Source organism: Thunnus maccoyii, chromosome 6, assembly GCF_910596095.1.
Source record: "Thunnus maccoyii chromosome 6, fThuMac1.1, whole genome shotgun sequence".
NCBI lineage: Eukaryota > Metazoa > Chordata > Actinopteri > Scombriformes > Scombridae > Thunnus > Thunnus maccoyii.
In genome coordinates, this window is record NC_056538.1 from 16,830,570 (window position 1) to 16,949,627 (window position 119,058).

At 39.0% G+C, this 119,058-nt stretch overlaps 3 protein-coding genes and 1 pseudogene across 5 annotated transcripts; 3 read left to right on the plus strand and 1 right to left on the minus strand.

Moving 5' to 3' along the window:
• The first annotated feature begins 22,475 nt into the window (after positions 1–22,475).
• vps53 (VPS53 subunit of GARP complex) lies at positions 22,476–54,444 on the plus strand. 2 transcript variants are annotated; one of them, XM_042414269.1, is made up of 22 exons: positions 22,476–22,710; positions 23,741–23,821; positions 25,210–25,259; positions 25,348–25,414; positions 30,492–30,578; positions 31,104–31,219; positions 36,821–36,940; positions 40,097–40,175; positions 40,316–40,459; positions 40,554–40,696; positions 40,937–41,078; positions 41,925–42,023; positions 42,599–42,693; positions 43,810–44,052; positions 45,951–46,098; positions 46,624–46,706; positions 46,819–46,897; positions 47,101–47,249; positions 47,352–47,421; positions 47,614–47,751; positions 52,158–52,262; positions 52,983–54,444. In XM_042414269.1, the coding sequence occupies exons 1-22, from the start codon at positions 22,624–22,626 to the stop codon at positions 53,151–53,153; spliced, it is 2,496 nt and encodes an 831-aa protein (XP_042270203.1). In that variant the 5' UTR covers positions 22,476–22,623; the 3' UTR covers positions 53,154–54,444. The 2 variants fall into 2 exon arrangements, with proteins under 2 accessions (XP_042270203.1, XP_042270202.1); XM_042414268.1 differs by having other exon boundaries at positions 22,545–22,710; positions 41,928–42,023.
• Positions 54,445–54,639: 195 nt separating this feature from the next.
• rflnb (refilin B) lies at positions 54,640–57,495 on the plus strand. Its single transcript, XM_042414277.1, has 3 exons — positions 54,640–55,257; positions 55,759–55,853; positions 56,108–57,495. The coding sequence occupies exons 1-3, from the start codon at positions 55,060–55,062 to the stop codon at positions 56,424–56,426; spliced, it is 612 nt and encodes a 203-aa protein (XP_042270211.1). The 5' UTR covers positions 54,640–55,059; the 3' UTR covers positions 56,427–57,495.
• A 2,672-nt stretch (positions 57,496–60,167) lies between these two features.
• Positions 60,168–68,800, plus strand: LOC121898587 (annotated as a pseudogene).
• A 60-nt stretch (positions 68,801–68,860) lies between these two features.
• Positions 68,861–110,489, minus strand: LOC121898586 (solute carrier organic anion transporter family member 1C1-like). 2 transcript variants are annotated; one of them, XM_042413796.1, is made up of 15 exons: positions 110,015–110,489; positions 103,432–103,604; positions 90,278–90,419; positions 86,380–86,512; positions 85,739–85,833; positions 85,493–85,639; positions 84,533–84,631; positions 82,153–82,395; positions 81,082–81,246; positions 80,151–80,346; positions 78,784–78,949; positions 75,355–75,527; positions 72,295–72,359; positions 71,940–72,057; positions 68,861–71,087 (listed from the first exon to the last, which is right to left on the minus strand). In XM_042413796.1, exons 2-15 carry the CDS (start codon positions 103,525–103,527, stop codon positions 70,850–70,852), a joined length of 2,076 nt encoding a protein of 691 aa, XP_042269730.1. In that variant the 5' UTR covers positions 103,528–103,604; positions 110,015–110,489; the 3' UTR covers positions 68,861–70,849. The 2 variants fall into 2 exon arrangements, with proteins under 2 accessions (XP_042269730.1, XP_042269729.1); XM_042413795.1 differs by having other exon boundaries at positions 85,712–85,833.
• Positions 110,490–119,058: the final 8,569 nt, after the last annotated feature.

Below are 119,058 nucleotides of genomic sequence, written 5' to 3' on the forward strand. Positions count from 1 at the left end.
CTACTACAATGTATTGCACATTGTTTATGCACTCATTTGTTGGACACAAGTGTCATATTGGGCTACAACTAATAATGATAATAATATGTGAATGATACATGAAGGTGTAGGAATGCTATTACACAAATAATTGGCAAATGCAGGATTAGCGGATTCCTGCTGTCAGTCAATGTGCTAAATAGCATCCAAGACTAGCATGCTAACCTTCAGCAAGGCAGATGGCTGCGTTTATTATTTACTGCTTTTTCCTTTCCTATTCCTTTCCACACTGTTGTTAGCTTGGTGCTAGGAGGCTAAGCCTCCTGCAGAAATTATGAAAAAGTTTTGCAGTAAAAGTTAATAAAAAAAAATCATGCTTACTTTATCTGTAACTGTGAGCTAATATACTGACACCAAATGTTCCTGTTAAACCCACAATTTACAAGAGTAATTGAATAATTCATATCATACAGGGAGTCATCCTCCTGCATCCTGTATCTGCAAATAAATAAATGCAATCATTTTGAATTTACCTGCCTCTGTGACAATTAGAGCACTGAAATCCCTGTGGTAGAATTCATTTTAGAGTTAAAATTAACCACCATTCTGATTCCCTCTTCCATTTTTTTCCAGCTTCAAGACAAATAAGGCTCTAAATCCACCATGACACATAATCTTGGCAAAATAAAATGATTGCAGTGCTCTTTAAATCTTCATATTAAATTTAACCTTGACATTTAAATCTGCATGTTAATTTTAACTGATAAAGGGGGGGTTAAACCCTATGCTCCTATTATACTTAGTGTCACCCAGACCTTGTAGGTACTGTACCACAAAGAAGTAATGGTTGGATGTTCTATTTCAAGATGACATTTAGCTTAGGTTAATCGTGCTTAAGCAGAATGCATACTAGGGCTGTCCTGATATCACATTTTCACAATTTTCATGACAAACATAATACACAAGTACAAACTGTATTTTTAATTTTCTTTTACATCATCTGTGCCACATCACCACATAAATAAACATGTATTTTGTACACGTTTCCTAATACAGTGAATACCTTTACATGCACAAAATATTCTGGTTTTTGCCCTATTCCAAAAAAGACAATATTCCTACTAAGCTGTTTACATGGCTAATGAAAATGAATATTCCACTAATACTCCCATTTACATGCAGAGGGTTTTCAGGGTTTCCCTCCAGTTCCAGTGGGACTCACAAGATCTCCTCAGGCAGAGAAGTAAACCAGCAAGGTGAAAAACATAAGTGAGCTGCTGCCTTATATTTATAAGTGATATTGATATGACTGATATTATAAATTTATAGTTACAGACACATCCAGTACCTACGTTGTCCCATGATGTTTACTACACTGCTGAGTGGTTGTGGTGCATCACACCGGGTCGTCACCGTCAGTCAGGATAATAACCAAACCCCTCCATCCCCGTCGTGAAGAAGGCGAGCTCTGTTTTTCCAGCCCATGCTGAACAGCTCTGCAATCTCCTCTCATTCCTCTCCTCTGTCTGCCTTCCTGCTCCAGCATATGTCATTTTGCCTGTGCAGGGGTGCGTTACACAACCAGCCCGTCATGCATCTCTATCCCAGCCTTGCAAACTGTTGGGTAGTTGGTTTGTTTACAACACACAGAGCTGACCGTAAACAGGCAAGAGGCCGTGTGTTGTAAACTGTGGTAAAAATCCCAAATGAGACGCATATGCCGAATGAGCTATACATTCCAAAGAACGCTCCTAAAACCTGAAAAATATCAGCATATGTCTTAATCGGAAAAAGCTATATTCAGAATAAGGCCTAACTTGGAATATCAAAATGGAATATGTGTACATGACCATATTCAGAATAATAGTGAAATATTAGTGTGCAATAATAGTCAATATTTATTTTGCCCTAAACTTCTCAGTTCAAGTCTTCTTCTACTAAATGACATTCTTTAATGTTAGCATGGAACATACCACATTTTATCTACTATTTCCAGAAATATATGTTATTTAGAATAACACATATCTAAATGAGTGGTGGACAGCGAAAGAGGAAAGAGAGAGCTCATACATGGCACAGTCTGCATACTCAGTTTATCAGTTTGCAAGCTTGATCAGAAAGCTGTCTGGATGCTGCTTGAAGACTGGCTGGAGTGCAGAGCATCTTGTTCTGCCAGCCTTGGATCTGTGCCTTGTGAGTTGTTTTTTTTCCCCTCTGCAGGAGCTCTTCACCTGCAGTGATATTGGAAGTGGATTGCTGTTTGTTTCGTGCTGTTTGCCACTTCTACATGCATTGTGATCAACTAGAAGAGGCCAGACAAGCTGTTTGGATCCAGAGAGCTGGGAGCATCTCATCTGACTTTCAACAAGAGCATCTCATGGGGCCTGGTCCAAAAAGTCCATTCTGAGGAAGACTTTGTGCTCGCCTGAGATGATAACTTGAAATGAGTGTCACTTGCGTTAACCATTTTTACGAGTCTGTGCAGATGGCATGTTTCATCAGGTTGCTCCTAGAGGCAAATGACTGTGCAGAACATGAGAAATACACCAAACTTTGGCATTTGCTGGGCATCTGATCAGACAGCTCTGTAGAGTGGATGCCACGTTCCGGAGTGAGACCACGTGATCTGCACTTTCTCTGATAACATGTTCCTTGCACATTTTGGCGAGGATCAGCAAAGGACAGGGAGCTCGTGGGATTTTAACATATAAACATATTTTAGAGGTCTGACAAGGTTTGGAATGATCACAAAAAATGAAAAGTTCACTTAAATGTTGATAGGGCTAGCATGACTGTAATTAATCTACAAACTTTTGTTCTTGCTTATATAACTTAATCTTAAAAACAGTTTTCAGTCCTCTTTAGATAGGATGAACTAAGTAAGATGCTGAGGCACTTGCCTAAGGGCACAAATTGTGAAACCGGTCTGAGTAACCAAAGAATAAAGGAAAGCTTTGTGTGACTTGAGCACATTACATGAGTCCTCAAGGGTTGAGATGTGTTATCCTCTTTACCCGCCTGATAGTGGAACCTTTATATTTCTGTCAAATAACACAAGGTAAAGTAGTCAATGCATTTTTTTTCTCACATTAATTGCACATATAGTCAGCATACTTTTACTATATTTTTTGAAGTACCAACAAAACATTCGATACACAAGACACTGATGTACTTCAGATGCAACCAACCTTGAAATCTCGTCATGCAGAACATTTTGGATTGGATGTTGAGGGAAATTTGGTTCAGCTTACATTTTTGACAGTTCTCTTCTTCTCTTCCAACAGTAGTTAAACCCCTGGACCACACTGCTGCTGCATCTACTTTGTAAATCTTCAGTTTCCAATTGCAAAATTATGCCAGAAGCAGCTGATTTTGGGAGCGAGTTATTCAACACAGCCTTCATGTTTGGAGGCGATGGTGAGTGGTGATACATGCAACTGCTCTGAGGTCAGATTCTCATATGACTGCTTGACATTTTTACCACACACCCACTATAGTTACATGCATGCAGCTTCCCATGTAGTTGTGTTGAAATTATCTTTTGTGGTCATGTGTGAATGTCCAGTGACACTTGTATTTAAAACAGCTTCATGTTCAGTTTTCAGCCTCAGAAAATAACCTTGACATAGAGGTACATACGGATACTCTCCTGTTCAGAACTTTGAAACAGCTGCTCTCATAAGTGCTCTAAATCTTGACCTCTTCACGACCCTGAAAGACATCATGTCTATTGCCACAAATAAGTCCAAGACCTTGTGATGACTTTATCCTGACATGCACTAATTTCATTTGCCTTTCCTTTCCTCTCCAGAGACTAAAGTATGCTTTGCTTTGCTGAACTGCTTTTGCTTGATCTGAAGTCTCTTGTTTCTTGAGTGCCGCTCAGCCACCAGGAAAGAAAAAAAGCTGTTAGTGACAACAGTTCGGCATAGTCAACTCAGGCATTAGGAGTAAATGGCTTTCCACAGGCTATCAAAAACCGTCTGGCTAATTAAGTAGCATCATGACTGTGGTTATCTACCCATTCTGTCTACACAGCTTTTTCCAATCTCACTCTAAATGTGTTTGCACCAGTACTCAAGTACAGTACTTCACTCATTTTACTTTACTTGAGTGTTTCAATTTTTTACAACTTAATATCTATACATTTCAGAGAGAAATGTTGTGCTTCACTCCACTGCATTTATCTGACTGCTAGTTACTCTGCAGATTAAGATTTTACATAAAAACATATACATTACAACATATTGTTAATTGTTAAACCAATGGTTTCCAACCCTCTTAGCTTGTAACCCCTTGCGAAAAAATATCTTGCAGGTCCATAGAGTTTTCACCTCTAAATGACTCAGATGGTTTCATTTAAATAACTGTTCAAGGCCCAATGGGGTGAAGCAAAAAAGAGAGAGACAGAGAAAAGTTACAAAAAAAAGCACATGCGTGACAGAACGTTGTTTCTTTTTCGTCCATCCCATAAATCATCTCACGCTCAGATTTATTTTGTGACCTTTTCAAGGGGGCCAGATCCCTCGGTTGAGAACATTCTACTCAATAGTGTGTAAGGAAGTTAAAAATAACTCCACCTTGACCAGGCACAACAGTAAAATGCATTAGTGCATCAGTATTAACAATAACTAGAATGTGCATTTCCTGAAGAAAACGCATATGATTGCTGCTAGCTGATTAGACTTCCAGCTGCAGCTAGTGTTGCGTCGTTTGTGAACAATTCATTCAAAAGAACAAATCTTTTGGGTGAGCAAACTGAACTGAATCACTTCCTGAAATGATCCGTTCATTTCTCAGTTCAGTTGAGCTCTCAGTCAATGCAAGCAAACATGCAGGGAAACACTCACTCTTTCACACATAGTTCCCAGTAAATTACTGGGATAACCTTTCAAGCACTGCTTGTGATTTTCACTGTTCATATATGCAGCTACATTCAGGAACATTTCCGTCTTGCACCTTTTCACACATGCCATGGCCATGCCAGAATAGATGGGGCAAGGGACAGTCCAGCAGATGGCAGTCATGCAACACTCATGGATGCAAACAGAAAAAGAAGATAGAGTAAGGCTGGATGTTCGTGTACATGGCAGAAAGTGTCTCTTATTATTTTCAGGAATATGGTGGGCAAGGAGCTGTTTTTGTCCAGTGCCACTGTTCTTGTAATGTATTTAATATTCAACAATTTGCAAGACAAATCACCTGCGAATGCATTGGCAAGGCAACTGTAAAAAAGTTCCAGATTCAAATACGTCATGTGAAGTCTTGTGATTGGTTTGCTCACTCAACATAAAAGCATCTTTCATCAGATGGACGTAACGCTTTACGTGCCCTTCCCTCCAATGTTACTGCTTTTATTCACAACACAGACGTACCAGCATTTTCCCTGAAATGTTACTAGGTCTTGAGGTGGGAAATTGGCAGTACAGATTTCTGAATTTCTGAATATTGCTCCCTGCTCCCATTCACACATGACCCCATGAGTTAAATGTTCCTGAACATTTCAGGGATGGACTGCATATGTGAAAGGGTCCTGATTGAGAGATGGAAGTCATTTGTTCGCGGGAGGAAGTCAGCTAAATAGTTTGGTTTTGGATATATATAGCTTGACTGAACCAGTAAATATTGAGCTGTGTTACTATTGTATGGTAAGTGCTTCACATATTTTAATTGAACTTATATCTGTTGTCATTCATCTTTCCTCTGCAGCTCAACTGGAATGAGCCTAACTGAGGTTCCCTGAGCTTCAAAGAAATATTGGCATGATGTATGCTGAAATAGTGTTGGTGCTTGAATGTTTAATTTTATTAGCCATGTACCTAAGGGTTCACCCAGCAGTACAACTCCAGTAATTGGTTACCTCATCTGAAGTGGCTACTGGCATTTAACTTGAAACTTTTTCATAGGGATTTCAGTTGTTGCAGGCAAACATTTTCAGAGAGCGCAGCAGTGGTCGAGTGAGCTAGAGATAGAATGAGAAAGAGAGCGAGCAGTGGGAGTGAGAAAGCCAGTGAATGAGAGAAATAAAACGTTACTTTCTGATTGTTTCATGGCAGTTACAAATAAACACGCACACATCAACACCCTGCACCTCGGCACCGCATTGCCTGATTTGGTTTAAATACAGCCTTAGTCTTGTGTTGATAAGCAGAGAGCTGTGCTAAAGTAATCATTTAGTGCTTCTCCTCAATTTTAGAATGTATGTTTTACACTGAACAAAGACTGTGAATTGTGTCCTTCAATCCAGGGAGACCCCACACATAAAGATAGCAAAGCAGGCATACTTGATGGAGACAAACACACCAGCTAGTATGGCAGCGGATCACCTCCGGCAGCCGCAACGTAGCTAAAACGCAACACCGGATGCTGTGGATATGGACAGAAGAATGATTACAGCCACCAGTAACTCTCAACATACATATTAGCATGCAATTATCAAGACAGACAGGAAAAAATACAAGCCTATCCTTTAAGTGTGTGGGGAGCACAGATAAGTGTATGACTTGCAACCTTGCTTCTGGAACTATCCTTATAATTGTATTGTTTGTATTTTGTAGCGGGAAGGCAAGCCAGATATGGCTGACAATCCTGTTGCTCTACTCACTGTGCCCACTAAGCAATTTGACGTTGAAAAGACGTTTAATAGATGTCTATTCTACGTCTATTTATCTGTAGATGTTTAGTTTAGATTAAGGTTATTCAAGGCTGAAAATCGAAAGTTTAGTAGACATCTAGTCTTAGCCTAAATGTTGTTTCAACATCTTTTCAATGACTACATAATGATGTTTATCAGATGACTAACAAATGTCTATTTAATGAATTTAAACATTTACTAAACTTTTTTCAACTTATTTTCACCAGGGTTTAGCATAGCTGTTTAATCTACATCTTTTAGACATTGACTATATAACCATAAATGTAAAGCTTATAGTTAAGGCCGGCCAGGCTTGCCTGCAGGCCTACATGACTGGCCACAGCTGACCACAGCCGTCTGTATGAAATTTCTGCAATATATTGCAAGATTATGAGTGACGACACTGAGAGAGGAGTTACAGGAAATGCTCCACAATAGGAGGAGTTGAATGGAGGGTATAAGTAAGTGTTCATGAGTTCATCACTTAGTGTCTGTGTCCATGGATTCAGCCTCGGTTTGCTGTATTCTGCTGAATAAATCTATGAAGTAAATCTGTTTTCACTTTGAACTCTGCTAGATTCAGTGTGTTTTTTTGCACTGTCGATTTTACTCTTCAGTTCTAATAATGTAACGCTGTGAAGACCTGAAGACTTTATTGGCCCAGCTGCAGGATTTTCCACCACACTGTGTGGAAATCTGTCATCTGTCAAAGAAAATGGTGCATTTACTCTTCAACATTCTCATTCAAGTGAATCAGGAAGTTTGACAGTGAGTTGGCAATTACACCAAGAATTTACTACCACCCACAATACATTTATTTTTTTAATTTTATGCAAGGCAACAAAAAGTATTAGTGCTTTTTCACTCACTTTTGTCTATGACTATTTAAAAACCACAATAACACAAACCAATATAAACTACACATAATGACTCCTCAGATCAAAATGAATATTGATCCAAAAGTCCATTACAGTGGAACACACTAGAAGATTTTGACCAAGGCTTAGTTACAACATTTCAAACAAAAGAACTAGCATGCTGAACTCAAATGTCTTCAGGGTATAATAGGTGCCGACCCAAAAATCACAAAAATAGCAAATGAAGTCGTCAGCACTCACAAATGAGTATGTACCACTTTTAATAACGCACAGCAGCAGAAGGAAACGGATGTGTTTCAGCCCTAGGCTTTCCTCAGCATTTCTGAGGCATTTGTGGGTGTGACCCCTATTAAACAACAGCTAGGGACCTACCGATGATTAACAAGCTGATACAAATCATCGGAAAAAAAAATCAAAAACCAAATACTAGTAAGAAAAATAGTGGAAGAAAAGTTATGTCATAAGAAGAAATATCACATTCTGTTATTGCAACAACCAGATACCAATTACTTTAAACACTAACAATAAATAAATTCATGTATGTAGATACTGTATGTAAACTCATCATGTGCAGAACCTCCATAGAAAATACAAATACATATACATCAATAATACCCATCTGTATTCATAAAAAACAAGATAACAACAATTAATCATTTAAGCCCCCAGGATACTCAGTCTGTAAGTAGTGTAACCAATCCCTTCTCTTTGGAAGAATCACATGTAGGACCATATATGTAGTCTACCTAATGAAATGTCCTTGTGGGTTTTGCTATGTGGGCAAGACGAAAAGGGAATTGAGAATGAGGATTTGGGAGCATAGTAGAAGTATCAGAAATATGGATGAGAGGTCTCCTGAAGCCAGACACTTTAATTCTGCTGGCCATGGAGTTTGTAGGCTATGGTTCATGAGTACTGAGGCTGTTGAGGGGAGGAGATAGGGAGAGGAAACTTCTCCAAAGAGAGGCCTATTGGATACACTACTTACAGACTGAGTATCCTGGATGCTTAAATAATTAATTGTTGTGTTGTTTTTTAATTAATAGAGATGGATATTTTTGATGTATATGTATTTTCTATGGAGATTATGCACATGATGAGTTTACATCAGTTGTAAATCAGTTGGTCACTCATCTGGTTGTTGCAGTAACAGAATGTGATGTATTTCTTCTTATGACATTATTTTTCATACTACTGTTTTTCTTACTAGTATTTGGTTTTGGATGATTTGTATCAGCTGGTTGTTAACCACTGGCAGGTCCCTGGCTGCTGTTTAATAGGGTTCACACCCACAAATGTCTCACGCTGAGGAAAGCCTAGGGCTGAAACACATTTGCTTCCTGCTGCTGCTGTGTTTTATCAAAAGTGTTACATACCTATTTCCGAGTGCTGACGACTTCATTTGCTATTTCATTTAGAACATTTCCCATGCAATGCATTCACCTTGAAAATTTGTTTTGAATGCCAACTTTCGTGCTTCAACAAATGTAGTAATAACTGGTTGTAGACTGTCTATTTCTCTAAGTGAAGGGGAATAACATACCGTTTTGCAATAAGGTAATCTATCTGTCAGCAATAAGCCATATGCTTGCCTTGAATGAAAATGTTTTGAGCTGATGATGTACGGCCAAATATCTATATTTTTTAAATACAATTTACAGTTTTCCTCATTGGGTGTTATGTAATAACATGTTGAACATCACAATAACATTCTTGGACATTTCTTGAGTCTTAGAGGATGTTCACTGCCATAAAGCTTATGTGCCACCTGCTTGTTATTGCAAACTGCAGCTAGTGTAACTGGTGGGATGACCAAATTACAAATAAATGGACAGACAATTGTAAATTGTTCTTTCAGGTTTTGTGTAGGCTAATGTTATTTTCTCTATAGGTGGTTTGAAAAATCACTTAGGCAACCCACCTGCGACATTCAATGCAGAAAAAACCCAGTGTACCCCAATTAACTTTCCCATGATGAACAACTGCGGTTGTCATTAGCTAACTTAGCTAGCTAGCCAGGCGACATGAGTAAGCATTCCAAACACCAAAAGAGCACATCGAAAATGCAACTTCATAATTGTCCAATAAAATGTATGGACTTACCAATTAAAATAAATTGCTCCTAGCCAAATTGTCACCGTCGGTACACTGCGATGTGTGGCGTGGCAGAGGCAGACAGAAAAAGGAAAATGGTGTGTCTCCACCAGCTCTAATACTCAATATTTCACACATGCACAATAACTTCCTTTGAGGAATTGATGTCAGCACAAATTCTCAATTCATTTGAATATATTTTCCAATTGTTACATACATCTTTCCAAACTATCCCAAAATTTTAAGTGTAAAACATTTTGTTTAAGATAAAATTTGTGTAAACACCTAATCCTATTAGAGATACAGTATATTAAACATGCATTCAACACAACATTGCATTGTGGGATATGAGTAAACAGAATCTGTGTATATGACAGTGCTTATGTTAAACATCTACATGTTTTAATGCATTTTTAAAATATGTAATGATGTTTTTAAATTTTGGTCTAAAATCAGGCTATATGAAGCCAAAAAATTCTGCTCTATATCAAAGCTAAAGCATAGAGGCAATGTTGAAATGATGACTATTGCTCAGTGGCTGGTAACTGACAACACTACTGGTGCAGTCAACTTCAGCCCTGAGAGCATCTGTTGTAGTCAAAGATGAAATTGTTGTGAGTGGTCTCCCTAGGCTGGTTGATGCATTTGTACTGTTGTTTGGCTTAATGTATGCATTGCATTTAGAATATCCTAAGAAACTCATTCACATGTTCACCTTTATCCAGAAAATACTAATGTGTCTTGATTATAGTAAACCACTGGAACAGTTCCTACTGAAAATTACTTGTTGAAAGAGTGAACCAAGCGACAAGTTTAAATACACATGTACTAAAACGGTAGATGTATGGATCTGCTTCTATGAGTCTGTTATAATTTAGTTGGCAAAGAGACATTACAACAATTTAAATGAATACTCTGGTGAAAACCTATGTTTTGGTATCCAAGACCTTGTAAGCTTGAAAGGTAATGGAAATGTTTGTAATTTGTTCCTATATAATGGATTTTTCTGTTACAGTGGATGTCAGTGGTTATCCAATTTCCATAGAAACTTTGAAAAGCATGATCCACCTCTGAATTGTCCATCATATGCTCAGTAGGTTTCCCACAAGTTTACACGGGTATTCAAAACATGGGATTTTGCTGAGTATCCCTTTTTATATTGTTTCATTGCCTCATTGACCTCACCTAACAATCGGCACAGTTTGTGGCTGTTTATTTCAACAATCAAATTATGCTTGGGAATTTTTATGTACTTTCAATTCCTTAAACTTTTCTTTTATTTCTTTATTTTTTCTTTATTGATTTTTTTCTCTTGTATTTGTTGCTTTTAAGGCACTTCGAGACTCTGAAAGTAATTGTGCTGCTAATGGAAATTCATGATTACTTTTTCCATAAAGATACAGTGGTGGTAGTAAGGGCAAATAAGGGCGAGTAGTAAGTGTTGTCGTTCAGTTTTACAGGCGTTGCTGTTAACTAGAAGTTTAAGAAGTGTTTGGGGTTCTTTAATAATTGTTGCCTATGAAATAAATCAGGCCATTTCATTTTAGTTTTAATTTCTCATTTTAATGGCACTGCTCATGTGAGATTAGGGCTGCAACCAACAATTGTTTTGCGGTATTGATTAATCTGCAGGTGTAGCAATCACACAATAATAATCTAAAATATGCAGAACGAGTACTTTTTACCTTACTTTTATTCTTACATGGTTTTATTAGTAGTTTTACTTTAATAAATTATCTTACTTCTTCTGCCACTAGTTTAAACAGTTGGATATGCTGGCCGAACAGGGTGTTTGCATCAGAAACGTTTAAGTTATGCTTTTCAGTCATCTGTTTGTCAAACAGATATGCTTCCATTTTACATAACCATTGCAGCTGCCTACACAGCTGGCTTGTGCAGCCATTTTTTGTTGTAGCAAGGCCTATCAAATGCACTACCATCTTGACTTGATTTTACATCCCACTGTAATATCACAATGTGTTGTAACATTCCTACCGTGCACACACACACTGCTTGTCTGCGGTATAAGTTGTGACCCCAGAAGTGTCATGCAACATGATGTGTTTCCTCTGTGGGAGTGATTTATATCTGCCGCCTGACTGCTGCTCTGTCCTGCACTATAACACAATACGCTACAGCCACTCTTCAGTCTTCCTGCGCTCTTTCTCTCATAGCATTTTTCTCACCCCTTCTGTTTTCCACTCTCATCTTCCTTTACTCCTCCTTTACATTGCTGCACATTTCTACATCTATTAACGCAAGCAATTTCATCAAAAGCTTTTGAAACTTTGTCCTATGAGTCATGAATTCAATCATTTTCTTGCTTTCTCAATTATTATTCTTTGCTTTCACTTAAAAATAAACCATTACAAAGACTCTTTAAGCCCAGAGGTACAATTAGGACTTCTTACACCTGATCACCTCATGTCTTGTTTTCCTTTTTCTTCTTCTGTTGATTTTCATCCCGAAAATAATATCCAGTCCTTTCTTTTCTCTCCTTATTTCTCCACTCCTAAACCCCCTCCTCGTTCGTTGATACTGTTATCATCTGTCATCTTCCCTCATTTTTCTCTTATGTCGCCATCCTTCATCTGTTCTTCTATGTAGTTCTTTCAACACTGTACTTCAAGCTATCTTATGAGTCCATTTCTCATTGGAAAAAAATCATAGCATTGTAATGCTTTAAAAACTAGGGATTATTGGAGCATGTGTGTGTGTTTCTCCTTATTCTTACAGTAGGGGGCACTGCTGCTCCTTAAATGGCAATGGGTGCTATAGCTCACTCAACCATGTTACTGTAATAGGAGGCCAGTTTATTGATAAAGTAGATGTGTTAAGATATAAAACTGTCACTGCTGGAAGGAGCAGGCATATTGTCAGTGGAAGCATGTTAAATGTCAGGACCAGACCCGGCCCGTGGCATAGGTGGTACAGGCGAATGCTAGGGGTGCCGTTCATTCATGGGGTGCCCCAAATGATGGAAGAAACTTTAAACTTTTACTACTTTTATTAATACTATTTTAATGCTATTTTTTCTAAATATTACAAAAAAGCCCACATAACTACATAGCATAGAGGTGAGACAGGTAATGTGTGATGAATGAATGGTCAATCTATTGCATAGTAGTTAGAGACCTTTGGCAGGCAGAGAGGGATCGTCACAGACCATGTGCATAGTGAGTTTCATCTTCTGTCTCATTTCTGATTGGTGCAATTTGAGATGTTACAGTTGGCCCTGGTCTACTCTTGCTGTTTGTGTTTAGAATGTTGTAGGCTATAATGGGGCTAATGTACTATTATAGGCTGGGTTTCACCATCAACAGCTTTTTTATTATATAATTTTATTTATATAACGTAACGCCCAGTGGTCACATATACTCCTCTCTTCAGATTCACTTTTGAAATATTTTAATCCCAACGCTGCAAATCCTGGGCCACCTTTTTCACCTTAGTACCTTCCAGAAATTCAGCATCAAGCGATCCTGTTCCCTCCACCTCAGACAAGCCCAGCAATGCAACATCAGGTTCTTTAATACTGTTTTTATTTTGTGAAGTTTTTTTGTTTCTAACTAAAGACATACAGCTATGCAGTTTCTTTGTGGGTTTATGAACATTGGTGGTGGAATTGGCTGCGATGCAAGGGGCACCAGCTAAAATCATGCCTTGGGCACCAAATTGGTCAGGGCCAGCTCTGGTCAGGACAGACGGTGAAGTATTAAGATGAGGATTGGCTAAGGGCCAAACAGAGCTATGCAGAGATTTAAAGACTTGTGGAAGGCATACAATGTGGGAAGAAGTTTTAAGACTGTGTAATTCTGAGAGGGGATTTTCATCACCTCATCTCATGCAGGTCTTCAGGGGTTAGAGGTGGAATGAAAAGTTAAAAGCGCATGTTTTGTAAGTGCACTTTAACTATCTATCTATCTATTATCTATCTATCTATCTATCGACCCATATTTGATAGAATTTTCCTGAGTAATGCATGTATTTGTGTTTATGATTGTTTTTTAATAAAACACATAGACCTACTATCTACCTACAATCCAAAATAAGAATAAGGCCAATCTAACATATTAGTTCTGTTCTGTTCTAATAATAGGGAGAAAGAATCTGACTCAGAGATTAAATTTGCATACACAGCGAAGGGGAAAAGACAGGATGAGTGTGATTTAAACAATTAGTTAAATGCAGTTATGATTTTTGTTGTTTTTTTTTAAACCACTTTATTGAAACAAGTAGCCCATACAAGTGTACAGCACCTTGTATATACAATTTGAGTCTACAATCACAAACATGCCAGGGGGCCTAAATGTTGTAAAAATAATTTTAAAAAAAGTTAAATAAATATCTTGTAACGCTTACAGTGGTTATACATTTTAACAGCTTTTTTTTGTTTGTACATTCAGATATTGAAGAAATGTATTGTTTGATATGGACAGTCAGCTCTGAAAAGTTTGGCTTTTTGCTTAAGAATATGGATTTGTTAATATAAAATTTGGTCAAAATAGTAAAAGCAAATTAAATTGAACTTTCCTGTTATATTCAGTGAATCCAAACAACGCATTTTTCCAAAATAATGTAAATTGAGGGTAGATATGATCAGCAATAACTTGTGACAATTTACTCCACAGTTGTTTTGTATGTGGGAAAGACCAAACTAAATGTACCAGCATTTCTCTGAGCTCCTCACGAAAACTAAAACTTACCCTTGAGTTTCTGCAAAAAATGATTAGTTGGATAAAACCTGTGAAGCATTTTAAAAGATATCTCTTTGACTTTGTTAGTAAAAAGAAAAAAAAAAAAGCCAAACCCAACAAATGTGGACCAGTATGATAAGGCAGAGGGTGTACTTATGATCTGTCTTCTGTCTTGTTGAAAATGTTGACGGGTTGCCTTATTTTTATTCTTAGTTTGCCATGAAAAACTTCTTCCCAACAGTTGTTTCAGTTGCATCTAACAGTATAGGGTGATTGCCATTTCCCTTAAAACCTTTAAAAAGCAAAATTCCAGTTATGATGTCCATCAGGCAGTCGGGTAGGAGACGGAGGAAGTGGTGTTGATCAAGCAGGATTTTTGGTGTTTTTGGCATAATCTGGATTGTGACTGGATCAGAATGGCAAGTAGTAGTTTTGGATTTTCTGAGGATGAAGATATGGATCTTGAAAGGACAAGAACTGTGAGTAATAGGCAAGGAGGAGGAAGGAAGGAAAAGAACAGTAGTGACGCTGTCAGGCAAACAGGCACTCAAAGATGTTGAGGAAAGATGTGACGTTTGTAAGAAACTAATGATGGAAGAGTTTAAGATCATTCTTAAATTTAAAGCAGGACATGAAATTTTGTCTGTAAACCGGATTGCCTTAACAAATGGACTGAGGAAAGCACCATATTGAAATGCCTGAGGTGTTAAGAGATGGCAGTTTGTTGGTGAAGTGCAAAAATGCTGTACAGAGAAATAAACTGCAAACAGTATGTAAGAAAGAAATAGCAGAAAGAAGAACAATTGGTGAGAGAAGCGGAGTAAAGGGAGTGATATCAGAAAGTCCCTGAGGAGAAAACTTGGAAGAACTGAAAAAAATGTTAAAAGGAGGAACGATAACAGGAATTAAATGGCTGCAGGCGTTTAGGAACAGAGAAAAAGTTCATTAGTATTGCTGGAATTCAAAGATGAAGAGTTCTTCCTGGAAAGATGATGGTTGGATATATGAGCTTTAATGTAAGAGTATATGTTCCTCCTCCCCTCAGATGCTATAAATGTCAATGGAAAGCAGAGATGTGGAAGATGTGGAGGAAAACATGCTCATGAAGAATGTGGGAGTAATAGTACAGTAAAATGTTGCAGCTGCGGAGGAAATCACACAGCAGCCTATGGAGGATGCATGATGAGAAAACAGGCGGTTGAAATTCAACAAGAACAGAGCAGAGAGAAGCGTATGCAGAGGCAGTGAAGATCGCGGATAATGGAATAAGAAATGAAAGTACTTCCAAAGTAAGGAAGAAAGCACAGTGCTACAATTGTTACATAACTACCAAACAGGACTCAAAATAGACAGATTAGTCCGGTTTCTAGCTTGTTATCAATTGCTCAGAGCAAGCAAAGACTAAAATAGAATAAATCAAAATTATAGTGAAAGCAGCAACAAAGTTCTTGAACATAAAAGACTTATGGTGGGAAAAAATACATGCAGATCTTAATCAAAGAGAAGGGACCTCGGAGGGAAGACCTCAAATTATAACATATTGTTTATACTTCATTGAATTACTAGAAGTCTGATTGCAAATGGGCACAGGTTTAAAGGATATATCAATACATTAAAAACAAAACCAGATGTTATATGCATGCAGGAAACATGGCTAAATCCAGCTCTAGATTTTATTATTGAAGGTATTCTCACATATGGAAAGATAGAACCAGTGGAAATGGCAGAGGGTGTGCAATATTTATCAGAGAAGGAGTAAAATATAGACAACCATGACAGTGTAAGAGTTAGATTTAATAGTTATTGAAGTATGGACCAAAGAACGAAGTATGAAAATAATACATTTCTATAACCCATGCAAACAATTAGAGACAGAAAAATTTGAATCAATTTTGCAGCATTGGAGAGGGAAAGTAATCTGGTGTGGAGACTTCAATGCACACATTACAGTATGGGGGAACCAAGAAGATTCAAACTGAGATTATAGAAGACATAAAAGATGAAAAAGAGTTGGTGTGTTTAAATGATGGTTCAGGCACAAGGGAGAATTTGGTGAGGGGTACATAATCAGCACTTGATCTCATACTGGTATCACAATCTTTGGCTGGCATAAGTAGTTGGAAGGTACTGAGAGGAAGCACTGTAAGTAGTGATCACTATCCAATATCTGTTAATATAGGAATAGAAAGTGATATAGAACAGGATGGAGGAGAAGGGAGATGGAAACTTGAGGAAGCAGATGAAGCAAGTTTGAAATATTAAATGGGGGGAAACTAAAAGTTGTCAATATAAAGCAGTCAGTTAATGACTTGAATTCTGAAATCAGTAGAATTATATTAGGTGTGATGACCCCTGTCTTGTGGTTGCTGTGTGAGTCACCTGTCTATCTGCTCTCTGCAGGTGCTCAATAGCTTACCTGAAACACCTGAGGGCCCTGGTGTGTTCTTGGGTTATTCAAGTCCTCACTGCAAGAACAGCTCACTCTCTCTGGCTGACTCTCCGCTGCTCCTGCTCCTCTCTGCTCCTCTCTGCTCCGGTTTGCTTAGTTATGCTGTTTTAGTTTATTCTAATGCTTTGCCTTGCACCTTACAACACACACACACACACATACACACACACACACACACACACACACATACATCTTCCAATCATGCACTTCACACTACTGACTTTGCTGGCATCCACACACTCCATACTTTAATTACTTAAGTTACTTTTAATTTGGCTTTCATTTGGTTAATTGGTTTAATAAACTTCTCTTTTGTTAAAGTTCAGCATGGTGTGTCTCCCTTTTGTTGTGGCCACTTGAGCCAGATCATGACATAGTAGCAGCAATAAAGTCTATCCCAAAAAGAACACTGTGTTTTCAAAATGTGATTAATTATAAGAGAAAGCAGGCAGCAGTGAGGATCATAATAAAGAGGACTAAAAGAGTATTGGAGGAAATATTGTGTTTCATTAGGTAGAAATACACCATTAGAGAGAGTATGGGGTATGATTAAAAGAATGTCTGGTAATAGGAAAGAATATCTATCCGATAATGAAAGATGATGGAAATGTGATAATAGATAATAAGAATAAAGCAGAATTATTGGCACGGACCTTTGTTAAAGTATGTAGTATATAAAATTCGAGTAATAAAGAAAAAAGAAGGAAAGAAGGAACAATAGCAAGAATCACAGAAGCACTGCATGATGACAAGGAGTATGGAAATACAATTCATATGATGTTTTCACTGACAGAATTGAATAATGTGTTAAAGAAATCTGGAACGACAACTCCAGGGAAAGATCAAATAAGCTATTGTATGTTAAATAATGATATGAGTATGAGTGATATGAGTAAAGAGGGGAGGTGGGATCCTCTCCTACTCAGTGGAAAGAATCCATAATTGTTCCTCTCTGTAAACCAGGTAAAGAACCAAGCTTGGCAGAGAGTTATAGACAGATAGCTCTCACATCTCATGTAGGCAAAATTATGGAAAAAATGTTTAATGAAAGGTTAGTTTATTATTTAGAAATCAGGAGAATTAAAATGTTATCAAAGTTGAGTTAGGATAGGATCCTGCGATGTTGAAAAAGCATATGACATGATGTGGAAAGAGAGATTAATAGTCAAGTGGCATCAAATGGGAATAAGAGAAAAAATAGTACAAGTATAGATGAATTAAGAAATCAAAAAAATTTTGTAGAAATTATTCAAAAGAAAATGAAAGCCCTCAGGGTAGTATAGTAAGTCCAATATTGTTTTCAGTTATGATTAATGAAATATTTAGCAATGTAGATAGGTCTATTGGGGTCTCATTATTTGCAGATGATTGGGTTATGTGGAAAAGTAGGCTAAATATAGTGTTCATAGTTAAAGAGTTACAACAAGCAATAGATAAAGTAGAGGCATGGGCACAAGAATAGGGTTTTAGATTTTCAGTTGTAAAGACAAGGAAGCTTTTCATGAAAAATAAAATAGATAATCAAATCAGTCTTAAACTATGGAGAAAACTTAGAAAGAGTAGATTGTTTCAAGTATTTGGGGATTTGGTTTGACAAGAAGCTCACTTGGAAAACGTTTGAGGGGCAGAGAGTGGGGAGAAAATAGGTCTGCTTTGAAAACTACATATTGGTCTAATCAGGTCAGTTCTTGATTATGGATGTATAATCTATGAATCAGCATCAAAGACATTATTAAAAAAAGTTGGACAATCCAGTATCAAGTTGAGACTGTGCTGTGGGGCCATAAAGACTAGTCCAGAGTTTTGGTTGGACAATAGAGAATGAGGTCAATGAGACAGGAATAGTTGATATAATGTTCAGCCCCACTGTGCCATTCTCTGTTGTCCCACATGGTATTCTAGAAGAAGAGTCGATTTAAACCTGTTAAAGAAGGAAATTACTCCAAATATGTTAAAGTAGATGCATGTAAAACATTGGACCAATAGAGTAGTGACAGCGTTTATCATTCCAGAATTAAGAGGAAGTCAAACAAATCAAAGTACAATCAAATCAGAGATGAAAAAGAAATGGCAAGAAGAGTGGGATAGAGGAAATAAGGGCTAAATAAGGATACTACTACAGCATTCAAAGAAAAGTAGGAGAAATGAGAGGAAGCAATAGAAATAGAGAGGAGGAGGACATTATATCAAGGATGAGGTTTGGTCAGACTGGTCTGAAAAGTACATTAAACATAATACATAAGCATGCTACAGGTAGATGTGAACATTACAGACCGCAGGAAATGGTGGAGCATGTATTGTTTTTGTTGTTTTATACTATCCTAGATATCAACAAGAGAGACAGACACTTAAAATTACACTCCAAAGGAAACACATGACACTAAGTATTAGAGAATTAGAGAGTTCATGTGATGTAGGGTACAACAACTGTAACTGTTCTGATCCACACTCCACTTCAGAAGGTGGCGATAATAAAAGCTGTTTGCCAACTGCCATTAATCAACAAAAGAAGAAGTACGAAGAAGAATATGTTCAAGTTGAGCCAGGCCTGCGCAGAATTGATCACCAGCAATCACTGCACAATGCATGCCGGTTAGATTTGTGTCCAACTTCATCCCAACCATTGACTGTATATAAAGATGGACATCATGACAGCTCCCCAAAAGTGAAGCCAAAATATCTCGATCGCCTTCTGGTGGCTGACTGCAGTATAGGTTATAAGTCCTGCCCCTACTATGTTAGCAGATGGGACAAGAGCCAAACTAAAAAATCAAAGTACATGTCAAATAATTTTTTCCCACAGATGCTTTCTGTCGTTTTAGGTAATTCTTATCACACTGATGCTTGTTCAGGTTCTCATTTTTCTGATACGTGTCCCACAGGCTGTCATCTGCGCAGATGCTCCAGTAGGTCTGTCTGCGGACTCGCAGTATCTGCATGAGGTGAGTGTAGTAAAGTGGGTGTCATGTAGGTCTACAAGACTGCAGGTAGCCCCTCCAGATGCTGGCTCCAAATGACGTCACACAAGCAAGATGGCAGCTCCCGGAAAGGAGATATTTTGGCTTCACTTTCGCATAGTGGTAAGAAGTCGAGACGCATCATTCGTAATTATATACAATCAATGATCCCGACTTGCGAATCTGACGTCATGCACGCGCAGGCAACGATAAGTTCACAAGACCAAGGCGGCTGCAGTTTTTAGAGCCAGGCGCCGCAGCTGCTCTCCATCAACTGCAAGACCCAGGGTGTGATGGGAAACGTCTGGCTGTTGCCTGATCAAAGAGCTGATTGGCTCAGGTGTTGGATCAACAGCATGATGTGTTATAGAAACTCTTCATTTTTATTTCGATTGCAAAGATTTTGATTTTATTAGTCTGGTAGTGTAATAAGAATTCAGATGTGTTGATGACAACTTTCATCAGCCAAAGAGACAGAAAACATTCAGTATCCAAATATTACAGATAGCAACAATATAAACATTAGGTAATCATGTAATTCTTGTCAACACTCTGAACTGAAATAACATAAAACTTTTGGTAACAGATGTGAAGCCCTGACAGTCTAAATATTTGATCAATAAATTATGTAATGTCTATTTCTGTCCCCTTGCATTTTGAGCATTGATTGGTGTTTTACTTTATTCCTTTATTTGTTTGCACATTATCAAGCACATTTTATTAAAATATTTAAAGATTTGGTAAGTACACAGTAACAGTATGTTACAAAAACACACCTGCACCTGCATATACTCAGCTATACACTAATTTAAAGTAAATGAACATCTAAAAACTGTACCAAGACCTCTCCCAAATACTCAAGACAAGATAAAGAGAACTACATTGAATAAAAAGAATTTAATTTCATTTGAATTTCTTTATCTCTGGAATGAGATGTGAATGAGTTTGACAAGTCAGCTGATTTATGGTCAGCATGTTGCCCACCAGGTAGTGGTCCACCTGGTTGGTTGAATTTCTATGTAAGAAAATTTAATAATATTGTGTAGTGATTTCTTTATCTTTCCCTATAGGTATCGCCCTGTGTTCATAAACTTAATTCCCTAGTTTGATTTAGTTAACCCCTTATTCCTGTTTTTAGACTGTATTTTAATATTAATAACTAATAACTATTTCCTCCCTTATTTGTGTGGCTTCCCTGTGGTAACATTTATACCTAACAGAAATCACAGAACAACTATGTCCCCACAAATTAACTTAAAAATTATTAACTTAAAAATTATTAACTAAAGAGGAAAATAGTAATATCTTGAAAAAAAATAAAAGGTTCGCACTAAATAGAAATAACAGTAGACCAAGAAAAGAGCAGTCTACTGACCTTTCACGAAAACCAATTTGCACTCACCAAATTAATCACATCTGCGTCCCTTTAACCTTCTTGTGTTACAATATTTTATCTTTTAATGTACTTTTTGGTTATCCTTAAATACCATGAAGCAATGATAAAAAATGAATTCTTATGGTACACTTTAACTGACACTTAATAACCTGGTGGGCCCGCACACACACACACACACACACACGCGCACTCACAGAAGCCCACAACCTGAAAAAAAAGGAAATTAAATAAAACAACCCCCCATTGCAGGCCCGGTCGTTGCTGGAGAATGTGGTGGCTGAAGAAAGTTGAAGCCTTTTCACTCTAACTGAGCAGAAAATAAAATTTGAGTACTCACAATAGCAGTCTTTGAGTCACAGAGTCCTGATGTTACACAGCCAAGTGTGGTGGTGGAATAAACTGGTGGGCTAATGGTTAATTGTGGTGGACTGACAGAAGAAATCTTCTTTCTCTCTTGTCACCAGAGAAGTCACCAGGCTTTATCTTGGTTACCTGGAGCGCTATCCAGGCAGCTCAAAGAGCAAGCTGGGCAGTTCAGAAGGTTCCTCGTTAGCAGCTAGCTAGGCTAACAAGCTAGGAAGGCTAACCACACAATATCGGCTACTGTGTCGACACGTTACTTCACTACTCACAGCACACACATTTGGTGTTCACTGGTTTGCTGTCTAATGCTCTAATTTCTACAGAGCTATAACTTGCAAACACACTTTGCACCATAAATCTTATTACATATCTCCCAGTCTTTTTCTTTCCTTCGCTTTCCCTCCAAGTTCCCTCGCCACTGCCACTCACTCACTCTGTTTTCTTTTTCCAAACCCTGCTCCTTGCTAGCTCCTGCCTCACAGCCAATCACAATACACGAAACAATATATATATATATATAAAAAAAACTAAATTGTAGGTTGTACTCTATTTATGCCACAGGCTCACCCAGTATGCTGCAGACAATCTACCCAAAGTGGCAAAATATATTGTTTATATTGAAATTAACATGTAACTACTAATCAAAACAAATTTTCCCTAAATAGAACATATAGGAAACTAGTGGAGAAAATCAGTGATAATGATATTTAAGGGCAGATTAAATTGCCCTCGAATACAATTGGAGATTACAGAATAAATGCTTGTTTTGATGTTTTGATTATCACAAAGTTCCAGGTCATTTTAATTGGTTATAGGCCTACCCTATCATAGAGAACATCGTTAAAACTGTTAAAAAAAAGCTTGAGTAGATTGATCTGATAATATTTTATTAAATCAGGATCAGATCTTACAGGATGTAACTATTTCTGTGACTTCCTGTATTCTTTGAAGGCTACTGGAAACTGTCCGACTTGACTGCAGCTTTTTGTAACCGCCTTCTGCTGCTGCTGCCACCCATGGATCCCGTCCACTTTCCAGGCGAGTCGCAGCTCATCTCGAGTGAGAACGCTGATTTCCGACAGCCTTGAAAGCACCGTTTGTCACGTCACCGGCTATCCCAGAAGCCTTCTCATCAGGAAGTGGTATGCTCGACAGCTCCTAGGGTTTGTTTTGACAATGATGGAGGAAGAAGAATTTGAATTTGCGGAGGATTTGGAGGCTATTTTGCATCTCACCCCAGAGGTGCAACTAGCCATTGAACAGGTAGCTGATTGAGCTCGTTACTATTGTAGTTTTAGGAATATTGCTGCTGGTCTCGCTAACGTACACAGCCAGCTGTTAGCATTGAATGTGACGCTGCCCTGTTAGTTATCATTAACGCGAGCTCTACGCTTTTTTTAATCGAATTTCTCACGATATTATCAAGGCTGAACTAACAGAAAAGCTTGTCGTTGAATTTAAAGTTGAGTCAACATGTTTAACGTTAGTTACAAAGCTTTTGTCTTGTTAGCTGTGACACACGACTCGTTTAACATGTATGTGTGCAGGTTGTCAGTAATGGTTAGCGACTTTAAAGGACGGGTTCACAATTTTTAAGTCTGTCTTAAAACAACAGTCAGGTGCCCAAATTAACACTGCAACAGGTTTTTCTTGCTATAATCATTCCTCCTGTTTATACTGGCCATTAGAAGATCCCTTCATAATGCACTAACAATGTAAGTCATGGGGGCCAAAATCCACAAGCCTCCTTCTGTGTAAAAATGTGTGTAAAAGTCTATCTGAAGCATATATGAAGTTTCAAGTTAGTCAAATCAAGTAGATATCTTTCAATGTCACAGTCCTTTTAGAGCCAAAGTCCCTCTTTTTGTTACTACAGTTTCACCGCAGCTCAACAGGGAAACACTGTCCGAGGAAACACAAAGAGGGAATTTTATGCTAAAAAGACTGTAAATGTGGCAGATATCAACTTGATATGACTGACAGACTGTGCTGAAGCCTCATCAGTTATCTCTTAAATGCATTTTTTAAAAACAAAATGACTGCGTGGACACACTGTGGATTTTGGCCCCCATCACTTACATTGAAAGCACTTTGAAGAGGATCTTTTAATAGCTAGTATGAACAGGGGGTATGATTACAGCGAGGAAAACATCTTTCAGTGTCCAAGTGGACACCTCACTGTTGTTACAAGAAAGACTTGAAAAATTGTGAGCCTGTCCTGTAAGCTTTATTTTAGTGAAATGCTGACAGCCATGACTTTCTCACTAAACATCATTTGTCTGTTGTATTCAAGGTTTTCCCCAGCCAAGACCCACTGGACAGAGCAGACTTCAATGCAGTGGAATACATCAACACACTGTTCCCCACTGAGCAGGTACAGTGGAGTGTGAAACAGAAGCATCTAGATGTATACCTCTGACATGCATACTAAATATCTATTAAAGTGTAATTGTAGGAAAAGCACAGGTGTCACTAATAACATTAACGATGGCTATGTTCTATTAAAGTGTCACCGTGAGCCAGTATGCACAATACCAGGACACTAAAACCAAAACAGTTTAATGGCATTCAGCCACCATTAATTTTATTATTTACACCTGTGCTTTTCCCTCTGTGACATGTTGAAGTGTCTTCTGTGAAAAGGCAGATTGATCTTTAGTTCATGAAATACTTACTCTGGGTTTCCACTGGTCCTCGAAATTCTTGAAAGTTTGTGAATTTGAGAGAAAAAAATCAAGGTTTTGAAAGTTTTTGAAAGAATATTGTTTTGGCTGTGCTGTATCAATTAACCTTGATCCGTGTCTCAAACTATGCTGTGTTGGATCCTTGAATTTTAAGGAATTGGGCCTGTAAAGTCCTTGAAAAGTCCTTGAATTTAATGCTTAAGAAGGTGTGGGAACCCTCCTTACTGTACTTTGTAAACCAAAGAGGTCACATAAATTAGGCATTAATATCTGTGTGTGGGTTAACCGTTTTAGGTTACAATACAGGTAAACATTGCCACACAGGTAAAAGAAATGCAATAGATGTACTGTGTATATAGGATGTCATGCTGGAGTTAATTTATAAATCCTGACCCTGGATACATTTTTAAATTCAGGGTAAAACCACCCTGAAACACTATGGAACAGAAAAACAGACAGGCATGTGTATGCATTTGCCTTTTTATGCTCTATGTAAAGCACTTTGAATTGCCTTGTTGTTGCTATACAAATAAACTTGCCTTCCCTTGCCTTTGTGTGTATGTACATGTACACTTACATGTGTATAGCCATGTGTGTGTGTGTGTGTTGTAAATGTGACTGTGTTGCACTTTATCTTAAAATATTAAGTACACTCCAATCATACATTGTACATCTGCATGTATACTCCATCTCCATGAGGGGTCACTGTAACCCAATAGTTATTGCTTATATATTGGAGAATGGCTTTTAATAGTGTGCATGCACTTTCACCCAATTGGGTTTTGTGTGTAATAATTTAATAGGTGAGGTTTTACACATGTCCTGCACATGAAGTGTAAATGCAATGTAACTGATTTTCTATAATTTGAACTGCTTGTTTAAGCACAAATCCATTAAACGCTGCATCATATGTATTGCTGTTCAGAGACTTTTTGTTTTGAGCAAAAAATGGGGTTAACAGTACAATCATGAAAATGCAGCATAATAAAGTACCGAAATTATGTACTGAAGGGTAGTACTACATCATAAAAGATTGCTTCATGTTTTCCTGATTTTCCTTTTTGTTGTTTCCCCTCAGTCTTTGGCTAATATTGATGATGTGGTAAACAAGATTCGTCTGAAGATTCGGTGAGTATATCAATGATGTAATTATATATATTTATTTGTTATTTCACATGCAATGTGACCAAGTGCCGTTTTGTCTGTCATTTGACAGGCGTCTGGATGACAATATCAGGACTGTGGTGAGAGGCCAGACCAATGTGGGCCAGGATGGCAGACAAGTGAGTATTTACACTGAACTGTGGAATTGCCCTCAAAGGTTCATTGATATGATTGCTGGTGTAAGAAAGAAAAACAAGTGTTTACAATTGTATTATTTCTCACACATCATTGTAGAAACACAGCGTGTACTGCATGCACTAATGAACTGAGATAAACAGTCCCATTTGCATGTTGTACCTATTCAGCTGTTGTAGTGTTCACAACAGCATCCTTCTCCTATAGTTACAATGAAGCCAGCAATTGCTCCCGACCCAGAAAAACACGTTCCTTCCCCTCGCCTGCTCTTTCCTCTCTCCACACTGCTTCCATGGAAAAGGACAGGATGACTCAGATCCATCCCTGCTGCTCAAACTGCCCCTCTTTACGGAAAACATGTCTGGGAAATAGATTCCCGTATGTAAATACTTTCTTTTAAACCGGTGCTTTTGCGTTTTTGCCGTTTTTCTTGTAGGAACACAACGGAAAAGAACAGCCCCTGCTGATTTAATCCAGGTCCTTGCTCTGTCAAGGAGTTGTGGTTTAAAGGGAACATGACACCTGATGGGTGAGCCGCGTATGTTCTGACCAGTTGACATGATTAGGTGTGCGTTGTCGTCAGGGTGTCTGGCCTGGTGGCCCCAGTCTTTCCTAGTTAGCTACCGTTTGGTAGCGGAAACCCTCTAAATCCCCTCCAGACCTATAACATTATACAGTCACACACAATAATTTTAGTTTGTTTTTCCAGCCCCACAGAGCCATTCCAACATTTCCAGAGGGAAAATCCTTTCTACAGACGGAAAGATGGAGAGGTGTTCATTTCAAGATGGCGAATGAGACATAAAGAAAGCAATAGAATAAAACAAGATCAGCAGCTTAGTCATTTCTGCTGTTGACTGAACTCATTCACTGAGCTAAATGCAACCTGCAGGTTGAAACTGAGGATGGTAACACTTGTGTAGAAGGATGGAGAGAGGAAGATAGGAGGAGAGAGAAAGTGGAGGAGTTCTGGGGATTGATTTCGCTTCTGCAATGACTGTAGGGAATCAGGAGTACACCAGTAATATGCTGCAGGAGTCAAACCCCAGTGGCTAGTGGAAGTGATACTTGGCGTATTGATGGCTGTCCTATAGTTGACATTCTATTGTTTTTCTCTCCCATGTTGTATTGAATTGATCCCATACACAGCACCAGTTTCAGTACCTGTTGTTAAAAATGGAAACATCAAATCTTTATATTTGTTTCGTTTGTAAACAAGAAGGCAAGGTAGCACATTTTCATAATGAATACGTAATGTCAGTATTTGGCCAATTCAAATAACTAAGGCTGATTAATTATCGATTGATTATCGATTAATCTGTCTATCATTGTTTATTATCATAGAAGACTAAAGAAACCAGTAAATATTCATATTTAAGAAGCCACAATCAGAGCATTGTGGCATTTCTGTCTTAAAGAATGACCCAAAACTATTAATCGATTATTGATTAATCATCTAATCATTGCAGCTCTACAAATAACCTGAAGCTGCCATGAGTCTGTATAGCTTTTGAATGGGTGGTTCCTGTTAATGAATACCTACAAACACTGAATGGTTATTTCAACACATTAGGACATATGCATACACACGCACTCATATCCCCACAAGCCAAATGGCTGACAGAATGACTGTATTATATGTTGTCCAGTGGCACAGAGAGACGGACTCGATTATAATGATATGAACTCTGTCATTTACTCCTGGCCAATAAAGGTTATTATTATCTGGTTGTGTTGGCAAACACACACACACACACACAGTTACTTTATCTGGTTGTGGTCTGCCAGCCGAAAGTTTCCTACCACACACAGCTGCCATTGCACAATGATCTCGTCTGCCCACTGTCATAGCGATGTGAATACTGCATGCACACCTGCTCGGCAGTCAGCTGAGCTCGATATCATACTGCTAATGAAGAGGTTATTTTGCATTTATTTGGGTTTTTTTTTTTTTGTAATCAAAAATTAAGGCCATAAAAACATTTTGTTTGGAATCCATTCAGGGAAGTCTTAAGTTGGAAAAGCTCATTAATGAGACCAAACATTTGTTATCAATTACTGCCTGCCATAAACATTCCTGTTATTTGATTGCTGTTCAGCTTTTTGCTATAGGGAGCTGCTGTGCGCAGGGGTACACACACACACACACACACACACACACACACACACACACACACTACCTCTCGCAGGCTGTGCTTGCTCCTTGCATGGTTGGCAACCTGGCATTTGCATCTTTTTTTCTATCTTTTTGTACTTGTGTACACACTTTATATGTCCACTGTGGTATCAAAAGGACTCCATTAGAAAATACAATGTGGGGTGGTCTTCCTATAGAATCGTCTTAATGTAAATATTTTAGGTTAACTCAGAAAAGGCAGTTCAAAGCTTACTTTAGTTTCCATGCTTTCATCTTCTCAGCACTCTATCTTTGTCTGATCTGTTTCTTTTGTCTCTTCTGTTGTCTGATGTGCTTTTTGTAGTGTTTATAACATTCTGCTTCCTGCATTTGTATTTCTTTTTAAAAATCTGGGTCACACTCTGCATATACAATTATACACTTATGTGTAGCGACCTTTTCTGTACAGCCTATTAAATTTAAAAATTCCATCACCTGCAAACACCATTTGTGCTAAACACTGTATTGTTTTTTAGGAGTGAATATGAAGGGGAAATTAAGCAATCAAGGGAAAGCGTAGCAGTGGCATAGTAGCATATATCTATTTTTAACAGAATGCATTAGAAAGCAGGGCTTTGAATTGCATTTGAACTTGAAGAGTGATTCTATACAAAGCATTTCTGCAGCTATTCTTCTTTCTGTTGAGTGAAACACTCTACATTGTCTCCCTGAAAAAAAGTTGTTTAGATGAAGCGTAGTGCTGGGGCAATGTTCCAACTTTTAAAATAACGCCGCTGATTTATCTGATTTATTGTGTTTGGCTCTAGGCTCAGAAGTACCATTTTATATACCCTCCACTTTAGAAATCCAAATTGATGTCTGTGAGAAGGGGAGTGATATGCATCCCCCAGGCCTGTTCAAGCAAAGAAGCTCCCCACTCCTTTTTTAAACTCCTCGATACAGAATATGAGTGCCATGGAACATGTGCTGCTTATTGCATGTTATAGGAGTACACTGGTGTGCGTGTGTACATGTGCGTGTTTGTGTGAGAGCAGATAACATCTCGGGCGTGGAGGCGCCTGCTGGGCAGTGGTCTCTCTCTACTTTTCTCAAGGCTAAATACAGGAAATGAGCACTAGGAAGCAAGCCAGATTGACTCAGCTGAGTCTGCATGAGCGACAATTGCAGCCTTGGAGGTTCTGGCCTCCTCTGGATGCACTTGGTTTGCTCAAGAAGATTCAGTGGCGCTCCCTTCCCCCTAACTCTCAGATAAAAGAGTAGCCACATATCCTGCCTTAATTTTTCCAAATCATTTATCCAATCACCTGACAACCAAAGGGTTGTGTAAAGCATAAAAGGAAAGAAGGATACATGCAAGTTAGAGACAGCTTGATTGAAGACTAGTCAGAACTTTACTCAAGAAGTTCCTCTGTGTTGCACATCCAGTACAGACAGCACCGATACTTTTAGCTTAAAATATGGAAGTTAAAGCTCCATTTGGTTTTGCTATGATTTTATGACTTGGTCATATAGTGCCTTCTTAACTTTGAGTGTAGCCAGGACACTGTCAATATGCATTGCTTTTTGACACTACCCACGCAGGAAAAATTAATCCTTTGCTGTCAGTGCAAGCTTTATTTATGTTTGTGTGTGTGCGCGTGCACAGTTATTTTGTGTGTGTGTGTGTGTTTGCTCACTCGCTGTCCACTTGTTTCTTAGAGGTGCCTGTAAAAGTGGTAAATTCCTTGCACAGCTGGTGCCGGCTGTTAGCATTCCGTGTGTGTGTGTGTGTGTGTGTGTGTGGGTGTGTGTATGTGTGTATGAGAGAGAGAGTCTGAGGAGAGTCAGAGTTGTGTCTGCAGTGCCGCCACAGCATCAGGCCAAGTGAAGCCAATTACCTTGGCATCAGATGTCAGAGCGAAATCTCTGCTTAGGACCATCAAAGAACAGCTGCCATGTTAGATGATGTGGAAATATTAGAATAGCACTTCAGCTATCTTACAATTGTAACTGTCTGTTATCTAATCTGGTCTGTCTTTATAGGCTGTTAAAACTGCTAATGATCTCTTTAGCCTTTATAGTGACAGTCTTTATGCGGAACTTAGCCTTGTGGCCCTTGTGTCAACGTAAGACCTATCAATGTCAGATATCTAGATAGCTTGTCAATTAGATGGCCAATTAGTCTGAGTCTGACATTGCTCCCATTCTAGAGCTGGGAACAGGCATTAGCAGGATAATTTTTCACACGGACCTAAAGCCAGTTGTGAGACTGAATACAAAATATCCCTGGAAATTTGACCCAGACTTGCACACCACAACTCACAAAGATAGTCTACCCACTGCCCCGCTTCTAACAACAAAGTATTATTAGAAGTGAAGCCTTTTTTTTTTTTTTTTTTTTGGAAATCTTAAATGAAGTTGAAATTTTATATGTGGGATGATATAGTTTCATTCAAAGCACAATAAGAAATAAATCAATTTTACCACCAGCTGCTGACAGGGTTTCAAAATTCTCTTTTTTTGTGGATAAAAGAAAATCCAGACTTATCCCCTATTTTCCCCTGTCCCTCTCTTTTTTGTTTTTGATATTTTCAACAGACACCAAAAGACAGTTGTAATGTGTATTTTTTTAGGTTGACATGTTTCTAATTTTTGCACAACAAAATCTCGCAGAGTATGAAGGTAGAATGTAAGCAAAGTAAACATACGTAAGTTTGGCACATCAAGGGCTGCTGTCTGCATTTCAGGTGTTACTTTTACATGATTTGGGCTGGCCTGTGCTAGGCTTTGGCCTTTTTTGACCTGTTTTGTTTGTACCCAAATTTTCAGTCTGGCTCATTCCCCTGAATGGTAATTTTTCTCACTCCAAACAGACAGACAAATGCACACACTCACATTCTAAGTGGATTGAAAATGTGTTTTCTCTGTATATTTGATTTGTGCAGGCATTGGAAGAGGCCCAGATAGCAATCCAGCAGCTTTTTGGCAAAATCAAAGACATCAAGGACAAGGCAGAGAAGTCTGAACAAATGGTATGTACACACATGCACGCACACAAACGTGGCTTGAGGCTTATCAGGGATATGACCCTAGCACAGGGGAGATACAGTCTATATCATCCTCCTGTTACAATAGAAGGCAGTGGAGAGAGTTATTTAAAGTCGAGGTAATGCACCTTCCATGTGTCTATCTGTTCTGAGCAGCAGTGTGTGTGTGTGTGTGAGTGAGTGAGAGTGTGTGAGTAAGAGTCAAAGGAAGGCCAGTAGGTTGAGTGAGTAAAGAAAGGATGAAGGGGGGAGATTGGCAAGCAGACCCTCCCTCAAGAGGCATGTCAGAGCAATTAGTTCTCAAGCCAGTGGGTGTGTCGCTCATCTTGCTCTATTTCTCTTTTTCCCATTGCTCCATCAAGTGAACCACTTTTCTTACTCTATTACATTTGTTTACCTTTTCTCGCTTCTTCCTCTCCCAGCTCAGTATGTTTACCTGCTCCTTTCTTCCATGCTTTCTCCTCCTTTGTCTTTTCTTCCATTGTCTGACTTATTCCTCTTCCTGCTCAGGTCAAGGAGATTACAAGGGACATAAAGCAGCTGGACCATGCCAAGCGCCACCTCACTACATCCATCACCACCCTAAATCACCTGCATATGTTGGCGGGAGGCGTGGACTCTTTAGAGTGGGTACAGTTACATACTGTATAACACATTATGACTATCCCATTTGACCCTAAAGCTTATTTGTTCAAAATAAAATGTTGGCAGTTGTGTGTAGACAAGGGCTGGACAATATGGTTGAAATCAGTATCATGGTATTAATTAGGAAATTTCCAATATTGATATACATAATAGATATATACAGCACTGTGCAAACATTTTAGACGCTTTAGAGGCATCAGGGAGGACTCTGATCAGTCCCAATTCATGCTGCAGCATGACGGTGATCCCAAACATACAGCCAGAGTCATGACGAACTATCTCCATCGACAAAAAGAACAAGGAGCCCTGCAACAGATTGTATGGCCCCCACACAGAGCCCTGATCTTTACGTCATGGAGTCAGTCTGAGATTAAATGAAGAGACAGAAGCAACTGAGACAGCCTAAATCCACAGAAGAACCATGGGAAGCTCTGCATCATGCTGGGAGCAGCCTACCTGCCAAGTACCTTAAAAAAAACTGTGTACAGGTATACCAAGGAGAACTGGTGCTGTTTAAAAGGCAAAGCATGGTCACACCACATACTGATTTCATTTAGGTTTCTTCTGTTTACTGCACTTTGTCTAAAGTTAATGACACATAGTTTTTATTTATCAATTATTTTCAAAAGCATCCTCACTTTACCTTTAGTGCCAAAAACTTTTGCACAGTACTGTATATCGCGATATGGTAAAGGTATGTTAAGTCCCACGTAAAATAAATCAATATTTTCAAACATGAAAATATATAAACATTCTTTAGTTCTTTTGATTTACTTTTCGTTTTTATATACTCACCAAGCACTTTAGTAGGAACACCTGTGCAATTCAATGTAACAGCTTTGCCATAAATTCTACTTTTAGCTTATACATTGTCTTTTTTTTTTTTTTTTTTTTTTTTTTTTTGACAATGTCAAAATGGTGATGATTCTAATGTTTTGTCAGGGGGACAAAATATTAGGAACACTTTTCAATATAATGCACTCCATTACAGCACCACCCACTACGACCTCAATAATAAACATAAGTAGAATCATCACCATTCTGAAAATGTCAACAAAAACTGAAAATGAATAAGCTGTAAAAGTAGAATTTATGGCAGTTTAGCTCATAGGACTTGATTTTGCAATCTGCTATTGTAATTGACAATCATTCCTTGAGTGGGGGTAGGGGATAAACACTCCATTGGGGTCTTCAGGTGGGCACCCTCTTTCCTTGGTGGTAAGTTGATAGGCCCACACAGCAACAGAGCTTCAAGAGGATCAGTCGAGTCCATGTTTCTTCTGTCAATCATTCAGTCCTGTTTATGGGGACTGTAAATCATAACTAGCCATAACTTCAATGGGGTCATCAGGTGGGCACCCTCCTTCCTTGGTGTTTCATTGATTGGGCCACAACATCTCCAGAGAGCTCAATGGTGACACCTGGCATCCCATGTGCATCCCCATCTGCTTCTATCCCTCCGGCTGGCTGATGGTCATTTTGCCGGCCAGTACTTGTCGTTTCTTTTCAGTCAGAGCCAGTTGCTGCTTTGCTCGGCAGCCTCTGCCAATGACTTGATATCCTGTTGGAGGGCCTGTCCACAGATTCCCATCTCTTTCAGCAGCCTGGTGGTTGACATAGCCACAAAACCCCTGCAGCCGAACTCCCCAGGGAGCACCTGTGTTTTCCAGCCCTTTTGTTCCGCTTCAGTTGCTAAATCAGAGTACTTCAGCTTTTTGCGTTCATACACTTCGCCAACTGCATCCACCTCTTCCATGTTGCACTTGGCCCACAGTATCTTCATGCCTGATTGCAGAGTTTGCCTGCTGCACCTCGGATGGGTTCCATTTCCCGCCTGCTGTCACTCCGGGCACTGCCGGCTGTTATTGTTGCATCCAGAGTTTCTGTCAGGGTCATGTCCAGCCTTACCTTGGAGCATTTGTATTCTTTAGTAAGGTTAGTGATAGGCAGTTCCAGAGCCCCATCCCATTTTTTCAGATGCTTACTCTGGTCTGAGTCCTTAAGGCTTGCATTGTACTACTGCCCTAAGTTCCTTACTGGCATCTCTGATACTGTTGGTATGGGTGTTCCGTCAGTGTGGAATCTCTGGTCTTTGTGCTTTCCTTAGATAGTGGAGATGACCCTGGACTTGCTGGGCTTAAACTTCATCCGTGCCCATGTTATGTTTGAATGGAAGTTTTTCCAGTTGCTTTGTACATGCGTAAACAGACTGGGCTAGATGTGGAGAGTTGAAATAGTGAATTGAGTTAATTTAAATTAATGCAGACCTGCCAGCCTTGGAAAAAAATTTAACTTTAATAACATTAGCTTAATGTTACGTAATATGCAAGCTAGCTTGCTTGTTCACCATGCACTTAAGTTGATAAAGTAACGTTAAGTTATATTGTCTGTGTGTCACAGGTTGTTTAACGTGGCTGTTGATAGTACTGTATTCATAATTATTATTGCAGCCAAACCCTTAACTGTAATGAGAAGAGCAGATCATGGCTTGATGAAAAAAGCGAGTGCACATGCTGCAGAAATAACGTTACTTAGAGAGTTACCGGGTGTGTGTGTTGGCACCGAAGTCCATAACTTTGCCTACTCTAGGAACATTTCAAGGAAAGGAAACACCCCTTATTGCAAAATAAGTACTATGTACTTACATGTATGTAATATGTAAGGAGGGATATGAATGCTTCTGCAGTTTCAACAGCCATGTTCATATTCAGCCTGTATTGTTATTAGGTCATCATACCATTAAGTAATAGCCTACCTATAATGGGAACAGTTGCATTAACCAGTTCTAAAATATTTATTTCACCATAGCCACAAACTATTATGTTTATCTTTTCAAATTAGCTGAAAATCATATTTTCAAAAATAGGTGTAAACAATAGAAACTATATAAATGAAGCAGTAGTAGTAGGTTAGTGTGTAGCCTAAGTGAAATTGTGTTCCTTGGTAAGACAAGGCAAGTTTATTTGTATAGCACATTTCAACAACAAGGCAATTCAAAGTGCTTTACATAGAGCATAAAATGCATCAAGACAGAATATAAAAGCAACACAAGGCAATGTAAAAAGACATTTAAAAACAATTTAAAAGTGTTAGATAGGAAATTAAAAGAAGCTAAAATAGAATAAGACAGATAAAACAGGAGAATAAAAGTTGAGTAAGATACTGTTATAAAAGGCAGTGGCAAACAGAAAAGTTTTCAGCTGTGAACTGAGAGTTGCAGCAGGCCTGCAGTTTCCTGGGAGTTTGTTCCAGATATGTGGCGCATAAAAGCTGAACGCTGCTTCTCTATGTTTAGTTTTTACTCTGGGGACAGAAAGCAGACCTGTCCTAGACGACATGAGAGGTCTGGATGGTTCATCACGTAGCAGCAGATCAGAAACGTATTTTGGCCCTAAACCATTCAATACTTTATAAACCAACAGCAATATTTTAAAATCAATTCTTTGACAGACAGGAAGCCAGTGTGAAGATCTGAGAACTGGAGTGATGTGATCCACTCTCCTGGTCTTAGTGAGAACTCCAGCAGCGGCGTTCTGAAATCAGCTGCAGCTGTCTGATTGATTTTTTTTATTTTTTTTATTGAGACCTGTGAAGAGAGTGTTACAGCCAAGCCTACTGAAGATAAATGCATGGACAAGTTTTTCCAAATCCTGCTGAGACATAAATCCTTTAATACTTGATATATTATTTAGGGGATAGTAGGCTGACTTTGTAATTGCTTAATGTGGAAAATGCAAGCAGAGGCAAGAGCAAGCAGCAAAGCCTTTGCACTGTAAGAAAGCAGCAGGTTAGCTATGTTTAGGCAGGTGAAAGACAAATGGAAAAACATAGGCATAAATTGCCAACTAACAGTATTGGCATATGCAGATAGTTTTGTAAACAATCTATTAATGGTATCAAGACTTTTCATATCAGTGCATCCCTGACTTTTTTGTCTATTTGACTGCTGCATGTATGCAAATGATGTACAATAATTCATCGTGTAAACAGCAGTGATTTTCATCTGACACATCTAGGTCACCGAAGTAGTATTCAGAAAATTCGTCCAGGGTTGGCAGGTTGTCACCCATATAGGCGCAAATGGGAGGTAGTCGTTGTCTGGACTGCAGGCCGGACAACCCATTTGGATCCTCTGATGATCAGTTCCATGGCCATGGTAAAAGATAGTGGGGAGACAGTGCATCCTGCCATTATTCCTATTTCCAGGGATTGCCAAGATGTGGTGTACTCTGATACTGTGAGGCAAAACTACAGATTTCGAAATAGTTTCTGACCAGTCACAGTGAAGATGAGGGCACAGCAGTTTGTCATTTCTCTCCGGGAGGTCAGAAGCAGTCTTGGGTAGTCTAGTTTATTGTCGATGGAGCGGACATTGGTGAGGAAGATTGACGGGAGAACCGGTCGACTGGGCTTAGCCTTTAGCCTAGTTTGGATGCCGGGTCACTTGCTGTGTTTCTGCTTCCTTGCACACTGCTCTCAGTGCCTCCCTGGGCGGTCGTTCTTATGGTGCAATGCCGAGGTCTTGCGGCCTGAGGCTAGAAGTAAACCAAGGCAACGCAGATTCTCCAACATGTCACGTAGCCTCCTACAGCATATGTGCAAGCACATTAGACTACCGTATATGACAGTTGTGGTTGATTTTTTTTTTTTTTAATGTGGTGATGACGGTAATGAGCTCAACCCTATGGTAGGCATCACATGATCGTGGTAATGTGGTTATCATCACAGCCCAATGGTTTAATGTTCAAAGAATCCTGAGAAACCTGCTATGCCGGCTTTCTGTTCCCGAGGTGTCAATCAAGTTGTTGTATTTCAGGTAGGTTGCCAGCCTTTGTGCAAAAATGCTGAAGGAAATTTTCCCTTCATCAGAATTTTCCATTCAGAAGGTTTATTTGCCGAAATCGATTGATTTTTGAGGCATTCTTCTCTTTGGGAACTAATACTCCCCCTGCTCTTCACCATGCTTTTGGGATGTTTTTCCTCTTGCACACCACCTTCATTAGTCTCCACAGAAACCTCAGGACATCTGGGGCTTTCTTATACAGCCACTAGGGAACTCCACTTGGTCCTCGAGCTGACGCTGTCCTTACCTTCCTCAGTTTTCTCAACTTCGCTCCATTTAGGAGGGCTGTTGTCACACTGTTGTTCTGGTTGAGTAATGAGTGGCATGTAAAAGCTGATCTATTGGGTTGCATTAGATTGCACAGATGTTCCTATTAAAGTGCTTGTTGAGTGTATATGATTGTAAACTGAATATCTATGGATCTTGGACTGTTGAAGACATCACCTTGTGCTCTAGGAAATTGCAACTTGCAATTTGTTTTTCTATTTTGTGACATTGCATAGACTAAACAATTCATTAATTGAAAAAATATCTTCAGATTAATCGAAATTCCTGTAGAATTATCCTACTTTTTTAAGTGGGGGGTTAACTCACCTGCAGTGTGTTTGGATTTTATTTACATTTGTGAGGGAGGTACGGCCAGATTGATGCTAGTCCAATGTGGGTGTCTTAACTACTTGACTCTTACAGTGATAGAAAATATGAAAATCAATAATTCATGTGTGTGTTTGTTTCCCAGGGCCATGACCAGAAAGAGGCAGTATGGTGAGGTAGCCAACCTACTGCAGGGAGTGGTCAACGTGCTTGAACATTTCCACAAATACATGGGCATACCCCAGATCAGACAGCTTTCAGAGAGGTAACTAATATGCACATAGTTACACACACATACTCACTCACCAATAATTGATGTTTATATAAGGTCATTTCTTTACATAGTTCCTTCAAGTACACTATCTTTGAGTATATCTGCTATAGTGCAGCAACCATTGAATGCTTAAGGGACTTGCTCTAGCTCACTTGGGCTATTTTTTGAGCAACAGATTTATAAGAACAACTCATTTCCAGTAGCCAGTTCAAAGCTGGATCTCTCCCTACAGCTGAAATATTCCACAGCTCATCAGCTGAAATGCTGAAAAGTGGTAACAGTATTTGGCTGGAGGTATTTTGCGTATTACATCCTGTTTATGCACATATTTGCACACATACACGCACAATCCCACACATACAGGAACACACAGGAAGGAAACACAATGAATAGGGTCCTATTATGCCTGCATTTCTTCCATTGTGAGAGCTTCAGGGCATACTTTTCTAAGGGTGTGTTTGTATCTCCATGTATATGCTTTTACTCTTGTGTTTCATAGATGCATTTATTACAGTATGCACTTGAAATTCTTGTTCTTGCTTGCAACATGTCCATCAGTTTACCACAAGTATTGATCACAAATGAAATTTGATATGAGAGCTAAGAATGTTTTGTTTTCTCCAGTGAGTCTCAAATATATTTAAATGTAATCTTTTCTTAGACACACTCACAAAGAACAAAGTGAATTGTTATGCTTGTTTCCCACAGTTCTGACTGATTATATTTCCATTTTTACAAATATTTTCCAAGAACACCAGACTCAACTTTAGGACCCACTGGCCAACTTGATGTTCAGGTTCGAAGTGGTGGTAATCCCCCAAAACAAGAAAGAATGACCTTCTATTCTGTTTTGATTGAGGTGCGGCAGACGTTGTTCATACCAAATAACAGCTGCATGGAAGAAGTGACTCTGCTGGAGAAACAGATGATAGGAGAGAGAGAGAGAGAGAGAGAGAGGGAGGATGGGAAGGGAAGGGAAAGATAAAGACAGGGTAGACAGCTGGACACAAACAGTTATAGAAATTGAATCAAGACTACATATAGCAGAAACAGACAAGAGACAGATCCATCAGCAAAATATAGGTGACAATGGACATACAGACAGGATAAAAGAAAGTAGCCAATGGATGTTTGTAGTGGCCAGGCAGAATGTTCACTTGCCATTAATACCTATTCAATTAAACTGTTGTTTCTGAAGAATAGTAATACAGTTAAAACCAAGAATACACATTTTTATTGGGTTTGGATGAATTCAGACTACTTTAACAGTAAGCTATAAACAAACTCATTTAAAATAAAAACAGAAGAAGGGAGAAGGGTTTAGGTAAAATTATCTTAGTCAATTTGAGAGTAAGAATAAGAATTAAATCTAGATTTTTGGTGGCATTTTATGTTAGCGTGACCATTAAAACATCAAATTAATCTGAATGCGGAGCCTATATCTTAAAAAAAAAAAAAAAAAGGTAAACTTGAGGTAGTGCAATATATAACAGTATCATTTGGTAGGCTAACACAAAAGTGTTAACCTCTGTTTTCCCATTGTTTCCCCATAAAGTTGTTACAAAATGTCCTGTCACAGTGAGACAATATCATATATATCCTTTATCAGCTTGTTCCAGCTCTTCATTGAAGCTATATGACACTGAGTGAAATATTCAAACCCATGTTTTAACGGCTGCACCATCCATCAAATGGAAATAATGCATCATTTTAGACACATGTTCCCATATTCACCTGACATATTCAATATCTTTGGAAAGTGTGTGATCTTGAAATAATATTCTTAGGGTTTGAGTAATGTTTCACTGCGCAGCATGAATTCAGGATGACTGACCCAACGTTGGGCTACTGTTTGATAAGGGTTTTAAAGCAAACCATTTCTCATTCTGAAATATAAAAGCTAAGTGCATGTTTTAGTCCTGTATTGACAATAATAAAGCACAGTGTGGTTAAAACTAATCTGAAAATTCGACAGGGTCACGGGCTAAATACATATTGCAGTTTTATCACAATCCCGCCTCGACATTTCTCTATTCCTGCCTTTAATTCTCCAGTTCAGTGAGAGAAATTAACCTTTTTTGAACCGTGGCTGAATGGGGTCAGTGCAGCTGTCACATTTGAACAGGATCAGCTTTGATTATTTTTTAATAAGCCTTTTCCTCTTCATCACTTAATGCATTTCCCGCTGTCTCATCTATGCCGCGACTGTCACAACTCAACAAGATACAATGACTGGTTTTGTTGAGCTACGCCATGTACAGTATAAACAAAACACAACTGGACTAGATGTAGCAAAAGACTGACTTCAGTAGCTTGCTGCTGACAGCTTGGTCTCTGTCAGATAAAACATCTGTAGATTGTGTTTCAGAATCTGAAATTTTAATAAAACATTCTGGCATCAGCTTATTAGTGTGAGAAACAGAGCTGAAACAGGAGCTGCAAGAGTCTAAGTGTTAAGATTTGAGTCCACAGTCAGTCTCATGTTCATCAGCTTACCAGACCTAGGTGGATAGCTTAGTGTTAAGCTGGCAGCGGGTGCTTGAAATGAAGGCTGCAAGTTCAATTGGCATCCATCTATGATACTGTCTCTCCACCCTCTCCTGTTTATTCTAGACGATTGTCATAGCTTTGGGTGCTGTCCTTGGTCAATCCAGCATGGATGCCATCGGGGTGAACACAGGCTCTTCAAGGACATGTCGGCCTCAGATAGTCTTAAGCAGGCCTCATTATATAAATGCTTCTCTGTCACGTCTTTGTGGTTGCTTCACTGACCAGGAGCCAGTTCATTCACATTCATGGAGACACATTTGTGCGCATAAAGAAACAAACTTGTGTATTGTCATGAACTGGATTTGAAAAGCACCAAATTTGGGAAATAATTGACTGTGACAGGATAGAAAATTCCAAAAACTTGATAGAAAAAAAATTGCTTTTTGCAAAAAGAAAACAATCAAAAATATGGTGCACAAGTGCTACAGGAATTTGAACAGTGTGTTTAATAGTGAGCCAAAACATTCAAGCATTGGAGGATGCTGAAGACTTGTGTGTATTGGAGGCTTCCAGAAGAAAATGCCATTATTCCAGTATAATTCTTGACTGAGAAAACAATGAAGCATTCACTGTGTCATTGGTCTTTTTCTTATCCAGAGTAAAAGCAGCACAGAGTGAGTTGGGGACTCAGATTCTGGCAGATTTTGAAGAAGCCTTCCCCTCTCAGGGCTCCAAGGTAAATATGTATAAGAATCTGGTTTGGTTGTCATTTTCCTGGACAAACTTATCATATCTATTTCTATTAACACATTATTTTTTCTCTTAATCATCCCCTCTAAAAAACATCAACTTTTATGTCCCAATCCATTGATACAGAGACCAGGTGGTCCCAGTAACGTGCTAAGAGATGCCTGTCTGGTGGCAAATGTGCTGGACCCACGCATCAAACAGGAGATTATCAAAAAGTTCATCAGGCAGCACCTCTCCGAGTACCTGGTACTCTTCCAGGAAAACCAAGATGTGAGTAAAAATTGGATGGAAAAAAATGGCTCTAAATGTGTGTTCCATAGTGGATAGTGTATTCATGAAAAATATACCCTGCCCTGTCATTTAGGTCGCATGGCTGGATAAGATCGATCGCCGCTATGCCTGGATCAAGCGGCAACTGGTCGACTACGAAGAGAAATATGGGCGCATGTTTCCTGAAGAGTGGTGCATGACAGAGCGGATTGCCGTGGAGTTCTGCCACATCACCAGGTAAACACACATACAATATATAATAGGAAACCCATCTAGGTAGGTAGGTAGGTAGAGATTGTAGGTGGCTCAGCTACACGAGAGGCAAAAGGAGTGGGCATTATTTGTGTGTCGTTCCCGGCTGCAGCTGTCAATAAAATAACATCTGTTTTTGGTCAGCGAAGACTACAAATATGTCCTGAGGTAATATGCTCATGATACTATATCTATTTTTTGTGTATGTGCATGTGTATTCCTAAGGGTGGAGCTTGCTAAAGTCATGCGAACACGTGCTAAGGAGATTGAGGTGAAGCTGCTTCTGTTCGCCATTCAGAGGACCACAAACTTCGAAAGTCTGCTGGCCAAACGCTTCACCGGATGCACCTTGACTGACGTACCTGGAGTGAGAAACACACACACAGACACACACTGAAACACACATAACAATACACATGACATCTATAAAAAGAGATCATGGCTTGCTTAATTACTACTTCAGAAATGAAGTGTAATAATAGAAAATTAGATCACATATTGCAATTGCTCTGCTCACTTTTACTGACAACTTCATTGTATACCCGAATGTTATCAAATTATGGTATTATTTCCCATCTAATCACTATTCTTTATCATTTACTTTACGTTATATTTTTTCTCAATCTAAGCAAAATGTCAGCATGCAAATTTGTCCTGTTGTAAGAATTTCCCATTGTAAATTTTTTTCTGTTTTTCTATTGTTTACACCACAATAGTACTTACATTAAACTGCTGATTTGCAACTTGTGTTCTCCACTCTCTCTTACACACACACACACACACACACACACACACACACACACTGTACTCTTGGAGTCACAGCCTGAAGAAACATTTTTAATCCAGGTCATGTTGTCATGTGGAGGTGGAAGCGACACAGAAATGGACATATTACGAAGATCTCGATTAGTTTTGTTGTGCCACAACTAGGTCGAGCTTGTGCAGGACTGATAATATTTAGACAGAGGCCCTTTTGTCTTCAGTTCAGTTTACACCCGAGTGTTGGGTTCTGTAATTCACTCAGTGATTTGGCAGAGTGGAATTTTTTAATTGGAGGTCCAGTTTCATCCAAGTCTTCCAAGAAATGATCAATACAGACATGGAAAAAAGTGACGAAACCTGGATTTTATTTTAAAGAATATGTGAGTCAAGAGTATTGTTAGCATGGATTTAGCAGAAAAAAAATACTAAAGTCATATCTGCGTTTGTACAGCAGAAGAGGCCAGAGAGCCCTCTAGAACCCAGTAACCCCTTCCTAGAGGATGAGCCAGGCGAGGATGTGGGCACAGAGAAGGATGAGGATCTGGCCAAGGTGAGTTGACCAGGTTTGACTCCCATCTGAGTTTTTCAGCAACATAAAGGTACCATCAGATATTTCTTCCTCTGGCTTAATTTTCCGTAAATAAACATGAAGTGCTCTTTCTAAAGGGAAAATTTGCTAATTTGCTCGTGACATTCCAATGGCAGACTGAAGATAGGACAGCCTCATTTTGAATAGTCTCCAATTTACTGCCCCAGCTTTAAAAACATCACAATCTTTCCTGATACACTCGCCTAAAGTAGTCAACAGATTGGTTAAGATCTGGGCAGCTTATTGCTGGAACAATGAAGAATAAGACCATCAATTTTGGACAAATTATTATTGGACAAAAATACTGTATAGATATTTTCTGGTTTTATTTGTTTGTTTGTTTAAATTTTTTTTATCAAATATAGAATCTTCCTACATCACCTTATCTTTGGAAACTGTTTGTATGTTCATTGTTATGGCATTTACCTTTTGCCTACTGAATTGGAGGCAAAATAAACTCACTGATTGGAATTTGTAAGAGCTGCTACTAAAACCTGTTATTTCATTCATTCCTGCTTTTTCTTCCACTCTCGTAGCCCAGGAAACCCAAAGCTCCGGACAACCCTTTCCACGGCATTGTCTCCAAGTGTTTTGAACCTCATCTATATGTCTACATAGAATCCCAGGACAAGTGAGCAACACACTCGTACACACACACAGACCAAATTGGGTCGTGGTACACAGACCCAGAATCAGGAGCAGGTTGCATGTAAAGTTGGCACAAGCTTCTTTTTTCCATTGCACGTTCATCAATCAGATCCCCCACCTCCCATTCTACTTCACTGCCTCTTCTGTCTTTCCATCTCTTGTTCCTGTACATGTCTCTGTCTCCACTGTGGCAGAAATGTTTCCCATTAGCTGCACGACCACAGACGCTGTGAGAGAGAGAGGGGTTGAATAAGTGCTGCCGCAGCAGATCTGCCTATTTTCATTCCCACCTCTTTATTTTTTTCTTTTGGTGCCCCTTCTCCAGTCTTTCTCTTTCTCTGTATTTTACTTTTATATCATTCTTTCTTGTTCTCAATCTCTTGTTCTTTATTTTTTTATTTCTCTCCCCTTTTCCTCCAGCCTGCTTTTCTTTTTCTGTTTTCCTCCTGCCTGATTTTTTTTTTCACCTCCCTTCCTCTGTCTCTCCACCATCCTTCAGTTCTCCCCCATCAGTTTCTCCCCTCCCCCAGTAAATGTGCAAACACTCCAGAAACTAAACACAGTTTTGGGAGTGCTGTTCTTGCATGCAGCCCCCTGGCTTTTGGCTCTCTGGGGTGTTAAATGCTATTTGTCTGTTCAAAGGAACTGGGTTGACCTATTCTGCAGCTACAACCTCATTTCAGTTCAGTCCAAAGGCCTTGAGCATGCAATGGCCAGATCAGCTTGTCCCCAGTGGGACATAACAGGAGAGAACAGTGGCCTGCTTGTTTTGTCCTTGGCTGTAGTTCAGAGAGTCAGTAGGATTGGGCCACACCAACTGACTGTGGACCTGTTGACTGTAGCACTGAGGATTTTGATATGCTTGGGATATTTTTCTCCTTTTTATCCATCTGGCCTTTTGTCTGTCTGCCTGTTATTTTATCCTTTTATTTATTTACTGGGGTCAGGGACAAATCATTCATTCAATCATGTTTTCTTAATGTTTAGTTTTATTCATTTAATTCCTTTCATGTGCCCTTAATCCAACCACCAAATGCGTGTGTACATACATGTGTGTGAACCTGTGTGGGTTTGGCTGAACATACTTGGTTATCTGCAGGAACCTGGGTGAACTGATTGACCGGTTTGTGGCTGACTTCCGAGCACAGGGCCCACCCAAGGCGGGCACGGAGGAGGGCGGAGCAGTACTGCCAAGCTGTGCTGACCTCTTTGTTTATTACAAGAAGTGCATGGTGCAGTGCTCCCAACTAAGCACTGGAGAGCCCATGATTGCCCTCACAACCATCTTCCAGAAGTTCCTGAGAGAGTACGCCTGGAAGATCCTCTCTGGCAACCTGCCTAAGTAAGACTGGTTCAGTTCTGGTCCCTTTAAGGGTATTTTCCCCCATGTAACAAAAAAATAGATATATATTTTTTCTCATTTATCTTGAGTGATATCTGGCCATGCAGGTAGCTTTGGTTTTATTAGCCCAGGTTTTAGATATTGGATTGTAAGATTTCTGCCACACCAATACAGTGGAGGTGAATGGAATTTCAATTGTGCAATTCACAACATGGAAAAATTATATTTTTAAAAAGTCACCAGTAAAGTGTATTTCTACAAACTAAGTCTCAGGTTATTATAGATAATCCAAATACCTACTGTGGACAAAGTTGTGTTGACTTTCCTCTTCCAGGTAGAATTGTATTGCTAGCTGTAAACTGGCATCCTCAGTTTTCAGTGAATCATTTGAACATTAACTTGCTCAAATTTGGACCTGATTTTCTGGCTCCAGTAACTCACAAAGATGGCAGCGAGTGAATAACAAGCAAGTAAATCCAAAGTTCAACACGTCTCTCCAAATATTGACTGTTGACTCTACCTACACCCATGTTTTCTTACAGACTAAAACTTTGTAGATTGAAACTGGTATAAGAGGGATAATGGCAAGAGAATAAATAAGGCTTCTAGTTCCACAGAGCTCTCTCAAGAAAAAAAAGAATAAATAATCATTTGATAACAGCAGTAAATTTATATCAGAAACAATTGTGCATTACAAGTCTAAAGCAGTAGTATAGTATTTCAACAATTTCCATCCATGAGAATAATTACATTTTTTGGGCAGTAACACAAACACAGATTTATTTCGGATTAACTTTCACAAACAAGCATGTCACGCCCATATTTGTTCATTCTTCTGGCATGGTGATGGGGCTGTTTAGGAGTTTAGTTTAGAACTTAATGTCTTCAGTCCTCGCTGTGTTTGATGGATTGGGATGGCATGCTATGTGGGATCTGGAGTTGGTTATGTTGTGGCAAAGCCTAATACACTACCAGAAAAAACATCTCTGGCTCATTGGCCACATTAAAACTCATCACTGGCTGTGGTAGACACACACACACACAGGCGTGTTCTGTTTCTGTCTCAGATATGCATGCATGCTAATTACACACTTGCACTCGCTGACTAATGTGTACCATATTCTCAGCCGTATACAAACACTTAGTAAAAGATGCACTGAGACGCTTTGCAAGTGCGCACACTTACAGACACACGCAGTCACGCTCGTCCAGTGTGGTGTGCTGCGAATTGGTTTTGCAAGGTTTTGAAAGGGGCCCCTGAAAGGAGCTTGAACTATGTTGTGGTTTTGCCCACGTCTCTGTTATGACGTTTATTAATGACTGGGTCGCCGTTGCAGCATCCCCTTCCCGTCTGCTTGCAGTTATTCCCGTTGTCTCAGTTACTAAAATTTACTTTTTACCTGTGGTTTAAAAAGATATGTTCCACATGAGTACAAAGGGGGTACACGTCAGCGAATCTTAGGAAAAAGAATACACAACATCTTGGGCCTCATCTCAACCTTCTCCCCCTAATTCACCCCATATCTTAAAGGCATACACTAACCCCTAACCCAAATGTAAACAAAGAGAAGTTCTACCACAGACATTTAAAACACACAAGACCGAAAACAGCTCTCACTCCAAAATTGACAGATGTATTAATACAAGCACTATCAACATTATACAACAGCTAAATTTATCAGTTATAAGTAGGGTCATTAGTTATGATCGGTTGAAAAACACAAAGTGCTGATTTTATATCAACAATCAATGACTGATTGGATTTTTAATCCTATTTTTTCCCTCTTTACGGGAACCACTCTTTCTCTGTTGATCTCTCCCACTCTGTTTTTTTCTCTCTGTTCTGTTTCTTCTATTTCCGTCTGTCTCTGTCTTTCTCTCTCTCTCCCCCTCTCCAGATCCAGCAGTAACAGTGGGGGTCTTACTATCAGCAGTCTGCTGAAGGAGAAAGAAGGTTCAGAAGCAGCAAAGTTCACCGTGGACGAGCTCTGCCTGATCTGTAGCATCCTCAGCACTGCCGAGTACTGCCTGGCTACCACACAACAGGCATGCACACGTACACTCACACACACACACACACACTCACACACACACGCACATCCATAGACCCAAAGTATCTGTTGATTCATGCCTTAAATTTATTTAACCTAGAAGTTTATATGCAGTGACAGCACACACCAAAGATTTATCTGCAGTTACAATATATGCAAGGGAACATTTAGTTAGGTGTCATTGCACATAGAGAGATGCCAGTCATAGGAGCAGCTGCTTATCTGTGTTTCATTAGTGTTTTAAGGAACTGGCAGTGGCAGTTATGATTGCAACACACCCAGAAAGGTTTCATGCATGCTGTTTTTCTGCAACACACTCACCAGCTTCAGCAACATTTCAACATTTTTAAAAAGGCCTGACACATATTCGATGGATGTACCCCTGAATAACTCTTTAGTACTCCATACATTTTTGATGACAGTCAACCTGTGTTGCAGTATATATTCCTGAAATACAGTAATATAGGTTTTTTGTATGTTTAGGTGTGTGCATTCAGGTTTTTATTTGTATGTGTTGCAGCTGGAAGAGAAGCTGAAGGAGAAAGTAGATAAAGTCCTGGTGGAGAGAATTAATTTGACTGGGGAGATGGATACATTCAGCACGTAAGTGGCAAATGCAAACCAGAAATGCTATTTATTTTTCCTTTAAATGATATATGAATATATGAAGAGTATGTTTTAATGGTGTCCATTATTTACTTTCATGTTTTCCCAGTGTAATCTCAAACAGTATCCAGCTACTTGTTCAAGATCTTGATGCTGCGTGTGACCCTGCTCTCACTGCTATGAGCAAGGTTGGACAGACGCACACATTCTTACATGTCAAGCCCACAATATTGAAGTCAATACCATTGCCATTCATTTAAAAAGTCAAATGCACATTATCAAGATGCCATAAAACAACATTTCTGGTGGCTTTGTGAAAGTGTCATCACCGCCATCATCAATCTTCCACCTTTTCTCTCTCTCTCTCTCTCTATCTCTCTCTCCCTTTCAGATGCCGTGGCAGAGTGTGGAGCATGTAGGTGACCAGAGTCCATATGTGACTTCAATCATCATGCACATTAAGCAGAATGTGCCGATCATCAGAGACAATCTAGCCTCCACACGCAAATACTTCACACAATTCTGCATCAAATTTACAAAGTACAATACACACACACACACACACTTGTACTTTGCTTTATCCATAATCCATAATCCAAGGTTCATATAATTAATATGTTTGTCACTTCTCTCTTTCCTTAGCTCCTTCATCCCCAAATTTATCAACCACTTATTCAGATGTAAGCCTATCAGCATGGTGGGAGCTGAACAAGTAAGTGCAATTTATGCTAATCTTTCCTAAAGCTTCTGTTGAGCTGCATTGTGAGTCATCATCTTCAGCATACATTAAGCCCCACATGTCTGTGCTCTGTTACATTGATATTGCATCACAAAATCCATAAATGACACATGTACTGGTTAAATCTTGAATAATGGTTCTGTATTGTGTATTCCATCCCACTAGCTCCTCCTGGACACCCACTCCCTGAAGACCGTCTTGCTGGATCTGCCCTCCATAGGCTCCCAGGTGCTCCGCAAGGCACCTGCCAGCTACACCAAGATCGTGGTGAAGGGCATGACCCGTGCAGAGATGATACTTAAGGTAAGGAGGATGGGTACTGCAATAGTACAAACCCAAGCTCTAGTGCAGCTGATGCTCTGTGTAGTGCAGCTTCAAGTTGTGAAGGGGCATCACAAGTATGCTCAGCCTACGTTCCAATGTTGGAAAAACACTCAACTTTGCTCTTAAGACCAGTAAAGATTAATTTAAACAATTTACTTTTCACATGTAAACTCAGAGTGAGTTCGCATCTTTAAGTGATAGAATTTAATAAAAACTTATAGTAGAAAATAGTTGAACTTAAACATCTTATCTGAGCAGTTTAGTCTTTATGGGATACTTCAGATTTCATGACATTTAACATGTGTGTCTAGATTCATGCTGGCCAATTTAACAACCAAAGCTTCAGTTTCTGACCTTTAAAGGCTCGGAACTTTAGACCCTTTTGTGTAAGTGTGGTCTGAATGAGATCCATTTATCTCTTGTTTGCCATTTAACAGATTTAATGTTGAAACTCTGACATATCCAGTTAAACATGAAGCATGGTGTTGACGCTAACGCTTGACCAAGAATAGCCTGGCCCAACCTGCAGCTAACTGCTTTTTCCAGTGATTGAGGTTCCATCGTAAGAAGAAACAATAGACTGAACAAACATTTCTTCTTTGAGTGTTTGTGGTTTGACTGGCGAGCCGGTATTAAAATGTTTGTCTAGAGTCACTCGCGCAGATTATCTACTCAAAGTTTATTCTGAGCAGAATAGCCCTTTAATTGTGTCTTTAACCCCTCTCACAATAGCACTTTATGAGCATTTTTCCATAAAATAACCCACTTCACATAGGAGGTAGGGAGGGAATAGGAATGGATCTCATGCACCACTGGTTTAATGAGTGAGACGGGCCAACTCAAACCACGCACACACGTATTGTTTCACGCTGTATGTGGTTGACTTTGGGCCAGAGAAAAGGTGTGAGTGAGTAAATAAGTAAATGCATGCAACCATGCGTCTACTCACGAAAACACTCATCACGACAAACACACAGATTGCAGTATAGTATGTTGTGTGTGTGTTAGATGTTGTTTTCACTGCACAGAGCAAACGCAGGAGTCAAACAGTTAGCCTTGCCTCACAATTACCTTATGAGACCCTAGAGGACACTGGTATGTGACTGCCATAGATTAACCCCACCCAAATTAACTGTCCCAGGAGTGTAGAGAAATGCACACACACACACACATGCACACACACACACACACACACACACACACACACACACAGAGTGCATGCCTGCCTGTCCCTTGATTTCTCTTGGACTCCCAGGAGGCCTTCTTTCCTTCCTGAAGTTATCATAGTTGGGCTGCCTTGATGTTAATAGCAGTCAGTGTGACCTGCTCTAATCCTGCTATGCACAGTAGATCGATAGCAGTCAAGAAAATATTTTTGATTCATGGTATTCTATTTTAACCACGTTTACATTCTGCCTTAGACTTGAGCCTTCAGGCACATTAACTTTGTTTTGTCTCAGACATCAACTTGTCTAGCAAACCCTTCTCAGCACTTCATATTTGATTGTCTCTGTTTTCTACTGGGATGCACTCTGTTCCATATGGCCTGTGTAAGGCCTCCTTTTGTTCCCTGGAAAAATGCCTTGAATGTAAATACATGAATTTCCACTCATCTGCCACACATTAAAATGGGCTTTCACATTACAGAATTATAGAATGCATTCAGATCAGCCCACTACTGTCTAGTTTTTCTGAATTTGACTGCCAGCGGGCCCCTTCAGCTGGAATGTGATCTGTTTGGCTTCTGAAGGACTCTCACAGACGTAGCTGACACTGCATGAAGGCCTTCGATTGGTTCATACACACATTATTGTGACAGCAGAAGACAGCTTAATCATTGTTGAGGATAGAAATCTGAAATATGAAAAGAAAAACACAGATAACATACATCCTATAGAAGATAATTTTTAGGAATACTAATTGCTAAATGATATAGTCATAACAATTTTTAAGAGTTATAATGCTGCAAGAGATAGTACAGATAACATGCAATCAAGCATTACATTTTGGTCCTGGTAGCAAGAAGGAATAAAAAAGGTGGGGGTGGATCTCAGAGATTGCATCCTTCTAAAAAAAAAGTTAAAGGAACTGTACAATGATTTCTTATGTGAAGGCTTTTGACCTTGGAAAGAGAAATAGAGGCTTTTGTAGTGTGGCCAGCATTTTAGCCATCGACTTAATGCAACATCAAGGTTCTTCACAGGTAATTGCTTCCATCTTGGGCTGAGACTGAAGCTTCTGAAAGACAAACCCATAGAAAGAAGGTCAATGCAAGAATTCCTCTACATTGCCTCAACAATAGTTTTAAATTACATTCTGTGATGCCGTGACTTGAAATTAAATCTGGTTTACCCCCGCCAAGAAAATGCAGTTCAATGGGACAATTGACAGAGCACTTTAAGTTTTCAAAGGTCTCTTTGAGATTTAAGCAGATAACCCACTGCAGGATTCATTTTACATTTCCAAGCAGCAGAACAAGCTGTAAACACAACATTGGCATATTATAGCTTTTGTAAAGTTGTTATGGCTAACATGTCAGCAAACAGCTGCCTGCTTACACATCTAGCACACATGGACCAACGTAAGCATTTATTTGGAGTCATGTTTCTGTCGACGTGGCTAATATACGTCCAGTATTCAATTCTGGGTTTTGTCTCCACCGACTCCTTAGGGATATATCCGTTTCTGAAGCTGCCATATGTTCCACAGTGTTCACCAGCTAGTTGCTAACTTTGTCTCTCTCTGCTATTTGGTGTTGGACAGGTAGTGTCTGAGTTTGTTTGCTGAAAACAGCTGCTTGCCTGTGTCTGGAAATTGACGCAGAGGAAAGCGGTAAAACTGAGCCAAGACAGTAAAGTTGCGAGCCGTAAAAAACAAAATAATGAGCTGAAAGACGCTAAAACGCTCCGTAGAGCTGAGGGGAACTGCAGAGTCGGGTGGTAATTCTCTGTGGGTTTGTCACTACAAGTGATCCCTTTCACATTACACAGTCATTTGATCCGTTGTTGATATAAAAAATATTAATAAGTGCAGCTTTAAACTGATGCAATATTCCCTCCTCTTCAGTTCACAGAAGAGAATAATCAACTTCATTTTTTAAAATGTCTTCTTCAGTAAAAACCCATCCCATTAAATCTTTATGTAGTTGTCAAAGTATCCTCTTTTGAGTGTTGAAGTGAATGATGGTGATGAATAAATTTAGGCTGTTATGTGAGCCAGCGCACAGTTGTGTTCAAAGTACATAGGATTCTTTCTGTCTGTCTGAGACGGCCTCTCCTGGCCGGTACGATGCCTGTGAGACGTGGCTGTTTTCCATGCTCTTCCAGCCCAGCCCACCATACTGTAGCTCCAGCTCACTCTCTCCCACCTCTGAAGTTCTCTCCTGGGGAGTATTTAAAAGGCAACCCCCCTTCCCACCCTTGTTCAGCTTGAATGTCCCCCCTTCCTCCTCGCTCTGTTGCTCTCTCTCTCTCTCCCTTTTTATGCCCATTTCATTCTTAAACTCCCTCTCCCCCTTTCTCCCCCTTTTTTTACAAGGTCCCTACAGGCCTTTCCCTTGGCCTGGCTCCAGGACAGTTGCTAAGTAAATCACTCAGTCAGCAGGGCTAGTAAGAAAGCAAAGAATTCCACACGATCCTGAGCCTTTCATGCCTGCTCTCTCTCTCTCTCTCTCTCACACTCTCTCTCTTTCAGTCCTGCTTCTGATTCCTGCACACTCTCCCTCCCTGTGCAGCTCACCTTCTCATGCATTTCTGTACCTTGAGCAAAAATAAAGCAAAGCTTTAAAAGACAGACTGGACTTTTTTGAAGTGAAGGATAGAAGAAATATTTCAAGAGATTGCCCGTGTGAATGTGTGTGCATGAGATGGGAGATGGGGGTCTGTCAGCCATGTGTGGTTCTGCCTATTTTGTAGTGGCTGGAAGAAATACTACCCCATCCACGTTTTCCACACAGTTTCTATTGTTTGAAAAAACAACCAGGAGAATCCAATCCACAAGACTTGTGCCCCATTAAGCTTCTTTTGCCTGCTTTTGACTAATGCTGATTTTGCCCAGACTCATTATACCCCCAAAATAATTACCGGTGAAGCTAATTCTTGCCCACTCATGCATGGAGTAATTGGTGTGTAAAAAAAAGGAAAAAAAACGTGAGGAGTAGGCTACTAAATATAGAAACATAGTCTCAACTGCAGCTAGCAGCTACAACTATTGGTTCTGTCAGATGGAGCCCCCCCCCCCCCCCCCTCCCCTCCCCTTTGCCTCATTTGGGCTATAGCTACTCCATGTGGGATCATTTAAAGATCTCTTGGGTCGTCCCATGATGGTTCACAGGAAAGAAGGGGGGGGGTGGGGTTGAAACCACATTAAACTCCACTTTTCCGCAGGTGGTGATGGCCCCACATGAACCACCAGTGGTGTTTGTTGATAACTACATCAAGCTCCTGGCTGATGGCAATCCTGAGACCTTCCAGAAGATTCTAGACATGAAGGTCAGTTGGTTTTACTCTACCAGTGATTAAAAGGAATAGTTTTGGGAAATATGTTTTCTTGCCTGTATTTTCAATAGGAAGTTAGAGCTAGCAGGCAATTAGCGTAGCTTAGCATAAAGACTTGAAACAGGTTGAAACATCTATAACCTGGCTCAGTCTGAAGGTAACAAGATTTACCTGCCAGCACATCTACAACTCACTCATTGACATGTCATCTTGTTTGTTTACAGGGGGTTATGTGCAGGACCATTTCTTTGCTGGGGACAGTGATTTTCTTAATGGGTCGTTCACACAAATGGACTCAAAAATTGGGTCATTCAAAAATTTTGCACATTATTGTTTATACAACAAACAAGATAACTATGTTGTTTTTAGCAGAACAAGCAGAGTTTTTTACCTTTGGACAGAGCCAGGCTAGCTGTTTCCCCCCATTACAAGTCCTAATGTTAAGCTAAGCTAACAGCTGCTGACTCTAACTTGACATTGAACATACAGATATGAGTGTTATCAATCTTGTGTTACTTCTGTGATCCCATCTGTTTTCATGTTTTCCCAAAAACCTGTTTTTACATTTGTTTAACTTGCTGTTTTCCCCCAGTTTAGCATACTAATATAGACTACTCTAACAGAATATTTTACATATTCAGTGAGACATTTATTGATGCGTTGTGATTATTCCTGCGTGTTTGTGCATACTTGTGTGTGGATGTGTCTGTGTAGGGTTTGAAGCGCAGTGAACAGAGCAGCATGCTGGAGCTCTTCAGACAGAGGTTACCCACTCCACCCTCCGGGGCCGACGGTGGCCCCTCTCTGTCCTTCAGTGCCCCCACCCCTGAACAGGAGTCATCCCGCATACGCAAACTAGAGAAACTCATCAAGAAGAGACTGTGAACAAACACACGCTGAACTCACACAATAAAACTTAAAAATGCTGCATGCTGTGATGGTCTTAACCTCTGTTGCAGCTATTCATCTCAAAGACATCATTCAGTTATTGTGGAGAGTTACAGAAAGAACAAAAAGTTGACTGCATTTTCTGACTGACAGTAATATGAACCCAAGCTGACACTGGATTATGAAGAAACTTCCTCAACTGCTACTTGCTGTTGGTACATATGCCATTTATTTCTGTAATTTCCCACCTTTCTGTACATGACACTAATGTCTGAGTTTTGAAACATTAGTACATTGTTGCACAGTGTATTTGCACTCAGAGGGCCGAATGTAGTGCTGTTAACTAAATTCTGCTCAGAGGGCCACTGGCTGCCTCTCTGGGAGATGTCTAATCCAGGATGATTACAGGCAGGCCAATCTTAATTAAAGCTGATGTTTTCTGAATATAATGTGTTTCAAGGATAACCATGGCTTTCCGCAGCTATTTTAATTTCAAGTGGGGGATACCGGACTGAAATTTGTATGATTCTCTGCCTTCCATTAAAGTTGACATGAGGCATAGGTGTTAGGTATTTGTGTAAACAGTAGCCTAAAATACAGCATTGACTTCATATTTAGAATCCCCAAGTCTGGGTTGGCTTTGTATTGGCAGTCTTTTAACTCAGGCCTTTGCTTAGGAGGGATGGAAAGACTGAGTATATCCCGTGTGTACATGCAGTACGTGCAGGTTAATGATCTGTCTTATCTTACAGGCCAAAATACTCTGTACAAGCTGTAATGACTAAATTATCTATATTATCTCATTTGCATTGACATGAACTCAAGGTTTTGTTTTGTTGGGTGTCAATTTACAGTATTCATCCATTCAACAGCACTATTGTAGCTACAGTATGTTATGTGTTCTGTCTGAACTCAAACATGTAATTTAGAAAACCAAATCTTTTCATCACAAAAATGTACCAAGACACGGATGGGTTTGTCTCAGCACTTAACCAATAATTTTCTGGGTCTCTCTGAAGCTGTTCCCTCACATATCCCTATGTATCTAATGCAGAATATGACAGTCATGGAAGAAAAAGAAAACTGGATATTTGTTCAAATTCTGTTCCCTGGTTAAGGTCATTGATATTGATGCCAGTGCCTCTCGGTTTAAAAGTCATTGCAGATCAAAAATAAATGCTTTCAGTAACACATTCCTGCCTTCAGGTACAAAATGTTACTTGTCTGTATTGTCTGAATTGTATACACAGGCAATTGTTGAACACTATTAAAACATTGCCACAGATTATCCCTTGTGTTTCAGTAAGTGAGTGTGTACTGCGTCAATTTGCTCATTTTGCACAATAGCAGGAAAAAATATCAATAAGTTCCAATGTTGAATGAGGAAAATGCTGGAAAAGTTCCTATGTGTGGATTAGTCTCTGGTTGCCGCTTATCCTCCATCCAATCAGCAGCGAGTAAATGCTTCAAAAGGCGTTTCCTTTCCTGTTTGTGGATCTGAAGGCCCCTTTGAGGGAAGAGAAGTTTTGAAGACGAGCCGCGGGCAGTGGGGGTCCTTCACATCCTTTCTCGTCTCTGCACAGCTCAGTAGTGAACAAACTTAGTCACATGTGCAACCTAGTGCTGGGTAATGCTCTGATATTTCTGGACGTCACAGTAAAGAACAGTTTTTAGTTTAATTGTTTTTAAGGTGGTTTGAGGCACCAGGGTTGGCAGTTTAATTACCGCCCGGTTGATGATATTCACCGCGGGCAGCTGTGCATGCTGTCCGGGAAGAGGTTAGCAGTATCACCGGAGGACGCAAAGAAGAAAAAAAATCCACAAGAGGAACTACAATCTGGAAGTATTTCTCATTTCGTAATCGGCGTCTTACTCGCTGGAGTTTTGCAACTTTTATCTAGAAATGGTTGGCAGGTTAAACTTGCCAAATGTATGTGAAGGGGATCCATTGGATATGAGCTGCAGGGCTGATAGAGGACTTGACAGCCCGGACTCTGGGTTACCCCCGAGCCCGAGCCCCAGCGCCTGGCTGCTGCCTGTGTGTGCGGATAAAGCCGGGGGCGTGAGCCCGGTGTCTGAAGACGAAGGACGGGGCTCCCTGGTAGGTAACACTGCTTAATGACTACATAAATTGACGAAGGCTAATTTAAGCAAAATATGATCTCTTTGGTGCAATAAGGTATGTCAGAGCATTGCTTAGTGCAATTTGATATGCAAGGCTGGGTATAGGAGTGGGAATGTAATATATGAGTAAATGCCTGATAGTTTTCACAAATGTATAAGAAAAGGTTGCACTGCATTGGAATAAATGTTGCTACTTGCTACTGGAGCTTCTCTTTAATCACAATGTGGTGCCCATTGTTTTCTCAATGAGCCAATTTTTAGTTAAATGAATCAAATGTCTGTCAGTATTCTTTGACAGTATGACTCTAGACATCCCTGCAAGAGCTTGGTGCATGTTCTGGCCAACTGGGGAAAGTGGGTCACTTCAGCCCTGAAATGGGCCAATGACATGTTGCTGAATTGCCTCCTAATGTATTGACTGTGGGGCTGATTCTTTTTTTTTCTTTTTTTTTTTTTCTTCTTCTTTCCATCATTGCAGGTTCCAGTTTTGCCCACTGGATCTTTCCCACAGCTGCACCCATTGTCCTATGGAGAGGGTATAGCACTTGATCCATTACCGCCGAAAGAAATAAGGTGGGTAAACTATGATATGGCCAAGTTCTGTGACAAAATGGATGTATTGAAGACTAGCGATATTCATGCCTGTCAAAAAAACACCACAAGAATATGAATGTTGTGGCCAATACCTGGACAGTGGTCAGATACAGACCTTGGTTGGTTATAGTGTAAAGGGATAATGGGTGCAGTTGGGACACAGACTAGTTTCATTTTATCTCATGTTATTGTTTTGCACCAAATAACGTCATAATCTCTTCCCTCCTCCACAGATACACCTCATCTGTGCACTACGACTCAGACCGCCACTTCATCCAGGATGTGGACCTACAGCCGTGGGGCCAGGGCCTTGAGCACTGCAGGCAGACCATCATGGCCATCCCCGATAGCACCTGGCGCCACTACAAGACACAGCTGGAGTTCCAGCCTCGCCACCGGCCACAGCGCTTCAAGAGCACCACTATCATCTACCCCAAGAAAACCAGTACCGTGTATACCACAGAGCTGAGCTACGACTGCCACCGGCTAGCCAGGCGCTTCCTCTCCAGTGTAGAGCTGGAGGCTGCTGGCAGCAGAAAGCTACCTCAGTGAGGGGAGGGTGGGGGGACCTGTGGCAGGGGACAAGACTCCTATACTGTAGCTCCCCCGACACTGCCATAGACCTGCTGTGTTGTCTGTACAGCTGTGTAGTCTGCTATCTTTTTTTTTTTTTTTTTTTAAATATCCATCACAAGCTGTGGACAAGAAGCCTCTGTGCTGTGATGCTACAGATGGCATGAGATGAGAAGACATGGACTAAATGGATGAAATAACCATTCTGTCCATGCCTTGATATGTTGATACTCCCACCAGTGGATGATTCATACTTAGAATAGATATTTTATTGAATGCTTTGTTGTCATTGTTGTTGTTTTTGATGGGGTAAAGACTTATTTTCCCTCAGCAAAGTCACTCTCCTCACATCAAGATGGACAATAGTGCAGAGTGAAGTAGAGGAATGATTTTAGAACTGCTAACTTAGGTCATGGTTCAAGGCAAACGTAACAAACATAATGGTAAATGAGTGGAGGTGTAATTAAGTGTGGTGCTGGAGTTTGGATGCATGCTAATTCACTAACTTAAAGTTATCCGCACTGTACAAAGGATGTGGTGTGTTTTGTTTCCTTACAGGATATTGTGTATTCCTGCACAACATTAGCACAAACTAAGGCTTTCCAAGCCTTCTTTCTGGCCACGATTCATAACACATTACGTAAAAGTTGGTAGATTAAAGGAACATTTGCTGTTTATTTTGATGTGTGAGCTTATACAAACTGATTAAGTAGGTCGTATAGATGGAACATGAATGTGGAATTTACTGAAAGGTGGATAGTATTGTTTTTGATATCACTCACTGGCTTACCAGTGAAAGTAACAAGCTGCATTCCACTGCTATCACTTTCTATGGCTTGATTTGGATTGAAAATGATATTTATTCTTTTTTTTTTTTTTAAGTTTTTGAATCTGAGATTTTATCAGCTGATTAACGGGTCTTCTCAGTCTTGTCAAGGGATATTTTTGTGATGCTTTTTGTGCCTTATTGATGTACCTATTGATGCTTCTTTTTGATATCCGTCACTTATTTAGTGCCAGTTTGAAATAAAGTGGTCATTAGTTCAAATTGTGTCCTTTTTGATCAGGTAGACTGTCCTTTTTAAAGCAGGACAGCAGACAGTGTTAGTCATTATTTGAGCCTACTTTGAGCCTACCACAGGAATGGCATGTAGGATTTCTGAAAAATGAGTGACCATGGGTCACTGTCTGCCTTCACACTGAGGCAAAGGTGGGCATGTCTGCACAGGAAAGGGAAAAAAAAAACAAACTTCAGATGGTTTGTGGATAATCAAACAACAGATACATTAGACTAAAAAGTAATTGAGGATCACCTACTTTATAACTGTTATAGTTGTACTACACCAAATACAATCTCGATAGATGGATGTGTTATATATCTGTTCAAGTGGGAGAATATGTACTTTGATTTTGGGTTAACTGTCCCTTTTTAAGAGACTTTTATCACAATTAGGACCTATATTTTTAGAATTGCGCTGCGTCTGTGCCCTCTAGTGGCCAAAGAGAGAAATTACAGTATAAAGAAATTTGAATTGAACAACAAGATTGCCTAATAAATAATACACACTTGGGTCATATTACACATGGGGCCTCATAGATTCTATCTGAGAGGATTTTGCCAGTGTTATTGTGAAAAGTAGACTGACTTAGTCATCTGACTTTTGGTAAATATTTTATTACGAGGTGTCCTTGAGCAAGACAATAAACCCCAATTTGCTCCATATGGGCAGACCAGCGTTTTGCTTGGCAGCTCCTCCACCACCAGTGTTTGACTATGTAAGAGTGTGTGTGTGTGTGTGTGTGAATGAGAGCCAAACTGTAAACCCTTTTTCCATTAAGGTGGAAAATTTCTATATAAATGCAGTCCGTTTAACATTTTGTATACCACATACAAGAAATAACCAGTTACCATTTTGTCCAGTGCATTATCTCTGTAATCCTATGACTATGATGTGTTAATATACTTTAGGGTCTTTCAGAAAATTACTGCTGCATCAATGTTTATTCCAGTTTGCTCAATGCTTCTTGAGCGTTTTTTGGGCCAGTAAAGGGAATTCTGCAGAATGTGCCTCCACCACTATATGTCTGGACCTGCAGCGAGCTGAGATATAGTGAGTATCGCGTCACCCCTTGCACCATCGACTCAGTGTATTTCACTTTGTCTTTTCACTACAAATATCTCACCTGATCCAAAGCAAGCCTTTTGATAATGCAGCCCTGCAATGTTTCACTGATGGAGCGACTTTTTAAGTCAAAATTGGATTAATCCATTGGAAAAGCAGCTTAATATTGTAGATCCACTAACTTTGCACAGACTGCTTTCTATTTATGTTTTCTGCATATTTTGTAATTATAGTGCATTGTACAGTATATGACACACTTGCCTCACACACTTCCATAGTGACTTTCTTGATAGATCCTTTTCTGAAGTCAGCCAAAAATGTCCATACATGTATTCCACATTTAATTTAGGCTCATCTCTACAGCTTCCTTAGTAGCTCTTAGTAAGATGGTAGGGGTAGGACGTGATTAATGAGACCTTTTTCAGCAAGTTATTGGTAAGTGTAGTAAAATAAATGTAGGGTGAATTGGAGTAATGTGAGACACATAAGCTCAAATGCATCTATCTCTTCTTCTAACTAATGCAAATGAATAGGACTACTGTTAAATTAAACCCGGGGTCTGATGTAATTGAAATTACATGACTTCACACATGTGATGTTATGTCATAGATTGGGGCAGGGCAATTCAACAGAAAGTACTTGCTGTGAGGTCCAGTCAAAGGTCAGTGACAAAGGATTTAGTAATTAAATGTTAAGGATATAAATCTGTCATGAATGATCTGTCAATATGTTGAAAACATAGTTTTTATTTTAGACAAATTTTTATTGTCCCACTTAAGTAAATGTGGTTTGAAATGTCGGGCAGTCAGGTTCTTAAATTGGTGAAATATTTATTTAAGCACATTAGATATGCAATATGAATAGTTATTCAGGGGTGTTAGTCTTGTAATAGTATTTTTTTTTTTTGTTATTTTTAGGAAGATTGCAAATTATATCATTACTAATATTAATAAATGCATAATATAATACTTTGCTATACTATTTGTAACAGCAAAAACATTGTAATTACTGAAATGACCAAACATGGGCATGCCATTTGGCCTTGAGTGTATTGAACAGAGAAGTTTTTATTGTATGAATTAAGGTGATTTAGACCTTTCAGTGAGTGTCTCAGATTTTAGCCTGAACTGTACCACATTAGGAAAGGCACATAAACTGAGACAATTTGCCATAGGGAACACTTATATTTGCCATTTCTTCTCCACGTGTGATATCTGCATTCTCTTTTCTAATATGAGCAGAAAACACTTTGGGGATTTCAGAGTGGTATTGGGTGCGGATATATAAAGTACTACCTTCATATCGAAATGTATTGCTGAAGTGCTAATTGCAAAAATGTTCTAATTCACCTCAGCATTTTTGCATAGCAACATGAGAGTTCATGAAATACAATTTTTCCACAGGACATGAACGCAGCATTTGACTGGCACAATCTGATTCCACTTCTTTTATATTCTGATTTATTTATTTTTTTACAAAAACGTTGTATTCTTTATATGGACTTAACTAATTTAGTCGGTGTATAATTGTTCGTGATTTTAAAAAAAGAAAAAAAATAAACAAAAAAACAATACACGTTGCATTGGATGACGTAAGAGTTCACAGGTCTGAAACACGCCCACATTTCTTCCCCGCATGGTGGACTGAAAACATCGTCTTCCAAGAGTTGTTCCCAAGTAAACTCTGTGTGTCTGTATATATCTGGTTGTTATCTGTCTAAATGAGACAGCGTGGGCAAATATCTAATCTGTTCTCGTCTGTGAGACAGTAAAATAAGAAGTAGGAGCGGCAGAACATATCTCTTCAAAGAAACTACTCTCCGATTGTGAGCTTGTTATGCTAACTGGCTAACTGGGAAGGATGAAGACTAACGGTACAAACGGTGATACCAGCGTCATGGAGATGTTTGAAAGGGGAAAAGTCCTGAAAATATGCGCTCCAATGGTTCGATATTCAAAGTAAGTTGAGTCTGTTATATTCATATAATGTTAGCCGTTAATTTGCTGATTTTTGCAGAACTGAGCAACAATAATGAAGGGGACGAATCGTTTTTCACCTGCAACGCTTTAAGTTTCACAAAGTGCCCCTTCTATGCAAACAGCTACCATTTACTGTGTGTGTGTGTGTGTCTATAATATAGTCTACTTTCAGGAACACATTTCAGACTTAAAACCAGAGTTAATTGGAGATGGTTTGTCCGTAAGTTTGATGGTTTGGTCGTAAGTCTCCAGGAAATGAATGTAAGTCTATGTAATGTCCCCAAAAGTGACCTAGGACAACATGTTTGTTTGTGTATGTTGCACACTGTGCTCAATTGTGTCTTATTATATTTTCTCCTTAGGCTGGCTTTCAGATCCTTGGTGAGGAAATACAACTGTGACATTTGCTTCACCCCAATGATAGTCGCTGCTGACTTCATGCGATCTGTCAAAGCCAGAGACAGTGAATTCACTACCAATGAGCGTGAGTAATAATACTGCTGTTTGAGTAGCAAAAGTGCACCACCATAATCTACTGTATGAGCTCTTCTACTGCAGCGCAGCTCATCACTCCTTTATACAAAGATGGCAGTGCTTTCACATGAATAATGTGTTAATTGTGAGATTCGTTCAAATTGCCATAGTGACATAACTTTTTCTATTTATTCCTCAGGTGACCGACCCTTGATAGTGCAGTTTGCTGCCCATGATGCCCAGACTCTGGCTGATGCAGCCTGTGTGGTAGCACCTTTCTCAGATGGAGTTGACCTCAACTGTGGCTGTCCCCAGAGGTGCAACTACTGACAGTAGGCCCTGATACATTTTGGCCCCCAGTCACTTATTATTAAGTGGTTATTTCACCATTTTAATTTCCAAAACTCACATTTTTTTACCTAATCATTTGTAGTCCAGAATCATATATTTTAGTTTTCAAACATTTATTTTTATAACTGAAGTTTTTTTTATTTACTTTTTCAATATAGATACAAAACATAATCAAACACAGAACCACCTATTGCAGTAAACCAATGAAAAAAAGTAACAGAATAAACAGAAGAAAAAATAAATCTGTGCAAACAGAATTAGCAACAACTACAGTAAGAAAAAACAGTGAACTGTGCAGACAAATGAAAAATAAGAATGGGACGGGGGGACATGTATCAATAAATGGGGTAGCACATTTTCCTTAAAAACAACAGAAAACAAATTGTAGAACTATTTACTTCCGGTTAGGTTCATTCCTTTTATATACATCAGAAAATTAGACCAAACTTCATAAAACTATCAAAGATAGATTCAAAATAGGTCATGTCTGTCATCAATTTTTAACATTCAACAAACTCTGGTTTTGTCTGGCTCTTCCAGTGACTGAGAACAATCCTTGCAGCAGTAATAAAGCCTGCTAGTGCCAGTCCAAATTTTTTTTGGGATACACCAGGTGGTTAGAGAGACTGGTCTCCTAATAAACACAGATGGTGATGGCCTACACTTCCACTCTCCAATACTTTTAATTACTTGTTTCCAAAAAGGAGAAACAAAAGAACATTCCCACATTAAATGGAGAAAAGTACCTGTTTCTTTTTTAAACTCTCAACAATAATTGATATCCATGAGTCCCATTTTTAGAAGTTTAACTGGTGTACAGTAATACCTGTGGAGGATTTTTTAGTGTGTAAATTGGCCTCCTGTGTCTCTAACTGACCACCTGACATCTGCCACCATATTTTTCCATTTATCCACTTCTGTGGTTGAGTTCAGATCTCTTTTCAACCCCATTATTACAAAGAATTGCCCTAATTAAGTCTTATTTGGATGGGAAAATTGAAAAAAATGTTACAATCTGTGCCGCAGATTTTTTTTTGTGTAGGTTGTTTGATCAAATATGCTTTTATGTTTTCAGATGGGCCATGTCAGCAGGGTATGGTGCATGCCTAATCAACAAGCCTGAACTGGTTAAAGACATGGTCAGACTTGTCAGGAACCAAGTGGACAATCCCAACTATACAGCATCCATCAAAATCAGGTAAAAAGCCTGTAACAGTTGACACTTGATAATGAAGTTTGTCCAGCAAAAAGACTCCATGTGTATATCAGCTCATGCAGAATACATGTATTTTTATTTTATATGGTGTATCTGTGACTTCCTGCATTAAAATAAGGGTCAGGGCATCTTAATGATAATAATAATAAAGAAGGAAAAACACTTAACCCACAGAATTCACAAGGACCTGAGACGGACAGTCGATCTGTGCCAGAAAGCTGAGTCAGCCGGCGTGTCATGGATAACAGTCCACGGTCGTACATCAGAGGAGCGTCACCAGCCAGTCCACTACGACGCCATAAAGACAATCAAAGACAGCGTATCCGTCCCTGTCATTGCCAATGGTGACATTAAGTACCTCCGTGATGTGGAGTCCACTCACCAGCTGACTGGTGTTGATGGTAGGTTTGTTTTCAACAAAATCACTTAGATGTATAAATAAGAATAATTTGTTAATTTCGAGTTTGTTTGGATTTGCTTTTAAGGTGTGATGGCTGCGCGAGGACTGCTTGCTAACCCTGCCATGTTCGCCGGCTATGAGGATACACCTTTGGAGTGTATATGGGACTGGGTGGACATCTCTATAGAGCAGGGCACTCCATTCACCTGCTTCCACCACCATCTTATCTATATGCTGGAGAGGGTTAGCTCCCAGCCTGAGAGAAAAGTCTTCAATTCTCTATCCAGTACCTCAGCTGTAATAGATTACCTCCAGAACACATATGGATCAGTTCATGACCTAGGTACATGAGCATGTTAACATGTGATGTTTTCAAGCATTTTTATTTTAATTTTTTTGTGCCAAATAAAACCACAAACTATAGTCGATTAACTGATGTCTGTCTTTATTGCTGTATTTTCTATCACAAGACACACTATACCTGCACATTCATTTACAAGAAGTTAAATCAATATTCAGAACATGAAAATGTCATGTTCTCAATACAATATTTAAGAAAGCATCCTCAAATAGAAGAAAAGAAAAAAATGCAAAAAGTGACAATATTATACTGGTACAATGAGCATCTACCCTTCAGAAAAAACAGTATTAGTTTTATCTCTATCAATGATGGTTATTTTTTATGTTACATTTTGAGCAGCTCAATGAACACAAATGCTGATTTGAATAGAGCAAAATACACATTTGAATGTAAAGTCTGGTTTTGCCAATAAAGATATGTCAAAGAATCAGACCAGAAGTGAGGCCATTATGCCTTCAAAATAAAGAACATTTGTGTCCCACGTGCCTGCATACCTATGCTGCATACTAGTAATGAGGTGCACTGTCACAAAAATGTCATCAATTAATGATAAAGCACGAATTTTCACGAAAAGATGTTACATTACATTAAACATTTACATTACATCAACATTAAAAATCAACCAATCTTGATATGAGTTTTATTTTAAAGGGAATGAGCGGATGCTGCACGCAATGACGCAGTGTGGCTGTAACCCGGAAGAGCGTACGGATTTTTCTTTATTTATAACTACAGCGCAAGCAGGAAGAGCGTCCGTCAGCAAGCAGAGCGCAAAGTTTCTGACTGCTTCTACAAGTTATCCAAATTTATTTTGTTTAAGTCAGTAACGTTAATTTGGTGGTTTGTCGGTAAGTTTTGTTTTATTTATGCCTCAATTGCTACATGACCTCAGTTCACAGCTTTATTAGCCATTTTAGAGTGATTAACGACTAACGGTAACTGTTTCTGAATCGCCTGCGTAGCTATGAACGTAGGATTTTGAACGGAAGATGAGTGAAAACACCTTAAACGCGTAATTATAGATTATGATTATTTGTCTCCAATATGAATTTAAGCATTCACTCTTTTTTGTTGTCACATCTTAACTAACTTGTGATGGCTCTGCAACGTTCACATTAGTAACGTTTACGTTGGGTTACAGTAACATGAGTTAAGGTGTGTGAACTGTGAACAGAGTAACTAAGGAGCTTAGTCTATTGCTTTTTTTCACAGAGGCCGTATTGTTTTCCAAATACCAGGAAATCCATACAAATTACAGGAGTCACGCCTCCTATTGATACTGTAACACGCAGCTTTATGTTGTTTATACTGCAGGTGTTTTGTCAGAGAGGCTGGTCAGGACCAGTCAGTCCAGCCTAGCACTGTTTTACCTGCTACCTGTAAGGTTTCAAATCTATCTCTGTCAGGTGATCTTCACTAAAGATGACTCTGCAATGGACTGCTGTGGCCCTCTTTCTCTATGTGGAGATTGGTATTCTTGTCATCCTCTGTTTACCGTTCATCTCAGCTAGGAGGTAAGAAACAGTCACCCAGAATTATTTGTGTTTCAGGTTTGTTTTACCACAACATGGTCTCACTGCCAGTATAACCAAAAAAGAGCAGGTGGAAGTGCTTTGCTAGGACAAATATCCTGTGAGTTACATGCTGTTGCACAGTGCCCGTCAATAAGTATGTGTGTGTGTTTGTGTTTGTGTGTGTGCAGATGGCAGAGCATTTTCCAGATGAGGATCTGGGGCACTGTGGCGCGGTTCTGGAACAAAGTGTTTTTCTCAATGATCATAATACTTATTGTTCTCTTCCTTGGTAAGTGAAATGTCAGGTGTCTCAATTTTTTTTCATCACAAGACTTGTAGATAAGTCAAAGATGACTCAAAGTTACCACCTGAGATAGTGTGAAATAATGTTTCAAGACATCAACAGTAAGCTCAGGGGAAGTTTGAGGATTTGTGTTCACTCTTGGTTGCTGAGTATATTTTATAAGCCTGATGTCAAAGCCACATCAAAATCGTAAAAGTGAAATCTACATGTCAACAAGGTATATACAAACTTTTGGGTATAACTTATGGTCTGCTCCTTTTTCTTTAGATGCAGTGCGTGAAGTGAGGAAATATTCAGGTAAAGAAGTTGGAACAGATGCCAAGCTGCAACCTACCATGTTTGACCACTTGCACATGAAGCTTTTCAGAGCCCAGAGGAACCTCTACATCTCCGGTTTTGCTGTCTTCCTCTGGCTGTGAGTCTTTTCTCTCATTTACTGATACACAGAAGACAGCCCTTACGTTTAAGATTTAACAGATCCATCCCTTGAGCCAGACTTTCCTCTAACCCCTGTTACTTTCCAGGGTTATGAAGCGAGTGATCACTTTGATTAACCAACTGGCGTCAGTGGCTGGCACGACTGCTGCTCTTCAGGTGCAGGCTGACAACGCTAATCAGGCTGCCAAGAAATACATGGAGGACAATGAACTGCTGAAACAGGTAGACTCCACAGTGATTGGTTAAAAATGGAAAAGATACCACTGTTGTTGAATAGAACCACAACTTAGACAAATGGACTCAAATTGTGCTATTAAATAGCAAAATATTAAACATTTCACAGAACTACTTTATTAAGTATCATTTTTAGCTGTATTTTAACAGTTTTAACGTTCATTTAAACTCCAGTTGTATTTCTAGATCACATTAACATTACATTGATTACATTCAGTCTTAGGGAGACAGTTGAACAACCCTTCAGTGGATCTGATGTAAAGCTGCAACCTTTAGTCGATTAATCAATCGAGAGAGAATTAATCTGCAACTATTTTGTTGATCAAATAACTGTTTTGAATAGTTTTTTAAAGTAGAAAAACCAAGAATGTGCTGCCTTTGGCTTTTTTTGTCATATATGATAGTAAACTGAATATCTTTCAGTTTTGGCCTGTCGATCAGCTAAAATAAGACATTTGAAGACGCCGTCTTTGACTCTGGAAAATTATAACAGTAATCTTTCACTAATTTCTGACATTTTATAGACCAAATCATTAAGTGATTAATTGAGAAAATAAGCTGCAGACGGATCAATAATGAAAATAATTGTTAGTGTCTCTTTTGTTATGCCTGTGAATACCTGTGAAGCCCAGTGGACTGTTTTCTGTACATTTTTTGGGAGACACACCACCTAGTCCACCCCTGTTTGATGCATTTATCTACCAAACCCTGCGATACATGCACGGAAGATGAATGGTTCTGAGTTACAGTAAGCTGATAAAGAGCTTTCATGTATTTAATGTCATATACTTCAGGCTCATGTCATTTGATGTATTTCAGACTCTGATGGAAGGGAAGGGTGATAAGGCTACCGCGGAGGGCATGGAGCTGTTGAGGAAGGAGGTGGAAAAACTGAAAGAGGAACTGAAGACCTTAGGAGACGGTTAGTATCCATTTACCTGCTCACATGGCCACCCTAAATACTTTGTATTTGTGTTGCTATTATATGTGCTAGTGTTTTTTTTGTATTTTTCTTTTTGTACTCTGTTGTCAGTAAAGTTGACATAAGAACTGTAGATTTTGAAGTCGTCACCACTAGTGGCCAAAGATAATAAGGATGCCATGTGTCTGTGTGATCGTGTCCAATCCAGCCCTTAAGAACTCCCAGTCAGAGGAGGATGTAATGAAGAAGCAGATGGAGGGCCTCGCCAGGGAGTACGACAGACTGTTGAAAGAACATCAGGAGCTCCAGGTGATGATTAGTCCTAAACACAGCACCATAATGACTTCTTGGGTCATCTCCTACCTAGACAGAGCAATTTCAGGGCAACATTAAAAACATTAGGCAGGCAGCCACAAGTCGGAAGCATGATTTGCACCTGCTGTGCCTTCTCCATAATTCACGTCTTAAAAAGCCAGTCCATTTTTATCATCAACACAAAATCAGGTGAAAACGTGTTACAGATGATACACTGAAGACAAACATCATTGACAGTGTTAGTAAAAGTAATTAATCTCAATGAGTTTCCATGATCTCAACAAACAAAGCACTTTGGTTGGATTTAGTGAATTGAAATAGATTCATTAGGATTTGTTTAATCACACCAAGTCTTTTAAAGTGTAGTGATCTGCATTACGTGGCCCTTCATGTTGACATAATTTTTCTTTGCATTTCTTGTCTTTCCAGAATCGTCAAGATAGTGGAGACAAAAAGGACGACTAGTAATTGCACAATCAGGTTGAAGTGTTTACACAGCAGCTTAGTCCTGACGTGAGAGAGCCACTGCAGCACTTGCTTACATTTATATAACACCTTGTGTCAGAGCGCATATCACAAAACCAGGAATTGGCTCCTCTGAAGTACAGACAGTGGCTGATATCAGTAATGGTTTTAAAGCACAGAGTTAAATCTTTATTGGGGCACCTGACTGGCTTTAATAGAATTAGTATTTTTTTGATGGTTTCCTGTTTCTGCCTGGTGCAGTGTGACTAAGAGGATTGCTTTTCAAGTGCATACTCTATCAGGCAGATAAATTGTGCAAGTTAATCGGAGAGGATTCAGTCAGTAATCAACCCAGGTTTGATCACAGTTGACAATGCAACAGAGATGCTGTATTATGGTTTTGTATCATTTATTTTAGCCAGGCGCACAGTGTAGAGTGCAAGATTTTATAGAATATAAACCGAAAGCTTAAGCACTCTATTACTGTGGTGAATGGCTATGAATGTATTTTAATACTAAAGGTTTGTTTCTTTATTTCTGTTTGTTGTAGAAACTCCCTCTGAGCTTATCAACAGTATGTAAATTCAGTCTGTTTGCATGGCTTTGCAAAGATTTGCATGTACTGTACAGTTGCACTTTGACAAATGATCATCACATGTTTTTGTTGCATTCCAGCTGATGTTCTGTATTTTTTTTTTTTTTTTTTACCTAAATGGTGGTGACTAATATTGGTTGGAGGTTACAAACATCCAGCGCATTTTCCTTTTGGTTTCCACCTTCATTTAAACATGTAAATGTCAAAGGCAATCTGCCACAACAAATCAGTAGACATATAAATGAGGATATCTGTGGATGCAACCACTTATTTTCTTATTTTAGACTTAAAACAGAGCAGGTTAAATTAATTGCATATATTTCTGAGCCACAGAAGGTCTACATTCTTGTAAAATTTGCTACAGTTTGTGTTTCAAGCATTCTTTTCTGGGTTAGACAGTCCTGCAGTTGTACGGGGAGTTGTAGTGTATGTATGATGAAAAGTGGCTTTTTGTTATATTTCCGTTATCTTGACAAAGCCTTGTCAGTGTGAAAGAGGAGCTGAGATCGTTATCACCAAATGTTTCAGTGCTTCCCCCTTTTTTTTATGATAAATATATTCCTCATATTGTGTTTTTACATTTCTGTTGAAGACACAAATCATATCGAAGTGCCTTTCAGGTGAATGTAGTATGTTTTGTTTAATAAAGATACGTTTCTTTATACTGTGTTGTTTTGAATATTTACATGTATTACATTTAGCACCTTGAATAAATGAGTTAACACCAACACATAATTTGATTGGATATTAAAAGTTTTATTTTAGTATTACATTAAAGATATTCTTTGAAATTTTACAAAAATAATCCAAGAAAATTATGTACATTCTGATTTCTTTAATGCAAGTAAATGCCTTACATTATTGAGATAATGACTTCCTTCCTCTATACCTCTCGCTGCTTCTCTCTGAGTCTGTACTTGGCCACTTGTGCCTGAAACTGAACCTGAATTCAAAAGACAATAAAGTCACAACATACTGCAATTTGCCAAAATGGCACATATCCACTTTGGAAATAAAATTTTACAAAACAGTAATATGCTATACATTTATAAAGACAAAAGTATTGTGTTTTTTTTAAACAATTGTCTTGAAATACAGTAGCTATTTTGTCAGATTTCAAGGAGATGGGGTTCTGATTTTGGGATGGAGCTGTTCATAAGAATAAAACTTGATAATGAACACCTGAGAAAAGACCATGATGTTTCTGTTAATGGATTTTGGCACACGAGTCCATGTACGCACAAAAATACACACAAAAAAACTCAACACAACATAAAAGCAGACTGACCAGTGAAACCGATAGCAATGTCTGGAGATGTGAAAGCAGGGCTTATACACATCAGCAACATAAACACACTCTTCCTGTGGTGACACTTCACACACAGCGGGGTTGCTTGCCTAAAAACTGGGACAATGTACAATATCATTTATCAATGCAACAGTACAAATTCTGCCTCATCCAAGGCGCAACACATGGCAACCAGCGGACATGAGAAAGCGTTCAGCTCAACCTTTTGTTTCAAACAAAAATGGCTGTTCAATACTGAAGAGGCCCATTTGGATACCTTTGCACAAAGTCAGTTTAATCTTCATTTTCAGTGTCATAACAACGTTTAGTGTACTGTATATTTATGATGAAACATTTTCCTCCTTCAGAACACTAGATCAGGATATGAGTTCACTAGGGATGATGCTAATTTTTAGTATAAATATGGTACTGCCACCTTGTTGATATCAATATTGAAATCAGAGCAGCCTCCACTCAACAAACAGGTTATCAGATCTCATTAAAATATCATTTCCATTTTTTTGTGTGAATAACAAAGGACAGAGTTTACATCTTGAAAGAGCACAACACAAAATACAATCAGACCTAAGTGTGGACTTACAGAAAAAAAAGTTTAAGTTAGTCAAAAATAAAACATGTTTCTATATGAGTGCAAAGACTTACATTCAGTCTGAAATGTAAAAAGTGTAAAATGAAATAGTTTGATATGCATCTGTTCAAAATGTGCCAAAACTCTATCAGTGAGACAGATGACACACAGATGATTTAAAGGTAACTGTTGAGTGAATGAGGCACATATGTCAAACCGACCGCTGCCGAGCCCTCTGAAGGTTTCTGAAATATATATTTCTAAAAGAACCTGCTTATCTTTTCTATGTAAAATCCTGAAAAAATTCACTCCCTGTCTATCTGAAGGCCTTTTCCTGTTTTTCTTTTCTTTTGTTTAAATTTAGTGTCATGTATGTAAGGCCACTTCTCTTCTTCTATATAAGAACAGAGCAGTGATGTCAGGAAGAAAATCTTCATTTGAAAGAAAAACCCTTAAAGAGGCAGCTTCATAGGTGCTGGTGTTCAGAATTACACTGTTTTTGCAGTAGTCTGTACAAGTCACATTTCCCATCGAAATAGTGTTATACTTTTCTTTATGAGGAAAATTAACAGCATGTACATTCAAGAGAAATATTTCAGTTATATCAAATTTGTCAATTTCACAAAGCCTTCAAAGGTCCAGTAGTACAAATATAGAATTTATGCTTTGTATGAGATGATCATATATAATATGTGATTCCCTGCAAATCTCATTTGTATATATATGTGTGTGTGTGTATATATATAGGTATGTGTGTATGTTTGCATTTGTTCATCTATGGTGTGTGTGTGATGGAGACGGGGGGGGGCAGTATTGTCAGTTCTGCTGAATCTGTCACAGCCGTGTCTCCCTGTCTGTGCTGTTGTCTGCCGTTCGTTGTGACTGGTCAGAATTAGAGATCACAAACTCTTCCTTCCTGAGTGCCTCCAGCTCTGTTCCGCCATTGGCCAGGGCTCCGTGGATGGCGTTTCTTTCCTCCTTCTTCAGCTGTCTGCTGAGCAGAATGAAGCCCGGGATGCAAATAACAAACGAGATAGTCCGCAGGCTCAGAGTCAAGCCCAGGTATGCTATCCTGAGCAAGCAAGGATGTAAAAAATATTAACTGATTTGGTAATGAAAGCCCTGATGGTTCAACACTAAACACCCAAAATGTCTAATACTGAGGGGTTCTGAAACTTTTACATCAGACAAGACAAGAGAAGGAAAAAACTCGTAGACAAATTGAGGAGTGATTGATGCTGCAATGACTTCTACACTAAAAAAATGGCTAAACAAGTTACTGAATCATGATAACTAGTAGCAAATAATGGCCGGTTGCCTTGCCAGCCTACTCTTATCGTGTTTTAGCAATACTTGCAAAATTAAATTTATTAGTCTCTCTATTTATTGCTTTATTTATCAGTTTCTAGAAACAAAACATGACCTAGAATGTTAAATATCCAAATAAAACTACAAAATCAGGCCAAAAGAAATCTTGGCTCTGTTACGCAACTTTAAAAAATACATGCACAGCTTGGTACAGCTACATCGACGGCAAAGAGAAGACGTGCATGAATGCAACATGAAGATCTAACAATGTAAACGCTTCATGAAGACTTAAAGTATAAGTTACATGAAAGTAAATCACTACAAAGTTGGCTCATATAGCGCGAGTGCCAATGAACATCTGATAGACGAAAGAGGTCTGAAAATCTTTCAAAGCAACATGAGATACTTAACAGAGCTCCAAAAGTTGCACTTCTGTGTCTAAATTGCACACTGCCAAAAAATAAAATGCAAAAAAATACTTTGTATGTCAAAAGGGACAGTCATAATTATCATGAAAACATCTGGCACACACAGACAAACTGCATCAACAAATAGGAACACTGGTTACAAGTAAAAGCTACTGTGCCCAAATAAAACACTTGAAAGTGAGTTCTACCTGTATGCAGTAGTGTTGTAGATTCTGCAGGCTCCTATGCCTCCGCACCTCTTCTGGCCCCATTTTAGACATGTGGTGTCAATGATTGCTCCAAAGTAAATAGGCGCCGGGATCCCCGCTGTAGAACCACAAACATATTTTCTAAATCACATCATGCAGAGCTGAAACACAACATCCTATTACTGATTCTGCAAGCACAGAGTAGTGAGAGGAGTAAGGATCAACCACTTAGATTTTGGCAAACACAAGCATTTTGGAGTGTATCTGGTAGTTCCAAGTTACAGAGGCTAGGAGGTTCAGAGGAAAGATAACACTCAATACACCCAATAAAAGTTGGCTTTAGAAGGATACTTACCGAGTGTACGTGTTGCCAGAGCATGGAAACCCAAGGCCAAAGATTTCAGCTGTGGTTTGATGCACCTGCAGGAAGAAAATTCAAAGACATTTTTCATGATATTCAGCAGAAACTGCTGTCAGCGATGTGTACAGCCCCAAACAGAACACATTCAAGGTCATACAACTCAAGTTCCTTTCTAAGTAAAAATTGAGCTTAAGTAATCTCAGTAGTAATGTGAAGTGCAGTCAAACCAGTGTACACACTGTTTGTAAACAGTGTAAGTTCCAGGACACAAAAAGGGTCTTTGCAAGTCTTTTATGTGGAAAATGGTGAATGTAAAAAAAACAAAAACAAAAAAACATGATACTTAATGTAGAGTTATTAAGGCACTTCCCTGTCCAAACAGCGCATGCAGTCATATACTGGTGCTTAAAATACCCTGTGACCTCTTTCCGGTCTTATCAGACTTTACACTAATCTCTGAAAATCAATGGAGGAATTTAAAAAAGACTATAGAGTAATTACAAGAGACAGTACAATAAAGACACAGAAATACACAGCATGTAAACTAATTTCATGAGGCTGATGCATTCCAGCTGGATCAGCTGACATGGCTTCAGGAGATCTTGTATGTGTGTTTGTTGTGTGTAAGTGAGAGTGTGTGTATGTGTGTGTGTGTCACGTGGAGTAATTTCTTTAACGCTCTCTCAATAAAACCTATTTATTTGAAAAGAAATATATAGAGAGATAAATTGAGGACAATAATTATGTATAGAATGCTAACTTGTATCTGTCGGTTTCTGTGTTAGGTGGAGTGTCAACCACCAGACGGCGCTGTGGCGCAGAAGAATCTAAAGTGAGTTCATAATGATGTGCATACATTTTATTGCAATAACCATTGCAAAATCCTAAAATTATTATATTTCATTAACACACATATATTGTCTGTTTTTTCATCTATTTTCTGTAAAACATAGCCTGTGTACATGACACTGGTGTGCAGCAGTTGCAATGAGCAACTCCAGTATGCATGTTCTCTACTTATGCAACTGTCAGGAAAACACTGAATCCAAGAGGACTTAAAATGCATTTGCAGTTTCAGCCAACAAGGTTAAATTTCTCATTCGCCCATTCAGGTTATTTGCTGCTTCAAACTATGAGTCATAGATTATTAGACTTTTCTTTACTGCTTTATATTACTGCTCCATTTGACAATGTTCCTTTTAAGAAATCAATGTACAACATGTACAGTGATATAATATTATTTAATTAGAACCACATAACACAGAACAGCCAGTCTCTGGCCAGGTGGCCACAATGTTCCTCCATCATATTTGCTGATCATCAATTTCTCAGTGTTTTAAAAGCTTTAGCACTCGCTAATACATACAACATAACATATGTACTGCGCACAAATGCGTGGGAGAAATACTTCAGTGTCATGACCCATTTCCTTCTGTATCTAAAGGGCTAGTAATTATAGTGTATTAATGAAGGATCCGTTCACTGTTCTTCCACCCAGACCATCACTTCTTGTTGTTCATAATGCACCATCACTGATTCACTTTTGAGAAATGTAGCATTCTGCAGCTACCTCAGCATCATGATTTATGACGAAAAGTCCTCATCTACTTTTGCACAGGAGATGTGTAGAATACCTGCTGCTAACCTTAATGAACTGTAGCTTTTTGTTTAACTCAACAGGCTGTGCTTTGTTGAACTTACGCCTATTACTGCAGCTAAGATTAGCAGTGTGCTCAGGAGCTTATCATAGTGGTCAATTACTGTTAGGAAATGTCAATAAGTCAACAAGACAAAGGTAGCTTTTTCCACTCAACAATTTGCTTACAGTCTCCCTGACCTCATTTGTGAGCATTAGGTCACAAATTGGCCCTCACAGATTTAAGCAAAATCATGTGATAGGAAACAGACTATTTTTAAACTGTTTGTATGACTGTTTATGTGTGACACACAGACACAAAAACACACTATAAACATGTTGCCATTGCCAATAACAGTAGTCAGCCATATATGGCTCAGATCATTGTTTCTGAATGCTTTGATCCCCAAGAAAGCAAGCAAGAAAGAAAAGCAAGAAAATATCCCCTTCCCATGATTCCTGGATATAAACTAGATCAGGCAGATCTGTCTGTGAAAACTAATTATAAGTCAACAATGTAGTGCTAACTCAAATGTTATGAAAATCAAATAAATGTGATTTTTTTTCTCTTTCAAACTAACTGAATCAAAGCAATAAATCATATGAAAATGTGTCTTAAGGGCTGCTAACTTAAAGGTGCAATGTACGGCATTTATTCAATAAAGTTGGGGGGAAAAAAGAAAGTGGCCCCTGAACCGACAGCACATGGAACTCAGATCAAACTTTCAAACCAGGCAGTGTTGATCAATATGGATCAAGATCCAGTTACTGCATTGCCTATTTCTCTGATGTTTTCAGAAACATATTTTAATGTACTGTTTAGCTGTTTGAGAAACTTTGTGACTCGGTCGCCATGTTGAAAACAGACACGGGAGGACATGGAGGGATTCACACACACTAACATGCATGCCCGGCTGGAGCTGCTATCAAAACAAAGAACCAAGAAGCTCAGATAACAACACCCAGAGGGAGTGTGACTTCATTCTCTGCTCAGGACACCATTACTTCACTATATCTTTACTTAGCAAATAGTTGTTTGCTAACATCTAGTGGGGCTGAATGTCATATACTGAACCTTTAATAAACATTGTAAACACTGCTACAAATGTAGGTCATATTATGTTGAATGCCATTTAACAAATATGTTGGCTATAAAAGAGCTCCAAAAGGTTGAAATCATCTATGCCTAAATTAAAGGTGCATCATTAAATTTTTTTTTAAAAAAGTAAAGTTATTTAATATATAAAGGTGAAGATTCTGGGGGGAAAAAATCATAATATCATATGCAAAACAGACAAAAAATGAAATAATGGAGATGATGGTATTAAAGCCAATATGATCCTTTTTGCAGTGTGTACAATGGTAATACGGTTACTTCAAAGTCTTTTTTCATTGTATTTTTTTGGCATATATCTGACCTGATGAGAAGCATGTAGCCTGGTGTTCCCCCGAGGGAGATGATAAAGGAAGTGATGACAGAGAGAGCCAGGAAGTACGGGAACATCCTGTCACAGTCGTCCTTGTGAGGGCACTGTCCTGTACTGGCTGTAAAGTTACCGGCCACACCGACACAGCTACAGTTAGAGAAGACCTGGAGAGACATATATAGGCACACACATGACCATGGATAGCAGGACACAGACACACACATAAACACATTGATACATACTTTATACTGTGTATAGGCACAAACACTCGTGTGCTAGTGGAAATCAGTGCGTATTGTCAGAATTTTAACTTAAAGTGTTAAATGTCTTCACTGTCTTTCAGTTCAAAGATGAAACATCTTTAAATTCCAGATCCACAAAGATCCCCATATCCTTAAGATTTTCATAATTTTACCCTCTTTTAGGTGAGAAACAAAAATGACCAACAATGCTTATTTCCATCATTCATAGTATACGTGACAGTTTAAATAAAGGCACCAGCAGATACCCTCTATGGTTTAAGCTCCTGCCAGGACATCAGAGTTGTCATCATTTTCATTAACTATACATTAGATACCCTCTATAGTCCAGTCAATCTGGGGTTTGACCCAGGGAAAATTGCAATAGCATTAATTCAAGGTTTTATGTGATTCCTAGGGACATTCAAATAACATATTCAAAGCCATCGTATAATTTATAATGTAATGTAGATAGCCATTTCGCTGTCATTCACCTTAGTATGGAAATGTTTCAGCCTGAGGTCATTGAGAGAATCTGTTTCTCCACCTTTGTAGATTAGTATCATTGCCCTTTCCCCTCTAGCAGAAATTTCATCCTTGGTAGCAGATTGTTTTTGAAAAATGCTGGCCTGTACTCTTAACGAGTCGCTTTCTCAAATCAGCCACAGCTCCAAACACTCTGGATGTTGTATCACAGCCAAACATGGCATGGGGAATAAGGTGTTGTTACTAACACCCTCACCCAACACACCACTTGCATGCCCAATGTTCAAAGACGACTTCTTGGGTACAGACATGAAGTACCTCTCTCCTTGCTGATAGAGGTGTAACAGAAGAATGAGGAGGTCAGTGTCATCCCCAATAAGGACAGTCTTTGTTTAAATGCTGCTGTCACTGCCGTTGTTTGAACTATGAGCGCATCTGCATCTCCCTGAGCGTTGTGAATGCCAAACCCTGCAAATTTTAGTCCCTCCCCCAACAGGTTTAAAGTTTGTTGTCATCATTTGACAGAAATTCCTGCTTTTTCAACCTCAGTGTCATGGTTGATGTGAATGAAATCTTCAAGCCATTCTTTGTATTCATCCTTTTATGGGCACCATCCTTCGTAGATAGCTGGCTTCTGTACCCATCAAACACGATCACCACTGATTGCCCATAATGTTTACCAACATAACAATGCAAGTTTCCACTATTGCCGCGAATGTCTTTTCTATCTCCCAGGGTAGTCGTTGGAGGAGGGCCCCTCTATCTAAGACATACAGGATATGTCTTTCTGGCACATCATCATGAGGCACATTTCTATATTGCTTTTGCAATTTGGGGTTTGTTTGCTGGGAGAAGCACCATTTTCATTTTGAAGAGGGCAGGTGGATACCCCCAGAGTTCGTATTTGAAGGCTTCAGCTAACTCATCTGCCTGTGTCACAGCAATCACTAGTCTCTGAAACAAGAGCTGTGGATCGATACGGACTTCTTCATTGTACCATTTGACTGTGGATTTGGAGTCCATGGTGACTGCATGTGCTTTCTTCTTGAATGTATTTTCTGTCACCTTTTTCCCTACCCTGTCTTTTAAGACCCCTCTACTAACCTCTTTTGAATGGTCCACACTCACTCATGGGCTGTCACACTGGTGATTAAGTGTTTAAGGTGTTCATACCCGGCAAATGGATTTTGCAACTCTAACAGACTAAGAATTTTTATAGTGTTGGCACTGTCTCTTGCCTATCTTGATGCAGAAAGGTCCTTGTGCTGTTCACTTGTTTCATAATTTACCCCTGCCAGTTCCTGCGTGGCATTGTTGATTTCAGATGTTGTAGGGACATAACCCTTCTCCATGTCCGTCCTCCAGTCATTTTCATACTTTGCATAAGGGCTTGTTCTATTAAAAGTTCGGGGAAGAGTCCAGCCTGGTATTCATCTGACCTATGGACAACTTGCAGATCATCTTCCTGGAATCTTTCATAAACTCTGGGATGCGTTTTTTCTAGTTGGCACATTTTCTGGAGGTATATGTTCAACGGTTTTATATACAAGTTATGTCCAGAAGCGGCTATGAATGGCATCATGTCTGTCAGGGTATCAAGGTGCCGATCTCAATTTCCAGTTCTCTCCAATCTGATGAATGCACGGACAAGATCCATCATCTCCATCTACTGTAGCCAGAGTGCTGCTGTTTCGTGATCTACCATGGTTGTCTTCTCTGCCTCCAAATGCTGGGCTATGATCTGGAGTAGTTCACTTGCATTTGTCCTGGTTGCAGTGGCAGCCATAACATTGTCATACAGATCTGAGACTTCAGCTCGTTCCTCTGGTAAGTCTTTGGCATGGTTTCCTCGCTGTCATCAGCAATGGTCTCATCTTCAGTCAACTCTGACATATCCTCCGAGTCTACAGCATAGCTTGCTAAGACGGGCAGTTTGACTTGAAAAGTTTTCACTGCCAGTGGGGTGTTCAGCACTCCATCAACCAGGAAATGACTTAGGAAAAGACACCAAGTATGTTGAATAGGTATACACAGACCCTCCAATATAAACACCATTTTACCTACTCTAAAATATTGAAACTTTGCTTTTGACCTTGAAAAAAGTATGTTCCACTAAATCCATAAAGGTATACTTTTAATGTATGATGCAGGAGGTATTAGGACCAATAAAAACTATAACGTTACTTTTGCAATTTCTTCTTGGTTGGGCCCTTTTTGAGTTAGATTGACTGGACTACTATATCTACTTCAACTCCTTATTTTTCAAGTTCAAAAATGTGCCATTGTCATAATCCAAAAGATTATGCTATCAAACCAATCAGACAATTAAATAATTCAGAAAGGTAATTTATTAAAGGTGTACAGTTACACTTTCCTGTGTTAAAGCCTTTATTTTTCATGTTAACGAGATTATAGTTGAGACAGATTAATCATTTAGACTGGAAATATCACACTTGAGAATAAATAAATGCACAAACATAAACAACAGTGTGATATATATACAATTTAAGCACTATTTAAGCATAACATTCAGCTGTAGGGATATATCAATTTTGTGAACCTGCCAGAGCTGTGCAGACTGATATTGACTTCTTAACATTACCACAGCCTGCACACTACTAAGGTATTTACCACCATAAATTATTTTTCTGTGTGTAATAATTTTTTTAATAATTTGAGTACCTTGCCAACTTACAGTGTTTTTCCCTGAGCCAGCAGAGCTGCTGCAGCCAGCAAGGCAGGGAGAAACATACGTGATGCCATTCTCTCCACAGACTGGGTCCCAGTCACTCGCTGAACAAAAACAGTCTGAGTTGCAGGCGGTGAACACGGGGTGTTTATCATAAGATACCCCTTCCATGCTGGAAGGAAGATAGCAAGATAGAAGTACAAATGAAAGGAAAATATTTGTTTTTAATATGCTGTGTTTAGTGAGCATTACACTTATACTGTATGTGTAGATTTTGTTTTATCATCAATTAACAGTAAAACAGGGTTGTGACAGGAAAACAGTTACAATGCTTATTAACTTTTGGATTATACCATGATACTTGTAAAGCATTAGGAAAATAAATACCATTGTAGACCAAAGTGCACATTACATTACCAGCAGATATTGTTACACACATTTGGTGGGAAAAAAAGGAAAGTGGACTTTTTAAGAGAAATACAGTAGCTTTTGGCTGATATTTTACCTCAGAGTCAAACAGTGTAGAGCTATAGTGACTGAATGAATAAAGAAATTAATGCAGGTCATAATTTTACGTTAACGTAGCTTTCTCTCCTAAATGCCACATCTCAACAATAAATAAATGATGTAGGATAACTCAATATTACAATTATTATTTATTATTATTTTTATTTCCTGTGAGGGGGGGCGTCATAGAGTTCTGTGCTGTGAACTATGTATTGTAAAAATGTAAAGTGAACTGATAGCTGCTGGCTCATTTATGAAAGTACAGGCTTAACATGCATTAGGAATTGGAAAATGTTATTTACCACAAGCAGTGTTGGCACATCGCACCCGTCTGGCAGCTTTTAGTGTTTTGTCAGCAGTGTCACTTCAGCTGTGTCTGGTGTTGAAACTCAGTTTTAAGACACAGCTGTGCATTGGGCACCCACAGGGGATGATTTCTTTCTTTGTTGGTCTGTAATGCCTGGCTGGGTGATTGTGCTTGGTGCTTGTGATTGCCTACTGGCATGTTCTTGCTTGTTCTGTTGGCAATTCTCAGGCTGTTCTTTCATGAGTGCCCCCCCATGGAAACAAAATGTTTACCAATTTTGTGCCAATTCTGCCTAGATACCAGTCTACATCTTCCCTCTTAGTTTAACTTAACTGTCACATTAATCATGAATGATCACCAAAAAAAGTATGAGTTGCATTTTGTTGTTTGCATACCAGATGTACTTACACAATCCTAGAAGTAGAAACTGACAAGGTGCAGCTATCGCACTATGTTTTGAATTTGGAATAATATATTCCTTACCAACATTTTAATTTAAAAAGGAGGTATTTAGGTATTTGAACAGTAGCCCAGACACAGCATGTAATTTGTGACTAACCTGTTGTATGAAAGTGTTACCCCGGCTACCTTGGCATTCTCGCAGCTCATGGCAAAGAAGAACAACGACAGGATATAACCAATCAGAGATGTGCCAAAGGCAAACCTGGCTGCTCCCATGATGTTCAGCTTAAGTCTCTTCATCAGCAGACCACCAGAAAACATCCCCAGTGCTACAGCCGGGATATTGATCACGCCTGAAATGAACGTAAACAGCAAAACACTGGATCAATATTAAATGAAAATGCATGCTGCATTAAAGGCTAAATCTGGATTTGAAGGAAGACGGACAATACAGATTAATATTGTATTAAAGCTTGGCTTAATACTGCATGCAAGTTAACTTCTGAGACTATTTCAGAGGAAAAATTTAATTTAACATCAATGTGAAGAAGGTCTTTTATCTACACCCATGTCATTAGCACTGGTCAGTAATATTGCATTCTCTTTCATATGCAGCCAGCCTGGTCAATGCAGGCATCTCCCTTGATGAGACCACATGTACGTAGATACTTTCATCTTATGTTATCAACTTCATTAGAAATTTCATTTAATATGCAAAGCACTCTTCATATTCACAAAGCCCCAGTCTCTGCAGCTGTGACCATTAATCAGCTGAAGTAGAGCATAACCAACCCAGTGCTCCTTTCTTTAACAATATCCTCTCTCCAAAAGACTTTCCCTGCTTCATTCAGCAAATGCAAAATACCATAAATTAACTGGAAACTAAATGCTGACCAGTGGACACATTAGAGATGATTACAAAAGCACTCAGATCAAAAGCAAACATTATTTCAGAATAATAAGCATGTTAAATGTGTAATCTTTACAGCACAAAAGCCTTTCCTGGGTCTATCGTGCTGATTTTCCAGGTTGTAATACACAAATAATTAATGTGACATAGTGAAATATTCATAGCACATGTACCATACCCATCAGGAAGTTGGCCTTTGACGCAGACTGCCTGAAGTGCTGCTCAATGTACTTCGGCTTATACGTGACCATGCCAATAAGAGAGTTCAGCTGGATGATTGTCACACACAGGTAGATCAAATACACAGGGTGTCCCAGCAGAGTTCGCAGGGTTGGAATAAAGTCTGCGGAGGGAAAATAATCTGAATAAAAAACACATCTGTCCAGAAATGTTAAATATAGGGTACAGGTTATCAATATAAGAGTGATGGCTGACTGTAACATAATCTCTAATTACTGTTATGATATGACATTTCCCCTTCTGTGTGTATGAGGTGGCATAAGGAGTACTGACTTGTGACACTAAGACAAAATTAAAGCCAAAGTGTAGAATTTGAAAAAGGCACTCACCCAGTACATAGTGGCTTTAAAAGCCCTGAAAATGTATTTTCTAAATAAGCAACTTACTATCAGTGGTGGTATCCTACATGAACACAACATTTTCTGCCAAAGTTAGGACAGTTGTGAGACATTTCTGCACTTCTGTTTTTGTCATCAATCAAGAGTCATCAATTAAGTTGAGCAACATTTGAATCAAAATATGGTAACAGTAGTGGGGTTGTTGCTTATGTTGCTCAGTCGCTGTCACTTAAATCTGATCAAACCACATCCACAAGTCCTGATGAAGCAGATAAGCTGAGTTTTTTTTAACTTTTAAACTCTTAATGAATAATAACTAGGGATGTTTCTCCAAACTTAACTTTGATTGTTGCTTATTTAGTAATTAATATTTAATATTACAAAGAAAAAATTGGTGGCTAACATGGCTAATGTTAGCTATCTTAAGTAATATCTCTGTTGCTGACTTTATGATTCTAATGTGTTACTGTTATAGTGGCTTAGCACTTTAAATAAAGTCTAAGCTACTGTTTCGCAGTAGTTTAAGAATGTAGAACAATGACACATTTCAGAGGAAAATGAATGCAGTCTCTGTTGCTTTTAATACACAGACTGGATTTCCAGAGAACATAATTTTCCAGCTCTAGCAAGTTTTAAAAATCATATGTCTGAGCCTCTACATCCATCCTTACCTTTGGCCATTTCTAGGAAACTAGTATGTTCGTCTGCTGGGTACTTGTGCTTCATAAGGGGAGAGTCTTTGATGAAACTTGTCTGCTCTGGTCTTTCTGGGCCCCGGGGCCCTGACATGGGCAGGGAGCGGGGCAGAAACCAGAATGGGATGGCAGAGAGTAGGGTGATGACCCCAGCTATGAGGTAGCCCAGCCACCAGGCCCCAACCCAGCGAGCGTCAGCTGGGGTGATTGTGATGGTTTCTGTGTTGGGGGTACAGAGGGTGAGAGTTAATCAGTGTTCATGTAAGTAAAATTAAAATAGGGTGCACATATTAGTGGCTCATGGTTTAACACAGATCCTATATGGTTTAGTGGGACAACTTCATAGTGAGATATCAGTTTTCTTTCAAACAAATACATAGTTCAACAGGTTTTCTACAGCCCATTCAACTCTCTCTCTCCACTGTAATTTGATAACCAGATGAAATGATGCAAAGATGAAGCACTGAGTACAGGTTTCTGAAATGAAAAGTCTCACAGAACTAAATCAATTCTGACCCTTGTCAGGTCAAAGAGATTTTACGTAGGTACTCATCTGTTTCATTTTAGCCTTATTTTCAATCAATCAGTAGATGTTTTTTCATTCTTATTTATAGATTTGTCAGTCCAATACGTTCACTCCATTGCTAATAATATATACATATATTTATATATATATATATATATACACACACAGTACTGTGCAAAATTTTTACACTTTGCACACTTTGCATTTAGGCATTTTGATTCTTATCCATAATGCAATACCATCAAGGAGGCATCTGATCAGTCCCAAATTGATTCTGCAGCATGACAATGACTCTAAATACGCAGCCAGAGTCATAAAGAACTATTTTCAGTGACAAGAAGAACAAGGAGTCCTGCATTCTATTTTAGTTTATTTTTATTTCCAATTGCATTTATATGTCTTTTTATATTGCCTAGTGTTGCTTTAATATTCTGTCTTGATGCTCTCTATGTTTTATGTAAAGCGCTTTGAATTGCCTTGTTATTGAAATGTGCTGTACAAATAAACTTGCCTTGCCTTGCAACAGATGATATGGCCCCACAGAGCCCTATTCCCAACATCATGGAGTCAGTCTGGGATTACGTGAAGAGATAGGAGCAAGATGTGGTGGGAAGATGCTTGGAACAACCTACCTGCCAAGTACCTTGAAAAACTGTGTGCAAGTGTACTAAGGAGAATTTGTGCTGTTTTAAAGGCAAAGCGATCTTACACTAAATATTGCTTTAATTTAGGTTTCTTCTGTTTAGTGAACTTTGTATGAAGTTAAGTGATAAATAAAAACTATTCATGGCATTATTTTTGAAAGCATCGTCACTTTACTTTTAGTGCCTAAAAGCTTTGCACAGTACTGTATCTATTGGGAAAAAGAAACACATTGAAGTTATTTTTATCCAACTGAGATTTAGTGCAGGAGAAGCACACTTGTGTCTCCTTACGTTTTTTAATAAGTCAGTTTTCACCCTGACCTCAATTTCTCTCCATTTTCTCTTTTGACTGTTTTGTTGCCAGCTACTTTCCTTCCCATCCCACTTTCTCTCTCTGTCATTTGTTCCATTACCTTTCTTTTGTCTTCTATTTTTTCTCCTTCTCCCTCTGCAGCACTCTACTTGATTGTAACCTATCACAGGGCTTTATTCTTCCTCTCCCTCGCCTGCCCTTGTTCATTAGCTAATTGATGGTAATCCTGTACACCTGTTCTGACTCGTTGAGATGTGCATGAATCACATGTAATGTACTTGCTGTTGTATCTGATAACATCGTGCCTCAGTTTTATGAAAGAACTATGTATTTATGTCCTTGAGAGAATGCTCATTTTAATGATATCAGAATTTTTATGTTCAAGTGTTTGGGCTATGACCCACTGTAGGTCACAAATTAATATATATTTTTAGGGTATTACGCATGTTCACTGTCACAGCACTGGTTGCTTTACTGCTCCAACAGAGTAGAGTTGCATAAACATGAATTATGACATTATGGACGTATTATGAGCAGAATTGTAGGAACCACAGGGTTTCTCCACACGTATTCTACTCTCTAATATTACATTGTTTTTCACATGTAAATAAAAAACAAATTGACAGTTGCACTTAATATTTATGTTATCTCTTCACTTAACTAAGCATTTCCAGCAAGTAGCATTAACACAACATGTAAATGTAAGGACATGAACAAATGTTTCCTAATAAATGTTTTCCAAATCCAGTAACAAGAGCTCTTTGTGAGTCATGGATGAAGGTTTCATGACATCAAATGTGTCTAGACAGTCTGCAAATTTACATAATGATCTGGCCCTAGAATGCTTAGAAATGTAGTCATATGTTAACTCACCCATTTTCACAAATCCAATGTCCACATAGATTTTGGCACAAAGTGAGCCTAGTAGATAGCCAAACACAGGTCCAACCACCGAAATGGTCTGGACACAGCCTAGGATATGATAAACAAATCCAAAGACACACACACAACAGACACAGAGGTTAGTACTTGAGACATCTGAATTGAGAACTGAGATACTGTAGATAATGCACAGTGCAAATAAGTAACATCCACCTTGTTTATTTACAGTATAATGGAGCAATTGGAAAATGTAATTAGATCTAATTAGATTGTTCCTTTTAATCAGCCTCAATGTCAAAGTTTAGCACAGAGGAAAATAAAGGCTCTGCCCTCTTCAGTGTGCAATTATCCTTCAGTTTTATAGTTGGGTCCTTTTAACCTTTCACCAACAGCTTATTTTCAACATACAACAAGTGCCTCACTGAAAACCTCACAGGGCCCCTTCCCAGCACTGAATAAGTCCATAAGTCTGTCAACCAAAAACAAAGCTACATAAAATCACAAAAGTATATACAAATAATACAAGCAGAGATAGATTAATATATGTGGGCCACATGGACAATTCTAAAACAATGGTTAACATGGAGACCTTTTAGACCATATACAATACCTGTTGTTATGACTATAAAAGTTGAGACCTTACCTGCAATATCTACTGAACAGTTAACAGTGGTAAACTTCACTGATTTGACCTTAGTAAAAATTATATAATTAAGTGTGTGTGACAGTCTGACATAGAACGATAACCTCTTGTTACCCCATGTAGAAATATAAACTGAAAAATGTGCAGCATAGTTGGGAAACATGCTGTGTTTATGGTACTATTGTGAATTTTCTTATGATGTCAAGGGAGCCCTTTTTAGAAATGTAAATACAGAGCCTTAATATCATCAATTATACACTGGTTACTTTTTTCAGTGCATCTCTACTTCTAAGTGATGTTTTTCTTACCAACATATAGAGCAGCATTCTCCTCGCTTGCAAAATCATCTATATAAGAGATCCCAAGAGGCTGAACAGGCGTCTCTCCAATCCCCCGCAGGACATTTCCCAGGAGCACATAGATCCACATAGACAGGTTGGAATCTCCCTCACAACCTGGACGAAAAGGTGAGTAAACATACTTGTCTACATTAGTGTGTGTGTGTATTTATCTGTGTTGGCACACACCTTTAGCTGGAACGTCAGGTATTTTACCATCTTGGGTGAGGTCAGCTGGTGAGCCCACCGGACATGGAGAGGGGTTAAGGGTTGAGTTCACTACCCACCGCACCGATGTTTCAAATTCATAGCTGTACACAAAACACAAATACAACTGTTAAAAAAATCATCATTTTACTTGGTTGTAGGCTACAAAATGTTCATAAATAACGTGTCAGTGAAGGAATCCCTGTTGGAAAAGTGACCATCCTGAAGCATCTACAAAACTCATTGGAACAGCAAAGTAATGGGCTGTTTGACCTGGTATAGGCTGGATGTTGTATTAGGTAAAGTAATATATCATATCATGGCCCTTAGAACATTCATTGTCATGCATCATATGTATTTCATGTTCATGTTGTATCAATAAGACTTCCTCTACTGGTTACTGTTACAATGTATGATAATTCTATTTCCTGTGGATATGATTTGGTTTATTATTGTTTGGAATGAGATGCACATGGATAGATGGGAAAACAGCTTCACTACAAAATTTCTGAAAAAAAAAAAAAAAATTCATGGTTGTCAAATCAACTGATGCAGCTTAGGGTTAGGGTTATGAATGTGTCGGAAACTCCCGTATTCAATTATAATGAAACGTCAAATAACAGTGAGGCCCACTGGCTCTTTTTACGCACCGTCCAATGATGAAGTGAGGCAGAGCAATGATGAAGGTGCCAATGGACATCAGTACACAACCTACTGCAATGATCTTTGGCCTATGGAGCTTAGCACCAAAGTAACTGACGAAAGCTATCACCAACAGGTTACCTGGAATGGAGAAAAGGACAGAAACATTAGTGACTTTATGCAGACTGCTACGCTTGAGAACATTGTCTTATTTACCTTGTTTTATCTTTTGACACTGTACATAATCCAGATGTGTCTCTGTGTGCTAACCACATACATTCATGCTATTATATTAGGCTTTGATTTCTTGTCTTTTGACTTGTTTGTTGTAGCAAAACAAGCTGCAGATCTACAACAGTAAAGCTAAAAACACCTGCAAAACCATTACACCAAACAATTATTTTCCATATGTGCCAATATATATGCAGTATATAACCATTATATACATACAGTACATAACATTACAATAGTATACCCAAACAATGATGTTCTGAAAACTGAGCATGAGACTGTTGTTTATAGTTTGAATGACAGATGAGGTTGTGCTTTCACACCTGACACATTATCTTCATCCTCCAAAAGATTATTTATTATCTACCGCATGTAGCAGCAAATGCATAAGATGGCATAAAAATTAAACAATCATGGGTGGGACCCTCCTGTATTGTCACCTTGTAGTGTATTTTGTATACGACCAGTGACTCCATTGTAAAGAAGGTGGCCTAGAAAGATAATCTTATGCCATGTTGCCTGACCTTTTACTATTGAAAAGGTTCATTTAATGGGATGACGTCAAACCCTCCAACAATTCTTCAACTGCCATGCATGTGTGTGGTGGGGGGAGTAACCTTTTTAAGCAGTAACAAGAAATTCTTAGAAGTATTTATATCTTTCATAGTATTCTACAATGTAATTACAGTGTTTGTGACAGCCAGAGCACAGTAAGCCACAAGTACAGTGACTGTACGTCAGGAGAAGTGAATTAGATTTTTGATCCTTTAGAAAAACTTCTATTTGATTCTGATATACAGTATGTGTGATGATCAAGATCAAATACAGCAATTAAGGTCTGGAACATGCTAGGAATGATTTCATGCAGCACATAGTACGTACAAGCATGTGTATACAGCTTTGGGCCAATCAGCTGAGCTCATTCATAATTATCAACCTCCTTTAGTCTTCTTTGTTCTCCTTTCTGTATTTCCCTCCTCTCCTGCTTCTCTTCTCCCCTCTTGTCTTCCCCCTGCTCTGTTCTCCTCTCTTGTTTCTTGCACTGCCCTTTCCTCTTTTCTTTCATGCTGCCCTGCTCTGCCTCTATGTTGCCCCGGCAACGGTCCTATAGGAAAATCTTGTTGCCTAGGCCACATGAGAGAAGCAGCTTTCATAGGAGATGGAGAGATGGAGGGATGGAAGGGAAGAGATCTGGGGTATTTGGCTCAGACGGTGTAAAAGGTGTCATCCTTTTTTGCTGTCAGATACAACCCCACTTATATCAGAGTATCAACAGGTCGCACACTTATTGAAGAAAAATGTTAATTATTCTTCACTATCAAACTTCCCACCTGACAGCAAAAGAGCTGAAGTAGATTGCCTGATAGTGGATGACAACTTTTATCTTGTTTGAATCATGTCTCTTTGGGTCTCATCTCATTCTGCAAGCTATGTATGATTTATAACCTACAAGAGACACTTCAGTTGAATGGACTCGCTTTACATAACTGACCTAGAAACTGGTGAAGGGACAATCTAGCCAGCGGTTACTTAAAATATGTATTTGTTGCATGTGTACAGTAGAGATTCAAGCCAGATCTACTAACTAGCTGCATGTTTAATAATTTAAACTTTTATCCTATATGATATCCTGCTACCAGCTCTATGATTTCAACTCGCTAAAGCTAACAGTACTACAGGTCTAACAAGTGGTGCCAGTAATGTTAATGTTTATTATTAGTGATTAATCAGGTGAAACAGCACCTATATTCTTCCTCACAAAACCATTTCAAAGTGTATGTCCATGATTGTATTTCCTGTGGCATTGACAGGCCAGTTTCTTTCAGCATTGATTCAGCGTTTTACAGGTATAGTGGACATGCAGGCCTTTATGTTTTCAATATGTTTTGTTTATTTTGTTCAATTTAAACAAGGTGGTTTCTAAAATGTGTTAGGATTTAATTTACAGTAAAAATCATGTAAAATTCAAAAGTGAAAACTTCAGCTTTTGTTAGGGGGCTGAATATTTTTGCTGGAGGGCTGGGTTTCTACTGTGGGCCACCATTTGCCCACCACTGATTAAGTAATGTGTATATATACAGATGGGTGACAAATTAAAGGAAAAACCAACATGAAGAGTCTTAGTGAGGTGTTGGGCTACCACGTGCTGCCAGAACAGCTTCAGTGTGCCTTGGCACTGACTCTACAGTCTCTGAACTCTTATGGAGGGATGAACACTATTCTTCATAAAGATATTCCCTCATTTGGTGTTTTGATGATGATGGTGGAGAGTGCTGTCTAACATGTCAGTCCAGAATCTCCCATAGGTGTTCAATTGGGTTGAGATCTGGTGACTGTGAAGGCCATAGCATATGATTCACATCATTTCCATACTTATCAAACTTATCAGTGACTGTTTGTGCCCATGGGGGTATTGTCATCCTGGAAGAGGCCGCTCCCATCAGAAATGTACCAGTTTTTCCTTTAATTTGTCACCTGTCTGTATTTACTTAAGGATGGATCTGTTTAAGCAGTGTAATTACATCAACACTAAAATTGTCTGGGAATCTGTCCAGGCATAGCTCATCTCTCACCCAATGTGAGTGGGGATAAATGTGTTGAAAATCATGGATGGATGGAAACTTTCAATTCTTTCCCACCTTTAGGTTGAGATATAAACATGGTAACATGGGTGGCAGACTGGCTCATAACATATAAGTCCTAGTGTGAATCCACTGGTTTGAATCTTGGTGTTGGTCCTTTTCACTGTGACTGTGACTTTTGTCCAGTTGTGATTCCTCCCACATTCCAAACACATATAGTTACATTAACTGTAAGTGCTAAATGAGCAGCATGTATAAAGTATGTAAGAATGAATGTGTCTGTCTGTGTGCTAGCTCTGTGTTAAAATGGCAGTTTTTCCAAAGTGTTTCCCAGCTTTTACTAAAAACATGCGTAGATAGCCAAGCCCCTCATGACCAAAACAAGAATAGATACAGCATAGATAAATGTTTTGATTTTCTGGTAGCAGTTGTTTCATAAATCAGTTCTGTTCCATGGTTTCCAAACATCATTCAATTTTCAGCTGACCTGGGATTATAGCACCCTAAAAAACTGTTTCTAAATCACATATATTTGGCATTTCTGTGCTGCAATTTCTTGTTGTCTATCAGTCAACGTATATGCCTACTGAATCTGTGATATTTTATACATTTCTGCACAAAGCTTGGAAGTTTGTGTTGCACTTACACAACAAATTATTTTTGGTTTCGCCTGAAGGCTTCATCTGCTTTGAGCTGATTCACATGTTAGATAAAAGCTGGTAAATGCCAGTCGATTCCCATGTATATAACTAGGAAATACAATGAGATTAAATTAATACTACAGAGATGTTAATGCATGACAAAAGCTTACAAATTGTGGTCTGGCTGTCCACAGCAAGAAGAAAGCTTACAGCCTGTTATGTCCCTGCTCGACACTGTGACTCACCACGCACATATGCGCACACATACACGCACACACTCCTCTGTCCTCTTCTTGGAAGCCTGATGAATCCTTTATCTGCAGCCTGAATACCTCTGTGACCCATTCATATTTCCATCCCAAAGACAGAAAGAGTGAAGGGAGGGTAGCCCATGACAGAGAGGCTGCAAACAGAACAACAAAATAACAGCAGTGACTGGCAGGCCTACTCACCTATCTCGAAGCTCCCGTCAATGACACCTATTAGGTAACTGGGGATGTCAAAGCGCCTCTCCAGCTGAGTTATTGTGCTCTTCATGTAGCTCCCCGACAGAGCTTTTGCAAAATAGGCAAAGGACAAAGCCACCAGAAACATCTGGGAGAAGAGAGTGAGATGAGAAAGAGGAAACAGAAAGAAACAAAGACAGGGTTTTTACATAAATATGCACAGGAGCTTTTCTCTACAAATGAGCAAATACAAGTGCCAGCATCGCAGGAACAATAGGGTTCAGATGAGTGAAGGGTTGGAGGGAGGGAGGGAGGGAGAAATGTAAACAACAATTAGAGAATAACTGGTTAGCATTTCAGTGATGACAGCCAGATCCATAAAAGGATGAAATGGCTGGTAGTAAAGATAAGGTATAATAAAATAAGGTAAAACCATGCATAAGAAAATAGAAAAAAAAGTAAAACTTAGGGTTGTACAAACTGCCACAAGCACATACTGACACACAGAAGGACTCCCCATGGTTCACTTTTACATCTTGATTGTTTTAATTACTGCTATAACGGGACTGAAGAACGATGAGCATGTAGCAGATGGGCCCAGATCACGCGTTCTCAAAGCGACCACAGGCAATTTAATACAGACTCATTGATGGCAGAGGTCCAGAACGCCAGACAAATTCAGTTTCCTTATTAACATAGAAGTTGAGAGCCTGTGAGAAGGTTTCAGGCCTTTGACACTGAGCAGGAAATAAGGCTGGGCAATATGACCAAAATCTCATGTCCCGATATAGGTCATTTCATATCCTGATAATGATATCCAACCCGATATAGCACATTTTAATTCAATGAATAAATAGTTAGTCCATGCGCCCCCCTCCAAACCCTCTGCCCCACCGTTGTCTGTCCATCCTTTGCATGGATTAAATTTAATTACTCTCATATTGAGCTGAAATTAAATAAATAAAGACAGTCTTTACTGCGTTTTGCTGTCATTTATGGTCACTGTCTCACTGCTTTCTGCTCTTTCTCAGCACGGGCGGTCTTGAGCCCTCCGTGTGTGTGCAGCGCAGCAGAGGAGAGACAGACAGTGGTGGAGAGTTGGTGACAACTAAACTTGTTACGTAACTGTAAGTGCAATAAAAGCTTCACGTGTAAAAAGACAAGAAGACTAATTTATCAATGTAATCTGCACAAAAGATGGACAGAATGATGAAAAACATTGTCATAAAGAGTGTGATTTGTGTCACCATGAAATAAACAATAGAGTATGATATCGTCTATCGTCACACAATATATATCATCATATTGCACAGCCCTAGCAGGAAATGTCATCACAGGAGAAGCAGACTACAATCTCAAGCCATATTCTGTGACAAACACACAGTAGTCCAAAGTTGTTTAGTTGTCCTACAAATTATTTTGATCCTTTCAAATTTAATACGTTTTTTAAAGTTTACTAGACGTTTATGATGATGTCCTTGAACCTACATGATGTAATGACCAAATGTCCACTCATTTCAAATTATACTTAGTAAGGTAGTAATCTACTGATTCTATAGCTCAGATCAGTGGTTCCCAACCTGTTGGTTAGAACCCACAAAGGTATCCCCAGATAAACTCGCAGGCCATAACCTGTGATTGGCAGGTGACAGTTAGGCAATGCTTTATATTAAGGGGTCATGAGCTTGTGAAAAATCAATTTTGAGCCACCCCATTCATCCTCTGTTGTTTGGCTTATCAAAAGTTCATAAATCAGTTGGAACCCCTTGTTTATGCTACACAGCATCAATAATGTGAGGGAACATACCCCACTTCTTCATTAAGAAATTGCATACTACTCTGCTGACTGATCTAAGTGATGTCCCTCATGTACTTAGAACCACTGAGTCAGTTAAACGCTGGATATATTTGCATTTACTACACATGGTCAATACCTCTAACAATGGAGGTGAGCTTATTTGGTCCAACTTAGACCCATGCCTTCCCTACAGTCCCTACAACAATCCATTCCACGGCATCACAAGATGTCAACAATTCTTTATCAACTTCACTATACCATGAACATCTACCCAAACACTGTAGCTAACTACTCTCAGGGCAAATAGCAATCATCCAAAACATTGAAAAATGTTTTTTTAAATACCTATTTGGAGTTTAAAAAATGCAACAATAATATGAATATGGACTGTGCAAATGCTGGGCATTGTGCCAAGTCCAACCACAGCTCCCCCACTTTGTTGAGATTTTGTGAAATTAAGTAAATTATGATCTTGCCTTGAGGAGGTGATGTTGTAAAGATATGAAGCATTTTGGATTTAAGAGTATAATACACTAGAGCTCTCTGGAGTCTGGATAAGATGAGGAAATAAATCTCCATTGCCATTATGTTTACATTCAGATAATTTGTGTGCAATGTGTGCAATATGCTACTGCTTTGTGTAGTTTCCTGTGAAATATGTCTGAAACAAAGACAAATGTGTGCTCAGGAATGGTTGAGTGGTTAAATCTTATCTGAAGCCACATGTTTGCCTTTGCTTGCCTATGAGATCAAATCCTCCTACATGTATTTTTTTATCTGCTGTCTTCCTGTGAGCTTTCCACTTGTCTAATGAAACAAAGAATATATAATATATACAATGTGCTTTCCACTCAACATTTTACAGAAATACTGAGGAGAAAGCTGCAAATTTTGTTGCCTTCCTTCTATGTTTTGCTTCCTGTCTTGTTGCTTATTTTTTTGTTTTTTGATTTCGTTACTGTTTGATGTAAAGCATACGTTATTATCTGTGTCATATAACAAAGGGACACAGAGGTCATGGATTCATTTCTTAAAGAATGAAGGTACAGGACTTTTAATTTTAGATGTTCAATTTCCAGTCGAAAGAAAATGTTTACTGTATTAATATGTTTAATTATGCGACAAGATGCTCCATAAGGATCAACACACACTAACAGAGACACACAGTAGCTACTATATCCTGCACTTGGGACATCCCAATCCAAATTATTCAATTATGTTAATCACTGCATGTTTGTTTTGTCCCCCGTGAGCTATCAATGCTAACAAACTGTAGCTAGGCATCAATAATGCAAATTGAGACCAATTATTTTGTAGCTGGGTGAATGGTTTGTAGGCTAATGTTAAATAAGCGACTAGTTTAATATTTAGCATGAATGAACATAAACCTATGTGGTGTAAATGGTTCATTTTCTAAAGCATAGCTGACTTGGAACCAACAAAATGTGAATTTGTAAAAGTGAAATGACTATTTCAATATTTAAACACTATGTACAACACACACAATTGTAATGTGTTACTTTGGCCTGTACAGGTTTGTGTGTAGAGAGATCCACTTCTCTACACATGGTCACATGAACTGCCTTTTCTTAACTTGTTCTCTTTTCCTTATGCTTCTCTATTTCCCTAACTCCCTCTAATTGACTCAGAACATCCACTTCACATCACTGCTTGCTTCTTCTTTGCCAACTTGCCTAGCGAAAAGATGACAGTGGTTTCACTCCATGAATTTCTCAGAGCAGAGTTTAGAAGAAGACTAAGACCCTTGTGTTGTCTATAGACTAAGTGTCTGTAATCTCTTTGTCTCTTTGAGTGCTTGTAAATAAGTAATGGTTTGTGGCCTTGGTCATGGTTCTTGTGCTGCATCCTGCCCCCTTACTGGGTATCCAGCACTGACGTGACACAAGCAGTGCACATGAGAGTCACATTACACAAATAATCATGCAAGAGACAGGCCATGGTCATAGATAGATCAAAGCTGGGAGTATTATTTACCTATAGCATAAACTGACAGTATATTTCACAACAAAAATATCCATAAAATGTGAATAAATTCTCTACTAAGGATACAATTTGACCTCCTGACCCTTTAGCCGTAATTGAATTAGAAGCATCTGACTAAGGCTGGACTGACGCGTCAACATAATAGATTACATCGATTACGTAAATACATTGATTTATGTGGAATGCATCGATGCGTCGCACTGTTCACATTCATCCTCAATTATGGTGGTTCCTGCTCCTGGGTGTGTTGAAAATGAGACTTTATCCAAAAAAGCCTGAACCCCATTGTCAAAAATGTGGGAATTATTTAAAGAGACCTAATAAAATGGTGCTCTGCATGCTTCGTAAAACTGAAATTACTACCACAGCATCACAACTGCTATGCACGAGCATCTCAAAGGAAAACATCCTGGGGCTCTCCAACCTCAAAAGACAGCAGTGAAAGTATTTGGACTATTACAGTGAGTTTTGTCTGATTGTTGGTTGGTAGCCAGTGCCTGGGAGTCATCGTTGCATCTGTTGTGTTTCAGGCAAGAACTCAATGAAGACTCCCTAGAGCAGATGCTAATAGCTAGTATAGCAATGTTGAATTCCAGCACATATGCACATATAGACCTGTAAAACTAAACTATGTAGATTTCCATTAACATAAGCCTGTAAGTCAGTGTAAGCAACCTTTTGCAGATGAATAATACAAGTGCATTTCCAATTACAGTCGGCACTACCCATTGGAGTAAATCATACTCAACACTATCTATGATAATTAATGGCAGAATATAGTAAAAAACACCTTTCCTAATTAGGCCTACACTGCATAAATCTGAACTTTCATGATGAATAGTATAATTACGTAAAAGTTAAAGTCTGAAGTGGTTCCTTCATTCATAGATTTCATGTTGAAATATTTCATTTTGTGTGTCTTTTTGTGTCTCAGGAAGAGGCACAGCTGTGTGCAAGTTTGTTTTTTTTCCATAAAAAGGATGTCACTGTATCCATGCCCCACATTTTTAAATTTTTATTTGTATGCCTTTTTATGAGAAAATGTTTAAATAAAAGGTTGAAAGAATAATCATAGAAGTTATGGTTATTATTTATTGGTAAGTTAACCAATGGATTAATCGACTAACCAGAAAATAATCGATAGAATAATTGAAAAAATAATCGTTAGATTAATCAACTAATCAAAAAAATAATGGTAAGATTAACTGATAAAAAAATAATTGTTAGTTGCAGCCTTACATCTGACTATACTACCACTACTTGTAAAACCACATTAACAAAGTTAGAGAGATTTCTGAGCAGAAGTCTATTGAACAACAGATGGGAGATAATCAGGAATTTGAGATACTTCAAGATAGAGATACTTTGTCTTATTCCTGCAGTTCTCCTTGTACAGAATGACCATTTATTGTAGATGCTACTGTATGATGAAAGTGGGGCCATCAGTGCAAACAGACCTCCGTTGAGATCATGCTGACCACCAGTACTAGCTGTGGGGCATTAATGAAAGTAGCTCATCACATGTGCATTTCCTGGGGGGATTAACTTGCAAGCAAGCATGCATACTAGGGGTCGGTTTGATTTGGACTCCAGTTTGAGTTGTTAAGCTCCAATGTGATCAAATCTTTTATTCTCCCTCACTCAAAGAGGAATTAAAAACATATGTAGCACACTTCTCATTTTTAGCCAACGGTCACTGCTGCTGGTTAAAATGACAGACAGTAGCTGATTAAATCATCTGGAGCTAATTAACATTAATTCTGTAATGGCTAAAATAAAACATTTGGCTGTTCTTTGGTTAATGTGCGCTCTGCAACTGGTGCATATTCAGAAAAGATTGTGAGTGAAGAGACATCACTCTGTAACACTGAGTGGACTGTGTGTTTTTGTAGTTCAAAAGGGACAAACAGAGTAGCGACTCTTCTCTAGAGAAATGATCTAGCTGATCACGTCACATCAATTTAAGAGTCTACCCGTTAAAGTTTGCTTCATATCGTATCAGCATCAACTTAATACTTCTCAGGATCTAGAGTACGTCAGATAGAAGAATACAGATACAGAACAAGTCAGATACATTTACTGAACATGTCATATATTATCCTGCTCATCTCAGTTTCGGGTTGTAAGTACAGGTTGTGAACATTAATTAGTCTGCCACTGAAACTAGTTTATCCTCTTTTGAGTTGTAGTTATTTTAGCCTTTAGTTACTTGCAAATGTTGAAAGGTAAACCTAATAAGGTATAATACTGGATGTGAATTTGATAAAATGTTATGGAACATCACCCCTAAGGTACTATGTATACTAGGTATACTTATGTTTCCCTCCACAGCAAGAAAAAATACCTTTTTGATTTACTATTTCCTCTCAACTCTCACAAATTTTCTTGGAGAAAAGCCTGTTTTCTGAGCAATTCAAAATTGTCTTGATTAGAAGTTTATATGAAACAAATAAACTATGATCTAATTTATACTCAATGGAAGTGATTGAGTCAGAAAATCCAGTGCTAGCTTTTCTCCAAACGGACGTGGATATATTTTTATCAGCACTGGCCTAATTAGGAATTTAAGCCAACAACATTCACATTCTCAATTATACAATTTAACATTTAAAGCTGAATAAGTCAGTGCAGTGTGTTCGAGCCAACTCATTCTTCATACTGACAAATTGTCAGTTTTGTTGGCCACAACTACATCTGTTCCCACTGGTGCCTGTTCAGTCATTTATCAGCTCACAAAGACATTACTTGTACCAGAGTGGATGACAGAGTGCAATCATTGTGATATTAAAAATACTTTCTCAGGTGACTGCTTATCTGGAGTCAGTCTCAACCATTGCAACTTTTCAATGTGCCATGTCCAGAAGGCCTATGCTGATTTCCAAGGGAAATGACAACTTAACGGCTGATGCATGCCAGCCCCGCACACATCTATGATTCATACATTTTTGTAAATTATTTGCAGTGGCATTTTGCCTGTAAAGAGTGATGGAAAACATGAGACAGAAATAACATTTGATAAAAGGTTACTGGCTGAAATCAGATTAACATTTGTTCCTCCTGTTTAAATATTTTATAGCTGCATCCAGGTGCATCATGCAAGGGCAGACTTTACCGTAAGGCAAGGCGGGCAACTGCCTGGGGCCCCCACCCAGCCTTACGCTGTTTAGATATGAAATATATAAAATTATGTTACTATTCTAACTAACTTATTTTATTTTGTCAAACAAATATAAATATGATAATATGAGAAAAGGCCAACAGGTTGCAGTATATCAGGCTGCAGGGCTGCTTGTCAAATGTGGTGATGAGCAACACTGGCACACCCCAAGGAACTGTACTGTCACTGTTTTTTGTGCGCGCTCTACACCTCTGACTTCTGCTTCGACTCAGGAACGTGCGACTCACAGAAGTTCTCAGATGACTCCTCCATTGACGACTGCATCACAGACGATAAGGAGGAGGAGTACAGAGAACTAGTTGAAAACTTGAAAATCAAGAAGCTGATGGTGGACTTCCAGCACAGCAAGAGGCCCCCCACCCCTACAAGGTAAGGAGTGGAGATGGTGGAAACCTCCAAGTTCCTAGAGGTGCAACTCAACAACAACAACTGGACTGGTCAGACAACACTGAGGCCTTCTGCAGGAAATGACAGAGCAGGCTTTTTCTGAGGAGGCTCAGGTCCTTCAATGTGTGCACTAGGCCAGGGAGGTGGCATCGGGACTTGTGGTACCAAACAATCTGGGCAAGCTGGTGAGGAAGGCCAGCTCTGTGGTGGGGATAGAACTGGACAGTGTGGAGGTAGTGACAGAGAAGAGGATGAGAGGGAAGCTGAAAGCTATCATGGACAACTGCTCTCATCCTTTCTATGCTGAGCTGAGATGGCTCAGGAGCACATTCAGCCACAGACTCTTCGAGCTACATGCCTCAAAGCGCTTAGGGGGCTCTTTTAGCCATAAGCCATCAGTGCTTTATCAGCAGAAAACCCCACAAGCAACCTCTCAAAGAAAACAAGCCTTCATCCAATCTGAGGGAAATAACCACCTCCTATTACAGATAATGGTAAGAATGAAGGCAATATAGATAAAGAAATCAAGAAAATCATTTTGGAAAGTGGTATGACTTTTAGTGAGTAATATAATGTCAGGAGTGATAACCGAATAAGAAATAAATCATCTCTTTATAATTTTTTTTTTTTAACAAAAGCAATAAATTGGTAATGAATTACTTTTTCTAAATGTCATGTTTTGGGATTTGCAACAATGGCATGCATTGTGACATGTTCATTCTGTGCTTTTAATTGGGTCTCCAATAGGTGCCAAATGTGCTGTGGCCTCAGTGTGAACTAGAAAGTGATTCACATTCAGACTGTGTGAAAATTTTAACAAAGACTCCTCGTGACCTGTGACTTGCTTTTGTTCTTAGCTAGTTGATGTCACCCATGTAATACGCTTAAGCCGAGCTCAGACTACAGGAGTTTTAAAATCCTAACCGATTTTCAAATTGGGTTGCATCACGCACATAAGGAGAAACTTCACAGATGTTTTTCTCTCTAATCTCAAAAACCTAAACAAAATGAATTGAAGAAAAAGCAAAAGCAGAAGGCTAAACGAGTATGGATGGAAAAATGGTTGGAGAGACGCGGTCAACATGAGTTGTCTGTTCTTCAGCAAGAACTGGAGGTGAGATTTCAACTCAGTTTTAAAGTCTGTCAACAGTAGTATCCTAGCTATCGTTAGCCTCAAGAGCAACACTGTTTACCGTTGCTTGGCGACACCTTCAGCTTGTAGACTTGTCTTTCTCATCAGCTATTGTGGCCCCGCTCAGAAAGTAGTGACGTAATCATTCAGATTTTAAATCCTACATATCAAACATGTTTGAAATTATCGGGGCAGCCCTGATGAGCCTGTGATCAGTTCTGGAGGTTTAGGATTGGATCTGTAAACCCCTCTTATTACCAGATAATCTGGGCCGAACATCGGTACCGACCAAGGTCCCAGGTCAGGGTGAATCAGGGATAAATCAGCCCAAAACTCCTGTCGTCTGTGCCCAGCTTTAGACTAACACAGAAGACTGCCACACACACGCACACACACATGCAGAGTTTTCTTTTACTTGCATAGAATCAAGTAGAAGGATAGAATACATTATACATAAAAATCATTAGACTGTATTTAGGGAGTTATGGGATGGTCTCTGAAGCAAAAAGTCAATGAGAAATGAACAAACACTGGGACATTGTACCACCTAAGTTCTAGTTTTATTGGTGGAATTAACAAAAAGTAGAGAATAACACACAGGATTAGAGTCGAAACGGGCTGTGCCACGTCCCACCCAGCCGGTCGGGGAACCAAACAATTCTGAGAAGAAATACAAGTCTGTCTTGCTCCTTCAGTCTGTATTATGATAAGCTGCTTGAACACCATTGTCTCACATCACTTTCATGTGGGAAAAAGCAACAAGAGTGTCTGATCCTATTTAGGGCTTTACAAACTTTCATGTTGTTGGCAGAAGACTTTCAGCCAATTGGATCTTTTTAAAGGTTGTTTGAGGTGGAAGAAAGAAAAGAGAAAGATGGAAAAGCCTGGGGTGGTCTATTAATAACAACATGACATTCACATTATGTTCTGCATTATTTTCTTGATCTTTCCTCGGAAAGAAATGTTGATAACCATTATGACATTTTCACTACAGACCCCAGGTTATCATTACTGTAAAAATAAGCATGTAGTTGCTATAGTAGGAAGTCATTTACAGGGATTAAAGCAAGAAAAGATTTCTGAGCCTGAGGAGGAAATGTGTACAATGTAGTGAAATAAGTATTATAAGAATTTGAAACTGCTCTATGCCTGAAATCAGGCATGGTGCTGAGAACTATAATCCCTGCATTTAGCCTAAGTGTGCTTGATTTGAGGGTCTTTATCTCTAAATGACTTCTACTCATTACTTACACATTCAAGAACACAAAGAAATCAGCCTTGTTCTTTTACTCCAGTGTTTAAATGATTATGTTAAGATGCATTAGCTGCGAGGTGTTGCCTATTGAAGAAATAAGATCCGTTTTCTCATATGAGGAAATCTGTGACAGATTTGTTAATTCCACCGATAAAACTAGAACTTAGGTGGTACAATGTCCCAGTGTTTGTTCATTTCTCATTGACTTTTTGCTTCAAAGACCACCCCATAACTCCCTAAATACATTTTAATGATTTTTTTCATATTGAAATAAGTCTATCTTCAATTTTCACAGTTATACATAATATACTGAGGCTGTAGATGGATATTTATGGCCCTCACAAATGACTGACACACTTCATGAGGTAAAACTGGTTATTGTAGTTGATTGTAAAGAGTCATATAAAAAGGTTAATTTGAATAATGTTCATTTAAACTGAGCACCTGACAGCCAAAGGTTTTCTCAGCCTTGCCCAAACTTCAAGGATACGTTTACAATTTTTCAAGTCTGTCACGTTCCCATATGGATATTGAAAGAGGATTTGCTCACTGCGGTCATTTCTCCTCATAACAATGAATGGATCCCTTTCAAGTGCGTTAACAATGTAAGTTATGGGGGACAAAATCCACAGTCCTCATTTTGTTGAAAAATGTACTTTAAAGTTTATCTGAAGCTAATATGAAGCTTCAAACCAAGTGGATATCTTCCAGTGTTATTTTCTTTTTAGAATCAAATTACCTCTTTTTGTTTCCCCAGACAGTGTTTCCCTGTTGAGCTGCAGTGGAAGGATGGTAACAAAAAAGATTTGGCACTAAAAAGACAGTAACTTTGAAAAATATCAACTTGATTTGAGAAATTTGGATTGCTGAAGCTTCATATTAGCCTTGAATAAACTTTTAAATACCTTTTTTCACTGGAATGAGGGCTGTGGATTTTGTGTCCCATCACTTACACTGAAATGTACATTAAGAAGGGATCTCTTAATGTCCAGTATGAACAGTAGGAATGATTACAGCAAGAAAACCCTGTTTCAATGTTAATTTGGGCACATGAATATTGTTTAAAGGTGCACTGTATAGAATTTAGTGGCATCTAGGGGAACAGACTCGGCAAAAAGGGAATATAATATTCATAAGTATATTTTAGTTAGTGTATAATCCCATGAAAATAAGAATTGTTGTGTTTTCATTAGATTAGACTGAGCCCTTTATATCTACATAGGAAGCACGTCCTCTTCCACAGAGCCCACCATGTTTCTACAGTAGCCCAGGATGTACAAGCCAAACACTGGCTCTAGAGAGGGCTTTCGATGTTTTTCGTGAGTTTCACTGCCACCATAGGTTCTCCTACATGCTTGGAAAGGGAGGGGTGGGGGGTATTCAGTTGTTTGCAACCTCACCACTAGATGCCACTAAATTCTACACACTGGTCCTTCAAGACAAACATGAAAAATTGTGAACATATCCTTTGAAGGTATAATGTGTAAGATTTGGCCAGAATTTTAGTTTAAAACATTCCCAAATTAACTAAAATTATTAACAGAATGTGAAGAAATAAGTTTTGACGTTATGTCAAAGACCTATATGTATTGTGTTGTAGAGATATCCACTGAAGTTAGCATGCTAACCAGCTAGCTCCGGCCCCATCTGGCCGTACTGTCTCGTAATACCCATTTACACCTCAGGAGCGATAATGAGTCACTGTAGCATCCAGTCTGCCCTCAGTCCAATATGAGAGGAAGACGTAGCACTGCCCAGAGTTACCAGGCTTTCAGGCGAGAAGGTAACCATGTAGACTCCCAATATGTGGTCAGTTTATCCAAATAACACCTTTTTGGAAAGTTACAGCGACAGATGCTGGCTGGGTGAGACATCAACTGTTCATGTCAGCTGATCCGACGAACTGCACTGAGTTGCACCAGCTATGTGTAAGCTGGCATGAGTCATTTGGATTCGTAGCACATCGTAGTAAGCTGGATCGTTATTGAAATATCATATAAATAAATTAGGTCTCTACTGGATTACTGTGTTGTAAAATGGCAGCAATTAATGAAAAAATGATGCTGTGTGGCAGAAAAGTGCTGTTTTACCATTAGTGAGTTCTGTGACATTTTATGATTTACACCTACCCTGGGGGCATGTGTGTTACTTAGAGCTATGTTGTAACTTATCTCTGTGGTGCAACCGCTTTCTGATCTGTGCAGCTCGTTTGTAATTCCCGTTGGCTCTAATGTCTCCATGGAATTTTGATATCCTGGCAACGCCATGGCGCAGATTCACTGTAAACAGTAAGCTTCAGGCTATATCGAGTGAGTGATAATGGTGGTGGGGTGTGTGTGTGTGTGTGTGTGTGGGTGGGGGATACATGAGATAAGAAAGAATCAGCTGTGAGGAGGTGATGGAGTGTTTCCACTGACTTGAAAACGTTTATCTCAACATAAATGTATTTTATGTTTTGCAGTTTTTGTTGTCAAGTTGATTTTAAAATTTGGCAAGGATACAAGACATTACATTAACTCCATCTGCTGATGAAGATCATGTGATATGATCGAGAGCCTCAGAACAGCAGGTGAGATTGTTCTGTCAACTGTTGTTTCCAAGATCAAAAACGAACACTAAACTCACCGCCATGAAATTCCATGACAACTGAGCAAACTCCATCTTCTGTTGACAATCATGTGATACAATGGAAAGCTTCAGAACAGCTAAATGGACCTTGAGGTGAGACTGTATTGTCAGCTGCTTTTTTCAAGGTCAAGAATGAACTTTGACACTGTGATTTTATTACATCTGTGAATCGTGATAAAGGGAGAAGGGATTGGTTTGGTTTTGGTTTGTGAGCAAAAGGAAGGAAAGAAGCTAACTGCCACATGAATGCTGGGAAAAGGCAAGAATTTACATAATAGGATTATACCAATTAGATGACTCACTGGCTACAATACCTGATACTATCTCCTGCTATTGGACGGCAAGTCATCCACCACTGACACCCAAGGGAGGGGAGGAAACTACTGTATATGGTGCTGTGAAGGTTTCTTCAAACCTCACACTGGTGGGAATGCCAGTACAGTGTATGGATGAATAAAAGATCAGAAGCATGATTTAATTTCCTCTGACATTCTTTAAATATCTTTACATTAAGCCAGTAAAGTTAGGTCATTATGTGCAGTATCCCTCAAACACATCAGCCTTGTGGAAGTGACTTGTTGGACTGTTGCTGTAATTTGGTTATTTAGTTAGTACTTGTCTCTCTCCACACACACATGTGCAAGCATACATACTAAGGAAGCATGTGACCCCTCCCAAGCACACACACATGCACGCACACACACACACACTACTATAAGAGAAAATGGTGTCAGCTGGAGCTCTTTCATCCTTCATAAAGACATGTTAGTTCACCTACCTTCAGGCTGGAGCATGGAGAGGAGCGCGGTTCTTTGGCTGCGGTGTCACTGCGTCCATTCTCCTGCGCGCGGCCTTGCTCAGCCCCCACCTCCATCCTCCAGAAATGTCTCTGTGTCTTCTTAGCAGAAGTCTACCACGTAATGCAATTTCTTGGCACTGATGCATGCAACCCTGCAAATGGATAATTCAAACATGTGACCCACTTCTCATCCTCAGCACAAAAACAGAAACATGTCTACAGCAGCCAGCAGAGGAGAGACTGACACACACAAACAATAGCGCCTGTATTTGTTCCTAAGATCTTAAGACTTAAAATCACAACTACAAAGTCAACATTGTAACGACACAGCTGATGTGTGCACTTTTTCATGATGATCGACAAAAGAATTAACTAGAGATACTGGCTCGCGGGTGTAGACTGCCAACCAGTCAAGTTACAGTTTACATCCATGTCTGTCCAGACTTATATAAAATTTGTAGTGAAGGCTTTGAAGGAATTTAATAAAAGATATTAAGCGTATATTTTGGCAAAATGGAAGTTATCAACATATTGACATGTATGATTCCAGTGAATAATTTCCAGTGAGAAACATGCTGTCTTCACTTAGAGACTGTGAAACTTTGTCATATTTAGCGTATGAATTCTCAAGTTATGGCCAAAGGTCACAGTGACCATGACCTTTGACCACCGAAATCTGATCAGTTCATCCTTGAGTCCAAGTGGATGTTTGTGTCAAATTTGAAGAAATTCCCTCAAGGCGTTCCTGAGATATCGCGTTCACGAGAATGGGACGGATGGACAACCCAAAAACATAATGCCTCTGGCCATGACTGTCGCTGGAGCAGAGGCATAAAAAGAACAAAAGGTTTCTGTTTCAAGTTAACTATTTTAAACCTTCACATACCACAACTATGTAACACTTTGTTTTATTGTTCAGTCAATAACTGACATCATGTGACTAAATACAATGAAACATATGTAAGGAAAGTGTGAAATACACTTTTTTGACTTGTACATGTTACCTATAAATATTAAGGTATAGTATAAAGAAATATTTACATAAAACATACACATAGAGAGAAAGATTTCCATTGTTTGCCACACAGTTTATATATATACATATATACATACATACACATACATACACACACACACACACACACACACACACATATATATATATATATATATATATATATATACACACACATTGATTATAAACCCATATAAACCCATAACCACTAGAAAGGCTTTTAGCAGCTGCAAGAAGTGTTCAGTTAGAAACTGAGGTTTGCCACCAATGGTTAACTTGCTGCTCAATATAAATTGGGATTCATTTGTTATTGATCAGTTTGAACCAAGCAGCAACTATGATGGCTTGAGGCTGAACGCAACGCAGAGGTACCTTGAAGCGCAATGCGCAATGTCACCGACAGCCACTAGATGCTGGCTCCAAAAAATCCCTGGCCCCAATTGACTCCTATTCAAAAAGCAAAACTTCTCTCAAGAAATATGAAGTCAATAATCTTTTTCAACAAGTCATTATGGTTTCAATTGCTGAATTCAGGCCCTCTGATAAGTGTGCTGGTGGTCATTTTGGAAATTATTACTCTGTTAATAAGATTTGAGGACTTATAGTAGGCTTTGATGTCTGCCGTGTGGCCGTTGATTGACAGCTGGCTCACCTGCTGCTCTCGGGCTATTGTCAAAATGTGTCAGTAAGTTTAATGTTATTTGATCACAATAGCTGCCCTGTTAGCAATATTTAGCTAAAGTACACTGCTCAGTATTCCCAGTAAGCTAGCGTTTGCTTTGGTCGTGAAAGGCAACACCCTGGTTTCAAACTAAAGGGTGACATCACATCTCCCTACGTCCATCTTTCTATACAGTCCATGGGTTGAATACAGTCTGACAAAGCATGATACAGGAAAGTGGATCAAGTATTCATCTATTCTATTGTATATTTAGGGAAACTCATATGTACAATAGGAGGAAATACATTAAAAGCATCGACTGATTTTACCTCCTACTTTACAATTCCTTTCACCTCCTCTTTCATTTCTTCCTTACTGACCCCTTTCTCTCCTTCTCTATGAATTCTTTCTTTCTAACTCCTCACATTCGTCTCGCTTATTTCACGTATTGCCCTCTCTTCCCCCACTCAGTCCATTTCCAGGAGTCATGTGAAACAGTGAATGTAATTGCCCCAGGGGGTTGAGTTGGTGATTGCTATGAAGCACAGAACACAAACACAATACTGTCACCATTGCTGTCACTGAGACTGCCACGAGTGCCACATGAAACAAGTTTGTATTTCTTCTCACTGAAAGATTTTTCTGTCTTGAAGAGGCTGGCTAATCGCAACAGGTTTGACCTACATTCAAGGTATTAGACTCAACAGCAGCTTTGAGTAGGCAAATATGAAGCAGTACTCCACAGAAGCAGCAGGTTTTGAAAAAAATACTTTTTCTTGTGTACCACCACTGTTTATACTCACTTGAGCCTCTTTTTCTCATTTCCGTAAACACTGTGCTGTAATCCATATCCGATATAAAAACATCATCGGTCTGTGAGTGAATATAACATTCAACAAGTCCAGAATCATGTCTATGAATGAGGCTGAATGATAAAATATAAAATAAACACACAAACTTTTATCATTCATACATTGCTGGTTTTGCTTAGCACCTACATGTGTCATGCTGTTGCGACTAGATGTGTTTGTTATGGAATTATTGTTCCTAGAATTGAGTTCTTGAAAATATATCAACGTTTCTACAGATGATGAAAGGTTTGGTGTATAGACTGATGCACTGAAGAGAGCCAATAAGCTACATTAGCAGCCCACTCCATCACAGGTGAAATCACTAAATACCTCATTAGTCTGGCAGAATGAGCACACTTTGTCTTGTGCTGTCGATATTTTGCCTCTCATTTAATGTCATGGTCAAAAAACAAGTGTACCCAACAAGACTAAAGAAAAACAAATTGATTTTTTTTTCCCAATCTCATGTAAGCCCAGAGAGAGTGGCAAAAAATCAACTCGGGGGGGGGGGGGGGGGGGGGGGGGGGGGGGCAATATGGTGCCATTAGTCTGCTCATCTCTAATACTAGATTTGTTTTTCAAGGCCCTTTAAGGCAGCTTGTAATCAGTTAAGATAGAAATACTGTACTGTATCTGTTTTTCTAGGTAATATATAGTCACCACATTGGTTTCTAATTCATCCCTGTGGTTTCTACTTACTACAAACCGCCACTATCTGGTTGTGCTATCAACTGCCCCCCACCAAACCTGCGACCAGCCTCCTCCTCCATCTGTGGTACATTATTAAGTAATATACAAAATATGAATATTTATGAAATGGTATGTGTCTTCTGTCTCATACTCATACATGGGGTGATTGATTGCACTCCCTGCTGAATCACTGGCGTGCTAGGCAGCACCCTAAAGAGAAAGAAGCTGTGGTTTTACATTCATCATGTCAGTGTTACCAACTGAATTTATTGAAAATTGTAGAGTGCAAAGCAGGACTGTAGAATTAAAATACTGTACCAGCGATATTGACAACACCAATACCTCTAGGGTCGGTCCATGTTCACCTTGCACACAATATTCCTTGATGACAGACAGTGTGTATATGAAAAATGTACATTTTTCATTCAAATAATGGAAATTCTGTGTTTTTAAAAATACCCAAAGTTATTTTCACTTGCTTTACTGCCCAAATATCAGGAAACTCACTCACATCAGCACATTGGCCAGGAAATGTCACTGTGATTATAGAGTAGCCTATTAGTGGAAACAGAAATGCATTTAACCAATGAAAACCAGTTAAAGGCCCTCTCCTCTTCAGAAGGTCTCACCACTGATCTAACGAGGTTAAACACACACACATGCAGAAACACACCTCTAAACATGAAGGCTGGGCTTAGGTTTTAAGATTTGTGGACGGAAAGGGTAAGGAAAAGGTTTGGTTACAGTTTGGGTGAGTTTGTGGGATCTAGAAGAACACACATGCTTCCAAGTCCTGTATTTCAAACATCATTTCAATCACCTATTAACACTAGAGATAGCTGATTCCTACAAATTTAATTAGATGATGATGATAGACCACGATGAATGTGGCACTAAGTTCTCGTAATAGGTGGAGCTAAATCCTAACAGTATGTGCTGCTACTAGGGATGTGCCGAGAGTTCAGTAGTTCTATTTGTATCTATATTTGTTGAGGCAGCAAAGTTATTTGGTTTTGTATTTGTATTTGAATAAAAGTGGAAAGAGGCTTAAAAATCCTGTTTTTGTTTTTATTAATGTGAAAGAAGACTGAATAGTAGGTTATCATTTGATGTATTTCTTGAATATATCATACATGTTACAGATAGTGTTTTAAGTTCAGTTTAGTGTTAGTTTGTGTTTCACATCTGTTCTAAATTCCTCTGTGCTGTGTCTATTCTAAACTTAGTTCTTTGCTGTGTAAGATGAGGCAGTTGTGTGTTCAACAGTTAGTTTATTCTGTTGTACTTTTATCTGAGCCAGTGATAAGATAAACTATAGTTATGTAGATGTTTATGTGTTAATCTGATAAGCTTTTAGAGGATAGTGTGGTTTGTCCTTAATTTAATATGGAACTAATGTTATTTTGTGATGTTACTTGGTGCATGCTTGAGTGCTGTCATATATGGTTGTGAAGAAAGACTGTTCCTAGGTTAGCTGAACTTTTGACTTGTGTTTCTATCTGAGGGTTGTTTGCTGACCTGTACGGTTAGTAAACAGATGTTTTAAATTCTGTACAAGTAGTATTTAAGGGACTGGTTCAGTGCCAACCTTTCAGACAAAGAAAAGATAGCTAGGTGGTATGTATCTTTGTCTCTAGAACTATGATGCATTATACTTCTGGTTGTATTATTTGATTACATTATCTCATAACCTGACAATGCTCTCTTTGTGTGTTTATTGAGTGATCAGCAATTCCCATTATATTACGCTTTTAATTTTAGAAAATTAAAGTGTTACAATAAGTGTTCATGAATAAACTACTTTATGAAGGAGGTCCCCACACCGGATCTCAAACTGGAGTCTCCCAGATCATAGACGACTGCGCTGACTACTGAGCTAAAACTGTACTCATCACCTCAATGCAGACAGACCTCTGCCTATTTATACACCAATAACACAGAGACAGCACAGTGTGTAACGTGTAGGGAAGAACTTCAAAGGCAATTCTTGCTTTGCACTTTTCATTTACTGCCTATTTTTTTAAAACCTAACTTTGTGGAAAGGAGAATGGGAGCAACAGGTTATGGAGAGTCTCTTGGGAGCAATTTGCATGTGTCAGTAGCTCAGCTTTATCTCTGGGGAACACCCCCAACTCTGGGAGTGATGTCCAAATTAGGAAATGTGCATCATGTAGCAGGTGGATGTGACTCCCCTAGTTGAGACCTGCTGATAGACGTAACAGCGTAGTAGAGGAGAGAGACTTAGATAGCGATGCAACCGACCTGCACACTGGCATTTAACATGTTTGTTTTTTTTCCTTCCCGGAAACAAATAATTTTTAAAGTATTTGTATGAAATAAATATTCGTAAAAAAAAACACTATTTGAGCTTTTCCAAATAATGTATTTGTATCCGGGCACACCCCTAGCTGCTACAGAGGACTTATTGACTCTAAGTTCAAATATATGAGACCTCAGTGACCATTTTTGGTTGTTTTACACAACTATCTGTGTACCTGAGACTTGGGTCTGTTATCATCAAGAATGGAGGGGTAAAGACAAGCATTAGCAAATATACGACACATATTGGTATGGAGATAGAGCCAAAGAGCTGTTTATTTTTATCGTACTCTTGGTAAATGTGATTGCTCCTAAATTTTCACTGAAATCATCTTTAGAAAATTGTACCTGTTTATGCATCATAAGATCTTGTATTGCATATTAATTGGATATTGTGTGATAGTTGTGTTTGTCTGTTTGTATTGTTTGTATTTATTGTTGTAACAATGTTTGTGCTGCTCTCTTGGCCAGGTGACTCTCGGAAAAGCGATTTTAGTCTCAATGACACTTTTACCTGGTTAAATAAAGTGACCTGTGACCTTTTAGATAAGTCTATTATCTATAAAATAAATAGACTAAATAAACCACAGATATACAAAAATTAGTGATGATTTCAACTGGCAGCAAACTTCCCCATCAAGCAGGTTTAGCATATAGTCATTAAAGGCATATTTTCAAGAATGTGACATGGGAACATGCTGCAGTTTGGCTCCTGAGTCAGGATGCTCTGCCTGCAGGTACAGCAGGTGCCGTAGTGCAGAATTTCTCTCCAGCACATCTTACAGTCACTCTTAACACTATTATTCACCACAAACAATTATAATTTCAGACACTGAGTATTGCTTTAAATAAAATTTGTATTAGTTAAACACAACTATCCGATGAATGCCCCTTGTAAATATTATCATAGGATTACAAAATAAGTTCGATAAGGTCAGATTGTGAGTATTATTGCTGGAGTATTACCCCAAACGCACCATGAAAAAACAACCTATTGCCATTTTTCATTGGAAAAAACAGACACACCTTGCTATGCAGCTGGGATATCCAGCAGGAGCATCAGGTTTCCTCAGTGTCCTGTCAAACAGTCGTCCAGTTGATTGAGCTTTAGAGATTCAACAGCCGATCGGAAACACAGGTAGCCAGCTCCCTTCAGCCAGCTCCGGTCAAACTTCTCATGTGGATGGCAGAAGAGGAGACGCGCCGACTCTTATCATTAATACTCAGAGACCGACGTGTATCTTCAGAGTTCATTTCCAGCCGACTTCACGGTAACTCTCGGGCAGACTGATCGAAATCAAATAGGGATTTTTATCTCCTGCAACATGTCTTCACCGGTCCATGCCACTGAAAATGCTGTTTGGAGATATGGTGCGTTAGATGCGCTCGGAAAAGTAGGTGGCCCCCGCTGCCTCCTTTTTCTTGGACTGACTCCGCAATTCTGGAGGGTTCAGAACAGGCTTTCACAGGAAAATGAAAAAAAATTATCTGTAGGCCTACTTCTCTCTCCCTCCCTGCCTCCCTCTCTTTCTTTCTCTCTCTCTCTCTCCCTCCCTCTCCCTGACTCTCTTCCTCCCTCCCTCTCTTTCTTTCTGTCTCCCGCCCCTGCCTCTCTCTCTCCCTCTCCCTCTCTCTCTCTCTTTCTCTCTTCTCCTCCCTCTCTCTCTGCCTCCCTCCCTCCTTCTCTCATTTTCTTTAGGCTACAATTCAACTGAGCTTTATTGGAATCATATAGCATTTACAGTGTCATGCATTAGTCACTAGGCCGCTGTGATAACATAATGTCCTCTCAAGTCTAATTTGGACCAGGCACATGATGGGGTTATATCATTAAGTTCTAAATCAGACAAGGATGCTCAAGTTTATTTCATAATATGTTCATTTCCTTGATGTGATATCAAGTACCTTCAGACAGCTGGGTTTGTTCTTTATTGATTATTTTGCAATAATTACAGAAGGTATCCCAGTCGCTTTTAATGTCTGAAACATAACTGAGTTTGTTCTTGTTTTATTACATTGTAATCCCCTTTTCAGATCAATAATATAGAGGAACCCTGTGAGTAAAGCTGGGTGCCACAACTTGATTGGGTTGGGGTGGGGTGGCTTAGCTTGTACAGTATTTGGGGGTCCATCATTAGAGACAGTATGTCATGGAAGCAAGCAGGAACAGGGATTGAATGAGAAAGGGCAATCATATGATGGCGTTTTGGTCCAAATATTTTGTCAAACGTAGTTCATTCAAACTGATATACCATTCAGCTAATTATGTCACACCCCAGCTTTTTCTTCATTGGGTGATACATGACAGGAAAAACCTGCATCTTAGAAAAGTGTTGAGTCACTATGAGCTGCTAGAACAGCTTCAGTGCTCTGGTATAGATAAGTCTGTCCTGGAGGGATACCATTCTTTGTTGTTTTGTTGATGGGGTAGATTGGTCCAATATCTCTCATAGGTGGAGTGAGATAGAGTTTATTTTACTTATTTATACTTATTACTTATTTACTATTTACTATTTACTTTTTTTTTTAGGTTTTTCCTTGAATTTACCACCCATATAAAATTTCCTGTTTTAGTTTGCTGTCCATAGAGCTTACACTTCACAGATATATAATTGGCCTTGCAATGCATATTTTGAGGAGATATATAAGGTTTCAGATGTGGAATGTGCAACATGAGGATTGTTGATGGTTGTTGACCTTCAGATGGATTTTGTGAGTATGTTGGAGTTCAGTTGCTTTCCTCGAGGACAGCTTTGAATTGTAATAAATTTCTCCTGCCCCTGACCCCTCTATGATCAATCTGCTTGATCATACCTTGTGTGATTTGTTGTGTATGTTTCTTTTATTGTGTATGTTACATGTTGTGCACACACTGCAAACCAGTTTCTCACTGACATGCAGTTAATCTTAATCTTGTGTACCTCATGTATGTGTTGTTGTGTATGTGTTTTAAAGTGGACAGATTTTTCCATTCAACAACAGCATGTACCTTCACCTCCTTCTCCAGATCTCCAGTTACTGCTGGAGGACAAATAAATAGCATGTGGATGCAGAAGGTGACTGGTAGCATATTTCCATCATGCTCCTGTAGCACCTGTCCTGCCACACTGTATCTGATTGCATTGGCACTCACAACTGTCAGATGGCAAACACATACAGACTCACACTGCCATGTCATTGAATTTTCTGAATTGTCTGTCCTCAAAACTTGCTGACCTGGTTCCAAGTCATTAATTGGTTGCACTACAGTTATAGCATGGTAATACAACAGGTAGCTGACCCTTTCAACTTCTTAACATTCTGGGTTGTGTGCAGTTTCTGGATGGCGCTGATCTCCTCTTGGTCGGGTAATGCTGTCGCTGACTCACTGCTCTCAGGCTGCAGAGACATTTATTCCCAGTCTGGCTTCAGTTAGAAAGCTTTGATGTCTTTAAACACTTCTTCAAGTCTGCTGTTGTGCTGCTCTTGAGAATTTCTATAAACTGAGATGCTGCCCCAATTAGCGGCTGCACATGGGAGTTCATTAACTTTGTTTGACCCAAATGTTTTAATAACATAGTCAAGAAAGCTATTTGAACTATTAAGAATCAGAATGTTGAATATAGCTAGTCCGGATCAGATTAGGAAAATTGATTGGTATTTATATTGGCTTCATATGCCAACACATTGCATAACATAAAGCTCAGGGCAGATGGAGACTACAAAGTATATTTTGCCTGGCTTTTTTTTTTCTTTTTAAGTTAATGCTTAATCTCAGTGATAAAAACAAAATGATAGTTTTAAAAAATGATTCTATGGAGTTCCCCTTTCAGAGAGGAGTAATAATATAGGTAAACATAGTGCTCTTTATTTACAGCTGGACCTGTGAGGACACATAATAGACAAATTCTTGCATGTTTCCCTGTTGCTATGGTGACCTATGAAATATGAGAGGTTTGGTTAACGCCAGTCTGGAGTAGGTAGCACTGTATATTACTGTATTATAGTCATACAGTGTTGCACAAATGGAGAATCCTCACCTGTAAAATCTGTCGCTGTCACTGATTTTACACATATAGAGTGAAAATTTGAACTTTATTTAATGCTGAACTACATTGTTAAAGCATAATAGTGATCTCAGTATTCCAATCTGCAATGTATTAAGGGAGCATTTTACAGTGTTGTGAAGCCTCTAGGAAGCAGGGTTAATCTGGCATGTATTTGCATTAATTACACAGTTGAAATTGAGGTTATTTCTTATTGCACAATAAATCTAAACAAAGCTAATTAACAGAAATGTTTAATGAAGAGGTGACACACAACATCACCTCCAGTGAGCAGATTAGTATCAATAAGTAGCAATGTCATGCGATTAGATATGGATTACAACTAATTTGCAATATCATATGACAAACAGAATGCCAGTTTATAGTACATTCATGTAAATAGGCATTGTCCTGCACTGCGGGGATAATGACTACACTGTATGCTGCCGTTTCAACATGTTTTCATGAGCTGAACACACTGAGTGTCTGAAGAATTAATTCTGATGGAAGCATGCAGGCCACAGGGCTCACATGGCAAACAAGTGATATGACCCATGTCCACTAAATACACTGATGTTCACATCAGTGATAACCAGTCAAGGATACCATGTCTCTACAACATAAAACAAAGCTTCAGTAATCAAAAATGTTGGATAGGAGCACTTCCTGGATTCAAATTGAGTTTGTTTGAGGTGCTCTTTGGATAGGGATACATGTAGAAATAAAAATACAAAAAAAAACCTCCAATGCACTCTCTTTTAAAACAATTAAAATGCCTTTATTGTCATGGCATGGTCATATTAGACCTTTAAAACAAATTCCGATGCGTTTTGGCATCAAGCCTTCGTCAGGAAGTCAAACAGATCACCTGGCTCTTTTCTAGTGGTTTTCCACCAATAGGAATCTCCTACTTGGATTATAGTGTTGTGGCCTTGAGAGGGTGTAGACATATACAAACTCCAGCAGATGGTGTGGTTTTGGCGCACAATATTCATCAAAGCTGAATTAAAGAGCAAAATAGTGAATACAAACAATGCCAATGGTAACAAAAAAACAAAAAGATGTTCACAAAAAACAAATAAATGTTTACAAAAAAGCAGTAAAATCTAGGTTGGCCTGGGTGTTTAGTAGCCCGTAGTTTGTCGATCCAAAAGGTTTCCCTCCTGTTGGTTAAGTTTCCTTTGTCTGTCATCTTTTCATATGGAAGATGTGATGTGGTCAATGCCAAAGGTTTGTAATGTCAATGGGTTACTGTTAGTCCAGATAAGTCCAGATAGTGTCTAGCCATACGGTAGTATATGTTCTCTGTACAAATAGCATGTTTGTGTTCTGCTAGCCTGTCCGGTAAACGTCTTTTTGTTCTTCCAATGTAAAACACTTTGTAACTGGGACATTCTGGCCTATAGATAACAAACAAGGTTCTAGAGTTAATGAAATGATTAATGGTGAACTCCTTCTGAGATGTAAAATCCACAAATGGCTTGGTCTTTATTTATTATTATCATTTGTGCAGTGGTTACAATGCAACCATGTTTGTTGGGTGTTTGGTTGAAGATGGCTGTGTGCCAGTTCATCTAGTAGGGCATCTCCTAAAACTGATGAAAAACCTACTGAAAGCCTCAGCAGTGTGTGTGTGTGTGTGTGTGTGTGTGTAGTGTGTTTTATGGTTTGATAATGTACATGTTGGCATGAATGTTTTGAGTTCCTTATCATTCTTGAGGACATTTGTATACTTTTCCATCTATCTTTCAGGTTAACTACTTGATTTACCCTCCTTGTCAACAAAGAACTCAGTACAAAATGCTTGAAATAGCTTCTCCCACTTCACAACTTCATTTTTTTCTGCTTCCACACTGAAATCCTAAGACAATAAAAAAACATTTCAGTATCTTCTTCTGGTTGGTTTCTGGTTGCTCACATGACACATTTCTTCAGAAAATGACCCAGTCCACACCACAAAGTCAGATTGGTAATTCATCCACACTGCAAGCATCTTTTGAAAAGCTCATTATTTTTGTGGTCTAACTAATGCCTGCTCATTTAAGACATAATAAGGCATATTTTCAGATTCAGCCAAGCCAGTGTAGACACGGTCTTAGTGCAACAGGTCAAAAGACTGCAGAGAGAATGTGAATGGTCTGCACCTGTCTTGTTGATCATAGAACAGATGTGACTGGTGGTGAATGGTGATCCTACCTCTTGTCCCACAAGGCTTGATTCCCATGCATGCTCATTACCCACAGAGGCCTCAAGGTTACATCTAATAAGGGTACGGATTATAAGGAAAGGGGACTGGATGAAGGGGAGGTGAAGAACTGAGATAGTCGTGGAGACAGAATGAGAGAGGAAGAGAGGGAGGGATCATGACAGAGAGCACAGTAACGTCACAGTAATGAGCAGTAACGTCAGCAAGGATAAGGAGATGGTCAGGAGAAAGGCAAGTCTCCCTACAGTGTGAGTGTGTGTATACATGTGGTCCTTGTAGAAGAATAAATGACATGCACAGATGAGAGCTTAAGTCTGCCCTCTCACCCACTTACTGTAGTTTATATATCATCATTCATATCACTGAAGCTTATACATAATGAAGATCAAGGGCAAAATGTTGATACCAAAGTACGAATAAAGCAGTAACTTATCTTGTATTCTTTGTTCACACAGTGGTTGGAGGAAGAAGGCATCTCTTGATATTTAAAACACCCGATGGTAAATTCCAAGGTCTGAGAGAAATATTGATCAGACAAAGAACGCTTCAGAGAGAAGGCAGCTTCAATGAAAACAAGATTGCCAAAGGGATTACTTTCAATCTATACAAGGCAAAACAGGTAGTCAATTCATCAGATCCTCTACACTCAAATTACTCACATCAAAGTACTTAAAAAACAAACAACAAACAAACAACAAAGTTATAGTTTGATGATAATCTCATAAGTTTTGAAATATTATCAATAAAAACAAAGTGTAACAAGAAACACTCAAATTTAAAAATCATAATTAGCTGAGAATGAAAAGCATCAAGACACAGAAAACAGTCACTACAACAATTTAAGTGCATCTTCACATCCTGTATCCTTCTGTCTGTCTTCCCTATACACAGCAGTAACTTAAAATACTTGAATAGCTACATGTACTATGCAGTACAGAATGAACAAGGAACTAAAAGAGACGTCTGCACAGGAAGGATCTCTGCACTAAACTGAACTGGACCCAGTGACTTGACAGACTGGGTTAAATATTTCATGCATTTTCAATCTAAAAAAATCCTTGAAAGTAGGCTTGGATGTCTGCTGTGTGGGCGTTGATTGACAGCTGTGATTGACAGTTTGCTCGCCTGCTGCTCTCCCCAGCCCTGAGAGGCACCTGGCTGCAGCAAGATGGCGGACAATAATCACAATGGTCAACCATGGTGATCAGCTGGATACAGGAAGTCATGTAACAATGGTCAACCATATACAGGAAGTCATGTGATGATATGAGCAGAAGTAGTTCTTCTCCACGGTATTTACTAAGGACAAGAAGACAAAATGGCAGTACCAATTAACTGAATATAGTTTTTTTTTTTTATAACTGTCATGTATCTATGATAAGACATAATGTTACCGGCCAAGCCTTTCCCCTTTAGGAAGATGGCTTGTCGGTAAACTGTGTGTGTGATGTAGTCTAGTGGGCTTGTTGTGGGAAGTGAGTCTCTCTGGTGTGTGGGAGTAGTACCAGCATTTAGCCGCAGCCACGGTGAAGTTCATGCCGTTAAAGGTGGTTAAGTTACCATAGTCATCAATAAAGTGTCTATAAGCGCAGCGTTCATTATTTAGAGGCTAGTTACCAGTGAGCCAGGCTAAAGTGAAGGAAATTGACCTACAACTTAACTAAGATTTAGATCTGCAGATCTGGAAAGGTAACATTAATCAAAGTTCATGTTCTCATAACCTTGTAACATAAGTTAATGTAGAATGTGTCTAAACTCAATACAATACAATAATGATTTGTAACCCAATAATACATGAAAAAATGTGCAATTCAATTCTTTGTGTTTTCCAGATGACAATCAGAGTCCCGGAAGGCTGCAAAGGCTTCAGCAGGTTCTCTGCAGAAAAAGCCATGCAGTTAGGCATTAGGCTGTATGGAAATCCGTAATTAAAAAAGACTTGTTGAAATGATATCTGTGACTTTTTAAAAATGTTTGGAATGAAATGGAACACCAATTGTGAGCTGGGCCGGGCGTATCGCCCAACATCATTGGGAGCAAATCCCTGCTGCCAGGCTCCAAAATCTGATGGGGAGACTTAAACCAGAGGAGTGGAGGCTGTTATAGCAGCAGATAAATATCCATGGTACCACAATCATTTATCACTATCACATGTAGAGAAAATGTTCAGTTGTCCACATGCTTTTGGTCAGGCAGGATATTTAGAGCTTCTGCCTGATAAACAGGAATAAAATGGAGAAGCAATACATTTTTTAGTAGTTATACTGTAGGCCTATGTATAACAAGTTTACTTTAGGTGGTACTGTAATAAATTATCCTATTGCTTCTTTTCCCCAATAACCTGGGACAGGTAAATAGAGGATTGTCTTGGATTTATAATATTTATAAAATTCAAGACATTTCAGACTTTTTAAGACCTGCAGACACCCTGAAATCAGAGGTAATACTTAAAAACTGCAGGGCAAGGAACTTAAAGGAACAGTTTACCCAAAATACCAAAAATGACATTTTGCCACACACCCCTAGTTCAATGTGTGTGACTGGGTGAGGTTTCCAGTCTGTCTCCCTTCACCTCAACCATGGTGAAGCTGGATGGGGATTCTTTTGTGGAGCTCAAGCTGTCAAAATTTTGGTAATGAACTGTATCTATCCACCCCAGAAGGACTGTGTGAGAGCTGTGGAAGATGCCGGGTATCTGTGTCTTTGTGTTTGAACAGAATTGTTGCTGAGTTTTCCGCATTTAATTTTTTGGTGATTGGAGCTCCACAAAGAAATACCCATCCAGTCCCATTGTATTGAGATGAAGGGAGACAGACTGGAAACATCACCAAATCACACAAAAACAATCTTGATGGACAGATTAAACTAGGGGTAAGTGGGAAAAAAAATCTTGTTGTGTATTTTGTGTGCAAACAGTTCCTTTAAAAATGAAATAATTGACAGTCCATCTACAGAACACTTAAGCTACTCACTTCTGGACACAACATATTAATGACAAACTCAATCCTATCTCAAACAGGGTAATATGTAAGGGTGGTGTCCATGATAGAGGACAAGTACGTCCACAATGCCTTGAAATGCTTTCTGTCCTTGAAATAAACAGACTCCTTGAATTTGGTGTCACTTCTCTCTAACCACTTGGATGACTCTTCACCAGTGAGGGCAACCTGTGCACAGAAAACAATGTGAGTGCACATAAATGCATTTCAAAGCATGTTGTCCTTGTAACTGTCAACTGAATAATAGTAGTGGAAACATGAGCCTTACACCTAAAATATGAATAATAATCATTATTGTTATTTCTGCTTCTTTGTTAAATGTCATTTAATTGACTGAATGTAGGCCAAAGACAAAAATGTCAAAATACGTAATTAAAAAATTTGATTATAGACCATCAACATTTGCGGGGGCGGGGGATCACTGGCTCTGCAGGTCGATTTTCTCGCTTCGCCAAGAGAACCGACTTCTTGCAGTTGTAACGTGAGTAATTTATTTAAATGAAGTTTGTGGGGGCAGATCGTAGGCTTTGCCTGTGTGTGTTCATTTGACTGATGGCCTGTCTGTTTTAGCCTTTGACAGACCACAGTCTTTTGCCCTGTGCATGCTGGATCACGCCGACCCCCTTGTGACCCAGAATCTGAATAAGACAATGAATGGTCTGGGTTCTAAACAGTATGAATGAAATCTGAGAGAAAAGCCCTGCCACTGAAACTGTGCTGCACTTCCATTACAGAGAAGGTTAACACATGTGGTGAGAAGGCTGATTAAAAAAATATGAGATTCAGCCAGAATCAGAAAATGCATAAACATCTAACAGCATTATTTATTACAAAGTCATA

Bases quoted from the DNA above. Each gene is read 5' to 3' on its own strand.
- vps53 (XM_042414269.1), top strand. From the start codon at position 22,624: ATGATGGAGGAAGAAGAATTTGAATTTGCGGAGGATTTGGAGGCTATT. The intron at 25,260-25,347 runs GTGAGTATATCA...GTCATTTGACAG, and splicing joins AAGATTCGTCTGAAGATTCG to GCGTCTGGATGACAATATCA. The intron at 25,415-30,491 runs GTGAGTATTTAC...TGATTTGTGCAG, and splicing joins TGGGCCAGGATGGCAGACAA to GCATTGGAAGAGGCCCAGAT.
- LOC121898586 (XM_042413795.1), bottom strand. From the start codon at position 103,527: ATGGAGGTGGGGGCTGAGCAAGGCCGCGCGCAGGAGAATGGACGCAGT. The intron at 90,420-103,431 runs GTAGGTGAACTA...CTCTTCTCCCAG, and splicing joins CTCCATGCTCCAGCCTGAAG to ATGTTTCTGGTGGCTTTGTC. The intron at 75,528-78,783 runs GTAAGTTGGCAA...ATGTCTCTCCAG, and splicing joins CTGGCTCAGGGAAAAACACT to GTCTTCTCTAACTGTAGCTG.
- rflnb (XM_042414277.1), top strand. From the start codon at position 55,060: ATGGTTGGCAGGTTAAACTTGCCAAATGTATGTGAAGGGGATCCATTG. The intron at 55,258-55,758 runs GTAGGTAACACT...CCATCATTGCAG, and splicing joins ACGAAGGACGGGGCTCCCTG to GTTCCAGTTTTGCCCACTGG. The intron at 55,854-56,107 runs GTGGGTAAACTA...CCTCCTCCACAG, and splicing joins TTACCGCCGAAAGAAATAAG to ATACACCTCATCTGTGCACT.